General features: G+C 37.6%; 8 protein-coding genes across 8 annotated transcripts in view; 5 read left to right on the top strand and 3 right to left on the bottom strand.

The window, feature by feature from the left end:
* Window positions 1-42,066: 42,066 nt before the first annotated feature.
* Window positions 42,067-45,558, bottom strand: LOC143531174 (uncharacterized). Its single transcript, XM_077026523.1, has 4 exons — window positions 45,065-45,558; window positions 44,824-44,981; window positions 43,370-44,165; window positions 42,067-42,278 (listed from the first exon to the last, which is right to left on the bottom strand). The coding sequence occupies exons 1-4, from the start codon at window positions 45,525-45,527 to the stop codon at window positions 42,067-42,069; spliced, it is 1,629 nt and encodes a 542-aa protein (XP_076882638.1). The 5' UTR covers window positions 45,528-45,558.
* A 10-nt stretch (window positions 45,559-45,568) lies between these two features.
* LOC143531175 (uncharacterized) lies at window positions 45,569-50,185 on the bottom strand. The gene is made up of 5 exons (XM_077026524.1): window positions 49,990-50,185; window positions 49,660-49,892; window positions 47,104-48,769; window positions 46,863-47,020; window positions 45,569-45,857 (listed from the first exon to the last, which is right to left on the bottom strand). Exons 1-5 carry the CDS (start codon window positions 50,183-50,185, stop codon window positions 45,591-45,593), a joined length of 2,520 nt encoding a protein of 839 aa, XP_076882639.1. The 3' UTR covers window positions 45,569-45,590.
* A 21,053-nt stretch (window positions 50,186-71,238) lies between these two features.
* On the top strand, window positions 71,239-75,092 carry LOC143531198 (ACT domain-containing protein ACR11-like). The gene is made up of 10 exons (XM_077026544.1): window positions 71,239-71,415; window positions 72,474-72,528; window positions 72,615-72,740; window positions 72,821-72,915; window positions 73,049-73,133; window positions 73,233-73,292; window positions 73,871-73,926; window positions 74,030-74,135; window positions 74,681-74,749; window positions 74,829-75,092. Exons 1-10 carry the CDS (start codon window positions 71,276-71,278, stop codon window positions 74,889-74,891), a joined length of 855 nt encoding a protein of 284 aa, XP_076882659.1. The 5' UTR covers window positions 71,239-71,275; the 3' UTR covers window positions 74,892-75,092.
* A 13,143-nt stretch (window positions 75,093-88,235) lies between these two features.
* LOC143531209 (4-coumarate--CoA ligase 2-like) lies at window positions 88,236-92,914 on the top strand. The gene is made up of 5 exons (XM_077026555.1): window positions 88,236-89,260; window positions 89,625-89,823; window positions 89,908-90,118; window positions 90,438-90,540; window positions 92,583-92,914. The coding sequence occupies exons 1-5, from the start codon at window positions 88,274-88,276 to the stop codon at window positions 92,700-92,702; spliced, it is 1,620 nt and encodes a 539-aa protein (XP_076882670.1). The 5' UTR covers window positions 88,236-88,273; the 3' UTR covers window positions 92,703-92,914.
* Window positions 92,915-95,026: 2,112 nt separating this feature from the next.
* On the bottom strand, window positions 95,027-98,523 carry LOC143531199 (ABC transporter I family member 17-like). Its single transcript, XM_077026545.1, has 4 exons — window positions 98,495-98,523; window positions 97,724-98,056; window positions 96,910-97,097; window positions 95,027-95,359 (listed from the first exon to the last, which is right to left on the bottom strand). The coding sequence occupies exons 1-4, from the start codon at window positions 98,508-98,510 to the stop codon at window positions 95,108-95,110; spliced, it is 789 nt and encodes a 262-aa protein (XP_076882660.1). The 5' UTR covers window positions 98,511-98,523; the 3' UTR covers window positions 95,027-95,107.
* Window positions 98,524-100,725: 2,202 nt separating this feature from the next.
* Window positions 100,726-101,778, top strand: LOC143531176 (uncharacterized). Its single transcript, XM_077026525.1, has one exon. It carries the CDS (start codon window positions 100,726-100,728, stop codon window positions 101,776-101,778), a length of 1,053 nt encoding a protein of 350 aa, XP_076882640.1.
* Window positions 101,779-103,385: 1,607 nt separating this feature from the next.
* On the top strand, window positions 103,386-104,781 carry LOC143531211 (shikimate O-hydroxycinnamoyltransferase-like). Its single transcript, XM_077026557.1, has 2 exons — window positions 103,386-103,834; window positions 103,915-104,781. Exons 1-2 carry the CDS (start codon window positions 103,427-103,429, stop codon window positions 104,773-104,775), a joined length of 1,269 nt encoding a protein of 422 aa, XP_076882672.1. The 5' UTR covers window positions 103,386-103,426; the 3' UTR covers window positions 104,776-104,781.
* A 38,736-nt stretch (window positions 104,782-143,517) lies between these two features.
* LOC143531210 (shikimate O-hydroxycinnamoyltransferase-like) overlaps window positions 143,518-144,179 on the top strand; it is a 1,367-nt gene continuing 705 nt past the window's right edge. Inside the window, exons 1-2 of the mRNA XM_077026556.1 lie at window positions 143,518-143,925; window positions 143,992-144,179. The exon at window positions 143,992-144,179 is cut by the window's right edge and continues 705 nt beyond it. Coding sequence (XP_076882671.1) covers window positions 143,518-143,925; window positions 143,992-144,179 — 596 coding nt within the window. The remainder of the gene's footprint in view (window positions 143,926-143,991) is intronic.

Here is a 144,179-nt window from a genome sequence, read left to right on the forward strand (position 1 = left end):
AAAGGCAATAAAAGTTCAACAGTAATATAATTAATAATAGCACTTAGTAATAATAATGATAATATATATATATATATATATTGAAATAATAAGAATATAATACAAAAGAGAGACTACATAATATATATGAAAAGAAAATAGCATAATTCCGTGTGACCAAAAATAAGGTAAAGAGAAGCCCCTAAGGTATTACTTTCTCCCTAAAAGCCAATAACCTTAATTCTACGTCTCCAAGAATTCCTATCCTCAACCATGTCCTCAGAGAGGTTTAGTTCTAGCAAATCATGCCTAATCCTCTCATCCCAATTCAATTTAGGTCGGCCTCTACCCCTCCTCCCCTCTATAGTAATGTCTTCTACGGATCTAACAGGATTCATTGTCTGTCTTCTCTTCACATGTCCAAACCATCTCAATCTCTACTATCTTATTTTGTCTGATATGTTAGCTACCCCTAATCTCTCCCAAAACACACCATTTCTTATTCGGTCTAACCTTGTGTGCCCACACATCCAGCGTAGCATTCTCATCTCTGCTACCTCCATCTTCTGCTCTTGTGCCTTCTTAATGGCCCAACAATCTGTTCCATATAACATTGCAGGTCTAACTGCGACCCTATAAAACTTTCCCATTAGTTTAGTTGGGAATCTCCTGTCACACAATACACCTGTGGCTGCTCTCCATCTACACCATCCTACCTGAACTCTATGGGCCACATCACTGTCTAACTCCCCCATCGCTTTGGACAAATGATCCTAGATACTTGAACTTCGTTACCTGCGGAACCACTTGCCCTTCAATGGTGATTTGAATGTCCTCATTGTCATTTACTCCACCAAAATCACAGTGAAGATACTCTGTTTTAGAGCAACTAATCCTTAAACCTTTTATCTCTAAGGCTGTTCGCCATTCCTCTAGCCTCATGTTAAGATCTTGTTTTCTCTCAGCAACTAGCACTATATCATTTGCGAACATCATGCACCACGAAAGTGGCTCCTGAATCAACTTTGACAACTCGTCCAATACTACAGCAAAAAAAAAAGATTGGCAAATAAATAATAGTAATGAATTACCATATTTACATAATTGAATGATTAACTGAGAAATACATAGTTTTAATGAATTAACATATTTACTTAATTGAATAAATAATAAAATAATTGTAAGGATTAATACAGGAGTGACAAGTAGAGGTTCTTATACAAGAGTATAGATTATGTTATGATTTACCCAAGATTTTTGTATGACACCCACTTTTGTCAAAAAAATCATTTGCCTTTGTTCCCTCAACACAATTTGTAAATAGTTGTTTTGGTATTTTAAATACCATGTATTGTAACAAGTAAATAACAAGTCGAAAAAGTTACATAATCCTATTTTACTACATACTTCCTATCTCTTTCTTTATTACCTATTCGAAGCAATAGAACAAGAACAATAATCTTGTTATAATTTAGTGTAATATTACAACACGTTATCAGCACGAATCGCTTGTAGCTTAATCAAGAAGATCAACCAAGTAAGAAGACGTCAATCATAAAAAGGTAAACATATCATTAATAATGATTAAAAGATAACTGTAATGATAAACCAAAGCCAAAACAAATATAAAAGACATCTTATCATAAACTTTACTAATTATAGGACTAATAACTCTCTAACCTTACTTACTATCTCTATAACTTTTATTATGCACACTAAATTTTATTCATGTACTAATGATTCTTTATGTATCATAAACAAGTTCATTATTATTATTATTATTATTATTATTCCGCATACTAATTTTACATATTATTTAATAGATTATCATTTATATCTCATTTATTCTATTACTTACAAAATAATATATATATATATATATATATATATATATATATATATATATATATATATAACCGTTGATGAAACGGTCATATAGCCATTATAAAATGGCTATAAATTTTTCATTACAAATAAACAATTATCAATCTCAATCTTTTCACAAATATAAAACTATTCTTCTCATGAATACCCAAGATAATATTTTGAAAGATGTTTCACCCAGTTTTGATGTTAACCACCATAATGATGATAATCTTATTGTTCTTAATTTGTAATCTCCCATCTAAGGAGTTTGATCTTTTCATTTATCTATTTATTGCTCTACCTTTGTATTTTCTTTCAATTTTAATAAGTATGTAATCCTAATATTTATCTAATTTGCGTTTAGTAATAAAATGACGAATATTGCAAAGCTTGAATTTTTTGCTCTCAAAAGTTTTGGAGAGAACTATATGACATGGACAGCAAATGTCAAAAGACACCTCAAATCAATGGATGTGTTAGATGCAATTAATGAAAACAACACATTGGATGACCACAATAGAGCAAAAGCTGATGTCTTTACTTATAAACACATCGATGAAATACTTCAGTTGGAGTATTTTAATTATGATAATCCAAGTGTTTATGGAAAGAATTAAAAAACAGATTTGATCATCAAAGGGATTCATTACTCCCTACTACTAAAGCTGAATGGAACAATTTAAGGTTCCAAGATTTTAAAAAAGTGAATGATTTCACATCTGCTCTATTAAATATATGTTCAAGGCTTGAATTTTGTGGACAAATTATGTCGGAGGGAGATAAGTTAGAAAAAGCTTACTCTACTTTTCATGCATCAAATATAATTTTGCAACAACAACTACGGTTGCAAAATTTTCAAACATACTCTGATCTGAATACCAATCTCATCATAGCGGAGAAAAATAATGAGCTATTAATGAAAAACCATCAAACTCATCCCACAGGATCATTAGCCATACCAGAAACAAATATTGCTTATAATAATGATCATAAGAATTATGGACGTAAATGGGAACAAGGCCGTGGGCGTGGTCGAAACTATTTCTATAAAACCCATTTTAGTAGTCGCAACCACTCATTTAAATGGAATAATAATCGTGGACGTGGACACGGTCGCGGTCGTGGTTGTAGCCAAAGAGCTAATAATTGCCACGCTAACCAGCAAAACAAGTTTAAAAATGATGCTGGTACGTCCTAGCATGATGGAGGCTCATGTTTCAGATGCGGAAGTACTAATCATTGGGCAAAGACTTGTCGAACACCTTTACATCTATGTGAATTATATCAAGCATCTTTGAGAGGAAAGGAAAAGGAAGTGAATCATATCGATATTGAGTTGAATGCCTCAGATTTTATCAATGAATTTGAACCCTGAAAGTGATATTGTAAAATCACAATGATAATTATGTATTTCCTTTCACGTTTATGTCTTAACTATGTTTAATTACTTTTCCTTTCATGCAAAAATAAAAGTTTCTTGTAATAAATTTAGGAATGTATAATATATGCACTTAATGTTTTCCTTTATATTTGAAGATTAAAATGAATTTCATTGGAGCAAAAGATCAATCAAATGATGTTGATCTATGCATAGCAGATAATGGTGCTACACATACTATCTTAAAATCTCAAAAATATTTTTACGAATTAAAACCAACAAAGGGAAATATTAACACAATATTAGGTCCTTCAGACATAATAGGAGTGGGAAAAGCTAATTTAGAATTACTGAATGGTACAAAGCTTTTAGTAGAAAGTGCTCTATTTTCTCCATAATCAACCAGAACTTTGTTGAGTTTGAAGAATATATATCATAATGGATATGATACCCAGTCGAGGACTGTTGATAATGAAAAATATTTACATATTGTAAAGAGAAGTCATATATTGGAAAGGCTACGAATGCTTCATTTTGGTTTGCATTATACATATATAAATGTGCCTCAAGCACATATGACAGTCAAAGAAATCTATTGTGATTCTGGTATCGAAACTTATGGCATGACAGATTAGGCCATCCAGGATCCACAATGATGAAAAGGATCATTGAAAATGCACATGGAAATCCATTGAAAGATCAAAAGATCCACAAAATAGACAAAATGCCTCAATGTACATCTTGTTCTCTTGGGAAATTAATTACAAGGCCTTCGCCATTAAAAGTTGATAAAGAGTCACCGATGTTTTTTGAAAGAATTCAACGTGACATATGTGGACCAATTCATTCACCATGTGGACCCTTTAGATACTTCATGGTCTTAATATACGCATCCAGCAGATGGTCTTATGTCTCTTTATTATCCACTCATAATGTCGCTTTTGCAAAATTTCTTGCTCAAATTATCAAATTACGTGCACATTTCTCGATTATACCATTAAAAGAGTAAGGCTCGATAATGCGGGAGAATTTACATCGCATGCTTTCGATGATTATCGCATGTCTATGGGGATTGTTGTTGAACACCCCGTTGCTCACGTACACACGCAAAATGGTTTAGCTAAGTCGTTGATCAAACGCTTACAACTGATAGCTAGACCATTAATAATGAGGACAAAACTCCCTGTTTCTATTTGGGGTCACACAATTCTGCATGCTGGATCATTAATTCGTGTGAGACCAAGTGTAAATCATAAATACTCTCCCATACAACTTGTTTCCGGCAATGAGCCAAACATTTCCCACCTTAGAATTTTTGGGTGTGCTGTGTATGTTCGTATTGCACTACCACAACGCACAAAAATGGGTCCTCAAAGAAGGTTGGGAATATATGTTTTATATGAAACATCTTCCATCATAAGATATCTTGAACCTTTAACAGGTGATGTATTTACTAGGGATGAGCGTTTTCGGTACGGGTACCGATTGGTACTGGTACCAGTACCGAATTCGTTACCGATTTGGTACCGTCGGTACCGAATCGGTACCAAGTTTTAAGTTTTTGATATCGGTACGGTTTGGTACGGTATGGTACCGGTATTTCCCGAATTTTTCACGAAATACCAGTACCGTACCGGTACCGAACCGATACCGGTACCGGTACTGGTACCAACTATTTCCGAATTTTGGGATCGGTACCGGTCGGTACCGGTACCATCCCAATCTCATCCCTAGTATTTACAGCACGTTTTGCTTATTGCCATTTTAACGAGGCAACATTTCCAGCATTAGGGGGAGAAATGAAAAGGCAAGAAAGTGATATATCATGGTGTGTTCCATCATTGTTACACCTAGACCCAAGGTCAAAACAAAGTGAGACAGAGGTTCAAAAGATAATACATCTACAAGAAATTGCAAATCAGTTACCTGATGCATTTACTGATACAAACAGGGTCACTAAATCTCATATACCAGCTGCTAATGCTCCAGCTTGAGTTGAGATTCCAAGTAAGCAAAACCATGATAACGCACCTCATGAATTCCAAAAACATTTAAACGTGGGAGGCCAATCGGTTCAAAGGATAAAAATCCTCGAAAAAGAAAAGATTCTGAAAAGGATAAGGATACTAACCATAAAGAAAGAGAAAATGACAAAACCTTCCCTTGGGAAGAAGTGTAACACCCCGACCAAAGGCGGATTATACATCGGGGCGCCACATATTGTTTCATTACTCGTGACACTATTGGGTGTCAATATTTAATAAATACATTCATTCGCGCACGCGCAGGGTAAACACAAGATAACATAAATCATCATAAATCAATATATTATAAATAAAACAGCAATAACTTGTCTTGATACATTTTAATCTAGGTCCAAAATAAAGAAAACTTCCTAGGTGTCCACAAGCTCCAAAACAGCTACTGCAAACCTGAACATGTGTTAAAATAAACGTCAAACACTTGCGTGTTGGTGAGAAATCAAGTTTAATACAATACATAGATAACAATAAAATATGCGCGCAACATGTGTATGTCTGGTTTTCAACAAGGGTGTAATCTGATCGGGACCAACTCTAAGATTCATAAGACTGCCAGTGCTCACAATTGAGCTCACAAACAAGACTAACTGTGCATGTGTAAACAAAAGAGAAAATCATAAACGATAGTTCTCCCGTGTTCATCTAATGGTACCATGAAAACTGCGGAATAGACCGACAAGACGGTTAATGATCCACACATACAAATAAACAGCCAAGTCTACGTCCTCAACACATGGGATACTGCGCGACTAAAGTTCATAAACAAGTTTAAGACTCTAAGTTTGTATGAACACATGAACATCCCAAAACATTAAAAGCAAAAAGGGATTAGGTACGAGATTACTCACATGATAAACGATGCGGTGTAAGATAAAGCAAGAACCAACTTTAAACAAGCACAAGTTAACCTATAAATAAGATTATTGTTTTAATGATTTGTTTCAAGTCTTGATTATAAGTTAGCATAATTAATAAGTAAATTATTATATATAATATATATTACCGGAAAAGCAGGGCAGAACAGGGAGGAAGACGGAGGCAGAGAGGAAGACGGCAGAGAGAGCAAGGAGCAAGAGAACAGGAGAGATTAAGTGTTTGTGTGTGATGTGTTATGAAAATATTATTATTATTTATAGAAAAACCCTAGGAGACATAATCCCTAGAAAAGGGGAAAAGATCTTAAAAAGCAAAAGATTCCAAAAGCAAAAGATATGGAAAGATATGGCAGCTGCAGAGGCAAGATAAAGCTGACAGGGAACAGTAAAAAAAAAGCATGGGCGGTTCAGATAAAGGTACAGGTCAGGCATGGAAAAAGCAGATCTTCAAAGATAATGTCAGTCACTTTTTCTGCCAACCAATGGGGTTGGTGCGCATGCTGCGCCGAAAGTAACTTTTCAGACATAAAGCAGATTAGGTCAACAGCTCAAAAGATAAGACAACTCAAAAGCAACGGCTAGCTTAAACAGAAGAAAACTCAAAGGGTTTAGCGCGAGAAGGCTCGAGCGCACGCGCGAGGGCGAAGGCTGACAGAACAAACCTTAGCGCGCCGCGGGAAGAACTATTATCCTTAGCGCGCCGCGGGAAGAATTACCATTCTTAGCGCGCCGCGGGAAGAACTTCCGTTCTTAGCGCGCTGCGAGGAACTACAAATCCTTAGCGCGTCGCGGGAAGAACTTCCGTCCTTCGCGCACTGCGAGAAGAATTACAATTCTTAACGCGCTGCGAGAAGAGTTCGTCTCGCGTATCGCTGAAACAGGTGGTCTTCACGCAGGATTCCTTGTAAGGGGTCTGGCGCGTGGAGCTGCGCAGACAACCTTAGGCGGGAAGGAACAAAGGACAAGCAAAGAGGAAAAAGAGGGAAACAAGGCGTAAGGGCGGGACGGCGACAAGAGGGAAAAGAAGGCGGAAAGAGAGAAGGAGAGGGACGGGACGGCGGAAAGAAAGAGAGAGAAAGAGGCGGGAAGGAAGAGTATATTATTATTATTAAAAATAAAGTATAAGTATAAATATATATTAAATCATAAAAGAAAGAGTTCGGGTCAGAGAAACGGGTACCTGGGTCGGGTCGGATCGGGTCAGATGTCACAGTCTCCCCTACTTTAAGAAATTTCGTCCCGAAATTTATCTCGAAGTAGGTTGCGCAGAGAACAGGTGCGGGTACTTGATCTTCATTTGATCTTCCCTTTCCCATGTAAACTCGGCTCCGCGCTTGGACTCCCAACGAACTTTCACGATAGGGATACGACTGCGCTTGGTTTGCTTAACCTCGCGATCCATAATCTCAACAGGCTTCTCAACGAAATGCATAGATTCATCAACTTGAACTTCATCAAGTGGGATGTGAAGGTTCTCGTCAGCTACGCACTTCTTAAGATTGGATACATGGAACGTTGGATGCACATTACTGAGCGCGGGCGGCAGGTCAAGTCTGTAGGCAACTTTTCCCACACGCGCGAGAATCTTGAATGGACCAACATAACGAGGAGCAAGCTTACCCTTCTTCCCAAAGCGGACAACACCTTTCCAAGGCGACACCTTGAGGAGAACAAGATCACCAACTTGAAATTCGAGAGGCTTCCGCCTACGATCTGCGTAACTCTTCTGTCGGCTTCTGGCAGTCAGCAGATGATCACGGATCTTGGCGATTTTATCGGTTGTCTCTTGAACAAGTTCGGGTCCTGTGATTTGAGCTTCTCCCACCTCGCTCCAACAAATCGGGGAGCGGCACTTACGACCGTAAAGTGCTTCAAATGGGGCCATACCAATACTGGAATGATAGCTGTTATTATAAGAGAACTCGATCAAAGGCAGGTGCGAATCCCAATTACCTCCAAAATCAAGAACACAAGATCGGAGCATATCCTCAAGAGTTTGAATAGTTCGCTCAGACTGACCGTCAGTCTGAGGATGATATGCCGTACTCATGTCCAAGCGAGTTCCTAGCGCAGATTGGAGAGATTTCCAAAAGCGAGATATAAAGCGGCCATCGCGATCGGATATGATGCTCAAAGGAGTACCATGGCGGCAGACAATTTCCTTGACATAAAGTTGCGCGAGCTGCTCAACACGGTAGTTTTCACGAATGGGCAGAAAGTGAGCAGACTTAGTCAAACGATCCACTATTACCCAAATGCTATCATGTTTGCTTGCTGTCAAAGGTAACTTGGTAATAAAGTCCATCGCTATACTTTCCCATTTCCACGTAGGAATTTCTGGTTGTTCGAGCAAACCAGATGGGCGTTGGTGTTCAGCTTTCACTTTAGAACAAGTCAGACGTTTAGCTACGAACACAGCAATATCCTTTTTCATACCAGGCCACCAATAAGTTATGCGCAAATCCTTGTACATCTTATCAGCGCCGGGATGAATAGAATATCGAGATTTGTGTGCTTCACTCAGGATATCAGCGCGAAGATTCTCATCAAAGGGAATCCAGATGCGATTAAGATAGCAGAGAATTCCACTCAGATTAGGGACAAAGAGTGCTTCCGCGCCACACGCTAACTCGGCGCGAAGGTTACCATTACTGATGGATGCGCGCTGCGCGTCACGAATACGCGATTCAAGGTTGCTTTGAATCGGCGCAAAGTGAAGATGCGTGCGCGGCAAGATACAGTTAAGCTGGCAGGGTTTTCGGCTGAGCGCATCGGCTACCACATTAGCCTTACCAGGATGATACCGGATCTCACAATCGTAATCGCTGATGAGTTCGTTCCATCGGCGTTGCCTCATGTTGAGTTCCTTTTGATCAAAGATATGCTGAAGGCTTTTATGGTCAGTGTAGAGGATACACTTAGTACCATAAAGGTAGTGTCTCCAGATCTTCAAGGCAAAAACAACTGCACCAAGCTCGAGGTCGTGAGTTGTATAATTCTTTTCATGAACCTTAAGTTGCCTTGATGCGTAAGCGATAACCTTGCCTCGTTGCATAAGAACACAACCGAGACCTTGGTTGGATGCATCGCAATACACGACAAAATCATCATTACCCTCAGGTAACGCAAGAACATGAGCTTCACACAACAAACGCTTGAGCGTTAGAAAGGCTTCTTCTTGCTTCGAGCCCCAAATATACGGTTTACCTTTGTGCGTCAGAGCTGTTAAAGGCAAAGCGATTTTCGAGAAGTTCGAAATGAAGCGCCGGTAATAACCAGCTAAGCCCAGAAAGGAACGGATTTCGGTAGGAGTAGATGGCGTGATCCAGTTCTTGATTGCTTCAATCTTGGATGGGTCGACATGAATACCCATCTTGTTTACAACATGGCCAAGAAACTGTACTTCATCAGACCAAAATTCACACTTGGAGAGCTTGGCAAAGAGCTGCTCGGCTCTAAGCTTTTGCAATACCAATCGGAGATGTTGCTCATGCTCGGCCTTGGTCTTAGAATACACCAGAACATCATCGATAAACACGATCACGAATTTATCCAAGAAAGGCCTACACACCCGATTCATTAGATCCATGAAAACGGCGGGTGCGTTGGTTAGACCGAAGGACATGACCAAGAATTCAAAATGGCCATAACGAGTTCGAAAAGCAGTCTTCGGAACATCTTCATCGCGGATGCGCAACTGGTGATAACCAGAACGGAGATCGATCTTCGAGAAACAGGAGGCACCTTGGAGTTGATCAAAGAGGTCGTCAATACGTGGTAAGGGATACCGGTTCTTAATGGTGAGTTTGTTCAACTCGCGGTAATCAATACACATGCGAAACGATCCATCTTTCTTTTTAACGAACAACACCGGAGCACCCCAGGGCGAAGAGCTAGGGCGAATGAATCCTTTAGCAGTCAACTCTTGAAGTTGGCTTGCCAATTCTTGCATCTCAGCGGGTGCAAGACGGTAAGGAGATTTAGCTACGGGGGAAGCACCAGGGACAAGATCAACACGAAACTCGACTTCACGAGCGGGAGGGATACCAGGAAGATCATCAGGAAAAACTTCAGGGAAATCACGCACAACAGGGATATCGCGAAGCTTCTCTTCTTCAGCAGGTTTAACCACATGAGCTAAGAATGCAATACACCTTTTCCGCATGAGTCTTTGGGCTTCGGCGCAAGACATAAGTTTAAGACCGCGGGAGGGTTTTTCGCCGTAAATATGAAGATCACCATTTTCTCGAGGTATGCGAATCATCTTCTTGGCGCAAATAACTTCGGCGCGATTATGCGAGAGCCAGTCCATACCAATGATAACATCAAAGCTTCCAAGAGGCATGGGGATGAGGTCAATTAGAAAATCGTTTTCGTTAAGATTAAGCGTGCAATCTTTAATCACTGAGTTTATTAAAACAGTTTCACCATTAGCCAATTCAACTGAAAAATCTTCTTTTAAATCGTTGCGCGGTCGCGCAAGCTTCTGCTCGAAGGCGCGAGAGATAAAACTTCGATAGGCGCCAGTATCAAAAAGTACAGAAGCATAAAATCCGTTAAGCAAAAATGTACCATTAACTACGTCATTATTCGCTTGCGCTTGGTGCGCGGTTATGTTAAAAGCTCGTCCACGCGTTACTTGGTTTGAAATCTGGTTCACCGGATTCGCTTGCGTGATTTGCACTTGTAGTCTCGGGCATGCGTTCCGGAAATGACTGGGATCACCGCAGTTAAAGCACGATCTGGGTCGTGGGTTTTGGTAGGTTGGTTGTGGGTTCTGCGTGTAGACTGGTGGTGTTGGCGCAATTGGATTGGCGGGAAGGACTCTACAGTTCTCAGCAGTGTGACCAGTACGGCCACATCGGGTACAAAGTCGACACGGGGTTTGGGTTGGGTGGTGAAATCTACAGGTTGGGCAAAAGGGATGGTTTCCTGTGTAAGGTTTCTTAGTTGGCGGGGCAGGGAGTGCTGGATTGGTTAAGGCATAGTTATGGACTACAGGAGGTGTTGGGTAGGCTGACAGGGGTTGAGGGGCGTATGCTAGAGGTTGGTAAGCGGGTTGCTGGACTATGGGCGGGTTGGTAAGCGCGTAAGCTTGTCTGCGCCTACGTTTCTGGTTATGGTTTGAGGGTTCAGGTTTGGTTTCTGCTGGTTCATGGACAGTTTTGGTGGGTTTGATCTTCTCAGTTCCCCGCAGGAACAGGGTTCCTGCTCTGACATGGTTGTCGCTGAGCACAGCGGCCAACTCGATGGCGTCAGAGAGGGTAACTGGGTTTCTGGCCCATACAGAATCTTGAATTTCCATGGGGAGACCCCCAAGGAATTTCTCGATTGCTCGGCGTGAAGGGGTAACAAGGTGAGGGACCAGTAAGCTTAGCTCGTGGAAACGCGTCGCGTACTCGCGCGCTTCGCCACTGTATTGCTTCAAGTTCCAGAATTCTTCCTCTAGGCGCTTAACTTCGTTGGGAGGGCAGAATTCTCGCGTAAGAATTTCCTTGAATTCCTCCCAGGTCATGCTAGAAGCAGCCTCTGCGCCACGCGCATGAGCTACTCCATTCCACCATGTAAGCGCTCTAGATTCCAGGACACTGGAAGCATATAGGGTTCGTCTGTCTGAGGGGCATTGGGTGTGGAGGAAAGCGTTTTCTATTTTCTCAAGCCACTGGAGCATCACGGTGGCTCCTTCAAGACCTGTGAACTTTGGAGGGTTACCCGCATTAAATGACTTAATGTTATAACTGGAGGTATTAGCATTGTTTTGGTTTAAGGCTTGGGCTATTGCGGCGGCCATTTCCTGGGAACGTTGCAGCGAACGTCTGCGCGAGGCTTCTCTCCTCTGATGACGGCGAGATAGCGGAGGCATTCTATAAAAGTTTTAATTTTAGTTAATATCTTGGTTTTATCGCAAAGTATAACTTTATAAAGCTTGGTTTCACGGAGTTAGATGCTATCAAAAGTTAAAAGTAAAATAAATGACCCTAATTGCAGACTTAATAAAGGTAACAAATTCGAATCAAGAAATCGACAATTCATGTATCACCATGACTTTCCGAATTCCCAATTTAAAATATACGAGCAAACGAGTATTGGAGATTGACGATTCATGTATCACCATGACTTTTCAATCCTCAATATAAAATATACAAGAAAATGAGTATTGGAGGTTGACAATTCATGTATCACCATGACTTTTCAAGTCTCCAACCTCAGAACATAATCGTAAATGGAAATTGAAAATCAACTATTCATGTATCACCATGACTTTTCGGATTTTCAAATCCAACAAACGAATATGTAAGTAAAATCAATAAAAATCGAAATTCAACAAAAATCGAAATATCGCGAAATAAAACATAAAATCATATACTGCGCAAGCGCGAGCATATTCACAAATAACGAGTAATTAACAATAAGCGCGCAAACATGAGATTTCTCTCATGCGCGAGAAGGGACTCTTAGGTATTCTAGGCCGTTACGTCTAACCACCTATCCTAAAGTCAACGAGCTCTGATACCAATCTGTAACACCCCGACCAAAGGCGGATTATACATCGGGGCGCCACATATTGTTTCATTACTCGTGACACTATTGGGTGTCAATATTTAATAAATACATTCATTCGCGCACGCGCAGGGTAAACACAAGATAACATAAATCATCATAAATCAATATATTATAAATAAAACAGCAATAACTTGTCTTGATACATTTTAATCTAGGTCCAAAATAAAGAAAACTTCCTAGGTGTCCACAAGCTCCAAAACAGCTACTGCAAACCTGAACATGTGTTAAAATAAACGTCAAACACTTGCGTGTTGGTGAGAAATCAAGTTTAATACAATACATAGATAACAATAAAATATGCGCGCAACATGTGTATGTCTGGTTTTCAACAAGGGTGTAATCTGATCGGGACCAACTCTAAGATTCATAAGACTGCCAGTGCTCACAATTGAGCTCACAAACAAGACTAACTGTGCATGTGTAAACAAAAGAGAAAATCATAAACGATAGTTCTCCCGTGTTCATCTAATGGTACCATGAAAACTGCGGAATAGACCGACAAGACGGTTAATGATCCACACATACAAATAAACAGCCAAGTCTACGTCCTCAACACATGGGATACTGCGCGACTAAAGTTCATAAACAAGTTTAAGACTCTAAGTTTGTATGAACACATGAACATCCCAAAACATTAAAAGCAAAAAGGGATTAGGTACGAGATTACTCACATGATAAACGATGCGGTGTAAGATAAAGCAAGAACCAACTTTAAACAAGCACAAGTTAACCTATAAATAAGATTATTGTTTTAATGATTTGTTTCAAGTCTTGATTATAAGTTAGCATAATTAATAAGTAAATTATTATATATAATATATATTACCGGAAAAGCAGGGCAGAACAGGGAGGAAGACGGAGGCAGAGAGGAAGACGGCAGAGAAAGCAAGGAGCAAGAGAACAGGAGAGATTAAGTGTTTGTGTGTGATGTGTTATGAAAATATTATTATTATTTATAGAAAAACCCTAGGAGACATAATCCCTAGAAAAGGGGAAAAGATCTTAAAAAGCAAAAGATTCCAAAAGCAAAAGATATGGAAAGATATGGCAGCTGCAGAGGCAAGATAAAGCTGACAGGGAACAGTAAAAAAAAAGCATGGGCGGTTCAGATAAAGGTACAGGTCAGGCATGGAAAAAGCAGATCTTCAAAGATAATGTCAGTCACTTTTTCTGCCAACCAATGGGGTTGGTGCGCATGCTGCGCCGAAAGTAACTTTTCAGACATAAAGCAGATTAGGTCAACAGCTCAAAAGATAAGACAACTCAAAAGCAACGGCTAGCTTAAACAGAAGAAAACTCAAAGGGTTTAGCGCGAGAAGGCTCGAGCGCACGCGCGAGGGCGAAGGCTGACAGAACAAACCTTAGCGCGCCGCGGGAAGAACTATTATCCTTAGCGCGCCGCGGGAAGAATTACCATTCTTAGCGCGCCGCGGGAAGAACTTCCGTTCTTAGCGCGCTGCGAGGAACTACAAATCCTTAGCGCGTCGCGGGAAGAACTTCCGTCCTTCGCGCACTGCGAGAAGAATTACAATTCTTAACGCGCTGCGAGAAGAGTTCGTCTCGCGTATCGCTGAAACAGGTGGTCTTCACGCAGGATTCCTTGTAAGGGGTCTGGCGCGTGGAGCTGCGCAGACAACCTTAGGCGGGAAGGAACAAAGGACAAGCAAAGAGGAAAAAGAGGGAAACAAGGCGTAAGGGCGGGACGGCGACAAGAGGGAAAAGAAGGCGGAAAGAGAGAAGGAGAGGGACGGGACGGCGGAAAGAAAGAGAGAGAAAGAGGCGGGAAGGAAGAGTATATTATTATTATTAAAAATAAAGTATAAGTATAAATATATATTAAATCATAAAAGAAAGAGTTCGGGTCAGAGAAACGGGTACCTGGGTCGGGTCGGATCGGGTCAGATGTCACAAGAAGTAAATGACATAATCTTTCCTCATGAAGAAATAAATGATTCCAACAAAGAGTTGTCAATCAACTATGGTCAAGCACATATAATGTGGGATCGAGACGAAATGGAAAATATTGATGATATATTTTCTTATTCCGTGGCAAGTGATATCATGGAAGAAAATGATGATCCTGAACCAAAATCTGTAGATGATTGTCAAAATCGACAAGCTTGGAACAAATGGAAAGATGCCATGCAAGCTGAATTAAATTCACTAAACAATCGAAAGGTTTTTGGACCTATTGTCGTAAAACCAAAGTCAGTAAAGCCTATAGGGTATAAATGGGTTTTTGTGAGAAAACGTAATGAGAAAAATGAAGTTACAAAATATAAAGCTAGACTTGTAGCTCAAGGTTCTCTCAAAGGCCAGGAATTGACTATGAAGAAACGTATTCTTCTATTATGGATGCTATTACGTTTAGATATTTAATCAGCTTGGCAGTTTCTAGAAATTTAGAAATGCGTCTTATGGATGTTGTTGCAGCTTACTTATATGGATCACTTGATAGTGACATCTATATGAAAATTCCAAAAGGATTTGAAATGCCTAAAGCATTAAGCTCAAAGCCCAAAGAAATGTGTTCAATCAAATTACAAAGATCTTTATATGGGTTAAAACAATATGGAAGGATGTGGTACAATCGTCTGAGTGATTATCTGATAAGCAAAGGCTATACAAATAATCTTATTTTTCCATGTGTTTTTATTAAGAAGACAACATCAGGATTTGTGATCATAGCCGTATATGTTGATGATCTAAATATAATTGGGACGCATAACGAAATTCATGAAACGGTCATTCATTTAAAGAAAGAATTTGAAATGAAAGACCTTAGAAAAACCAAATATTATCTTAGTTTGCATATTGAGCATATGAATAATGGAATAGTTGTCCACCGGTCAAATTATACTGAAAAGCTCTTAAAACGTTTCAATATGGACAAGGAAAATCCTTTAAGTACCCCAATGGTTGTTAGATCACTCAATATCAACAATGATCCATTCCGTCCTTGTAAAGAAAATGAGGAGGTTCTTGGTCCAGAAGTACCATACCTCAGTGCAATGGGAGCGCTAATGTATCTTACTAACTATACGAGACCTTATATTTCTTTTGCAGTTAATTTGTTGGCAAGATTCAGGTCATCCCCTACTAAAAGACATTGGAATTGCATTAAACATATTTTTCGGTATCTAAAAGGAACTGCTGATTTAAGTTAATTTTATTCTAATGAATCAAAAGAAGGGTTAGTTGGTTATGCAGATGCAAGTTATTTATCATATCCCTATAAGGCAAAATATCAAACTGGATACGTGTTTAAGAACGGAGGAACTGCAATTTCATAGTGCTCAAAAAAACAAACACTTGTTGCAACATCCTCAAATCATGCTGAATTCATTGCACTCCATGAAGCTTCTAGAGTGTGTGTTTGGTTAAGATCTATGACACAACTCATAGTAACCTCTTGTGGACTAGAGAAAGAAGCAAGTCCAACACCAATCTACGAAGACAATTCAGGTTGTGTCTCACAAATGAAAGAAGGGTATATCAAAACTGACAGAACAAAACATATACCTCCAAGATTCTTCTCATATACTCAAGACCTTATCAAAGATAAACAAGTTGAAATAAGATATGTCCTATCTAGCAACAATTCAGTTGATCTTTTCACAAAGGTAATCCCTACAGTGACTATCAAGAAACATGCTCATGATATTGGCATGCGACATGTACGAACAGTGTAATGACCTACAACTTGAGGGGAAGTTATATACTGCATTCTTTTTTCCTTAGCTAAAATTTTTTCTCACTGGGTTTTATTTGACAAGTTTTTAATGAGACAGGACTTCAATACCCCAAAGTTTGAAAGGTGTCATCCAAGGAGAAGTGTTATGATTTACCCATGATTTTTGTATGACACCCACTTTTGTCAAACAAATCATTTGCCTTTGTTCCCTTAACACTAATTTGTAAATAGTTGTTTTGGTATTATAAATACCATGTATTGTAACAAGTAAATAACACATCGAAAAAGTTACAGAATCCTATTTTACTACATACTTCATATCTATTTCTTTACTATCTATTCAAAGCAATAGAACAAGAACAATAATCTTGTTATAATTTAGTGGTAATATTATAACAGATTATTATTATTATTATTTCATCAAGTTGAAAATACTATTACCATATTCTTCAATGACAAAGCTTGTACCTATTCTGAATATAATATAGATAAACAAAAATCTTAACTTTAAATTCGAATATAGATAAACAAAAATCACATATAATTCTAATAATTCAATTGTTTAAGAAATTGGGTCTTGTAATAATACTTATTAAAAAAATGTTTTTTCAAAATATTCCTTATATTTATTGTATTTGTATGTGGTTATATAGAGCATCAATCTCTATAACCATTAGACCATCCACAATTTTTATGGTGTGTTTTTAGGTGTTTGTCTACCTCACTAGTTCTTATCTATTGTGGTGATTTTTAGAGAGTGTTTTTAAAAAACTAGTAAAAACATGACTTTTTGCAAGTGGTGGGGCCATGTGAGAAAATGCTGGGTCTTTAATTAAAAAGAAGAAGAAGAAGATAGATGATTAAAAAGTAAATGTAAAATATGGTGATGATGAGGTGAGATTTGGGTATGGCAATGCTTTGGGTGTTTTTAGAATTTTTTATTTGGTGAATTTTAGGTGTTTTAAAAAAATGGTTTTTGTTATATGATAGCTGACTAGGCATGTTTTTTCATAGTCCTTATTGTGGATACTCTTATAAGGTATTAGATGAGTTGCCAAGAAAGTTATGATAATTATCTAATCTTGCATGTACCATGGACTGTATTTAGGGCTTGGTCCCTTGGTGTTGGAGTCTAAGGAGTCCTTTGGGTCACGAACCCTTTGTTCCTGAGTTCATTTACTGATGGAAAAGAAATGAAATGAATGGAAAGAAAAAAATTGTTGTGTTTTAGAGGTTTTTTTTAAAGAAAGAAATGAAATGAAATGAAATGAAATGAAATTAGAGAAAATTATGTTTTTGGGTTTCATTAAACGAAAGAAAATAAAACAAATAGAAAGAAAATAAAGAGAAATAAAGAGTAAGTTGGATGAAAATGTTTTCATTTTAATTTGGAAAAAAATGGAAATAAAGAAAAAAAAAAGAAAAGGAAAAAGAAAATTAAAAGAAAAATTTTTCTTTCTTTTCTTTTTTTTTAATTAAATTCGGGAATAGATTCAGTGTTTTTAAAAGGAATTGAAAATGAAATTTTAGTTGAAATTTGAATAAAATCCTTTTAAATTTGATAATGTAAAAATGAAAGTGAATTAAAGACGAAATATAAGCGTGGGAAAGGCAAAACATATAATTATTCATGCCCCATATTTTGAAGGGGATTAAGAAGGAAAATTATTAAAAGTTTTCTTATATTCATTCTCTTTTCATCCATTAAAACACTCAAAGAACACAAATATTATTTTTCATTTTTTTTCTATTTCTAAGTTTAAAAAATGACTCAGAATGAAAACTTAAAACACATCCTTCTCATGTCTACAAATTATACTCACAAACTCATTTTACCTCAACATGACTAAGAGACAATCATGATTATAGCTACAAAATCAGGTTTAGATAAGGAAGCTCATAACAACAGCCGCATAATCAGTGTCGGTACATGATTCACATGATAGTGCAAACATAACCCGAATGCAGACGTGTAATTCGTGCAAAGGCAGTAAGCATGCAACCGGTGGCGAAAAAAAGCTGAAATATACAGTAATTTCAAATAGATAATTTTTTAAACCAATCTCTTTTGATCTGAAACCTTTTCCGACCCGACGCCGTTTAATTCTGAAACATGTTCTGACTTGGCTCCTTTCGACTCAAAACCATACCAACACGAACCAAACTAAATTAACCCTTTTTGTATCTACTCGTTCCGACCCTAATTTGGTCTTACACATGACCCAGGCTCGTCTGACTCGACTTATTGCCAATCCTAACCGGTAATCATGCAGTATACTAATTTTTAAAGTTAATGAAGTATAGCAATATCATACTCAAATTAAAGAGAATAAAATACTCTTTTTTATGATGTAATTTGTTTAAAAAAATATTAGCTTGTGAAAACGTTATGGTCTTTTTAAGAGTCATGGGGTAATTATTTTTGAATACGGATAAAATATGTAACTATTATATAAATTAAAAAAAATTGATAGAAAGTTTAAGTACCAAACTTGTAAATTCAAATATAAAATCTTCTTTTAAAATCTCTTTACCAAACATACCCTACATCTACTGTTTTTGTTATGTATTTTATTTTAGTTTTATGCTGTTGGGTTTAGAGTTGCAAATCTGGTTTGTTTGGGCTTTAAATTATTCGTGTGTTTAGACAGCTATTTGTTTTTTTTCTTTTTTGCTAAAAAATGTATATAAATATTTATGAAATTCTTAGATGCACTTCTTTGCTTTGATTATTAAGATTCTTTTTTATTAATGAATTTCTATTTTTATGTAATTTAAGTTGCTTAAATTGCTAAAAAAAGGTTAATGTGTTGCGTATACAAGGGACATAAATGAACGGATATAACAAGAGTAGAAGACGAACCATAAGTAAACACATTACCTAACATCCGCGAACGGGGAATTTGCTCGTGTTCATTTATTTAATTAACTGGATGAACGCTTTGTTTATGTTCGTTCATTTATTAAAAACACGTGTTCGTAGAACGTCCGTTTCATTACCGTGCATGAAATTATTCACAAAGGAAAAAAAACATTTTATACTTTTAGTTACTGTTTTTACTTTTAGGCGATTTAAGATGAAAACCGGTGAGACACTATCAACACAATTGGTAAAAGCATTATGTAGAACAATAACGACTCAAAAGATAAAACTTTCATGTCTATAAACGCACTATAAACAAAAACTTTTCTCCTACTGAATGACGCGCGCTCAAGACAATCTCGAAGGCTTGATCTTCAACTCCATAAGTCTCCAATCCCAAGCTTTACCTTTGATAAAACAACACTTCTAATTAGTATAATGAGAATGCCAAGCCAGAGAACAATCTAACAGCAAAACCCAACATTAAACATGAAAATTTCATGTCTCTATCAAGCTAGTATAGCCTACGCCAGGGTTGGCGTAGCCTACTTTGATCCAGCAAATCATCCATCGCACACCAAAGCTCAAATTGCGTGCATCATGCAATCCAGGCTTTCCGTACTGGCTGCATGTCTGCAATCCAAATTTCCATTTTTGACTCCTACCCGTTCGATCCCAGGCTTTCCGCACCTGCTTTTAAACACATAGCTGCAGCATACAAAGTCAAACCCATAAATTAAAGCATAATCTCAACTTTATTAGCAACAAATACCACCACTTTAAAATGATTACTCAAACTTTTTAAGTACAACATAGAATTCGTATTTCATTCAATATCTAGCCTGGTATAACGAGAATACCAAGCCAAAGAACAATCTAGCAGCAAAACCCAACATTAAACATGAAAATTTCATGTCTAGATCAAGCTGGTATAGCCTATGCAGGGGTCGGCGTAGCCTACTTTGATCCAGCATATCACCCATTGTACACCAAAGCTCAAATTGCATGCGCCATGCAAACCAAACCAACATAGCCTATATAGTGGCTGCATGACTGCAATCCAAATTTCCATTTTTGGCTCCTACCCGTTCGATCCCATGCTTCCGTACCTGCTTTTAATACACGGCTACAGCATATAAAGTCAACACTCATATTTCATTCAATATCCAGCCTGGTATCAAACAAGTAAATCTCTATTATTAACTTGAAACCCTCATGAGATCAATTACACCTTGCCATTAAACTATTTCACTACTAAATAAACACCATTACCAATGAAGAATTAAACTTCTATTTATGTAACCGTGAAATCATGAACAGTCAATCTATGTTGCCACATAAGTTGTGGCCCCAACCCCCTCCGTTTTTTTGGTCGGTTGTGTAAATTTTTCCTTTTTTTAGCCGAAAATGTTTGTACATATTGTACATTTACCCATTTTTGACAGAAATTTTGAGCACGGCCCTCTCTCGTTTATGAATTTCTTTATGCATATTGAGTTTCCCCCCCCCCTCGACGTATATGTCCAAGCTTTGCCAATGGGCACTACTAAACGGGTCATTATCGACATTTAACAATTCTATCGGCATTACCATCTACAAGCTATCAACTTGATATTTTGGACCCTCAAACAAGAGATCATTAATTATCAAATCACAAGTTATACTTCGCATAGGCGTAGGGTGTAAGATCCACTTACCTACGCCCATAGGGTTCGTTAGAGTTTGAAGTGCTTCCCGACTTGTTGGCTTACATGCTTCAATCTACTTAGCCAATTGAAGTCCACGTACAAGAAGTTTAGATTGCAAGGTTTAAGACCCTATCAACATCGGGTTCTTGCATGAATCATAAAATCTTAAACATGTTTATTACAACTAGTCAGTATACGACTCAGCACGAGTAAAGCAGACATTCATATCCCTTTTGTTTTTTATGAAGATCTATTAAGCGTCTAGTAACAAATCGTTCACATGATCAAACATTAATAATATATATACAAATATCACCCGTTTTACCCGTTTGTATGAAACTTATATATCATCATTTGAATGATTTCTATACTTCGAACACGCTTCAATAGTGGCATAAACCATTAAAAACCAAAGTCTAAGCTTAACCCAATGGCATACAAACATTCGAAATTAATTAATATTAATATTTATATAATGTGCACCCCTATTCTGCGCAGCTCTGTTTACCGACCGACTTGACTCGTTAAATGACCATATTTGCCTCTTTTCTAAAATTCTAGAGAAGCTAAACTTAAAAAGGTTTCCAACCCAAAAAGAATCACCTTAATTGGATCTACAGTTGATTTTATATGATATTTATAAAAACGGATCAGCAGAATAAATATTGGCAATCAGCTTTGCTGCAGATTTTGTGTAGCCACTGAAATAAACTCATTTGACTCGCTTACGACGTGAATTAGCTGTTTATAATGAAAGATAAAACATAGTAGACTCGAAGGGCTTTTCAACCATATATATACATCTTTACTGGATTTTCTACAATTCTAACTAATATTTTGAAGAGAAAACAGTAACCATATTAATTGATAGCATTAGTTTAGTATGGGCATGGCCCTGGTTATTATGGCCAGCCCTAATGCTTTGTGTTTATCTATATATAGGACCCTTTGTATTCATAATAATCATAACCACAATTACAATTAAATACAACAGATTACCAAGAGTTTATCTTGGTATCAGAGCCTAGGGTTCTATCTTTTCTGATCATTCCACAATGGCTGATCAACTTACAGCCTTCACAACTGCAGAAAAGATTTCACATAATTCACATAAGTTTGGCTTCACGTTAAACTCTACAAATTATGGTCATTGGAAACTCATGATTCAACCGTTCCTTACAACCCACAGCCTTTTCGGCTATGTCGATGGAGTATTCCATGTCCTCCTGCAACCATCACTTCTCCAGCAACTTCTTCTGGAAAAGAAGGAACAGCCCCGGTCACCCAAGCCAATCCAAACCATACGATTTGGCTGTGCAATGATGCACATGTCCAAATGTTAATTATCTCTACTCTTTCGGAATCATGCTTTCAACACGTTCAAGGCATCACTTCGCGTGACCTTTGGCTCGGTCTTGAACGGGCCTATGCCCCACGTACCTCCTCTAGGGAGTTTACCTTGAGAGCCCAACTGTTGAAGATTCAGATGAAAGGAGACGAGACGCCGGCTGCATACCTCGCGAGGGCACAAGAGTATGCAAACGCCCTTGCTAACATTGGACAACCAATGCCAGATAGAGATATTGTTATGCTTGTTGTTGCAGGTCTTCGCGAGGAATACAATGGTGTCAAAACAAACCTTATTTGCTAGAGAGTTTACCGCGGTATTCAATGAACTTCCTGGTCTCCTTGCCGACCACGAGTTTTTGATCCAAAAACCCAACATCGAGGTTGCCCCTGCTCAAGCATTCAATGCTGCCACAGCAGCCACTTCACCAACCGTTCCGGCTGATACGGTTCAAGCAATCCAGCAGCTTGTTGGCCGTCTAGGGTATCAACTACAACCTGCCCACAGTGCCTCATCGAACCCCAATCCTCAAGCCTTCTACACCAACAGGACCGGGCAATCCAATTACAACCGCGGCCAAGGTAATCGCGGTGGCCGTGGTGGGCGTAATAACAACAATCGCAACCAGGGGACTAAGACTCGTAATTCAGGTCAGTTCAGTTGGGCATCTAATCAAAATAATGTTTATGGAAGCTGTAACAGGTGTGGGATTGGACACCTTCCTTCTCAATGTCCGCACAGAGATCCGTCTACCTTTAGGACACGACAACCGTCCGCTAATTATGCTGACCACCGCTCACAAGCATCATCTATAAACTGGCTTCCAGACACAGGTTCCAATGGCCATGCAGCACCAAGTATGTCAGGCTTTGACTCTGCTGAACCATACTTCGGTGATGATAATCTACATGTTGGTAATGGTAACGCCCTACCCATCCTAAATATCGGTTCCTCTAGAATTTCCTCACCCAATAAAACCTTTTACTCAATATTCTTCATGTTCCTGCTCTTAAACGACACCTTTCTGTACAAAAATTTTGTCAAGATAATCATGTTTATTTTGAATTTCATGCCACTTTTTTTTCTGTGAAGGACAAGTCTACACACATTACCCTCCTCACGGGTCCAAGTGATGGTGGACTCTATTCAATCACACTTCCACAGCAGCAGCCGATTCCAAAAGTAGCTTTTTCAACAGCTCGTACTACAACCACCACATGGCATCAACGTTTAGGACACCCACATTCCCAGTTATTCAAGACTATGCTTTCTAAATATCATTTACCTGTTTCTGCTCTGTTAAGACTTGATTTTAAGTGTAATCCTTGTTCAGTTGGAAAATCTTCCAAACTAAACCTATTACCTTCTGATTATAAAAGTTCTCATGTTCTGGAATTAGTTTTTTGTGATGTCTGGGGGCCAGCACCTGTGACTTCCTTTGATGGCCACAATTATTTTCTGTTATGTGTCGACCATATCTCAAAGTTCATGTGGTTATTTCCTTTAAAACGTAAATCTGATGTCTTTGCAATTTTTAAACAGTTTGTCACTATGGCTGAACGGCAGTTCTCCACCAAAATCAAATCGATACAAACTGATAGGGGAGGGGAGTTCCGAAACCTTTCCTCTTTCTTCACTTCAATTGGCATTATTCACCGTCTGTCCTGTCCCCACACTAGTGAACAGAACAGTACAGTTGAACGCCGTCATCGTCATGTCGTTGAAACTGGGCTCACACTCATGTCACAGGCTCATGTTACCCAACGTTTATGGCATTATGCTTTTGAAACCGCTGTTTACTTGATCAATCGCATGCCTTCTCGCACACACTCCACCATATCCCCCTTTGAACACTTGTTCAAACGCACACCTGATTTCTCCTTCCTACGGGTCTTCGGGTGTCGGTGCTTTCCTCATCTTCGTCCCTATAATCCTCATAAGATGGATTTCCGTTCTACACCATGCATTTTCCTTAGTTACAGCACATCTCATCATGGTTATTGTTGTTTTGACCCTGTCACCGAACGCATTTATATTGCCAGACATGTTCGGTTCCATGAAAACACGTTTCCTTTTCTTGCTCCGTCTCCTTCCTAACCCATCAATTCTACAATACCTATTAACCCATTTGTTTCCTGTTATCCAACCGGTGCCATCCCGTTCTCTGAAGCATCCCAAGCTCGAACCAACCCTTTAGATCCGGACCAAGATACACCATCTCCTCCTCCTTCACCACCACCACAGCCCTCACATTCATCCCCACCGATCCAACCCACACCGTCACAACCAGCCCACACTCTATCTTCCTCACAAGCCCAGCCTACTACCTACTCCCGTCGGTCCTCAACCCAACCAGCTCCTTCGGTCCCAGCTTTTGTCCGCTACTCTACCACCTCCGACCCATCCACTACTTCACAATCTACCCAATCCACACATTCCACTAGTACCACATCTGCTACCTCCCATACAGCAGCACCACCACCACCACGTACACGTCCACCAAACCTAAGACCTAACCCCAAACAAAATAACCCTTACAATCCAGCCTCCTTTCACACCTCCACCACCCCACCTGATATTGAACCTACCTCGTTTGCCATTGCCAACAAAGAATCTCACTGGCGCAAGGCTATGGCAGAAGAATACTCTGCACTTATTCGTAATGGTACATGGTCTTTAGTCCCTCGTGCCCCTGATACTAATATTGTTGACAGTAAATGGGTATATAAAGTCAAAAGGGATCAACATGGGACAATTAAGCGTATAAGGCGCGATTGGTTGCAAAAGGTTTTCATCAGCAGCCAGGCATAGATTACACTGAAACTTTTAGTCCAGTGGTGAAATCCACCACCATTAGAGTTGTTCTTTCATTGGCTGTCACTAATTGATGGTCCCTACGGCAGCTTGATATTCAAAACGCCTTTTTACATGGGGATCTCAAGGAAACTGTTTATTTGAAACAACCACAAGGGTTTGTTGACCCGCAGAGACCGAACCATGTGTCTCCTGCATAAACCTTTATATGTTCTCAAGCAGGCTCCCCGAGCGTGGTTTAAACGGCTATCGTCTGCCTTAACTATTCTCGGATTTCAGGGATCCAAAACAGAACCCCTTCTTATTTATATATTCTAATAATGGGACACTTATGTATATGCTTGTGTACGTTGATGACATCATTCCGACAGGGAATAACAACCAGGCTATTGATCACATTGTGTGGTGCCTCAGTCGTTCGTTTGCAGTTCAAGACATGGGGTCGTTGTCTTATTTTCTGGGTATTGAAGTGGTTCGTACCGGGTCCGATGTCATTCTTTCCCAAAAGAAATATATCTCTGAACTGTTGGACCGAGCTAAATTGTCACAGTCAAAAAACCGATACCCTCTCCTTGTACTGCCAGTGCAAAGCTTTCTCTTGGTGACAGTTCTCCTTTTGCTGATCCGGTTAAATATAGACAAATGGTTGGAGCATTACAGTATGTTACACTCTCCTGTCCTGACATTACCTTTGCAGTCAACAAGGTTTGTCAGTTCATGCATTCCCCTACTGAAAATCACTGGTCTGCTGTCAAATGTATCTTAAGATATCTCCACTGAACTGCTACACATGGACTCTTGATCTCCAGCAAATCCTCTTCTGTCCTACATGCCTACACCGATGCTCACAACTTAACAGCCTTCTCTGATGCAGACTGGGCTGGATGCCCAGATGATCGTCGATCCACGGGGGGATATGCTATATATCTAGGATCGAATCTTGTTTCATGGTCAGCCAGAAAACAAAAGACTGTATCTCGGTCATCTACCGAGTCTGAATACAAGGCCTTGGCTGATACAGTTGCCGAATTGACTTGGCTTGAAGCGTTGTTGACTGAACTTCGTGTTCCTATGCCAATACCTCCTATCTTGTGGTGCAACAATCTAGGAGCCACATACCTATCTGCTAATCCAGTGTTCCATGCCAGAACAAAGCATGTGGAAGTAGACTTTCATTTTGTTCGTGAGAAGGTTGCTTGAAGAAAACTAGCTGTTCAGTTTATCTCTACTCATGATCAGATTGCCGATGTATCCACGAAGCCGCTGCCATCAGACCGTTTTCTCCTTTGAAGTCCAAGCTAAGAGTCGGCCCCCGGCCTTAGCTTGAGGGGGAGTATTAATTGATAGCATTAGTTTAGTATGGGCCTGGCCCTGGTTATTATAGCCAGCCCTAATGCTTTGTGTTTGATATAGGACCTTTTGTATTCATAATAATCATAACCACAATTACAATTAAGTACAACAGATTACCAAGAGTTTATCTAACCAGAATCATTACCCATCAGCTAAATCTATCTTTACAAACTCGAACTCTAACGCAGCCATACACCAACCTCTCTAAAACAATTTAGACACTGAGCACCAGGTGATGTATCCAGCTTTGTTCAACAAAACAAAATGTGGGGCTTCCGCCCACAATAAACTTTTTTGACCAGCTAATATTTTATCCACCCGTCTCACCCACAACCATTTGGACGAAGGCCATACACCTTTACCACTAAACCAAGCTAGTGGTTGTCCGCCCACAATAACCTGATCTTCTGATTATTAATTTTATTTATTTAGTTGACAACTTTTCACTTTAATCCCAATTCAAGAATTCTCCTTAAGACATAAGTTAGTGATACTTGCTAATGACAACCCTATTTAATTGATTTGTGTTTCCACTTTATATTTTTGATTTTTTGCAATGAATGGTGAAGTTTGATTATTTACGATTTGAAGACGTAAGCTTACCAATTCTTTTTACAAGACATCTTTAAAATAAATTCATCAACCTTTAAAAAAGTCTATAAGCTTTTATGTAAAACTCAATAAATAAATTTTTACGTCAACACTGATTTTATTCAGCAAATTTTAAGGCTTAGGGGGTGTTTGAGATTCCTTATGAAAACCGCATATAACTATTCAATAAGTTACAAAAGTGTAACTTTTAAATATTTCCCTCTCACATCAAAAGCAATCCCTTAATCTTTATTTTCGCATAAACCTTTTAAAATATATAAACCATGATTTAGGATGTTACATAATTATTATCAAATATATCATCATCATCATCATACTCGGTAAATCCCACTGATAGCAAAGCTATGGTAGGGTCTGAGGAGAGTAAGATGTAGACAGCCTTACCTCAACCCAATAGGAATAGAGAGGCTTCTTCCAGTGAGACCTCCGGCTCGAATATTATCAAATATATGAATTAATTATTATTAAATATATAGATTTAACTTGCTTTTTTACTTACATAATTTATCTATAGCAGCCTACGGAGTTTCCAATTACACTAACAGACAATTGAGTTCCAACTAACCTATAATCCTAGCCCATCTTTCTCAAAATAATTATTGAAAAAAAACATATGCAATAAAACAAATATTAAACCTATTAAAAGTATTATGTACCACATAATTCTTAGATCAGAACGACATACTTAAACTCGAACACGACTATAAACCCATATAAGTCCAAAACAAGCCCGCAACAACAAGCCCATACAGACATACTAACCACCCACAAATTGAACTTAAACTCCAACTATACTCATCTCATCCAAAGACCCTAGCTATAAACTTCAACTCCAACCAACTACAAACCTATAGATCTCAACTGAGACAGTCCAAACATTAAAAAATAGAGACATATTAAGACAAAACAAAACTCGGTTGAAGAAATAAAACAATTAATTATCTATTATCTAATAAGTATATTTAGGAGTTTTGGCGTCGCATTTCAGTATTTGTGTGTTTTAGTATATGTGCTAATATTTTTGTATTTCAACATTAGATGTTCTTTTGGAGTGATGGTTGTGTTGTTTACCATATACTATGTTGCCGGTTTACCCACCCAGGTTCGCGTTGGTGGTGCGACAAATTTTTTTTAAAGTTATTTTTTAGGTGGGCCCAAGAATTGGTTTTTTCTTCAGACATGTGTTGCCAGGTGGTTTAATGTAACTTTATAAGTTATGTTTCTTTCATTTTTGTCGCATGTGGTTGTTGGCTCTGTTCTCTTCTCTTTCAGGTAAACAAAACATTCCGCTTGATCTTCAATTTGTTTTGAGTGAAATGTAGTATATTTTTATGAGTTTTTGCTAGTTTGTAATAAAACCTAAATAAACGCGCGTGTGAACACGCGGGGTAAAAGGTAGTGTGTGTATGTGTGTGTGTATATATAATATATAGAAAAGGGTTCAAATAAAAATAAAGAGTTTTCTAGAAATGGTAAGAACCAATATATTTTTGACATTTGACATTAAAACCTATGGTAAAAGAATAATTCTAGGAAACTATGTCGGTTATAATGGTGAAAGAGAAATTCTAGGAAACTATGTCGGTTTTTTGGTAATTTTAAATCTCAACCCTTGGATCCCCTAATCTAATGGCCCATAATTATTCTTACCATTCCTAGGAAACATTGTCTTTTTACAATAACCTATCCTTATATATATATTTATAATTTAAAATCTATTTATAATTTAAAATTAACGAACTAAAAGTCACAAACGAGTCGTTCGAACATAAATTAAAAGATTAATTAAAAGAAACGTTTTAAGAAAACAAAACGTTTGTGTGAACTATTTAATTTGAGCAAACAACTAAAATTATATAGTTTATTATAATGTGTACTATATTAATAGAACACTAAGTCTATTAGGATGTTTCCAGCCAACTTCTGTTAAAGCGAGTTTCTCACAAATCCCCTTATTTTAAATACTTTGATATTTTATAGCTGTTTTGAGGAAAGGCATGTCTTCAATTATAGCATTTTATTTTACAAAATGTGTTAAATGGGATGAGTTAAAGTGAGAATAAAGTTGTTTAACCTAAATGTTAGGACACAGAAATATTGTTAGATCTATCGGGGTAACGCCCCTCACTTTTCCTCGTCGCTCTTGTTAAAAACGTGAGAATATTTTGAATTTGGTATGTTTCGAGTTACCTCTTTAATAGTAATGCATGTGCCATGCTCTTAGCTGGTTTATAACTAATACGATTTGTTCTAAGAAATAAAATGTTAAAAAGTTTTATATTAAAGATGTTACCTTCGTCCAATCGACCGGTGCGCCGATGGTTGAGTGTTATGTGTCTTACGTCCAAGGTTTGCTGCAAAACTACTATCGAGCCGGGGGTCTCACCGGAAGCAGCCTCTCTATTCCTACGGGGTAGAGGTAAGGCTGTCTACATCTTACCCTCCTCAGACCCTACCATAGCTTTGCTATTGGTGGGATATACTGAGTACGATGATGATGATGTTACCTTCGTTATTAAACGACGAGATTTTGGTGTGGAATTATATATTCTCACCATGGTTCGAATAAACTATTTATTTGAGAATGTGTTGACATATTTTTAAAAAGTAAATGGTGACGTGTTTGACGAGTGAAACGTTGGACTTGCAATTTTAATAAAAGTCGTGTACTTCGATATTTAAATAAAGTCCAACATCCATCGATTGGTTCCTTAAGTGGTTCACGATCGGTTGGTTCGACTTTTGTCGATTCAATCGCTATGGTAGTTGTTTGGTTTGATTCCTAGCAGTTTAATTTCGTCGATATTAACCCGAGATCATCAATTCTATTCGATTTGTTCAATTATCAGAGCTTTATTAAACTTTAATTTACGTTGTTTATATGTGATTTGTTTGATTGATTGATCCAAGTGGATGATTTATGTCCGATGGAAAGTTGGAGTCCATGTTTGAACTTGTTATCAAAATCAATTAGTCTGGTACAAAGTTAAAGTCTACTTATATCTAATTGAGAATTATATATTTTAACCCATAATTGGGTGGTTTATAATCCATCCAGAATAGAGAGATTTTATCCGGTAGATGATTAGTTTCAATAATTTTGGATGATTAAGAGGAAAATTGACTTGGGACAAGAGGATTATGTATGATTTGCTAGATTTGCACCTCTCTGAGGACATGGTTCAGGATACGACTTTTTGGAGACGTAGAATCAAGGTTAAGGACCCGTATGAGGAGGGGTTATCTCTTGTTATAACTTTTTATTACATTATTTTCATTATTAGTATTTTCATTTTCTATTTATGGTTATTATCTTTATCATAATAGTTATTATTATTATTTAGTCTATCTATTATAAATCTATTATAAATGTTGCTTAAGTTCTACCACTAGTATATTGTTTCTAGTATAGTATTAATATACTACTATTTTCTTTTCTTTTATATATATATATATATATATAGGAGAGAATTAACGTACAAATGAAATTAATGTGCTAAACATGAGAATCAAGTAGAGTAATTATATATATAAGTAGAGTAATTATGTAATTACACCATAGAGTAATTACGTAATTAATCTATAATGTAATTACATAATTACTCTACTTGTATATATAATTACTCTACTTGATTCTCACGTTTAGCATGTTAATTTCATTTGTATTTGATCCAAACCCTACTTGTATATATATCTACTTATTTTTTGAGTTGGGGTCTCACTGGAAGCAACCTCTCTATCTTTAGGGATAGAGGTAAGGTTTGTCTACATCTCACCCTCCCCAGACCCTACAGATTAGCTTTAGTTATTTGTGGGATATGCTGGGTATGATTGTTGTTGTTGTAAGAGGAAAATTGGTAGATGACAAAACAAACAATGAATATGTGACGCAAAAGAATCAATCGATAGCGGTAACGGCTTTTTGGTATTCCATTGGAACGTTCACAATTCAAACGAAAGGAAAGTTAAAAACCATGAATTCAGGAAACTTTCCAATTCTAATTCGTGAGTTAACCAACCAAACATAAATTTTGATGAAATGCTTTCCAATTCTTTATAACCTATTTCAACTAAATCCATGAACTAAAATGAGACCTAAGACTTGCGATGGAAGAGGAAAATAAAGAGCCATCAACGGATTAGTCAAGGTCCAATCCAATGGTGGTGGATTGGATGTTTGTGCGAAATAGGGAAGTTGGTGGAAGTAAGTTTGATTAGGAAGTGAGTATGTGCAGCATTTCAAACATTAGCGTTTTTCTTTGTCTCCAAGTGATAGGTTGTTGGACATGGGAAATGTAAATCGGGACGTTGCTGGTTTCCATTCAGTGAATAATGTAAGTTTCGATTAAGGTAATTAGTAGTTGATCGGGATGAGTTTCGACCTAATTGTTGGCGCTGAAGTTACTTGTAACACTTAAGAATTGCTATCAAAAGGTCAAGTTTCTTCAAGTTAGTGTGATTTGGCCAGACTTCCTTTACAACAACGAAGCCACTACTACTTGTGTACACCGATGTATGGATCCGACCCAAAAGTCAATAAATGGTTATTCATTACTTAATTTTTTATTATTTCTACTCCGAATACGTTTAACTATATCCTATGAAACGCAAACACTTCTTATTTCAATTTTCACTTACAATGAGAGAATACCATAGTCCAATTCTCGAATTCCAGTCTAAGGGAATACTGCTCTGCATTAGGTGTACACTGTCTGGTTGCCCAAAACCAAACCAAAACTTAGATTTTAAAATTTGATATCACAACTCATCGTTTTTTTCATTCACGCCACGCTCAAGTCATTGAAGGTGTTTTCCCCTGTATACCAATACCGGTAACAATTCAACACCCTCATTGCCGCCACTTGCCTAGTGTTTTGTTGGTGCATACCATTACTCCACCACTTAAAAGATCCGAAGTAGCAACATGACATAGATGAAGAGCTTAACGTTCTCCTCCAAACGATGCTTGCTACTTATGAACTTATCCCATAATCAACCCATTCACCCATCAATTGCAAGTAGATGTTTCGCATCAAATGGAATTATGATGGTTCTAAAGCCAAATACAAAGTCATTCATGTTGCCAAATGATTTCTTTAAATGGCACACTACTTTTGACACTTTTTTAACTACGGCATCAAACCAGTTAATATATGTACCATAACACCCTGAAATTCTTAAAAGGTTTAAACTTATAAAATAAAAGTGGGTATTTTATTGTTTAAGCTCGTAGTGTTTATTATAGAAAAGTATGGGTCATTACGTCATTAACCAAAGTTGATTATGTATATAAACCTTCATGGAAAATATCTAGCCATTATTTCATCTTCTTCTCCATTCTAGAGAAAGCGGTGAGAGAAAGTTCAAGATTCATCAGCAACCTAAAGATTTGGAGTTAGATCAAGGTAAGAAACACCTACAAACTTTCTGATTTGAGATCTAAAAGATATGGGGTTTTGGGTTTTTTTAAAAGTTCGGATTTTCATCTAAAAAAATCGAATCTTTTACATGTATAGATCTAGTAATTTGGATCACACAAACGAGTTCGGTGTAAAAAGTTGGAATTTTGGTTAAGTGACTGACTGATTTGAAGTACATGTTTCATCAAGCGACATTTCGTGTTCATATGGTGACATTATGCTTTCAAGCAACAACATTAGGCATATATTGTGACATTACAGTGTCCCCGTCAAGAGTTTGTGCGGCACTAATAGAGACTAAATAATGTCACCGTCACTTACAACGACATTTACAGTGACATTAACATGTCACCGCCAGACTTGCAGCGACATTAGCTAATGTCACTGCTTGGATAGTAGAGACATTATGATAATAGAGACATTAACTAATGTCCCCATTAGAGTTGATGCGCAGTACCAAGACCTAACGAAAGTTAGGCGACAATTCTAGCCGCACTAGTTAAAGCGACCGTGCCAGCGACACTATTTACGACACTAGCACAGATGCGAGATAGGGTTTGATTAGTTCCAGCTAGCTCAGGTAACAATTAATTGTTATAACAACAGTTGGAAGTATCAGTATTCAGAAAAGGGATTCAGATTGTTAAAGTCAACAAGGTTAAACGAGTCATGTAAGTTTCTAGACCCCATTTCATTTAATCATCATGCATATTGTAATACATGTGGCAGTATATGTGAAAGTTTATATATTTAAGTCTGAATATATATTCAGGTTGTATAATTATACGTTATGTTATGTAAGTAATGTACAATGTTCTTCGAGACGACTAGCATGCCCATTGTGAACGAGTAACATGTGTTGACAAGGACAAGTGATAGCATGTTCCTTACAAGCGGGTAGCATGTCTTGACAAGGACGAGCGACAACATGTTCCCAGTGAACTGAAGTAGCATATCCTGACGGAGACGAATCATAAGTCCTTCAAAGAACAGAGCAGCTTGTCCCTTTGGGGACAAGTAGTAGGTATACATAAAGTCTATTATATACTTTTAGTTATTTGTGTAAATGTTCAGTTGATATAGCAAGTATAAAGAATATGCATAAGTAGACCAGTCTACTATATATATGTTCAACTTTATGTGTAGTGTATAGTGGTATGCTATGTGTTAGGTACTCTTGTAGTACGAGTTTGATAGTGTACAGCAAGTGCTCTTGTAGTAAAGTAGTACGGGTTTTCCCATGACGTGATGTGTTACCTCAGGTAATATTTTTTTGTTTTATGCTAGTTATGAAAGCTAGAGCTCACTCGGCGTTAGCTAACTTTTGTATGCATGTCAGTGTTTGGTAGGTAACGCTTGTGTGGATATTGGTTTGGCTAAGAGTTATTCGGGTTAAAGTCTTGCATCCTGGACACCGTTGATTACATTTTATAGCACGATTTAAATTGTTATGAGTTAAAAGTCTTCCGTTGTCTAGTTATGAGTAAATGATTCCAAGTTTAAGAACTAGTTTGCATGTGTAAACGCAACTTTTGTGGCGTTCCAGTTGGTAACATAATAGTAATTTGAGAGATTTAGACATCCTCAATGTCTAAACTTAAACTCGGAATGAGACTCACTTAAGGATGCCAGCACGAATAGCTATACCTAGTAGAGTTCGTACAGAGTTTACTTGCATGTGCCTTGTAAGAGGCGAGTGACAGTTTAATTATATGATTGTTTGAGATAACAAGTTAGAACTCGAGTAGTAACGTAGAGGGTTAATAGCACTTGATAAACGCTACAAACGGTTTACCTTATTGCGTTCTAAGTTTATACCTATTAACGACAATGGGCTAGGCCCTGACCGACCGCTTGGTAGTGGTAGAAATAATAAATGACCATGTCAAGGACATCCATGATTGTCTTCAATTATGGTGGTAGCGAGAAGTTTGATAGAGATCTCGCCCATAAGTGAGCGTGTAAACCCATTATGGGAATAAAATGGCAATGAGCATGGTGGGGATCCCATCAAGATCATTCCCAAAAAAGGGACGCACGCAATGTCAACGACCAAGATTAATGCCTCTTTATTTGTGGTGAAAGAAGACACATGGCACTGAATTGTCACAAAAGGACTATTTTGCACTCAATGGTTGCCTCGAAGGGCAACTGTTAAAAAGATGACCAAAAGATAGTAAGCACAAGGGATGCAAGGTGTCAAAGTGCAACATGAAATCCCAACACTGTGTTCCCGAGTTTCATTTAAAGAAGGAAAGGAAAGAATGAGGGATGGAAAAAATATGTTGTGTTCCCGAGTTTCATTTAAGAAAGGAAAATTTAAAAAGGATGTTCCCGAGTTTCATTAAAAGAAAGAAAAGGAGGGGAGGGGAGAGAAAATTATGAGTAAAATAAGAGAATTTGTATCTTTTCAAATTGGAAAGATTTGGAAAGAAAATAAATTGAAGAGATAGAGGAGATGCCAAAAGAAAAGATAAGAAGAGAAAACTTTCTTTTCCTTGCTTTTCTTTTCATAAATGAACTCGAGAACACAGTGCAAGTGAAGTAGTCACAACTTTGTGTCGAAGGAAAAGGTCAAAACCGCACATTGTGACGACAATTTGATTTATGGGATGGTCAAAGGCGTGAAGGCCAACACTGGAGACAAGGTAGGTGTGTTCTACTTTGTGCTCGTGATAATTTTCATCTCGAAGTTCAAGTCTCTCATTTTGGTAGCGGGAAGTTTGATAGAGATCTCGCCCACAAGTGAGCGTGTAGACCCATTATCGGAATAAAATGGCAATGAGCATAGTGGAAATCCCATCAAGATCATTCCCAAAAGAGGGATGCACGCAATGTCACTAACCAAGATTAATGCCTCTTTATTTATGGTGAAAGAAGAGCCACGACACTGAACTGTCCCAAAAGGACTAGTTTGCACTCAATGGTTCCCTCGATGGACAATTGTTAAAAAGATAACCAAAAGATAGTAAGCACAAGGGATGGAAGGTGTCAAAGTGCAACATGAAACCCCAAGTGAAGTAGTCACAACTTTTTGTCGAAGGAAAAGGTCAAACAGCACCTTGTGAAGACAAATTGATTTATGGGATGGTCAAAGGCTTGAAGGCCGACACTAGAGTCAAGGTAGGTATATTCTACTTTGCGCTCATGATAATTTACTTCTCGAAGTTCAAGTCTTACTCATTTTGGTAGCTGGAAGTTTGATAGAGATCTCACCCACAAGTGAGCGTGTAAACCCATTATCGGAATAGAATGGCAATGAGCATGGTGGGATCGCTCGGGAGCATTCCCGAAAGAGGGATGCACGCAATGTCACCGACCAAGATTAATGCCTCTTTATTTGTGGTGAAAGAAGACACACGGCAGTGAATCGTCCCAAAAGGATTAGTTTGCACTCAATGGTTGCCTCGGTTGACCACTGTTAAAAAGATGACCAAAAGATAGTAAGCACAAGAGATGCAAGGTGTCAAAGTGCAACATGAGAGCCCAAGTGAAGTAGTCACAACTTTGTGTCGAAGAAAATGATTACGCACATTGTGACGACAAATTGATCTACAGGATGGTCAATGTAACACCCCGACCAAAGGCGGATTATACATCGGGGCGCCACATATTGTTTCATTACTCGTGACACTATTGGGTGTCAATATTTAATAAATACATTCATTCGCGCACGCGCAAAGTAAACATAAGATAACATAAATCATCATAAATCAATATATTATAAATCATAATATTCGGACAACAATAACTTGTCTTGATACATTTTAATCTAGGTCCAAAATAAAGAAAACTTCCTATGTGTCCACAAGCTCCAAAACAGCTACTGCAAACCTGAACATGTGTTAAAATAAACGTCAAACACTTGCGTGTTGGTGAGAAATCAAGTTTAATACAATACATAGATAACCATAAATCTGCGCGCAACATGTGTATGTCTGGTTTTCAACAAGGGTGTAATCTGATCGGGACCAACTCTAAGATTCATAGACTGCCAGTGCTCACAATTGAGCTCACAAACAAGACAAACTGTGCATGTGCAAACAAAAGAGAAAATCATAAACGATAGTTCTCCCGTGTTCATCTAATGGTACCATGAGAACTGCGGAATAGACCGACAAGACGGTTAATGATCCACACATACAAATAAACAGCCAAGTCTACGTCCTCAACACATGGGATACTGCGCGACTAAAGTTCATAAACAAGTTTAAGACTCTAAGTTTGTATGAACACATGAACATCCCAAAACATTAAAAGCAAAAAGGGATTAGGTACGAGATTACTCACTTGATAAACGATGCGGTGTAAGATAAAGCAAGAACCAACTTTAAACAAGCACAAGTTAACCTATAAATAAGATTATTGTTTTAATGAATTGATTTAAGTCTTGATTACAAGTTAGCATAATTAATAAGTAAATTATTATATATAATATATATATATTACCGGAAAAGTAGGGCAGAATAGAAAGGAAGACGGAGGCAGAGAGGAAGGCGGCAGAGAGAGCAAGGAGCAAGAGAACATGAGAGATTAAGTGTTTTGTGTGTGTAGTGTTATGAAAATATTATTATTATTTATAGGAAAACCCTAGGAGACATAATCCCTAGAAAAGGGGAAAAGATCTCAAAAAGCAAAAGATTCCAAAAGCAAAAGATATCAAAAGATATGGCAGCTGCAGGGGGCAAGATAAAGCTGACAGGGGACAGTAAAAAGCATGGGCGGGTCAGATAAAGGTACTGGTCAAGCATGGAAAAAGCAGATCTCCAAGGATAATGTCAGTCACTTTTTCTGCCAACCAATGGGGTTGGTGCGCATGCTGCGCCGAAAGTAACTTTTCAGACATAAAGCAGATTAGGTCAACAGCACAAAAGATAAGACAACACAAAAGCAAACGGCTAGATTAAACAGAAGAAAACTCAAAGGGTTAAACGCGAGAAAGCTCGAGCGCGAAGGCAGACACAGAAGGTCAAGAGAGCGCGAGCGCGAAGGCAGACAGAACTAACCTTAACGCGTCGCGGAAAGAACTACATTTCTAAGCGCGCCGCGGGAAGAATCACATTTCTTAGCGCGCCGCGGGAGGAACTAAAATTCCTAGCGCGCCGCGGGAAGAACTATAATTCTTCGCGCGTCGAGGGATGAACTACGATTCTTAGCGCGCTGCGAGAAGAACTACAAATCCTTAGCGCGTCGCGGGAAGAACTACCGTTCTTAGCGCGCTGCGAGAAGAATTACAATTCTTAGCGCGCTGCGAGAAGAGTTCGTCTCGCGTATCGCTGAAACAGGTGGTCTTCACGCAGGATTCCTTGTAAGGGGTCTGGCGCGTGGAGCTGCGCAGACAACCTTAGGCGGGAAGGAACAAAGGACAAGCAAAGAGTTAGAAGAAAAAGAGGGAAACAAGGCTTAAGGGCGGAACGACGGCAAGAGAGAGAAAAAGGCGGGACGGCGACAAGAGGGAAAAGAAGGCGGAGAGAGAGAAGAAGAGGGACGGGACGGCGGAAAGAAAGAGAGAGAAAGAGGCGGGAAGGAAAATATTTTATTATTAAAAGTAAAATATAAGTATAAATAAATATTAAATCATAACAGAAAGAGATCGGATAAGAGAAACGGGTACCTGGGTCGGGTCGGATCGGGGCAGATGTCACAGTCAAAGGCGTGAAGGCCAACACTGGAGACAAGGTAAGTATGTTCTTTGTGCTCGTGATAACTTTCGTCTAAAAGTTCAAGTCTTTCTCATTTTGGTAGCGGGAAGTTTGATAGAGATCTCGCCACAAGTGAGCGTGTAAACCCATTATCGGAATAGAATGGCAATGAGCATGGTGGGTATCCCATCAAGATCATTCCCAAAAGAGGGATGCACGCAATGTCACCGACCAAGATTAATGCCTCTTTATTTGTGGTGAAAGAAGACACGACACTGAATCATCCCAAAAGGACACTGAATCATCCCAAAAGGACTAGTTTGCACTCAATGGTTGCCTCAGTTGACAACTGTTAAAAAGATTACCAAAAGATAGTAAGCACAAGGGATGTAAGGTTTCAAAGTGCAACATGAGAGCCCAAGTGAAGTAGTCACAACTTTGTGTCGAAGGAAAAGGTCGAAACCGCACATTGTGACGACAAATTAGGTAGGTGTGTTCTACTTTGTGCTTGTGATAATTTTCTTCTCGAAATTCAAGTCTTTCTCGTTCTGTTTATGAATACTCTATACGTCATGAACATGAAACTAAGTCGAGGTAAAACGGTGTTGGCCATACGACCTGAGTTTGGTTTCAACATGTGGGAACCAAGGGAAAAAAAATACGTCGTACCAGGGGCACAAAACCAAGCTACTCAAGTCATGTAAGTACCTAGGTCGAGTCATGGGTAACAATAACCGTCCAAGATACGTAACAAGGACGACGTAAGTTTAGGCGGGAGAATGTTGAATCGTGCTAAAAAAAATTATACAAAGTTGATGCATTTCTTGAAATGTTTTGCAGCATTTGAGTATATGCGCAGGCGACCTAGAATACCCACAATAAATCAAAATCAAAAGGTAGATTACTCTTTTAGAATATCAAAAATGATATAGACATAGCACAAGGGATGATTGAGTACCGATACTGTAACAAACTGATACCACCTGAACACCACGAATACGAGTATCGGCATTTGTTTTATGTTTTCAGTTTCAAAACCATTCGGTTTCGAAAATTACTTAATGGTACAGGACTATCGATATTGTACCAATCGCATCCCAGTATAGAACCATTATTTAAACATTGTAAATTTCTAGCATAGAATTGTTAAGATGCTTCAAGATTTGGCTAGCAAAGATAGCGTGGGTTGCCATGTATGCAACCCACCTCCCAAATCAATACACCTTCAAACCTCTTTCCATACTTCTCGTGTAATCAACAAATGTTTCCTTTGATTACGATCTTGTTTCGAAATCCGCCACTAAGAATTGTTGCATCGTCAAGTCAAATGGCTTACTTAGGACGAATCTAAGCGTCAAAGTCAAACATCGAGTTAAAGTTTTATCAAAACACCACCTACAAATATTAAGTTAACCACCCTATTCAAATACACGTACAACTAAACATTATGCATTGTTACTACCTATGACGAAAACCACGTGATTCCTTTTCAACCATATCAGCAAAGCCATAGAGAGCCGAGGATGGGTCACGCCTTCCTGGAAAGCCACCCAAAGGGGGAACTCCTTGAAACAATTCTGGTTGACTCCGTCCGTATGGTCCATCATAAGGTTGCGAATTGTATGTTTCACCATGTCTTAAATAAAGCGCAGCGTATGGTCCATACCTACTAGAGCTTTGATGCCTTCCTGGAAAGCCACCCAATGGGGGAACTCCTTGAAACAATTCTGGTTGACTCCGTCCATATGGTCCATCATAAGATTGTGAATTGTACGTTTCACCATGTCTTGAATAAAGCACAACATATGGTCCATACCTGCTAGAGCTTTTATACTCCATTTGGTCATGGCCATGAAACCCATAGGCTAGACCATTGGGCGCTAGGTCGATCAAGTTTTCAGCCATAGCCGTTGCGGGTGCATCATATAAAGATGAAGTGGAACGGTTAGTAATGTAGCTATTACCATGGTTTCAGTCAGAGTCAAGGTAGCTTGTGCTCGGCCGTGTTGGCCGGATAAACCGGTTCATGCCATAATGATCAACAGGTTTCTGTTGATGTGGCATGCTTTGGTGACTAACACGAGCACGTTTCGCTCCCTTATGAATTGGGCTTTCTAAAGACTTCCTTTTTTGAATTGGGCTTTCTAAACACTTCCTCTTTTGAATTAATCCCCCTACGTTTATCTTTTTCTTGAGATTTTGTATTTTTTCATTGATTCTGAAGTCAGGAAGATGCATTGAAGGATCAATGTTATGAGATTCCAGACATTGTTTTACAGATTTCAGATCAATTAACTGCTGCTTCATTTCCTTCAACTGAAATTTAAAAAAATCACAAACACCAATTTTAGTCCTCTCGCACGTTCGACTAATCGCCTTTTTTCAATCACAAATGCCCTTTAGAAATGACTATATTAAACTAGTTGTGGCCCAAATCGAATACTCACCTACTTAGAGTATTTTCTCTTCAAAAAGTTATTCAACTTAAAAACCTTGCATTAAATGTATCTTGTAAGTTAACAAGTCCTCACATCCCACACTAGTGCCGTGTAACCACCCCGTATGAAAGTGAGTCAGCATGGTCAAAGATACAAGAATGTCATCATTCCAAACAACTAACTTGGTCGGGATCCCCTTAATTTTTGAAATTTTGTGCCTTTTTATATATTTGTTCCCTTTATATATATATATATATAGAAGTATAGAATGAAAACCCATTTGAGTTGTGAAAACCCTATGTAACATTGTTTTTTTTTGCACACGTAATATATGTTGTAACATTTAATACAAAACATCGAAACATTAAAAAAATTTTGTTTTGCTATTTTTTAACATTTTTTTACTAATTTTTTATATGTTTTCAGGAGAGAGAAAATGTTATATTTATGTTTACATTTTTTATTAACTTTAATTATGGACCACATGACTCAAACTTTAATTAAAAACATGTGATTGAAAATGGGTTTCTAGAGTTTTCACAACTCAAGTGGGTTTTTATTTTAACCTAACCATATATATATATATATATATATATATATATATATATATATATATATATATATATGACTTATAGTCCATGGTGCTTTTTTGAAATGAACAAAATATACTATGTTCCTCCTAAGTAGAAATATGACCAAAATATGTTAAGCTAACTTTGAACACATATATGCTTCAAATTTTTGTAATCATATTTCACACAGATAAAAAAACGTAGGAAAACTTTAATATGTTAGCTAAATTTGGACACATATATGCCTCAAATTTCACATAGATATAAAGAAAGTAGAATAACTTAAGACAAAAATTGATGAGGTTGGTCAATTGTAAACATATTTCACATAGATAAAAAGAAGGTAGAATAACTTTAGACAAAAACTGGTCAGGTTGGCTTTTGACCAATATAAAATACAGACCTTCCATAGAAAGGAGATGTGATATGGGATAGCGTTGTAAATTCTTTCCAAGTGATAAAAAGGAGCAAGTAATTTGAGATAGAGGTGTGCGTGGTGCGGTTCAGTGCAGTTTTGGGCTAAAACCAAACCAAAACTTTGATTTTTGGAATTCTTTTAACTGTTCGGTTTCGGTTTTGTCGGTTATCGTTTTGGCCGGAAAAAAAAGTTTGCCGAAAATAATGAATTTCGGTGTAAATAATTTTGTTAATTATTAACTAATTGAATGTTAAATACTAAAGTATATGAGTTACATATTTATTAATAACTCTTACAAATTTTACTTAAAATAAAAAAATAAAAAATCTAGAAATTTGGTTCGGTTCGGTGTTTTCGGTTTTCATTACATGCAAAACCAATACTGAACCGTTAGTTCTAAAACGAAACCGTCGGTTTTTGTTTTGGTTCGGTTTTTTCGGTTGTCCTGTTTCAGATTGGTTTTTTCGGTTTCTTGCACACCCCTAATTTGAGATTGAAACTTAGTTTACTAGAAAAGATAGCACAACACCAATGAGAGAGAGAGTATTGTTTACCATTTGAAAAGAAGAACCATTTTGAATATCTTTGATTTTATTGTGCAAAAATGAAGCCAATATGTTCTGAGGGTGACACTTATCCTCCAGCCCGAAAGCGTAGGCAATATCAGCAGCTTCAATTTCCAGATTCTTTTTCACCATGAAATCAATTACCTCTGAAACAAGTAATTAGCAGAAAATAGTTTAGCTCATGTATTTTAACAAAAGAAGGAATGCATGAAAGATCAGACTAATGTTAAATCTCACAGTAAAATGAACCAAGTTTGTCCAAAATATAAAAATGAAATAACAAGTTCCCATATAATCAGTATTATCTAGCCATCATGTGTATAATTCAAAGCAAACAAGTTAACATAAATCTCCAACGTTATACATTGTTGTTACTGGCATAACAAAATTAAGAACAAAATCTTTGCTTGAACACACACATATATATAGGTGATGGATCAAAGGAGGAAAGATTTTGATGATTAAAAGAGAAATAAGAAAAAAGATTATTTGCTTTGCCAATTTTAGAAAATTTTAAATTACAAAAAAAGAAAATGGTTAAAATGCAATGTTTATTCAGCTACTTTAAAATTATAAGAAAATAGTCAAAATACATGAACAAAAATCATTTATTTATAGAAAAACATATAAAAATAGGTTGAATGGGTACTTTTACGCGTATAACATAACATTTGTATATTAACCATTGATATATAAAATAAATGAGTTGTTTCTTTTTCTTCTCACAGTAGTTTAGTCTTTTGTAATTAACCTCTCCATAAATACATATATATGTGTGTGTGTATATATGCACGCACACATGTATACATAGATGTACATACACACACACACACACATATATATATTGCAGTGGATGTGATACATTAGACGATTATGTAACTGCACAACTGTCTGTCTGTCTGTCTTTCTCACTCACTACATCTAGTTAGCACTATGTACAGATGTTAATGACGTTCTCGCACTGGTCAACTTACAACTGGTTTTCTATTGAGCACACGCCCCTATACATACATGCATACACTTACGTTTATTTAATCACACAAATCATACACCATATTTGGTGCAACCTTGATAAATGAATATCCTCACAAATGAATAGTTTTTTTACCATCACAAATTATTAAATATTATTATGGTCAATCGAATAACCTCACTTGATGAATATATCTTCTGGTTCTAAGGTATACATTTACCGAGTTTTTAATGTATAAGAAATTGGCATATGAAAGTATCAAACCTGGAATTTTGGGGACAAGAAAAACCGAACGGCGAAGTGCAGTGGAAATTTCCTTCACATTACTAGCCCTGATCAGATCCATAATATCCTTAATCTTGAAAACATGGTTTTGAATCCCAAATCCACTAATAAGCAGAAGCAAACCCCTGGCATCAACCTCATCTGTGTGACCCGGTCCACCTTCTCTGATCATCCGTTTTCTCCAATCAACAGCAGCTTTTGCGGCACAATCTTGGTCACTTTTTGCAATCTCAATGCCATCATCATTGCTGATCATCACAAAACACTCCAAAATTAAAATTGCAGCCATCCTTCCTGCTTTTTGCTTGTGCTGAGGTGGATTGGCAGGATTGCAGAATGTTCTACTGCCCTGTACAAAAAACCTGCCAATGCTTTCTAAAACAAGTTTTGCAGGATCTTTAGCAAGCTTCAATGCCTTTGCAATTTCCTCACGACGGTTAATCATTTGAGAAAAATGTTCTGCTACATGCCACTTGATGTCCTCAGAAAGCATGCCTCGACACAAGTTTTCTAATTTAGAAACCACCAAGTTTTTTGAAGCTTTGGGTTCCTTAACCTTCGTACTGGTACCAATTTCTTCATGCTTCTTTGAAGTATCGATTTCTTCAGGCTTATGTAATACATCAATTTGTTCTCGATTCTGACAGATATCAGTCTGTTCAGGCTTCTTCAAGATATTAATTTCTTCAGGCTTGTTCAAGATATCTGTTGGTTCAGGCTTGTTTGATACATCAGTTTCTTCCAAGCATTCAGGTGTCCTCACATTTTCATGGCTCTGTTCACCATTAGAAGCCATTCCGTTAGGGTTTACAGAATTAAGATAAAGTAGTTTCTGCTTTTAAAAAATAAAAACGCCAATTTTAGTTCTCTCATACGTTTGACCAATTACTTTAAATACGTTTGATCCTTTTTTTTATAAAGATACTGAGTGAAATAATAAACAAATAAATAAATAAACTATATTCCTCCAAGTAGAAATATGACCAAGCCTACCTTATCGCACTTTGCCCTTATTGAAATAAAATACTATTGTAATCATATTTCACGTGGATTAAAATAAAAATAAAAAATACAAAACAAAAAAGTCTTAGGGGGTTGGTTCACGGGTACAACCTTTGTAACTTCATGGTATACCCATGGATTGGCCAGTTCCTATTTGGAAGGCTGCAATTTCTTAACTGCCGCAGTTTCTACTCCTGCTAATAGTTTAGCACATTCTTTGTAACTAACTTTGGACAAAAAGTGTTTCTGGTCATGTTGCTTTTGACCTGTACCAAAAATAGACCTTCCATAGAAAGAACATGGTGTATGAAATGGTGTTTGTATTCTTACCGTTTAATAAAAAAGAAGCAAGTAATTTGAGATTAAAGTTTTACTAGAAAAGGCATGTTCAAATTGAGAAACAATCCCAAAGCAGAGAGGTGATTAGTTACCATTTGAAACGAAGAATCGTCTTGAATATTTGTAATGTCGTTGTGCAAAATTGTCCCCAATATGCTCTGAGGGTGACACTTATCCTCCAACCCAAAAGTGTAGGCAATATCGGCAGCTTCAGCTTCCAGATTATTCTTCACCATCAAATCAATTACCTCTGAAACAAGGATATTTATAGCAGAAAGTACACAATTATCGAGGTTTTAATGTATAAGAAATTTAACATAAAAAGCAACAAACCTGGAATTTTTGGCATAAGAAAAACAGAACGGCGAAGTGCAGCCGAAATTCCCTTCACATTACTAGCCCTGATCAGATCCATAATATCTTGAATCTTGAAAACATGATCTTGAATCCCAAATCCACTGATAAGCAGAAGCAAACCCCTGGCATCAACCTCATCTGTTTGCCCCAGTCCACCATCTTTGACCATCCGTTTTCTCCAACAAATAGCAGCCTCCGCTGCATACTCCTGGTCTATTTTTGCAATCTCATTAACATCACTGCTGGTCGTCACAAAACACTCCAAAATCAACACTTCAACCATCCTTCCTTCATTTTTCATTTTTTGATGTGAAACCGGAGGTCTGCAGAATGTTTTACTGCCCTGTACAGAAAACCTGCAAGTGCTGTGTAAAACTAGTTTTGCAGGATCTTCAGCCAGTTTCAATGCGTTTGCAATTTCCCGGCGAAGATTAATCATTTCGGAATAATGTTCTGTTATATGTTTCTTCACTCCCTTAAATTTCATTCTTCGACACAGTAACTATAAGACAGAAACGACAGACTTCTTTGAAGCTTTGGGCTTCTTAGCCTTCTTACAGATACCAATTTCTTCATGCTTCTTTGAGGTATCGATTTCTTCTGGCTTCTGTAATACATCAATCTGTTCTGGACTTATACAAATATCAGTCTGTTCAGGCTTCTTCAAGATATCAATTTCTTCAGGCTTGTTCAAGATATCAGTTTGTTCAGGCTTGTTTGATACATCAATTTCTTCAAGGCTTTCAGGTGTCCTCACATGTTCATGGCCCTGTTCACCATTAGAAGCCATTCCGTTAGCGTTTACGGATTTCAGATCAAGTAACTGCTGCTTCAATCCCTCCAACCGAAAATTTAAAAAAAGAAAAAAGAAAAACATAAACACCAACTTTAATTCCCTCATTCGTTTGACCATTACTTTAATAATGACAAAACAGATGAAACAAGTTGACCCAAATCATTTACCCAACCCCATCTGCTTATGAATAGATAGATTCGGGTTAGGTCTAGACTAACTGCTCAAATAAGTAAAAAAAACTAAAAAAGTCAAATCAAGTGAGGATGCCAAAAGGGGGTTGCGGGCAGCTTGTTGCCCGCTTATCTGCCACTTTATTATAATTTTTTTGAGTTTAGCAATGAAAATGGGACCTATACTCGTTTCTTACTCCAAAAAAATAATAAAAAAATAAAAATTGAGGATGCCAAAATGTGATTTTAATTTATAAAACTTCTTTGTAACAATTTAATCAAAAAACTATATTATTATCAAGCAAATTGCATAGAAAGGTAACATAGTTCAGTCGTATTTCTATTTAGAGGAATACATTATTTTCTCTCCAAGAAGTTATTCGACTTTCAAAACCTTGTAATTTGGAGGTATCTTGTAAGTTAACAGGTTTTCATCTCTCAATCAGTGCTGTGCCACTACCACGTCCAGTAAAAAAGTCAGCATGGTCAAACTTAAAGGTACGTCATCATTTCAACCAACTTGGTCAGATTCACATGCACAGAATTTTTGAAAGTTTGATCCTTTTTTATAAAGACAAACTACGTCCTTTTTAGAGTGACAACAAAAAAAGAAAAAATACTATATTCTTCTAGGTAGAAATATGGCCAAACTATGTTAATACATAAGTTGCCTTATATTGGATACGGGATGGTTTTTGAATTCTTTCCGGGTGATAAAAAGCAACAAGGAATTCAAGACTAAAAGTTTACTAGAAAAGAAAATGTTCAAATTGGGTAACACTACTGAAACAGAGAAGGTATTGGTTACCGTTTGAAACAAAGAACCGTCTTGAATATGTCTAATGTCCTTGTGCAGAAATGTCCCCAATATGCTCTGAGGGTGACACTTATCCTCCAACCCGAAAGCATGGGCAACATCAGCAGCTTCAACTTCCAGATTATTCTTCACCATCAAATCAATTACCTCTGAAACAAGGATAATTTATATCAAAAAGTATACATTTATCAAGGTTTTATGTATAAGAAATTAACATAAAAAAACAACTAACCTGGAATTTTTGGCATAAGAAAAACTGAACGACGAAGTGCAGTTGAAACCCCCTTGGCATTACTCGCCTTAATCAAATCCATAATATCCTGAATCTTGAAAACTTGATCTTGAATCCCAAATCCACTAATAAGCAGAAGCAAACCCCTGGCATCAACCTCATCCGTGTGACCCGGTCCACCTTCTGTCATCATTCGTTTTCTCCAATTAGCAGCAGCTACTGCTGCATCTTCCTGATCTCTTGTTGCAATCTCAATGCCATCATCACTGCTGATCATCACAAAACACTCCAAAATTAAAACGGCAGCCATCCTTGTTAGATTTTGTGTGTCCCGGTCTGGCTTGCAGAATGTTTTACTGTCCTGTACAAAAAACTGGCCAATGCTGTTTAGAACCAGTTTTGCAGGATCTTCAGCCAGCTTCAATGCTTTTGCAACTTCCTCGCGAAGATTAATCATTTCAGAATAATGTGTTGCGATATGCCACCTCATTCCCTTAGAATTCATGCTTTGACAAAAGCGTTCTAATTTAGAAAGCACAGAGTTATTTGAGGCTTCGGGTTCCTTAGCCTTCGTGCATGTACCATTTTCTTCATGCTCCTTCGAAGTATTGATTTTTCCAGGCTTCTTAGATACTGATACATCATTTTCTTCAAGGTTTCCGGGTATCATCTCCTTTTCATGGCTCCGTTTGCCATCAGCAGACATTCGGTTAGGGTTTTGTTCTGAAACAACTGTTTCTGGTACTGTGGTTGTAGTATGATTTAAAGAAGTTTCTGGACGACTTTCTTCAGGTTTCTCCAATGTATCAATTTCTTCGGGAATGATTGAAATATCAAGTTCTTCAATTTCTTCTAGGTTTTCAGGTGTGCTCACGGTTTCATGGCTCTGTTCGCCATCAGTAGCCATTCGGTTAGGGTTTTGTGTTGAAACAATGGCTTCTGGAACGGTGGCCATCGTTTCATCACAAGAAGTTTCTGGAAGACTTTCTTCAGGCTTCATTGGAGTATCAAATGCTTCTGGAATCATTGAAATATCAAGTTCTTCAGAGACCATCAAAGTATCAAGATCTTCGGGCTTCTTTAAAACACCAGTTTCTTCATGCTTCTGCAATACATCAGCTTGCTCTGGATACTTACAGATATCAATGTTTTCAACCTTATTCGATATATCAATTTCTTGAAGGATTTCCGGTGTCCGCATAGCCAGTCGATTAAGGCTTTGTTCCGAAACAATGTCTATGATTTGATCACAAGAAGTTTCTGGAACAGTTTCTTCAAGCTTCTTCAATGCAACAACTTCTTCTTGAATCATCAAAGTATCAAATTCTTCATGCTTCTTTAATACAACAGTTTCTTCTAGACTCTTACAGATGTCAATCTGTTCAGGCTTGATCAAAATATCAGTTTCTTCAAGCTTCTTAGCAACTAATGCATCCACGTCTTCAAGGCTTTGTTTGCCATTATCAACCATTCTGTAAACCGCCATCGTTTCATCACAATAAGTTTCTGGAACAGTTTCTACATCAGTTTCTTTAGAACTATTCAATAAATCAGCAGCTTCAGGCTTCTTCAAAACATCAATTTCTACAGCATTCTCAAATACATCAACTTCTTCAGTATTCTTCGATACATCAGCAACTTCAGAAGTTTCTGGAACAGTTTCTTCCTGCATGTTCAAACAATCAACTTCTACATGATTCTCTGATACATCAACTTAGGCTTGTAAACGAACCGAACGTTCAGTTTAGGCAGGAAGTTCATTTATATTTGTTTATATAAACGAGCGAGCATGAACAAAAAAATTGCGTTCATTTAACTAAATAATGAACATGAACGCATGTTTCGCACGTTCATTTATGTTCGCGTCTCGCGAACGTTCGTTTATGTTTATTTATGTTCGTTTACATATTAATAGAAAATAATTAAATAAAAATATTATCTTGAAGAGTTATCTAGTTAATGGTTTTATATTTGTTCATTTGTGTTCATTTAAGCGTGTTCATTTCTGTTCATCTATGTTTGTTTGTGTTTATTTACGTTTGTTTATATATGTTCATTTTTGTTTGTTTATCTTTGTTCATTTATGTCCGTGCACTGTTCATTTAGAATAAACATTATCTTGAAGTGTCATCTAGTTAATGGTTTTATATTTGTTCATTTGTGTTCATATAAGCGTGTTCATTTATGTTCATCCATGTTTGTTTGTGTTTATTTTCATTTGTTTATATATGTTCATTTTTGTTTTGTTTATCATTGTTCGTTTGTGTTCATGAACTGTTCGTTTAGAAGTTAAAACAACCGAACATAAACGAGCACGAACATGTTTCGTTTATGTTCGTGAACTGTTTGTTTAGAAGTTAAAACAACCGAGCATAAACGAACACGCACATGTTCATTTTTTAAATAAACAAACACTGACACAAAATATGTGTTCGATTAAGTGTCCGTGTTCGTGTTCGTTCTGTGTTCGTGTTCGCTAATCAACTTCTTCAAAAATTCTTAAAACACATCAATATCTCCGCCATGAGTATCAATTTCTACATAATTCTCACATACCTCAACTTCTTCATGACTTTTCGATACATCAGGCTTCTTCGAAGCATCCGTTTCATCAAAACCGCGCGATAAACCGTCGTTCTCAGCCGACCTAGCAACTGCATGTCTAACTTCACACTCACTCACTCTATCCCTAGGGTTTTGCACCAACACAACACCTTCCGTAACATCATTCACCGTTCGATCACAAACACTTTCACTACCGCTAGGGTTTCGAACCGACACAGTGACATCTGAACAATCAGTTACTTATTAATCACAACTAATTTCTAATTCTAACAAGCACGTCACTTAAAACTGAATAATTAGGGTTAGTACTTAGTACCGTACCTTCAATAGACGAATTAATAAAACCGATGTGAGTGTGCAACTCGTCGTAACTGCTGATGAACGCTGACAAGGCGGTGGAGAAAGTGCGGAGTTGGTTGATTGAAGTTGTGATGTGTGTGTTTGTATTGCCGGTGAGAGTGTTGGTGACGTACGGCTGTTGGTTAGTGGTGGTGGTTAGAGCGGTTACGGGGTCCATGGACGGTGGAGGTCCGGTGAGATATTATTATTGGGGTTTGGTGCATGCAGAGAGTTTAAATGTTTAATAATAATACGAAACGGAGCAAATAATAATATAATAAAGTGTATTGTAAGGCGGTTTGACACTGAGAAAGGATGTGGTTTAAATAGTGCAGTTAATCTTTTTCAAAGAACAATAAAGCGGGGTAACCGGGTATATCCACTGGCATATAAGGTAATCCATGTACACGATTATAGATGGTGCTGATGGCCCGGCTAATTATCGCAGCACTTCCAAATTTTGAGAGCACTTTTGCTTCACTCTAGGGCCGGCTCCGAGAAAGCAAAAAATCTTCTGGGAAAAATTTTTTTGGGTCTTAAGTAAAAGCATTATTTTATTGGATTTAAGCAGTTTAATTTTTATATAGGATTACTTGGGTATAATTTGGGTTGTGTAAAAAACTTTTGTATAAAAAAAGAATTAAATATGTCTCAAGTGAGGCTAGAAACCACAACCTCTGGGCTGTGGGTAATACTTATTTGTCGCTCGACCAAGCTAGTTGTTATGTAATTGTGTTTAAATATTAAATATACATATTGTTTTTAATAAAAATACATATGTGTTTTTTAAATAATAAAATTCGGGGCTAGCGGGGTGTCGGGCCTGTGGCTGTCGACCACCCAGCCACCCCCAAGGGTCGGCCTTGCCCCACTCTTTTCAGACTATGTTATCTATCGGACACGCGTTAGCTTTTGGAGTTTGGCTTAGGTGTTCCCCTGGAAAACCATACCGTCGGCTACCACTTGACAGTCGTTGTGTCACCACAAGAGCATAACTCTCGGATGTAACACACGGTGGGACAAAAACTCGGGTGGACTCGGGGTCAAACCGACAACGTTTGCACAAGGTGAGTCTTAAATCATTCATTGTCAATATCTACCCAAAATGGTACAAGTGGAAATTAAACTTTGATCTTCACCGGAGAAACAAAGTATCTTACCACTTGGCCACAAGTGGAGATACACAAAGGCTAATTGTGGTATGTGCATAGCGTCAGATTATTCTACAAAATAAGGTAAAAATGAAAATGACGAGAAAGATTTATAGTAAAAAAAAGCTCCTAAAGAGAATAATGAAAAACTAATAAAAACAATCATAACTCAAAATTTAGTAAAAAAACAAGAATAGTAAAAAAAACAAAAATGTTTTCACCATCTACCTCGTTCTAGAAAAAAAATCAATGTTGAGAAATTAAAAATCACTTCATTAACCAACACTCTTTAATACAAGAAAGTACAAGTACAGTTTACCACCACAAGAGCAGAACTCTCTGACGTAACGCACGGTGGGGCGAAAACCCGGGTGGACTCGGGGTCAAATCGACAACCTTTGCGCAAGGTCTGGCTAAAATCATTCATTGTCAATATCCACCCAAAGTGACACAAGTGAAAATCGAACTTTGGTCTTCATCGGAGACACCAAGCATCTTACCACTAGGCCACAAGTGGATATAGGGTCGGGTTATTCTACAAAATGAGGCAAAAATGAAAATGATGAGGAGGATTTGTAGCACAAAAAAATCCTTAAAAAACAATCATAACTCAAAATTTAATAACAAAGTAAGAAAAGTAAAAACACAAAAATATTTTCACTGTCTGCCTCGTCTCCCTCCGTAAAAAAAATCAATGTTAAGAAATTAAAAATCACTTTCCATTGAACCTTATTAACCAACACTCTTTAATACAAGAAAGTACAAGTACTGTGTACTCCATACCATGACATGATTTTTCAACTTTGTTCTGAGTTGCAGAATATGAATTTCAATTATCTATGATTACATATTTCTTTCATCTTTTAAGTCCTGTTTGTTGTGGCTACTTTTTTATGGAGACCAGAAAATCTATAGAACGAGTCTAGTTCACGTGGAACGGACATCAAAGTGTCAGGGCTTTACTGTTCAAGGTCTCCGGACAAAACATGTGTATTTGGTGTCTTAACTTTAGTTTAAAGATCATTTTTAACTATCCTTTTACACCAATCCGAAAAGTTGTTTTATAAGTTCTTCGTGGTTCCTCCAAGTTGCCAAAATTTATAAGGTCGGTGTTAAAGTTTCATTGGATCGGCATCAAAATTTAATAAGTGCGTTCAAGATTAAATCGCATATATATTGTTTAATAAAAGTTTTAGAGCATTCTCATCCCACACTCTATCTCTAAACCAAAAATTACACTAAAACTCACTCATTTTTCTCTTCATTTCAATAAAATAATATTTTTTATACCTTTTATCATTACATTTTTTATTTCCTTCACTCACAACCACTTTCAAAATATATTAAAAAATTATAGGGGATTAACAATAGCTTTACAAATATACAGAAAAATCACTACTTTTTTTAAAATATAAAAGCACTTCACTCACAACACCCTGAATCACTCTCTAAATTATAAAAACACTCCTCATATAAATGAGAGGGGCTGGATGAGAATGCTCTAAGTCTACCACTCCGCCGACTACACGAGTATGTAAATTATTAAAATGTAAATGCATATAAAATAAATAGCTAAGTAGCTTTTATGTAAACAAACATGCATGTTTGTAGGAATTAAGAAAGTTAAAAATTATGAAAAAGTGATAAAAATTCAAATGATTTGAGCTCGTTATTTTTAAAATTTAACTATTTAAGTTTGTTACATTTGCTCTCAGCCTCTCACGCTAGTCTGTTGTTAAATATCATGAAACCTATTGTTATTAAATGACTTATTTTTCAATATTTGTTACTTCATGTTAAGATTAAAAAATATATATTATACAATCTTATCTTACTATTAAAGCAAAACTATATAAACATATAACACCATTCTAGTTTATTCATATAGAAATGGCACATACATTCCTACCAACTTCCATCATACTATGTGATTTCACTATATTTTGTAATGACGTGAGGTCGAAGGCTCACTCAAACTTAAATCAAATACTACTAAATAGATAGTGGTAAGTGGGTATCGAACACGAGGAGTTTGTGAAAAATGTGTTAACAAGTAGCTTAACAATTAAACTAATATAAATGTAAATGATGAAAAAGTAATTTCCAAGTTGATTTTGATTTGATTTTATAACTAAAATAAACTAACACAAAAGTTGTAAACGATAAATTAACCAAGCATTCCTCTCGGGGTTCGGGTTATTACTCAACACTTTTGTTAACGTTCACTGAATAAACCGTAATATCTTGGTTTTGTGTATATGCAATCGTTGTGATTAATCAAGAACTAAGTACTCGGATTTCTAAAATGCGAGGTTGCACTTAATCAATCAATCAATACTATTCTCCCTAGTTCTTTCCACTAAATCTCGATTGCCAACGACACCAAGAACATATAGCTAAAAACTAGATATAAACAATATGGACAAGCTACAACCATCACACAAACACAAGATCATACTAACATAGCATTTAGATAATCAATCCAAGTTCAAGAACAAGAAACAAAAGTGTTTAACAAATAACCTTACATCCCAAGAGGAATACCGAAGTAACTAGCCACTCATGGCTCCGGAGGTCATCCTTGCATCAAGTAATTTGTTTACCACCATCCAAGACATAAAACAAAAAAATACAAGACCCAAAATGATGTTTTTGTTCTCCAAAATCGCCTCTAGGCCGGTCAAGGTGAAAAAGTAGTCCAAAAGACACTCCCAAACGGCCTATTAAAAGACATGCAACTTTGTCTCCGTCCAGGACCGTGGGGCCACGGTTGACCAAAAGTCAACATGTCTACCAGCACGACCGTGGGCCACGATGTAGACCGTGGGCCACGGTCACCTCCACGGTTCCCTTCTTCTCCACGGTACCGTGGACTCTGGAGTTTTTGCATCAGGTGGACCGTGGTCCACGGTTCAGACCGTGGGCCACGGTGGAGCTCATTTCCGCGACTTGATTTCTTCGTATCTCTCGCGTTCCAGCTCCGTTTCCTTCACCGTTTTCGCCCTTGTTCTCGTAACACCGCTCTCTAGCTCCTTAAACCTGCAAACACACGAGCAACCGTAGTCAACTAATTCCATGGAATTAACTTAATCCCGTAAGCGTAATTATATCTTTTATATCACTTAGTTGCTTTCCTACGGGTCGCCCGTCATGTAACATAATATTTTTCGATATTATATTTTAATAGCTCATATAAATTTTTATGTCAAACGATTATGTGATATTTTAATCTAATACACCTAACAATAAATTTACTAGCAAATACGTTAAATTGTTAAATAGTGAATCTATAATTCTCATAACTTTCTATTCATCCAATTTATTCTAATTACAAAAAATAAAATAAAAAAACATAATATTTACGTAAACTATCTTTACACAAAAATTCGTAATTTTATATTTATTCAAATAAACAATCATATATGTTTACCTTACCTGACGATTTATTAATTCCCGTCCATATGATACACATGCCACTAACCTAGTAATCAATACTTGAGCATACTTAAATGCGATATATTTAAGAATATTAATCCTTTTTAACTATTTTTCTTGAGAAACGGATTCTAATTTACTCATATTCTTTCACTTATGATATTTATACCCTTAAATGAAAAGGAAGCACTTTGATTTCACATTCTTTAAATAATCTACTAACCGGAAATGCTAATCACAGTCTTAAAAGTTACGATTAACAAAAAAAAGAAAAGAAACTTATCTGTATATTCAAATTAATAAAACTTGAATGATTATCTATAATTTAATTTTCATTATTTTCTATTTAAAAAAAAGTCAATTACTAGCTACGAATTTAAATGTTTTTAATTAATATTTTCTAAGTTTAAAATTTTAAAATGTAGATACATTTACATAATATGGCTACTTGTATTTATTTGTTTAAAGGATCCAATCACTACACATGAACTAAGTCATCATGTTAGAAAAGTTTCAACAAGAGAATCCCTCACATTATCATTGGTAGTGTAAGAGCCCTTTTTGTGCTGTAATCTATGAATTGTTACATCATTGGTAGTGTAAGAGCCCTTTTTGTGTTGCAATCTACGAATTGTTGCAAAAACATCTATCGACTTGTATCGACTATTGAGTCATGCTACAAAACCGTTGATAAGCCTTTTTTGTGTCACAATGGTTGCACGTTTTACTAATTTGTTGGTAGAGGCTTGTTATTAAGTAAAAAAATTAAATCAACAAACAAAGTCGATCCACGCTCGTCATTGTCCTCACTCATCACGTCCATTCACACCTCGTGAGGCGGTGTTCCATGCCCTATATGGTTGGATGATAATGTGACAAGCGTGCATATCACTTATCATTTTCCACACTTTTGAAACATAACCAATTTCACACACAAAGATTTAAAGAAGTCCTATAATATAATAGTATGTTTGGTATTGGTAGATAGTTCGGAGGACGGAAATAAGTAGTATAATCATCTTTTGTTGTGGTTAAGGTAAATTCTATAAGTACTTATATAACTCTAACTGTTCATTATCTAAAGCCAACTGCCACAACTCTCTACTGTTGAATAACTAAATGTTCACCAACACGATTAAAGTACCTGGTTACTTAATCACTAAGAAAATCGAATTTAAATATATATTTTTCCATATAGCTTATTGTGACAAATCAAATGGTTAAATATCGTATTTTCTACGTTAGGGTTCATAATCTCTTTCATATATCTTTCATAAGTGCATCAATGATCAATAAAAAGCATGTGCAATAAGCGGTTACATTTATCGTACCACACTAGTTGGAAAATAGTGTCACAACATTAATTATTTCGTTGTATGACGAAACCATCAATACACGATCATAGGAGGAAAATAATAATGGTCTTCGGGATCTAAGGGCATCGCACAACGCCACAATACGATTTAGTTACATTATTCTATGTTAAACTTTAATTCATATTTAGTTTTTTCGAATCAGGTTTAACAATTTTTAACTTAACAAAACGTAATCACTAAACTGAAAACCTTAAAAATCAATCATCAAATATCCATATGAGCTAACTCATGACAAAAGCATAACCCCTTAAAAATATAAGTATAATATTGTTTTACGTACTTATTTTGCAACAAAATCTTAAGTATCATAAAGACGTGAACATGATACACTTCAACAGGTAAAAGACAAGGGTTATGTGGTCCTCCTCCATTTTCTTGTATCCTCTTTTGTAAATAAAGTTTGGGGGTGTTTGGGATTTCTTATTTTAGCTCCTTATAGCTTACTAGCTTTTGAACCCGTGTATTACATGGGATTTGTCAAATAATAAAAATAAATAAAGTCTATTATTTGAGAGAATTGAACAAAATTAAAGCTAAAAAGAAAACAAAATATATTACAAATAATAAGGAGTTTAAAAATTTATTAATTCGAAAAAATTTCTTTATATACAACATCTAACAAAATTTTTTGGCCCATTACCCATGGATAACTATGATGGATGAGATGAGAGATTAGAGACTTAAAAGGAAAATTATAACCTATTTGTCAAAATTGTTTTAACCCATGACCTATGGATAGGAAACATAATTAAGATGATAAATTAGAGAATTGGAAAGAAAATTATAACCTATTTACCAAAATTATTTTAATCCATAAATAGTTAGAATGAATGAGATGAGATTAGAGAATTAGAAGGAAATTATAACCTATTTGTCAAAATGGTTTAGCCCCATACGGTCATAACCCATGGATATATAGGATGAATAAGAAGAGAGATTAGACCAAGAATAATGTAAGATTGTCACATCATCCTCATTATTTTCTTTTATTAATATAGTTAGATTTTCTTATTTCACCATAATGTTAGTAAATGAATCTGTTAGGATTTATATTTAATAAAAAAATATGGAACTCATTTATTGAAATGGCTTAAAAGACAAGGACCATATATTAAAATTGGGTGGAAAAAATGTGAGGATGGCTATAAGATTGACAAGTGGAAAAAGTGGTAGTCTTTTATTAGAGTAGATAGATTCTCCATTGTTGTAATATTTATACAAAATGCGAGAAAATTAAGAAAATACATATTTTTTTGAGTTCAAATGCGTATAAGAAAATTATTAAATCCAAATCTGAAACCAATCTTATATAAAAAATTATGCACAGTTGCTCGAATCCCGGCTTAAATACAATTTTTAGTTTACCATACAAATCCAAATTATTCGGCAATGATGCACCTTTATTTTCTTTATTTGCAATTACCTGTGACTTTAAAATATTATTCTAACAGACCCGCAACTTCAATTTTTATATTTCCTTATTTTCTTATTTCACCATTAATGTTAATAAATGAATCGGTTAAGATTTACATCTAATAAAAAAAATATTGTATTCATTTATTGAAATGGCTTAAAAGACAAGGACAATATATTAAAATTGGATGATAAAAAAATGTGAGGATGACTATAAGATTGACAAGTGGCAAAAGTGGTAGTCTTTTATTAGAGTAGATAAATTCTCCATGTTTGTAATATTTATACAAAATGTTTGGAGAAAATTAAGAAAATACACATTTTTTTGAGTTCAAATGCGTATGAGAAAATTATTAAATCCAAATTTGAAACCATTCTTATATAAAAAATTATGCACAGTTGCTCGAATCCCGGCTTAAAAACAATTTTTAGTTTACCATACAAATCCAAATTATTCGACAATGATGCACCTTTATTTTCTTTATTTACAATTACCTGTGACTTTAAAATATTATTCTAACAGACCCGCAACTTCAATTTTTATATTTCCTTATTTTCTTATTACAACATTAATGTTAATAAATGAATCGGTTAAGATTTACATTTAATAAAAAAATATTGAATTCATTTATTGAAATGGCTTAAAAGACAAGGACAATATATTAAAATTGGATGATAAAAAAATGTGAGGATGACTATAAGATTGACAAGTGGTAAAAGTGGTAGTCTTTTATTAGAGTAGATAAATTCTCCATGTTTGTAATATTTATACAAATGTTTGGAGAAAATTAATTAAATACACATTTTTTTTGAGTTCAAATGCGTATGAGAAAATTATCAAATCCAAATTTAAACCCAATCTTATATAAAAAAATTATGCAATGTTGCCCGAATCCCAGCTTAAATACAATTTTTAGTTTACCATACAAATCCAAATTCTTCGACAATGATGCACCTTTATTTTCTTTATTTGCAATTACCCGGGACTTTAAAATATTATTATAACAGACCTGCAACTTCAATTTTTGTATTTCCTTATTTTCTTATTTCAACATTAATGTTAATAAATGAATCGGTTAGGATTTACATTTAATAAAAAAAAATATTGAATTCATTTATTGAAATGGCTTAGAAGACAAAGACAATATATTAAAATTGGTTGAAAAAAAAATGTGAGGATAACTATGTGATTGACAGGTGGCAAAAGTGGTAGTCTTTTATTAGAGTAGATAGATAAGGTTATAAGTTATAAGGTGTTTGGAAAATTTAGATTTCATGAGTGTATAAGGTATAAATTACAACTTTGAAACTTATAATTAACTTATGCCTTAAATAAGTTATAAAGAGGTAAAATAAGAAATCTAAAACAACCACTTAAATTAGGGACCAATCATGCACCACCATTATTTCTTTGTTTCGACCTTCGAGATATTTTGCATCTGCCCCTTTGACTATCATTCTTGTTATTTAAACTCCAAGGTATAACATTTTTCATCAATGCAACTACCTTCACTTGCATTTGTATATTAGAGCACACGGATTCGTCCCGGATTTTCCCTATTCCCTGTTTCCAACTCAGCTTCCTCATTTCTAGGGGACGGTGTTTTCCTTTCTTCCCAGATCCAAAATTCCCGCTTGCTTTTCCGAATCCCATACTTTGTTCTTGCACTTATGTGAATGTCGGTGACCACTCCCCAGTTTTCCCACTTACACCCTCCACCTCATCACCTTCCACCTTAACTCTCATTTCCCCCTATTTTCCATTTCTCGGATTCACTCTGTGAGCTCTTAGGTCTACTTAAACATGTGAGGGTGCAAATGACGGACACAAATTTGTTACAAGAACAAAACCATCATGTCATATAAATATAAATATATATAGCGAGTTTCTTTAGAAATCTCATTTTTTAAAAAATTATTAACATCATCACCCGTCCGGCTCGGGTACAACCCTTCCCAACACCATTCATCAAGATCAACACTTTTTCACACTTATATTTTTCATGCATGCAATCAAAACTAAAAAGTTATAAGAACTCATATACTAGGAATATAACATTTAAGAATAACAACTTTATTTGCATGTACTATCGCATAAAAAAGAACGTTAAAAAGAGAGCATCAGTTAAAGTACCACTTTTACCTTTCTTGCTGAATTGGTATCCTTCAATTTACATTTGCATCATTTTCATGGCCAACAATACATCATCCACATTTATTAATGCAATGATATGTAAATAAAAGCATAAGCTTAAAAATGAAGTATTATAATTGAAAGAATACGAAAATTACTTTTTTTCCCAGTGTTTGAAATACTAGGGTGTTTAAGAAAAAACTTTTAACACAAACTGTTCGGTTTACACGGTTTATCAGTTTAGCCCAATTTGAAACTTGTAAGATTAGAATTGACCATTTAAAAAGTTTTTATATAAATAAGGGGTTTTTTTTTTCATATTTGGAATTTATGGTTATGTATATGTATTACATACATAAACCATCTTGAAGAAACACTAACCGGACCCCAGGCAGATTACGGATAACCTGGGGGTTAGATAGATGTTTCCCACGAGGGGTTAGATCCGGCAAAGATGGTTCTTCTGATAACCTGCAAAACAGACACCGTGAGCTTGTCACTGAGAAGGGGGGGTTCCTCCTTGTGACCACCCTCCGGCGTGAGAATCAGACTAGATTGCTCTTTAAATATAAATGTATATTAAGAGATTGCTAGAGCAGATATCAGGTATAATATGATGATAATATGATAAGATATGATAAGATGAGATGATCATACCATTTGGGGTATTTATAGCCGAAGGTAGGTTTCCAAGGAGGTGTGGCCTGCTGAATAGTATTCCTGTTCTACCAACTGTGGCCTACGCACGTGCCCTGCTGGTAGTTGGTGGGTAGGCAGCGGCTGATAGTGACCAGGCCTACTGTGTACTATTCCTTTTCCACCAACTGCCGGCTATGCACGTGGTATGACAGGAGTTGGTGAGTAGGCAGCGGCTAATAGTGACATACAGTACAGGAGCATGCTGCTCGCCATACTGTTGTCAATAAGCTGTCGTATCTTTAGTCAGATCTTTTGCCCATACCTCGTCAGGTACAGTACAGAAGATCTTCCCTTATCGTACGGACTGGCTTTTGGGCTGGAGTATTCCCCCTCCCGCCTTTGTGCGGGATTGTTCCCGGCTTTGCTCATTCCTTCAGGTGACACTGAGTGAGAGCTAAGTGCCTTGTGCGTGTAGCCTTGCTGCGCGAGTGGCCTTCCCTGATGGCTTGTATCCGCAGCTGCGGGAACAGGCAGAGTCCTTCACCATTGGGAGGCATTTCCTGCGGGAACAGCTTGCGTACTGCGCGTAAGGACGTCACGTCTCTGAGCATGGTGGGTCCTGCGGATCCAGTTGGTTTCTGCGCAGATGTCCCTCTTCAAGGTGAGTCTTGCGGGTCCAACTGGGCTCTGCTGGGACCTACCTCTTCAAGTCCCCCCAGTCCAATGTTCTTCTCATGAGTGTTTAATAAAGTGAGGTGAACTTTTGGACTTAAGCAAAGGGTTTTGAAAAGGGTTTTTTAAGGTTTTCCATGGGGATTCTTCCCGCGGAAGTCCTTGTCACTTGCAGAAATTCCCGACTTTCCTGCTTGATCTTTGGGTATGCTGCGTGTAGGTCTGTAACCTCCTCGCAAGTCAGGAGCGTTGAGTCCCACTTAAGTGGATTCTCCATGAGGTTTTGGTAGTTTTGAACATAGTGATCAATTATGTTAAAACCACCAATTCCATCCTGGAGCTTCAAACCACGTAGTTCTTGACGTTCCCGCTATGCGGGGATGTTATTTCCGTTTCCGCAAACATTGCCCAGAAGATCCTTCTTGGTTTCAATTCCCTGCGGAGCGCTAGGTATGTGAAGGGTTTTGCCTTAACACTGTACCCGCGCTCGTCTTACGGTTACTTTACTTCCAAGGTATTCCTGGCGTCCATTCCCTGCGGGTGCTAGGTATGTGAAGGGTTTTGCCTTAACACTGTACCCGCACCCGTCTATAGTTACTTGGTTGCCAAGGTATTCTTGGCTTCAATTCCCTGCGGGTGCTAGGTATGTGAAGGGTTTTGCCTTAACACTGTACCCGCATCCGTCTTACGGTTACTTGGTTGCCAAGGTATTCTTGGCTTCAATTCCCTGCGGGTGCTAGGTATGTGAAGGGCTTTGCCTTAACACTGTACCCGCATCCGTCTTACGGTTACTTGGTTGCCAAGGTAAGGGGTATTTTCCCACTTACTTTTGAATCTTTTTGAATTTTGAAATTCGAAGAGTTGGTGAAAGGATAAGAACAGTCCAAACCTCTGAAACGTCGTGCGACGGTTTCTTCTGACTGTGTCAGGACGTGCAGGAAGTTATGGTGACGTGACAGTACATGATCATTCCAGACGCCTTTTCAGGCGCGTGGGCGCGATTTTTCGGGCGCGTGGCCGCGAAATTACTGGTACGCGTCCTTTCAACAGCTGTTGCCAGCTTGCTTTTTGCCACATGTCATAGTTTCATTGCACCTTCGATTTCTCTCTCTTCCGCATTAAATTCATCGCATTAATTGCGATTAGTATATAAAGGGGGAGAGGGTTCTTTGTAATCCACACTTTCACTCTTCTCTTCATCTTTAAAACGTTTTCCGGCGAATACTCATCTTTTCAGTCGAGTCATTCCCTTGAAATCGTTTTCTTCTGTCAGCTGCAAGATGTCTTCTCGTGATCTCGAATCTACAGCCCAGGAGGCTGGGGTGTTCGCCGATGACAAGAGTACTGCTGGCGAGTGCCAGTGTGCCCTGCCTGTCGATCTGTATCAGTACGTCGTCAGGAAGTTCATGCTCGAGTCTCTCGAGCCTGAGTTTCCTGAACCCCATCAGACGGTGTACTATGCCCCCAGAGGCAAGATCGGGGTATATGCTGCATTCTTTGTTTATGGGAATCTTAGGTTCCCATTGACAAAGTTTGTGTACCGTGTCCTGGAGAGGCACGGTGTGCACCTGACCGAGGTGCACCCGATGGCGATTGCCAAGATTCGGCACTTCGAGTGGGTGTGCCGGATTCTGGGCATTGAGCCCTATGTTGACCGCCTGATGACCTTCTACTCTTGGAGGTGCATCCAGGGGTGGTATACGCTGATAACCCGGATTAAGGGTTTGAAGATTTGCGCAACCGAGCGCAGTCTTCGCTCGTGGAAGCGGGAGTTCTTCTACATCTCCGCTCGCGCCATCCCCCTTGCCATGAAATTCAAGAATGGGCAAGCACTTCCCAGCCTTCACGCCTCCAACTACCAGGAGGCGGAATGGTTTTCGAAGATATCCCGAGTCCAATCTCCGGTTTACCGGTTTGCGGAGTCCGGGATGGTGATGCTCGGGATGAGCCGGATGTGGAAGGATGCGGATGCGCGAAAGATCCCGATCGTCCTCGAATACGGTTTGAACTATGTTCCTTACGGTATGCTCTGTTTCTTTTTGTTGATTTAGAATTTCTTCTAACTTCTTTCCTGTTTATTTCAGAGGGGAACGACTTGCAGTCGCTCCTGTACCCGCGGGAGGCTGACGGTCCCGCTCGGATGGGTACTCGCGCTCTAGACGAGAACGAGTTGCCCATCCTAGAACAAACGGCGGATCGGTTCGTGGAGGTCTACCCGCTAGGCCACGAGATCCTGAGCGCCAGGCGGCCAGGTAAGGCGCTATTCAACCCTCGACCCCTCAATGTTGAAACCTCTGCTGGAATTCCTCTAATCGTATGTTCTGATGAGGAATCCGCAGATGGTCCTCCGTTGGTGCGGAAGAAGAAGGCTGCCGGCGGGAAGGGGAAGGAGAAGGTGGCCTCCACTGCCGATCCGGTGCCTCGGTCTGATTCGGAGACCGAGAGCTAAGAGGTGGCGCGGAATCCCGGTGGTGATAAGACCACCGCTCCGGAGGCTGCGACTGTCACCTCCGGAGAGCCCAGGAAGACGACGGTGAGCGGCGAAAAGAGGCCGGCTCCATCGGGTTCGTCCCCGCCTCTCCGTACCTTTAGGCTCAAGAAAACCCGTAAGTACAAACTTCCTTTATCTTTAACTTCATAGTTTTCCATCATTAATACTTATCTTCTTTATGCAGGCGTGGATGTTGACGCATTCCAGGGTGGAGCGCAGAGGAGTACCCCTCCGCCCATGACGGTAGGCTTGGTCAGCCTACCTGAGGCGACGACCCAGGCGGCTGCGCCTGCGCCTGCTTCCGCTGGTTCAGTTGCTCACTCCTTTGAGCCGACTGTTCCAGCTGTTATGACGTCACCGCCGGCTGTGAGTGCCATTTTTACCGCATCTTTCACCGAGCCGGCGGTTACTTTTGCTGCGGATTCCGCAGCGGCGGCCGCGGCGGCCTTTACCATGCCTCCTCCGTCATCGGCAACGACGGCCGATCCTTCAGGTATGCATGGGGCTTATCGCCAACCTCTGCCTCCTTCCCATCTGCCTGACCTCTTGGATGGATTTCCTTTGGGTTCAGGTGATGGGTTTGGCGGCTATCGGCCTGTTATTGACCCTACAGGTGCGTAGGGTTCTTTTGGCCTATTTTATATTTTTCTATCATCTTTTCCTAACTGCTCTTTGTTTTTTTTTGCAGTGTCGGATTCCAATGAAGTGTATGTTCCACGATGGAACATCCGCCGAGGAACAACCCTTCGCACACCTGTGGAGTGCGTGGAGTGGGCTCGTCACGCTGCTCCCAGTGGTGCGTTGGGGGAAGCCATGGCTAGCTACCAGGAGGGTAGGCTAAGCAATGAGCTTCGGGTTCTCCTGGCCCGGATGCAGCCGCGCGTCGAGCTGCTTTGTCGTGAGAACGACAAGTTAAAAGCAGCTCGCCTTCAGGAAGTAGCTCAGGCGCGGGCTGTCCGGGAGGAGAATAGGAGGCTCTCCGCCGCGGCTGCGGAGAAGGAGAAGGCGTTCAAGGCCCTTGAAGTTGAGGTTCAGGGCCGTCTCGAGGCCCGTTCCAAGGTTGCCCAAGCTGTTAATGAACAGCTTCGGCTGGCTAAGGAAACTGCTAGGAATGCAACTGAAAGGGCCACCAAGGCTGAAGCTGTTGCTGAGCCTCTACGCGTGGAGAATGAAGAGCTTAAAGCCAAATTAGAGGCTCTCCAGCAGGCTCATGATGCCTTGGCGATGGAAGACGCCAAAAAGCTCCAAGAGATCTTGGACCAGAGGGGGGTGCTTGACCACACTGAGCGGAAGCTAAAGGGCGTCGAAGAGGCTGCGGCTAAAGAAGTGTTGCTTGCCAACCTTAATAAAAGTGAAGCCGAACGCGCCCGTAACGAAGCTCAAGCTGCCCTGCAGGAGGCTCTGGTTGCCAAGGAATGGCTTCTTCGAGAAGCGTTGTCTCAGGTATGTTTAGCTTCATATCTTCACGCTTTTCTTTGTAAATAGAAAAGGTTTTGACACTTGTATATTTTCTTTTTTGTAGGTTGTGCATCGAGTCTTCACGGAGATGTCTTATGACGATGCTATGAGCGCAGCCCTCAACGCTTCTCACGAGGATGGGGAAAAGGCCGGTTTCCTGCTTGGTCTAGGGTTCGTTGAGAAAGGCATCCCGCCTTCCAACTTCCCTTTATTTGTAGTAGATACTGAAGCTGTATACGACCAAGCAGTGAATCAGTATGCCGCCTTCCCGCATCCGGTGGTGGAGAAGGTAAACGAAGTTGCTGCTGCTGATGATGGGCTAGCTATCCTTAAAGCTTTCCTTGAACTACCACGCTCTACTGATGGTGTTGGTCCAAGTGGAAGTGGCCCTGAAGCTTGATCCTGAAGATCCCTTCCCACTGCTATGATAGATTTAGCTTGTATAGATTTATTTTCTTGTAGGCGGGTAGTTACCCGGCCATTCTTGTAATGAATCATTGTGAAATATAAATCTTTGTGCGGGTAAGACCGCTATTTTCTCTGGATTCCTTGCTTTATAAATGTTATGACTTGCATACTTTAGTTTAAATTAGCAATTTTCCAAGTGTAGAATAAGTTAACCTCTGAACGTGGTAGATAATAGGTTGAAGTTTTGCTTCCTCTTTCGTGATTGTGCGGGTAGGACCGTCACTTGCACATAGTAGGATGGCTAAACTTTACCTTCATCTAACCTGCGTGTAGGTTTTCCTCATCCTTTTGTTAGAAATTCTCTTTTGAATAAGTTTTCCGTTCGACGCGCGGTTGTCGATAGGTTCGGTTTCCTCTCATGATTTGTGCGGTTAGGACCGGCACTTTCATTTAGTTGACCAAAGTTTACCTATGACTAACCTGCGTGAAGGTTTGCCGTTTTTTGGGTTTATGCGGGTTTTGCCGCCTTCCCCACGCAACGACTTTCCACGCAATTATGCGGTGAAAACCGGCATATTCGTGTTGAATAAATTAACCGTTCGACGCGCGGTTGTTAATAGGTTAGTGTTCAGTCTCCTCTCATGATTCATGCGGATATAGACCGGCACTTTCATTTAGTGGGATGACTGAACTTTTCCCCTTCAACTGACCTGCGTGAAGGTTTGCCGTTTTTTGGGTTTATGCGGGTTTTGCCGCCTTCCCCACGCAACGACTTTCCACGTAATTATGCGGTGAAAACCGGCATATTCGTGTTCAATAAATTAACCGTTCGACGCGCGGTTGTTAATAGGTTAGTGTTCAGTCTCCTCTCATGATTCATGCGGATAGACCGGCACTTTCATTTAGTGGGATGACTGAACTTTTCCCCTTCAACTGACCTGCGTGAAGGTTTGCCGTTTTTTGGGTTTATGCGGGTTTTGCCGCCTTCCCCATGCAACGACTTTCCACGTAATTATGCGGTGAAAACCGGCATATTCGTGTTCAAAGTTCATAAAGTATAAATGTAAAATCATCAGCGTCGATGTTCTAAGGAGAATCATTTCCATTAGAAGTGGCTCTGGGCCTTTTCTTTACAAATTTGGAATTGATCTACATGCAAACTGTGTAATTGAGCTCCCTTCCATGTTGGGATGGGAGTGCCATCGAGCCGATATGCACCTGGTTCGGGATCTCGTTGTTTGCGCAGTATGTAGTCTCCAACATTGAAGCTGCAATTTTATTCGTGTTTTCCCCAAGTGGGGTTCTACACGCATCAGCCTGCTCAGCGTTCATTGCGCCACGAGGTGCGCGAGCGTCCCATCTCTGACAAATGCTTCGACCATGTCCTTTACGTCTATGCATTCTTCAGTGTTGTGGCCTTTTGTCCTGTGAAAGTCACAGTATTTGCTCCGATCAGCATTGTGACGATGTCGGATTATTGGAGGCTTTGGCCATGGGAGCTCCTCAGTGGCGAATATCTCGGTGACGCTTTTGGTGAGTGGCGTCCATCTGGAGTTCTGGTTTGACTGTACGTTATCCCTTCCGCCTAACCGATGTTGCAAGCCGGATGAGGTGTCAAAGTTTACCCTTGACTGCCAAATGCCTAGCTTCCGCTTTTTGTTTAATCGGGCGGTAAGGACGTTGTCTTCTCTTGTTTTCTGGGTGTAGAGGTTTGTGCTCTGTGGGAGATCTCTACCCAGTTGCCTCTCAGTTTCCGCAAAGCGTTTAGCTGCTGTCATGATGGCATCCCATGTGGATGGCATGCCATCTTTACCCGTTAAGGTGCGGATGAGCTCTGGGTCGTTCGCGCCCTGAATAAAAGCAGCGCGAACAAGATCTTCGCTAATGTTACCCAGACTTAGCTTCTTTGAGTTGAAGCGAGTGATGAAGTCTGGCAAAGATTCATCTTCCTCTCTAATGCATTTGAGGATTGTCCATTGCTCTTCGGTATACTTTCGTTGTTGGCTGAAGTGTTGGCTAAACTTCTGTTGGAAGTCTGCCCAGTCGTAGATGTGGTTGACCGGTAGACGATCGAACCACGCTCTAGCTGGCCCAACAAGCGTCATTTGGAACATGTAACACCACGTAGGTTCCGTCTAATTGCTGACGGTTGCCCCCGCTATGAATCTGTTCAAATGATCGTCTGGGTCAGATATACCATCATATGTGCCTATGTTGGACATTTGTTTGGCACTTTTTGGGGCGATTGCTTCCGCAATGTCCCTTGCAAATTTGGACGTTCCCGCATTTGCCACAGTCGGTCTGAATGTTTTGGAGAAGTCACGTGGACTTCCACCTGTGTTTTTTGGTTTGAAGGCTTCTCCAAAACGCCTTCTCGGTTGGGAGTCCGTTTCCTTACGCTTCCCTTTTACCCTATGGCGAGGGTTCGCGTCGGTGTCGGATTCCTCCGAGTCATCGTCCAAGTATTCTTCGAATTCGTCAGCCTGTTGGACGGAACGCAAGCGTTCGTCCAACTCAGCTTGGAATTCCTTCTGTCGTGCCTCCGCCCATGCCTTAACTTCATCTAGTGTTTGGCGGGGGAGTCTTGTTCGTTTCTCTAACTGGGTATCGGTGAATCCCAGTGAGCGATTATTTACTGCACTTGCCCCAGCTTGGGTAACTGGGGTAGTGTTCGTGAAATTTACTGCACTTGTCCCACGGATGGCGCCAATGAAGAAACACTAACCGGACCCCGGGCAGATTACGGATAACCTGGGGGTTAGATAGATGTTTCCCACGAGGGGTTAGATCCGGCAAAGATGGTTCTTCTGATAACCTGCAAAACAGACACCGTGAGCTTGTCACTGAGAAGGGGGGGGGGGTTCCTCCTTGTGACCACCCTCCGGCGTGAGAATCAGACTAGATTGCTCTTTAAATATAAATGTATATTAAGAGATTGCTAGAGCAGATATCAGGTATAATATGATGATAATATGATAAGATATGATAAGATGAGATGATCATACCATTTGGGGTATTTATAGCCGAAGGTAGGTTTCCAAGGAGGTGTGGCCTGCTGAATAGTATTCCTGTTCTACCAACTGTGGCCTACGCACGTGCCCTGCTGGTAGTTGGTGGGTAGGCAGCGGCTGATAGTGACCAGGCCTACTGTGTACTATTCCTTTTCCACCAACTGCCGGCTATGCACGTGGTATGACAGGAGTTGGTGAGTAGGCAGCGGCTAATAGTGACATACAGTACAGGAGCATGCTGCTCGCCATACTGTTGTCAATAAGCTGTCGTATCTTTAGTCAGATCTTTTGCCCATACCTCGTCAGGTACAGTACAGAAGATCTTCCCTTATCGTACGGACTGGCTTTTGGGCGGGAGTATTCCCCCTCCCGCCTTTGTGCGGGATTGTTCCCGGCTTTGCTCATTCCTTCAGGTGACACTGAGTGAGAGCTAAGTGCCTTGTGCGTGTAGCCTTGCTGCGCGGGTGGCCTTCCCTGATGGCTTGTATCCGCAGCTGCGGGAACAGGCAGAGTCCTTCACCATTGGGAGGCATTTCCTGCGGGAACAGCTTGCGTACTGCGCGTAAGGACGTCACGTCTCTGAGCATGGTGGGTCCTACGGATCCAGTTGGTTTCTGCGCAGATGTCCCTCTTCAAGGTGAGTCTTGCGGGTCCAACTGGGCTCTGCTGGGACCTACCTCTTCACATCTTCATCATGGTTAAAAAGTCACAATACAAACTAATGATTTTGAAAAAAAAAAAGTTTTAAGGCAAAATTGAACGTTAAACAGCTAAAACAGTCATCAAATCCAACCGGTTTAAACAACTCTTTCTTAAAGTATTAGTTCGTGTTTTAAATTTCATCAAAACCAGTTGAAAACGCATATTAAATAAAACTTGAAAACATTGACTTATAAATATGGGTGCAAACAAGTCAAGTTACTCAAATCTTCTCGAGCTCAGATCAATAAAAAAAAAGCTTAGAATGAACCGAGCTGCTCAAGAGCCATTTGAGCTTTGGCCGATAAGAAAGCTCGAAATGAGCCGAGCCTGAAATAAAGTCTGTTTAGTTATTGATCCTGAGCTCGAGTCTTGTATGAGAAGCTCACTTAGACTCGTTAAACCTTAACAAACCTTGTGTGTTTATTTTAGCTCCTTTGGACATCTATGTATAAGTTTCCCAATGCATGGTCAAGCTTGATCCAAGCTTTGGCTCGTTTAAAGTTTTTCTCAAAATATATAAAAAGAATCTAATACATATACAATTTATCTGATAAATAATAAAAGAATCAAACCCGAGCTTGAAAAAACAAATCACTTACCAAACTCAAACTTTATAAAAAGAGCTAGAAACAAGTCGAGCTTGGGCTCAGAACATTTACAATTCTACTTATAAAGACAAAATTTAAAAACACATATGAAATAAACTCAAGAGGGTGTTTGTAATCCCTCATTTAACCTTCTTATAACTTATACGAGTCATAAGTTAAAAAGTTATAACTTATGATTTATCCATTCAAAACCTTAACTTTTCCAAACACCTTATAACTTATAAGTTAAAAGAGATAAAATAAGCAGTCCCAAACACCCCTAAATTACGAGATAAAATAACCCAATGAGCTAGCTATGGAGTGTTAAGGGAGAGAGTGAGAGACTTGGTGTTTCATGTGACACAGGTTTAATTCTTGTCCCCTAATATTTAGTTTCAAATGCACCAGGTGATGATGGGAGACTAGGCGAGTAAGTGACTTTCACTAGTTGGATCCTTGAATTAAATAAGTTTTATCTCACTGTACTGTCGTGCTTTTGCCCAAGTGTTCACAGGCGTTGGCCTTAGATAAGGGTTTTCTCGGATATGATGAATTTAGCCAGTAACCAATTTGAAGGATTTGTCGACCGTTAAATGAACATAACATGTAAAGACAAAAGAAGATAACTGAATAACAATTATGCAAATATCTAAAGCTGCCTCCCTTTGGCCAATGATCGACAATAGACAAAAAAAAATATCAAGGTTGCTGCACTTATCGTCGCCAGAATGACGGCCAACGATAGTGCAAGCAACCACCCGATGAAGAAACCTGTCAACGGGGTCCCACATGGATGACTCAACCAATGCATTGGAGTGAATCCCATCAGCAAACTGCTCCCAAAACTGCCTTAGATGAACCTCGGGTAACCAGAACTCCCGATCCTGCCCAACCCGCAACACATAACCTCGGATGCTCTAAATAAAGGCCAAAGTCTGAACCTCCGCCTGTGTATAAAATCCGGTAGCAAATAACCAGTTTGAAGGATTTGTCGACTTTAAACAAAACATAACATGTAAAGACAAAAGAAGATAAATGAATAATAATTATGCAAATATTTAGAGCTGGCCTCCCTCTAGCCATTAATCGACAATAGACAAAAAGGATCAAGGTTGTTGCACTTATCGTGACCAGAATGACGGCCAACGCTGGTGCAGGCAACCACCCGATGAAGATACCTGTCGACGGAGTGCCGCATGGATGACTCAACCACTACACTGGAGTGGCCCCCGTCAGCAAACTGCTCCCAGAATTGGCTCAGATGAACCTCACATAACCAGAACCCCATATCTAGCTGGGCCCACAACACATAACCTCGGATGCTCTGAATAAAGGACGAGGTCTGAACCTCCGCCCGTGTATAAAATCCTGTAGCAACTACAAAATCCGGAACTGACATCTCATATGTACGTCGGCCGAGAGCAAAGAAAACAACATACGACTCAGCAAAATCAATAGCCAATTTGAATGATTTGTCGACCGTTAAACAAAACATATAACATGTAAAACAAAAGAAGATAAGTGAATAATAATAATATGCAAATATCTAAAGTCTAAACCATAGAAAACAAGTTCCTTTATTACATTACAAATGGCGGATATCACTAGAACGAACAAACGAAAACAACGTCTATGATCTATCTTCTATCTCCATCCTTCAATCCACACTCCACCATTACTGGCCCCACATATCCTCTACCCATTCTCACCATGCCCATTTCCACCCTCTAATTCACAACCCCATTGATTTCTTTTTTTCTTTCATTTCAATTATCTTTTGCTTATTCATTCATGGCTGTTGCCATGGCTTCCTGTGGCTCCACTCTTGGACTCTACACCAAAATAAAGCAGCCCGTGTTCAAATCCGCATTCTTTGGATCTTCTTTCGGGTCGGATCATGTTAAACACCTATGCAATTCAACTAAACCAAGGTTCAGTTTCTTTGCTTTATTGAATTGGGTTTTCTTTAGATTCAATCTATGAGTCAAATTAAGTTCTGGGTATTGCGTAATAAGTGGTAATCTTTGTGGGTTTTGATTGAATTGAATTTATTAGCTTAATTGGGATTGTTAATGTTTGCTTTATTGATTAGGTTTTTTTTTTTCCAATTCAATCTATGAGTCAAATTAAGTTCTGGGTTTTGCTTAACAAGTGGTAATACTTGTGGGTTTTGATTGAATTGAAATGATTTGCTTAATTGGGATTGTTAATATTTGCTTTATTGAACTGTTTTTTTTTTAATTCAATCTATGAGTCAAATTAAGTTCTGGGTATTGCGTAATAAGTGATAATATTTGTGGGTTTTGATTGAATTGAAATTATTAGCTTAATTGGGATTGCTATAGATTGTTAATTGAAATATAATATATTAATCTTAGGTTTCTATTAGTTTTAAGTGATTGGGAATAGTGATTATGATCAAATTTCGAGATTGATTACTTGCAATTACACAAGTGTCAACCAGCGGCCGGTTCGTTTCGAGCTCTCTTTTTATAGCTCGAACTCGGCTCGTGGGTCGTTTTCTCAAGCTTAGGCTCATCTTATTTATTATTTATTAATTAACCTATATATTTTGGGAAAAACCTTAAACGACACGTGTAGTACCTTAAGTGAGCCGAAGCTTGGCTGCGCAATGTGAAATCAATCCCTCGAAGTCCAAAGTGGGTCAAACTTAAAAATACACAAGGCTCGAACAGGCTTGATAACTTAATGAGCTTTATTTGAGGCTTGGCCTTAGCTCGAGCTCAAAATAGCTCGGCTCGTTTCGAGTTCTTTATCGATCCGATCTCAAGTAGCTCACGAGCGTCTTGGCTCGTTTGCACCCTACTTGCAAATTCTTGCCTTTGATCAATTGTTTATGCAATTCTGATTTTTAATTATTCAAATCTATATAATCGCTTTCCAAGCACATATCCAAACACCCTCTAAAATCTTGGAAGTGAAGAACATTTGTGTGTTGTTCTAATTCTTGATTTGGGTTTTCACCCAGATTGTCATATTCATTGAGTCATATGATTCCAAAAGCATCCGCCACAGCTATTGAGGTATCAAGATAAGGGATTTGGTAACACATTTATTATAAAATCTATTCAATTTTTATTTTTAATTTCATTCGATAATTGATTTTCAGGATGGAAGCTACCAGGAAACCGATGTGGTTCCAACACCCAAAGTTATTATTGACCAGGACTCTGACCCGAATGCAACCGTAGTCGAGGTCACATTCGGCGATCGCCTTGGAGCTCTTCTTGATACCGTATGGCTTCTTTTAAGTTCTTTTGTTTAAGTCATTTTAGTGCTTGTTATTTAATTGTCAAATTGTTAATGTATGTGCAGATGAATGCTCTTAAAAATCTTGGACTAAATGTTGTGAAAGCAAACGTTTGTCTGGATTCTTCTGGGAAGCATAACACATTTTCAATCACTAAAGCGTAAGTATTGAAATTAAATATCTTTTTTTGAATAATATGTTCAATGATATTTAGCAAATCAGGTATAGTTCTTGGTTGGTTTTTTTCTTTTAATGTTTTTGGGTCAAAATAATAAGATTTTTTTAATATGCAGCTCAACTGGACGTAAAGTTGAGGACCCCGAGTTGCTTGAGGCGATCCGTCTAACTATTATTAGCAATCTTCTAGAATATCACCCGGTATTACACCAATCTTGTGTCTTTCTTATAACATGTATATATAAATAAATAATTAAATACAATTTTAAAAGACTATTGCTGAACTGATGTCATTAATAGGAATCAAGTGCCCAATTGGCAATGGGTGAAGCCTTTGGAGTAGAAGCACCATCACAAAAGGTAACACCCCCCCCCCCCCACCCCCCCCAAAAAAAAAAGAAAATGAATAAAGCCAAAATGACCAATTTGCCCCTTCTCACGTTTTAAATGCTATTGGTTTTGGTTCACAAGCTTAAACTTCTCTATTTGGGTCCTACAAAAAGGCAGTTTGGGTATTTAACTATTCATAAAATTATTGTTGGTAATTTTCATTTTGGAATTACCAGACAAAGGTTGTGGATTCTTGGCTTCCTTTGAATTTTTAAAAGGAAAAATGACCAGTTTGCCCCTTTTCACTTTTCAATGCTATTTGTTTTTGTTCACAAGCTTCTCTATCTGGATCCTACATAGGGCAGTTTGGGTATCCTTTTTATTCACTAAAATTATTGTTGGTAATTTTCCTTTTCGAATACCTAACAAAAACCGCGAGTTCTTGGCGTCTTTTGAATTTTTAAAAGCCAAAATGTCCTATTTGCCCGTGTTTATACCATTGTTGTTGGTCCTCAAGCTTCCTTTAAAGGGTAGTTTAGACATTTGGCTAATAACTCAATCATCATTGTTTGGTTAAATGTTACCTAACAAGTTTTGAACCGCCTCAGATTGATGTTGACATTGCAACCCGTGTCCAAATTTACGATGACAGCCCTGAACGAAGGTATTTAAAATGGAGGGTATTTTTGTCTTTTTCACTAGTCCGAAATATTTTTATTGTATTTTAAAGGCAAAAAGCAACTCATTATTGTGATTATATTATGCAGTCTGCTCTCAGTGGAGACAGCAGATCGGCCCGGATTACTGGTGGATCTTGTGAAAATTATCACTGATATAAATGTTGCAGTTGAGTCGGGAGAGTTCGATACCGAGGTAAAAATTAATATCTGGATAAACAGATTTTGCTTCTAATAATTTTACCACCTTTAGACAGTCAGTTATATAGTAGTTGGGTTAAATAATACAAAGGGTAAAACTAAAGTTAACTTAATTTAAATTTAAATAAATAAATAATAATCTTTCTTTTAACCTAATTTGAATTTAAATAAATAATAATCTAATGCAAATTAAACTATCTAGACTGAACACATGATCTGTTTTGTGTGGTTTGGAATCTATAGGATTGAAAAATCTTTCACAATCCAGGTCGAGTAATCATTCAAAACGCGTTCACTGTTAAATATTATCGAATTAATTATTCTCTTTCTTTAATAAACCAAAATAAACGTGTTCACTGTTATTAAGTTAATGATATAAACGACATACGTATTATGTTTTAAAATACCTAAACGTATTATAATTGTTTGATTCCTATACGTGAAAAAATGGATTTATTTTAGTCAAAGTAATATACGTTAAAAGACTTATATTTTTTTAATTATTTTTTTAAATATTTCGACTGTTTAATTTTTATGCAGGGTTTGTTGGCGAAGGCGAAATTTCACGTCAGTTACAAGGGTAAAGCTCTTATCAAACCGCTTCAACAGGTAAACCCGACACATTGGTAAAATTGTGCTATTATAATTGCACAATAAACCCTTGGTTTAATACGTAACTTTCTGGCAGGTCGTCACGAATAGTTTAAGGTACTTTTTGAGGCGACCGAGTACCGAGGAGTCGAGTTTTTGAAACCAAAGCGGTATCGGGTACAACGGAAAATGCAGTTTATATGAAAAGAATGATGTTGTAGTGTTTCAGAAAATATTTGGGAGCTTACATTACAAATTGTAAAGTTACTACATTTATATGATACCAAAAATCTGCATTTATGGCCTTAATCAATGTTTAAAGCCCAGCCCAAGTGGTTATGAAGGTTACTTATGGGTAATTACGGCAACCCATTTTCAAAGTTGATCCGGTAATAAAATCGTTTGGCCTTGACCCGATAAACAGAATATCGGTTGTAGGTAGAGGTGTAATCATAACATGGTCATGCTTAAAAAGTTAAAATCGTCTAACCTGATCGAGACTGTGTAACCCATTTCTCTAAACGAGTAAAACTGGTTGTCGGGTGTGATCAAGTAGTAAACAGGCTGACGGGTTGCAATAAATTAGATAAACGGTTTTCTATAATTATATTTTTGTTCTGATTTTAAACGGGTTAACTTGTAATCTTGTATACCTAAACATAGTTTGTTTAATTTAAACAATGAACATGCCACCAAAACATAACTTGTATATCTAATGGGTTAGACACGATAATTCAATACCTGATTATTTTAATATCACGCTAAGAATTGAATCTTTTGTGGAATTTTTATGGAGGTTTTCTTTGATAAGGATGATCTTGACCCGTATATAAAAGAAATATAAAAATTCTTGATTTGACCAAGTTTAAACATTTATTCAAACTTAGCATCATCCTTAATGTAGAAACACATATTTAGGTAAAGACAATTTTTTTTTAATAAAGAGCTTAAAAAGGTAGATTGGCATATTAATCAAGCTATCAAAATGTGTGTTTTAGCAAAAACACCATAAAAAAATACGATTATACAAAACCAATTTAAGGTTTTGAGTACTTGCACAGGAAATTATATATATTGGTTTAAATATTTTTTTTTTCTAATTACGTATGAATGCTTGTATAATTCTCACAAGAGTAAAGTGCCATTTTCGTCCGTGTGATTTGACAAATAATTCAAATTTAATCCAAATAGTTTATTTTTTGCATCTAGACCAACCACGCTTCTCAATTCTTGCCAATTCCATGAAATCACTAACCCCGTTAAATTGAATCGTTAAGTCAGGCATAGACATGTCTTTTCACTTTCTTTATTATATGAGTACAGTGCCAAAATCGTCCCTAAAGTTTGGTTACATTTGCGAATTTCGTCCAAAAATATTGTTTTTCGCAATTAGACTCTCGATGTTTCCCAACTGTTGTCAATTTCGTCCAAATTGTTAACTCGGATTTCAATCTTCAAATAACTTTTGAACCAAACTCATCAGCTCAGATAACTTTTAGACTAAAACCATCGGCTCCAACAACTTTTGAAAAAAAAAACCATCGTTTTTGAAATCCGACGAATTTGAAAATTTGTTTTTTTTTAATATTTTATTATTATATTCAATTTTACTCAATTTTAGTTTTTCTTTTATAACTTTAAAGTATAAAATTTAATAAATATTCGAATATACCGTTGAGACGAGCTTATTTTTATCTGCATGTCGATATAAAATATAAATTTTACTCAAAACCGAGTTAGTTCAAATTTATGTCGAAACGTTCTATAAAAACTTGACCCGACTCGGTTTTGAATAAAATTTATGTCGACACGTAGGGCTGTAAACGAACCAAACGAACACGAACAAGGCCTTGTTCATATTCGTTCGTTAAGAAAATAATGTGTTCACGAACGGTTCACGAACACTTACAGAACGAGATTTTATATTCGTGTTCGTTCATTAAGGAAATTAATGTGTTAACGAACGGTTCACGAACACAAATGAACACAAATAAAATGGGCAAAGCCTAGAGATTGAGACTGATGGATTCATCAATGTGAATAATGAAAGCATATAAACGAATCGAATGAACACGAAAATGGCACTTAATCGAACAAATATTTATGTTCATGTTCGTTTATTTAAAAAGAGACATTTGTGTTCGTTTGTTTAAAATCTAAACATACATAACTGAACAAAGATAAACGAACATACATGAACAAATGTAAATGAACATAAAAAAACATAAACAAACTTAAATGAAAACACCTAAATGAACACACATTAACAAATATAAAACCTTTAAACAGATGACCTATCTAGATAATATTTAATTATTTTCTATTAATACATAAACGAAAATAAATGAACAGACATAAATGAACATAAATAAACGAACATAAACGAATGTTCATGAATATAAATGAATGAACGGAACATGTGTTTATGTTTGCTCGTTTAATTATACGAACACAAGTTTTTTGTTCATGTTCGTTCGTTTATTAAATAAACCAACATAAACGAACTTCCCGCCAAACGGTTCACGAATAGTTCACCGAACGTTCGGTTCGTTTACAGGCCTATCGGCACGTAGATAAAAAGAAGCTCGTCTCAACAGTATATTCAAAATTTTATAAAACTTTATATTTCAAAAGTTATAAAAGAAAAACAAAATATAAATAAAATTAATTATACTAATTAAATATTAAAAAAAAACAAAATTTCAAAGGAATCTAACTCTTGGTTTGATCGATGGTTTTGGGATGAACTTTTAACGGATTAGACGTATTTTAATTTATGTTCTTGTAAGAACTCAGATACGTGACAACATGGTATTCAATGGTGAAATTCATCGACAAAAAATCAAAGGTGTCGCCTCCGACGAATTTCAATGGGCTTTTATAAAAGTTTCAAATAATTTGGATCAAAATGGTATCTCTCAAAAAAAAAACCTATTTTAAAAATTTTCTCTTATTATAAACTAGAAAAGAAAAAAAAAACCCACTCACTTATATTTAGAAGGTAGTAGGCTAGTAGCATATATAACTACTATAATGATCGTTTACTAACTCCTATGTACATTTAAAACACCAATGGGTAGAAAATGACATGCCAGTGCAATATACACTTGTTTCTAAGGCTGAGGGGTGTGGGGCTTCAACGGGGGCGCTAGAGCCCCTCCGCTCGCGCCCCCAGGCGCTAACACCACACCACCAGGGCGCTAGCGGGGGCGCTAACGCGAAAAACAATGCATGCGTGAGCCGGTTAGCGGGAGAAGAGAGAGGGCTGCACAACTTTTGATGGTTTTTTGACCGTTGGGAGCCGAACAAACCAAAAAAAAAAATATTTTTCCTATATAATTATACCCCATTTCACCCATTTTTATACCAAAACTTCAAACCTTTACCCAAAATCAATTCATCTTCTCAACTTTTTTTTAAAAAAAATGGCTGGAAATTGGTTCCCAAACCTTGATTCAGATTATCTTGACGATGATTTATGGTCGTCACCGCACCAACCGATGTTTTATTCGGAGCCGCAAGAATCATCCGGCTTTCAACCATCCAACACACAATCGTCTCCTAACTTTGTTGTTCCGGAGACACAAGAATCACACGGTGAAGCTACGGGACCAAGTGGCAGTGATGATTTGGCGGTTTACAATTTCACGGTCGAAGAGTGGAAGCAGGAGTGTTTGCGGAGGTATGGGATGGTGAAGACGTGGGACGATTTAAAGTTGTGGGAGAGGTTGAAAAGGTGTTCCAAGTGGGTTGAGCTGGTGGCGCCGGACTTTGATGCGGAAGTAAGGCCGAAACGGACTAAAACTAGTTCGTCTGGAGCGTATAGCACTTCAACCGGGTCGGATTGCCGCGTTGGATTCGACCTAAACATTGCGGATGAGGAAACGTCTTCACCGCCGAGGAGGTGGCCATTGGGAAGGGACGCCAAGGGGAAAAAACCGGCTGAGGGGGAAGCCGTAAACATCGCCAATCTTGTTGAATCCCTCAATAAATTCAACAAAACCATGGAGGTGGTATCTTATGACAAAAAGGAAAAAAGTAGAATGAGAGATTTGGACTTTCTTACTAGAGACTTCAGTAACCTAAATCCGGTCGATCAAATGCTAATGGAAAAGCAAAAGGAACGTATCCGAAAGAGGTTGATCGAAGAAGACCAAGCCGAAGAATAAGAAGAATGTTTTTTTAGTACTATTTTATTTTTAGATATTAATGTGTTTTTCTTATTAATGTGTGTTTTTTTTAATAATTTATGAGTTTTTTTAATAATACGTTGTTTGAATATATTTATAAAAAAATTAAAAAAAAATTCGCTGGAGCCCCTCCACACCAGGGCCAGAGACTCCAACGGGGGCTCCAACACCCCCCTTATCCAGTTTCTCTCTCTGCCACACGTCATAATATTATTGGTTAGAGCCCCCATTAAAGCCCCCCACTCCCCTCAGCCTAATTTTGAGTATGCAAATAATAATTTATTTTGTTGTCACGTGGAAATTTAATATCCACTTGTAACGAGAAGAAAGGGTGATCATGATGAAGACCACCTAACCATGTAACCAAATTTATTTCAATAATAAATTTGATAATAACGCTTTTCTTGCGTCACGTTTTAGGTCAAATGCATTCAAACACGACGCCACATTATGTTGTTCCAATTATTAGCACAAGAAGCTTGAACGAATTTGTGTTTTTATAACATCTTATAGAAGAGGATTGAATTCAAACATGAAATAAGTACATAAACCAGGATATTAAATTTTATATATTTTAAAAAGTTTATAACATTTTTTACTCCGTTCATCCTAGCCCTTACCATCAAAGTCCTTACTCGCATGGCCCGATACGTCGTCACAATACTCCACCAGATCCAATTATCCACTCCTGACCCGATGACACACACGAGTCCATCGTGGGAGTCAATAAATGCTCCTGCATCATAATCTTTTTGTTAAGTATTCGACAAATAATCTCTAACTTTATTGTCATTCTTACTTTTATATTATTTCAAGAATAGTATTATTGTCATTATATATTATAAAAATTGACAACTTTTTACACAATTTCATTTTAAATTATAGATATGTGTATAATCACATCAAACCGGTCATCACATTATAATAACGTCTAACCCTACCTTGTATATGCACAATTGTGCATATTAGTTAACCTATGAACTCTATTACATACTCTTTCTATGGGGAGGCTAATAGCGATCATATTTGTCAATTTATATGTTGAGATCATTCCAAAAGTGTTAAATGACACCATAAAAGTCGATACCTATATCTAAGTGGGTGGGTGATTACCTAGTTAAGTATCTATCTATAATATATATAAACGAAAACCATAAAATCCTACGCGTCGCGATGTGGTCGCTCCCCCTTTTTATGAAAGCCACTAGATTTCTTGATTTTTAAATGGAGGCCTCTCATTGATTTAACCCAAATTCATGGGTATGGGTCTTACCAAAACCAGATAGCTCTTAAACAGGTTATAACATTTAATTAAATTTTACCAATTATTTGATATGAAAATCATATAAAATAGGGATATACTAAAATTTAATATCCAATTTAAAAAGAAAAATGTATTATTTGTAATTAATAAACAATTTTATAGTAAAAACATAAGTTGGCCATGGGTCACCAAATCCAGATAGCATTTAAACGGGTTATAACATATCATTTATTTATGAAACCTTTTAGTCATCAAACCCTAAGTATATTATTAACTTTCTTACAATATAGAAATTAAATCCAAAAAAATAAATATTAAAAAACGAAAAATGTAAAACAATCATTTTCTCAAACCATCAGATTGTTTTATTTGCAAATGAATGTTTCTCACGCATTTGACCCGAATTCACGGGTAAAGGTCTCACTAAACCCAGATAGCTTTTAAATGAGTTATAACATCTCATTATATTAAAAATTAATCTCATAAATATTTGATACGAAAATCCTATAAAATAGGGATATACTAAAAATTAATATCCTATTTTATTTAAAAAAAAGATATTATTTATAATTAAGAAACAATTTTATAATAAAGAAAATAAACGAGTAATGGGTATCACCAAACCCAGATAGCTTTTAAACCGGATTATAAAATATCATTTATTTATAAAAGAATTTTATCATCAAACATCAAGTATATTAATTATTAACCTTCTTACAATAAATATATAAATATTAAAAACGAATAATGTAAAACAACCCATAATACGTGGGATAAAATCTAGTAATATATATAAACGAAAACCCATAAATCCTATGTGTCGCGATGTGGTCGCTCCCCCCTTTTATGAAAGCCACCAGATTTCTTGATTTTTAAATGGAGGCCTCTCATTGATTTAACCCAAATTCATGGGTATGAGCCTTACAAAAACCAGATAGCTCTTAATCGGGTTATAACATATTATTAAATTAAAAATTAATCTTACTAATTATTTGATATGAAAATCCTACAAAATAGGAATATACTAAAATTTAATATCCAGTTTAAAATAAAAAAGATATTATTTATAATTAATAAATAATTTTATAGTAAAAAACATAAGCGGGTCATGGGTCACCAAATCCAGATAATTTTTAAACGGGTTATAACATGTCATTTATTTATGAAAGCCTTTCATTATCAAACCCTAAGTATATTATTAACTTTCTTACAATAAAGAAAATTAAAATCCAAAAAATAAATATTAAAAAACGAAAAATGTAAAACAACCATTCTCTCAAGCCATCAGATTACTTTATTTGTAAATGAAGGTTTCTCACGCATTTAACCCGAATTCACGAGTAAAAGTCTCACCAAACCCAGATAGCTCTTAAATTTGTTATAACATCTCATTATATTAAAAAATAATCTCATCAAATATTTAATATGAAATATTTGATATAAAAATCTTATAAAATAGGAATATACTGAAAATTAATATCCTATTTTATTTTTAAAAAAAGATATTATTTATAATTAAAAAACAATCTATAATATATATAATTGAAAACCATAAAATCCTATGTGTTACGATGTGGTCGCTCCCCCCTTTTATGGAAACCACCAGATTGCTTGATTTTTAAATGGAGGCTTCTCATTGATTTAACCCAAATTCATGGGTATGGGTCTACCAAAACCAGATAAATCTTAAACGGGTTATAACATCTCATTAAATTAAAAATTAATCTTACCAATTATTTGATAGGAAAATCCTATAAAATAGGGGTATACTAAAATTTAATATCCAATTTAAAAAGAAAAAGATATTATTTATAATTAATAAACAATTTTATAGTAAAAATCATAAGCGGGTCATGGATCACCAAATCCAGATAGCTTTTAAACGGGTTATAGCATATCATTTTTTTTATGAAACCCTTTCATCATCAAACCCTAAGTATATTATTAACTTTCTTATAATAAAGAAAATTAAAATCCAAAAAGTAAATATTAAAAAACAAAAAATGTAAAACAACCATTCTCTCAAGCCATCAGATTGCTTTATTTGTGAATGAAGGCTTCTCACGCATTTGACTCGAATTCACGAGTAAAGGTCTCACCAAACCTATATAGCTCTTAAACGGGTTATAACATCTTATTATATTAAAAATTAATCTCATCAAATATTTGATTTGAAAATCCTATAAAATAGGGATATACTAAAAATTAATATCCTATTTTTATTTAAAAAGAGATATTATTTATAATTAAGAAACAATTTTATAATAAAGAAAATAAATGGGTAATGGGTATCACCAAACTCAGATAGCTTTTAAACCGGATTATAACATATCATTTATTTGTGAAACCATTTCATCATCAAACCTCAAGTATACTAATTATTAACTTTCTTACAGTAAATAAAATTAAAATCTAAATATACATATATATATATTGAAAATGAATAATGTAAAACAACCCCGTAATACAGGGAATAAAATATAGTAATTTATAATTTTGCTCTAAGCTATAAATATCATAAAAGAAAATTTAACATGTAGGAAAAAAATTCAAAATAAAGTTCTTATGATACACAACATAATAATAGTTATACTTTGTTAGCATTAACCTTTTAAAAATAGTTTGTTATTGAAAAATAACAGTTATTAAGTTAATAAGACCATAGGGTGTGATAAGCGTAAACCACAATGGGCTAATGTGGCGATGGACCGCAATGTGAAACACCGCGCCTGGTGGCTTGGTCTATGTGCTTACCCGACTTCAAGCTAGTTCTTCCAACCCAACTAGAGATGTTCAAAACGGTTTGGGACTAGGAACCGGAACCGGTTCCTAACCGGTTCCTATATTCAAAACCCCATTTTAAACCGGTTCCAGGCTAGAACCGGTTAGGGAACCGAATCGGTTCTCCCACCCTCGGACCCCTAACCTATCTAACCGGTTCTTACCGGTTCCTGTACTGTAACCGGTTCCAACCGGTTACAGTGTAAAAATTTTTAAATTACTAACAAAAAAATATATATAGCAACGTACGGTTGATCACCTGATTGAGATCGAGATATAATAAAAAAATAAATAAAAAGAAAAGAACAAATTATTTGACAGGCATACAAAATGTTAGGTGCTGTTTGTTTTTTAAGACAAAATCTGTCTGTAATCTGATTTCATCTGATTTCATGTCTACAACTGAAGACGTGGTTTGAAGGTCTGCAATCTAAAAATATAATACTGTTTATTTTATAAACTAGATATCGTCTGCATAAGCTGAAAATTTGTTTTATAAACTGGACGATGGTTGTGGTCGACGGTGGGTGATGGTGTTGATGAACGGTGGCAGACGGTGGGTGGTGGTGGTGGCAGTGGCGGATGGCGGGTGGTGGGTGGCGGCGGTGGGTGGTGGGTGGTGGTAGTGGACGGTGGTTGTGAACGACAGTGGGTGGTGGTGGTGGTGTTGGACGGTGGTGGTGGACGGTGGTGGTGGCGGTGTTGGACGGTGGTGGTGGTGGGTGGTGGACGGTGGTGGTGGCGGTGTTGGACGGTGGTGGTGGTGGGTGGCGGACGGTGGGTGGTGCTGGACGGTGGTGGTGGCAGACGGAAGGTGGTGGGTGGTGGTGGTGGACTGTGGTTGTGGCTGACAGTGGATGGTGGTGATGGACGGTGGTGGTGGTGGGTGACGGACGGTGGTGGCGGCGAACGGTGGGTGGTGGTGGTGGCGAATGGTGGGTTGTGCATGGTGGGTGGTGGTGGTGTTGGACATTGGGTGTTGGTAGGATGCTAAGAAGTGTAAAGAAGTTGAACAATAGCATATTTTTTAAGACTATTAAAGCATATTTCATATCTTTTTTTATATAAAAAAACAAACAGTTTTTAGAAGCTTATGTCTGCACGTCCGCTGAACGTAAGCCCTTTACAGACATTTTAATTAAAAACAAATAGAATCTTAGTAATTTTCTTGAGTGTTACGTAGTCCTCTACAAAATTGTAACATCAATTACAGACAAAGTCTAGAGTCGAACTCCGGTGTGTCCTTGGTAGTAGGAGCAGTGCCATCAATGTGAGTGAGATGTTGAGAGGACCTTGTTTCAATGAGCATGGAGTTGAAAAACCTTCACTTTGTGAGTCGAACTTCGGATCCTTCGAACTTCGGATCATCCTTTTCTCGCTTCTCTTACTTGTTAAATGTACTTTATATTTTTCATAATTTTTTTAAGAAAATACTAGTTATACTGATAAAATACATTTGATAAAATACATTTGTTTTTGAATTATCCCTTATTTTAAAATGGAAGTCAAATTACACTAATAGTATTAATTTATTTTCACAATTATATATTTTTACATATTTTTGACTTTTTTTAAAAAATGTACACATGCAATACATTTTTCTACATATAAAGTGTAAATAAAGGTTTAAATAGTTTATGCATTGTTATTTTTCAAAATATCGTGTACTACACCTGTTCTAAGAGCATTCTCATCCCACTCTATATTTTCAAACCAAAATTTACACTAAAACTCATTTTATTTTCTCTCTCTATTTCAATTAAATAATACTTTTTATACATTGTATTATTACCTTTTTTCTTTCCTTCACTCACAACCACTTTCAAAATATATTAAAAAATTATAAGGGATGAACAGTAACTTTTCAAATATACAGAAAAATCACTACTTTTTCTAAAATATAAAAACTCTTCACTCATAACACCCTGAATCACTCTCTAAATTATAAAAACACCCCTCACATAATATGAGGGGTTGGATGAGAATACTCTAAACTAATTAAATATAAAGGGATATAAACAAAGTGGTTACCAACCCTTCTTAAGCTAGACAAATGTAACATCCAACTTTTTGTTAAATAATAAATGACGGAAAGTTTTGTTATTTAACTGTGTGTCATTAAGTTAGTTGTGTGTTAGTGTTTGGATAATATTTGGATTTGGAATTGTGAGTGGATTGTGGGGCCCATGGCCCCCTATATAAGCCCAACCTCTCCATTCTTTTTACCATTTTGTCACACACACATACACTCAAGAAACACACACCCACTCTCTCTCAAGACCCGAATTAAGGAAGAGTTTGGTGATTCAAGTGTCTTCAACTGACAAGAATCACGTCCAGATCCTCGAGTTGTCAAGATCTGAACTCGAACCCGCAAGCAAAAGGTGGGTTTTAGTTTAAAATGGTTAAGTTTTATGGTTAGAATCGGCATGCAAACAGATATAATGATAGATCGGGTTGTGAAATGTAAGAAAAATATAAACTTGGTAAGTTATAACCTCTCGGGTGCACTTTATGATAAAAAGATGGTGTTTGGATTTTGATAGATGGGTTCAGGATTAGGTGCATGGGGTCAGAATGTGTCAAAAGTTGGGAAAGAGTAAAAATCAGGTCCTGAGGAAGAGCCACGAAGTAAAATGACTTTAAAATGGTAAAAGCGAATAAAGGCAGGCATTTCGCTTCGCTCATCGATGAGAAGCGAAACAGGCATTTCGCTTCGCTCAGCGATGAGAAGCGAAACAGTCATTTCGCTTCGTTCAGCCATGAGAAGCGAAACAGTTTCATGCGAATCGAAAAAGCATGCGAAGCGAAATTCTTCCATGCGAAATTCCATGCATGCGAAGCTCAGCCCCAGCCAGGGGCGTTGCCCTTTGGACCCTGCTAGGGGCTGCCGCCCCTAGACCCCGCTACCAGGGGCGCTGCCCCCGGACCCCCGTTAGTTGAGGGTGTCATTGACTTAGATATAGGAAGTAGTAGTAATGGATATTTGACACTCGTAATGCGTTATACAGTTAGCCGTGCACAGCTTAAGAAGGGCATTACTATTAACGGCAAGAGAAACCGACTTTCTAGCCCCTTTATTCGTTATGTTTTTGGGGCTGTGTGCATACTCCTTTGTGATAGTTGTTAATACACTTAACTTAAATGGTAAGTGTATGATATGTGTATGTTATATGTACGACTAAGTATTGAATGGTATTATGGAACGTTTATACGAATGAATATGTACATATACGTATATCCATGACCAAAAGATATGTAAAGTATGCATGAATGAAAATGAATGTATGAACGAGTGACGTGATATGTATGGTTATTGGAGACAAAGGGACCAGACCCTAAAAATATCTGAGACAGAAGGGACAAGACCCTGATAATATCTGAGACAGAAGGGACCAGACCCTGATAATATCTGAGACAGAAGGGGCCAGACCCTAATAATATCTGTGATGGTAGAGATAGAATAGCCTATGGTAAATTACAAGGCTTTATAAAAGAAAGTAGGTAAGCGTGTGTGCATGTATATAAAGTTTGTATGAAAGAAGTAAGAGTAAATAAGGTATGAATACGTATCTTCGGATGCGTATGAGTAAGGATATGAATGTATTATATGTTAAATGATTAACTAGAACTCACTCAGCGTAGCTGACTTTTAGTATGCACGCAGACAAAATAGATTGAGGCAGCTGGCTTGAGAAGGGACACATGGCATGGATGGAAGAGATTGGCATCTACGAAGAAGTGTCAAGATTGTTTTAATTAATCACAATTTATATGTTAAGACAATAATGAATGTTTTGTAATGTGATGTATGAAGTTTTAAATTATTCCACGAAAGTTTCAATTAACTCTGATTTTAGGACTGTGTTTATGAGTAAATCCAACACCAAAGTAGGGCTACCGGGAACGGGGCCTTACAACAAAGAAATGAATAAATACAAATAATTATTACTATAATATAAATAAGAAGTTTGGTGTCGCAAATGGCCTATTGGGTCACTTGACGGCACCATATTGGTCGATGAATTTTGGTTTTTAGTTCAGTTACTATAATAAACGTAATGGACGATGAATTTTGTTTTTTAATTCAGTTACCATAATAAATGTAATGGAAACTGATCAAATGCTAACTTATTTTCAGCTCTGGTAACATAACAAACTTGAAAGAAACCGACCGAGTTCACACAGACTCGCGGCCTTATGTAAAGCCCAAGACCGACGACGCTTGGGTACCAATGGACAAGTTTACCGACAGAATCATGTCTATATCATAACGAACGCAGCCGATACCGACTGAATTCGTGTCGATTTATCGTCGTAACGCTCTGATTTTACCAACGTCTGTGTTTCAACGCTGGGGTTTTGCCAGCTGTCCTGGCACGTTGCGACAAATAGAAAAAACTATTTACAAATAATAAAGACTAATTAGGATTATTTTAAACAAACTATGAGATAAACTTAACAACCATGTTTATCCATTGATCCATAAGATAAATTTAAACTTAGATAAAGAATACTAAATCAACTGGTAATAACAAAACTATCATGATGTATTCAATCCACATATGAATTATAGTAATTAATTCCAAGAGACAAGTGGCAACGGTTGTCAAGGCTGTAGCTCTCATGGTTGCAACAACAATGACGATGATGATGAAGACAGTGATGAACGGTTGTAGTGACAACAATAGTTTATTACAATGAATTCACCTCAAGAAACTCATCTTAATTAGTTCCATGCTATAAACCTAATATAAACTTAATGATAGTCATGATTTTAGGTATTTACCAAAACAAACCATTTAGCAAACACAATCCACCTAGATTGACTCATTTAATAACTTCACTCATTAAATAACTTCACATGTACACATTAACTCTCTAATTAAAATAACACAAGAATGATTGAGATCAAGATATAAAAAATAAAAATAAATAAATAAAAGATCTGATTTATTTTTATTTGACAACCATGAAGACTGCTAGTGTGGTAGGTAAGCAAAATGCCTCTCAAGAGGATTGGTTAATATGTTCTTCAATTCGACAAGTCAACTTAACACCAACACCCGCCTCTGGACCCCACTTTACCAAAAACACCTACTCCCCGTCTCACCAACCACACACCAAAATTCCCATTTTACCCCTCCCATTTTCCCATAAATCCCTATTCTACCCCCCTCCACCAACCCCATACACGTCCATATAAGCATTTTTCCTCATCAACAATCATAATTCAAACCACTTATTTCACTTAACCAATAATAATAATAATATTATTATTATCATTATTATTATTATTATTTTCCGATGGAGGCTAAAACGGAAACCATTTTCCGATCAAAATTGCCAGACATTTATATTCCTAACCACCTTCCGTTACACACATACTGCTTTGAGCATATTAATAATTTCAGCCACCGGCCGTGTCTTATCGACGGCGCCACCGGCGACGAGTACACCTACGCTGACGTCGAGCTGACGTCACGTAAAGTAGGCTCCTCACTCCACAAACTCGGCATCCGCAAGGGTGACGTCATCATGATCCTCCTCCCGAACTCAAAGGAGTTCGTGTTCGCGTTCCTCGGCGCGTCGTACATCGGTGCCGTGTCAACGATGGCTAATCCGTTTTTCACCCCCGCCGAGATTATCAAGCAGGCGAGGGCCTCGGACGCGAAGATCATCGTCACGCAGTCGGCGCACGTGCCGAAGGTGCGGGACTTTGCGTCCGAGAACTCGGTGAAGCTCGTTTGCATCGACGCGGATCTGGACGAGTGCTTGCACTTTTCGGAGTTGGCGTCCGGAGATGCAAACGAGCTTCCGGAGGTGGAAGTAGCGCCAGACGACGTTGTGGCGCTACCGTACTCCTCCGGGACCACTGGTCTACCGAAAGGAGTCATGCTGACTCACAAGGGACTTGTGACCAGTGTGGCGCAACAAGTGGATGGTGAGAATCCGAACCTTTGGATTCATAGTGAGGATGTGCTGATGTGTGTGTTGCCTTTGTTTCATATTTACTCGTTGAATTCGATATTGTTGTGTGGATTGCGAGCGGGTTCGGCGATTTTGATCATGCAGAAATTCGATATTGTGCCGTTTCTGGAGCTGATTCAGAAGTATAAAGTGACGATAGGGCCGTTCGTGCCGCCGATCGTGTTGACGATTGCGAAGAATGAAGAGGTTGTTGATAAGTATAATTTGTCGTCGATTCGGACGGTGATGTCTGGTGCCGCGCCGTTGGGGAAAGAGCTTGAAGATACGGTTAGGGCGAAGTTCCCTAATGCGAAGCTCGGACAGGTGGTTAATAAGTTATGGATTGAATTCGATAAAAAAGAGGGTCGTTTTGATAAAAAATAATTGAACTTTGAAAATCATTGGTCGGAACGACAGTTTGGATACTGTATGGCCGTTCTGACCATAGGGGGTCAAAATTTGAAAATTATTGGATTGAATGGCCGTTTGACTAGTGTCTTAATGGTTGTTCTGACTATAGACATCAAACTTTGAAAATTTTAGGTTAAAATGGCTGTTTGAATTTTATCCGGGTGGTTGTTTGAAATGGTATAGGGTTAGATGGCAGATGGTGTGTCTATAAATCAATAGATGGCATGTACAATATTACAATCTAGAGCTCATATGTTTGTAATGATTATGATTTTAGGGCTATGGGATGACGGAAGCAGGACCGGTGCTTGCAATGTGTTTAGCTTTTGCTAAAGAGCCGTTCGAGATCAAATCAGGAGCGTGCGGAACGGTTGTTCGAAATGCCGAGATGAAGATCGTTGATCCGGACACCGGCGCTTCTCTTCCGAGGAATCAACGCGGTGAGATCTGCATTCGTGGTGATCAGATCATGAAAGGTTAGTAGTAATTTGAGCATTATAGATCGTAATTCTTCGGTTTGTTACCGTTTCACATGAGACTCAAGAAATTGCGACATTTAGGTTACCTTAATGATCCGGAAGCGACGAAGAGGACGATCGTTGACGGCTGGTTGCATACTGGAGATATTGGCTACATTGATGACGATGATGAGCTTTTTATCGTTGATCGGTTGAAGGAATTAATCAAGTACAAAGGATTTCAAGTTGCTCCGGCTGAGCTTGAAGCGTTGTTGCTCACACATCCTGATATATCTGATGCTGCTGTTGTCCCGTAAGTTCGATCTACGATTTTCATGTTTCGTCATAATAATACTAGTTTTTCGTTTAAACAAGTAATGTTACACTAAAATAGAAGGCAAACGGGTAACAAACTGCTGCGTCTGTATCCGTTTTTGAGTAGCAAAAATAAGTCATTTAAAAATTAGTAAATTACATTCATAGATGTTGGGTCGTAACTCATAACATTGCTATTCATGACCCGCTGAATTCATGTTTTGGAATAATCCGATTATGTACGAAACTAATGATAGAATAATTATTTTGTTAGGTGTTTATATCTTTTTAAAGTTAACAATTATTTGTATTTGTAGAATGGCAGATGAGAACGCGGGAGAGGTTCCTGTCGCGTTTGTTGTAAAGGCGAATGGATCAACTATCACGGAAGCCGACGTTAAACAGTTCGTTTCGAAACAGGTAATTTCTCGGCATTGGTTTGTTCACGCCGTTGAGTCGATCGTTTTGTTACTAATGTTTACAAGTTTAAAAGGTTAAATACTCGCTTTAGAATATAGTTTAACAAATTGATTTTGAAGTAAAATTAATTGACAAATAAGTTGATGGATTGGAAGTAATATTTTATACTCTAATAATGGAAAACATATTTTCACCTGTCCTCTCAACTAGATCTAATGAAACTATATTATTATTATTATTATTATTATTATTATTATTGTTGTTGTTGTTGTAACAGCAAAAAATTCTTATGAAACTATATTTGTTTTATAGTTTAGTTAAAGAGGAAACAATACTCACTTTCAAGTTTTATCCAAAAAGGGCAATTTACAAATTTGAGCATTTCTTAAAAAAGAAAACCTTTAATATTACTTCACGTAATTTCATCGCTAAAAATCTATGAACAAACTACACGGATAGTGTCTATGGTACGTTTATATTACGGTTTTGATTCTTATATTTGAAACACTAGTTTTAGAGCCCGTGTTACACACGGGATAATTCAAATTATAAAATTATTTGTAAAACAAATAATTACATAGCGTATATGAAAAAAAATGTATTACATCTATGCTTATATCTATACAATGTGTACATAAATTGGTTTTATTTATATCACAAAATGATTTTTTTAAATGAACTTAATAAAAAAAATGTCTGTGCAAAATCGTACCTGAGAATGCTTCTTTCTATTGAAAAATTCATTTTCGGTGTCATATATGTATAATTGAAAGAATTTTGGTTGTGAACCAATTTCGAAAATAAGACTTCTCATACGATTGTAGTTCTAACTTCTCAGCCTAAATACAAAAGAGGCATTACCTTTATTGATATATTTATCAATTTATCACTCATCAAAGGAAAGTAAGATATTAAATTGTAGCAATGGATGTTCTTCAAGAACTATGTTTTTCTAAGCTACACCATAAAAATGATTTTGATAAGTTTTAGAGGGCTTCTTGACAACATAAAAATAGCATGTTAACTAATTCAATTTTGTGAATATTTTGTTTCATTTGAGCATAGTTTTGCATGACATGCTTCCCATACAACATTTTGATCACCATTGAAGGAAAAATTAATGTTGACATAAATATTTCAAATTTGATAAAAGTTAGAAGCATTGATAGGCATGGGGGTGCTATGTCGAAAGTGTTCGCAATCTTTTCTTAAATTTTAATAGTTGAGGGAAAAATAGTCAATTTGCCAAATCCTAATTATTTCAAAAAATGCTCTTAAAAATAAACTTGAAACCCGAATCATGTTTAAAATTCTAACTTTCATATTTCTGACATTTTAAAGTCAAAACTTTGAACTCATAACAAATTTAATGATAAATCTATTTTGCATTCTCAATTTTTTAAAAATACTCAAAAGGTTCATTTTTGACCCGTATCAAATTTTGACTCAAATGTAGTTAACTTGTACCAAACAATGTATTTGCCAACTTTTGACCCATAAAATCAAATTTAACTTCCACAAAAAAGACCCGAAACAATTTTCATTTGAGAAACATGATTTTTTGTTGATTTTTGGAATTCACCAAGTATTTTTAAATATATAATAAATAATATGTTAGTATTTATATTTATAAAAATATATAGATATTATATATAAATATTGTGTAAAAGGAAAGTGAATAATTATTGATTTATTACATATATTAGGGTATATTAGTTTTGGAGGGAAAAAATTTGTGAGAATTAACCAAAATATGACAAGTGTCCCTATTTATTTTACTTTATTAGAATATAGGTAGATTAGACCTTTATATTAGAGTGGATGTTCACTAAATTCTGTCGCAATTTAGTAAAAAAAACTATTATACCCCTTGTTAATAAAATCCAAAAAAAAGGTGACAAAACCGTAAAAAAAACGACGTTTGACCCAATTACCTCTTGGTTATAGCCGGTAGATAAATTATAACCACCCCGATTCACAAGTTCTGGTTGCACGAACGTTTATATTTGCGATTTTAATGATGATGTGATTATGATTTTCAGGTGGTATTCTACAAGAGAATTAACCGCATGTTCTTTATCGAGGCGATCCCAAAATCCCCATCGGGCAAAATCCTTCGCAAGGACTTGAGAGCGAAGCTAGCGGCTGGTATTCCAAATTAATCATGATATTTGGTATTCTCTACAGAGTTGTAATGATGGAATATGATCCTAGTTGAAACTTTTAGTTTGTATAATTATACAACATCAAAAGTTTGTGTTGCATTCAATTCATTTAAATCTGTAAGATAAATATGAGGTGAATGTTGTTTGTGTATTGTATTCTTTTTCCAGTTTCATATGCTATGATTCTATTGAAAGGAATTTTATAGCAAATTATTTATAACTAATAATGATTTTTTAAATATAGTGTGTTTTGGGAATTGGCTATATATAGCTCAATTTTAGTTTTGATTCCATAATAAAAAGAAAAACCAAATTTAATTTTAAATACATAATTAAAATACGAAGTTAAAATATAAAGGGAGACAAAAATGAGAAGTGCGAGAATGATTTTTGCGGTCACAACAAAAATAATAAAAAAAATAATAACTTAAAATATAAATAAAAAACAAAAAAATTTAAAAACTAAAATGTTTCCCCGTCATTCCAGTTCAAAAAAAAATACGAAAAGACACAATGACGAAAATTAACGAAAGACACAATTATGAACAAAAAATGACATAATAAATGTAAAATATAACAGAATGCCAAACAAAATATAACAAACTGCTGAGTTGAGTAATATAACACAATATAAAAAAAGACACAAATTTCAAGGAAAAAAGACACAAACAATGACGAAAATAAACACAATGATAAATAAAAGACACAATGATCTTTTTTCATAACATTGTTTTTTTTTTGGATTTTTAGAACCAAGAAAACGTTGGAAACATTTTGTATTTTTAATTTTTTCGTTTTTTATATTAAATATTGAGAGATGATTTTTTTTATTAATTTTATATTATTTTTTAGGGTTTTTCTTATGACCACCCTTCTTATTCTTCTTATTTTTATCTCCCTCTAAATAATAACATGATCCTTAAAATACGTCACATGTCATTAGAAATACAATATCTTTACAATTGTTCTATTTATGAATTTTGGGGGGTTTTTTTAGCCTAGATTTAGATTATGCAATGGGTAGGTGAGATCTTGTGTTGACTTTTGGAACATACTTTGCTCGTGAGTTTTGTTACCCAGCAAAATAATTTGAATTTTTATTAGTTAAATATATAGAAACTATGACATCTAACTAGACTTAGATAACCTAAACCTATGAGTCAAATTCCTATTTATTAGGATTATTTTAAACACTATGAGATAAACATAACAATCCAATCCTATGTTTATCTGGTAATTCACAAGATAAACTAAACTTAAATAAATAAAAACCGAATAACTAAATAATCTAGTAACGACTAAACTATGCTTATGGATTTCGACCCACATGCGAATTTTAACGATTAATTTCAACAACTGTTACGGACTTACGACCGTCACAATTCCAACTACCTCAGCCACCTCACTTGCCATGTTGGCTAGGGCTGTAAGCGGACCGAACCAAAACCGACGGGGCTTTGTCCGTGCTCGTTCGTTAGGCTTTTGCCAGACAAACGGACAGTTTACGAATACTTTACCGAACGAGAATTCATGTTCGTGTCTGTCCATAAAGGAATTGAGTGCCTGTGTCAGTTCGCTAGTATTGTAAAACCTAACGGATACTAATGGACAACCGAACACTAACAGACCACTAATGGACAAACAAACACCAATGGACACTAATGAACGTTAATGGACAAACAAACATAAATGTATCAAAATACTTAACATAAACACATAATATTTAAAAATACTTAACACTTAACATAGTAAGCAAACACATAATCATATCAAAATAATGTTTTGGTTTTCAAAATCCATAAATTTCTAGTGTTTCATGTGAAACAAGCTTCAAATTCTTTATTCTTCAAGGAATTTCAACATACACAACACTGTTAAACGGACATTACAGGATGGACGTCACCAGACATAATCGAACAGATGCTACCGGACGTTCACGAACACTATTGCACGGACAGTCTTTTTTTCCGTGTTCGTCCGTTAAGCTTACCGAACAAAACTTTCTTGTTAGTGTCCGATTCGTTTATTAAACGAACAAACATAAACATACTTCCTACCAAACGGACAGCAGGACGTCTGGTTTGTTTATAGCCCTAATGCTGGCCACTTTGCACGTGTCCCCATCTCGCCACACCACCTCGACCAACCTCGCTGCCAACACCATCATGCCACCGTCGATGTTAGCGGCGACGTCCGGTCAGAGGCAATGATAGAGGTGGCGGCCACTAGGTGATTGTGACAACGGAGTGGAGTCATATATATAGATCATACGAAAGATACATATCGGTTGTCGTCTACATAAACCAAATCAATCTGTTTATAAATACGATTAATGATACAAACTGCATACTCCGACAAACAGGTTTAGCGGATTATTTAATTACAACACAGATATAGAAAGTTTAAGAACCGAGTTCGAGAAATCTTGTTGCCATAGGATGCTTCGCTTCTGATAAGTTGTTCGAGTTCAAAACTTCAACGATCTCACCACCCACAAGAAGACACACCACGTCCGCAATCCTTTGAATTTGTTTAATGCTGTGAGAGACCATAGCAATTGTCATCCCCTTACTCTTTAACTTCACCAACACATCTTCTATGTTTTGCGTCGATATCGGATCCAACGCGCTCGTTGGCTCATCTAACAACAAAACCTGTACAAGAAAAGATAGATGAGCCAACAAAACCTGTACAAGAAAAGATTTAATATATATGAGGCTGTCACACAACTAACCTTAGATGTAAAACCCACAATAATAATAATAATAATAATAATAATAATAATAATAATAATAATAAGAGTTAGAATTTACTTGCAAGATTTTGTTCGAAAAATCAGGGTTATAGGTTTTCCATTATATCTGCCGAACACTATGTATAAGTGTATTATGCCGTTGACTACTTATAATTGGTTTTTGTGTTAAGTGCACCCTAGAATGGTAGCTAGCTAGAGAGTGTGATAAGCAATTGAATAACTCCTAGAATGTACTAAGTGGTTATGCGTTTTTCGCAATTCTCTTTTTAAAATTTGGCATATATTAAAAGGTACTTTTCATTACGATTTTTTTTAAACCAAAATCCGTTCTTCCTGTTCTTTTCAGTTTTTTTTTGATGGATAACAAAATATCCATAAAATAAAAGGAGCCAATTACAATAGAGGCAGGTAAGCGGGCAACAAGCTGTGCCACTACCCCCTTTTGAATAGCAAAACCGATCCTACTGAAAACAAAGTTATCGTTCAAAAGTAGAATCATAAAATAAGGATGTAATACGCTTTTAGTCCATATGGTTTGACCAAAATACTGGTTTTTGTCCAAAAGATATTTTTCTTTGGCTTTTTTTAGTCCATTAGATTCATTTTTGTGCCAAAATACATATGGACTAAAACCGTAGATTGTGACGATAGTGAAACTAACGGATTAAGAAAGCCAAAAAAAAATCATCTTCTGTACTAAAACCGATATTTTGGTCAAACTGCATGGACTAAAACTAGTTTTATCTTAAACGGTACATGATTTTTCTAACCGTTTTCAAACTAGAATTATATAACGAATGTTGGTTAACGGAAGCATCACTTACGCAAGGCGTTGCTCTATCTACAATCAAATAAGCTTAATTTACAACAGAAAGCAACGCCTCAAATCTGTTTTACGTATTAACCTTTTTATTAATCAAACTTTTTGTAATTTTTCGTCTCTTTGAGTCTTTGGTTATTTTAATGTATCAGTCTCCTGTAAACCCTAAGTTTGACCAATTTTGACCCAGAAGTACATGAGGTCAGTGGCGAAGCTTGGACGTGAGGGCCCCTTAGGGGGGGGGGGGGGTTCAAAATGTATTAAAAAAATCATAAACAAGGGAGCCAGGCTCAAATTTTCGGGTGAAAAAAGGAAAATTTACACTACGTATAAAATTTTCTGGAGAAAAATGAATACATTTACACTACTGCGAAAAAAGCAGGGGGGTCGGGCTCAAATTTTCGGCCAAAAACAGGTAAATTTACACTACGTATAAAATTTTCGGGCAAAAAACAGATACATTTACACTGCTATGCAAAAAAATAGGAGGGGCCGGGGCCACCCCTGACCCTAATGAAACTTTGCCATTGCATGAGGCCACCCGAGGTGCCATCCTGATCGCCTCATGCACGTCATAGGCCATTAGGTCTTTTGAACCATGAAAAAGGATGGGAAATGAAGAGGGTTACCTCTGGTTCATTAGCTAATGTTCTAGCAAGCGCAACCCTTTGAGCTTGACCAACTGACAGTTCACTGCCTGGTTTGTTAAAGAAAGACGAATCAAGGTCAGCAAAAGTCAACAACTCATACACTTGTTCATCTCTTAGTTTCTTTCCTTTCAATTGTGGCCCGTATTTTATGTTGTCTGCAACGGTACCTGCTCAAAAATGGCTCATCAAATCAAAATCTTAAATCACTATTTCAAACATTAACTCTAGAGGTGCAAACAAGCCGGGCTGCTCGTGGGGAACTTGAGATCGGATCGATAAAAAGCTCGAAACAAGCAGCGCTTTTTCGATCCTTAGCCTCAAATAAACTCGTTTAGTTATCGAACCTGAGCTCGAGCATTGTATGGGAAGACTTTAAGTTTTACCTCTTTCGTACTTCTACATATTAATTTCAAACTGCACAACCGAGCTCGAGCCGAGCTTTGGCTCGTTTAAGGTACTACATGAGACCTAGCTGAGTTTAGACTCATTTAAGTTTTTTTCTCAAAATATATATAAATAATTAAAAACATATATAAATTAATTAAGAAATAATAAAACGAGCCAAAGCTCGAGCTTTAGAAAAAAAATCTCGAGCTCTCCGTAAGTCAAACAAGCTGCGCTCGAGTCTCGTCGAACTCATAAATTAATTAAGAAATAATAAAATGAGCCAAGCTCGAGCTTTAGAAAAAAAAATGTTGAGCTCTTCATAAGTCAAATAAGTTGCGCTCGAGTCTAGTCAAACTCGGGCTCGGCTCGCTTACAACCCTAAATCTACATCTAGATCATCATTTACCTTCGAACAAAACCGGAAGCTGAAACAGCATACCCACTTTCCGCCGAAGCTCAAGAACATCAACCCCCGTAATATCTTTTCCATCAAGAAACACCGTTCCGGAAGGCGGTTCCCAAAGCCGATTCAGCGCTCTTAGCAGCGTTGACTTCCCGCTGCCACTCGGACCTATGATCCCCATGATTTTGCCTCTGGGTACATCCAAGTTCACGTTTTGAAGGATCAAAACCCCATTGTCTGATGATCTTGACAAACCCTTTACTTGAATTTTGATTTCTGACCCGTTAACCTCTTCATCAGCTTCGTTTAGTGATAGTAAATGTTCACGCACACCATCTGTTCGACGAAATGCCAAAACCAAAACAAGTAATTAATAAACCGATCATGAAGTCTGAATTGCTAATAACACAAATGGGTTTGCTAAATAAGTTTAATTTACAGTTAAAAGATTGTATTATAGCTACACATGTGTCCTAAAACGTGATGTTTTTACCACGCGCACCAAGTGTTTGATGAAATGCCTAAACCAAAACAAGTAATTAATAAACCGATCATGAAGTCTAAATTGCTAACAACATAAAGGGTTTGTTAAATAAATTTAATTTACAGTTAAAAGATTGTATTATAGCTACATGTGTCCTAAAACATGCTGTTTTTACCACGCGCACCAAGTGTTTGATGAAATGCCTAAACCAGAACAAGTTAATAATAAACCGATCATGAAGTCTGAATTGCTAAGAGCATGAATGGGTTTTGGATTGTAAGTTATCTTACCTTGGAAATTGTCCATGGAAATTGAGTTGAAGTTGTGATCTCAGATTATGAAAATGAGCATAGTAGTACCTTCCTCAGTATACAACTTTGTTTCACTTTTGTCATAGTGGGATGCCACATCATTGATCATATACGACACAACCAATATTCTTATCAAATGAGTAAAATCCAAAGAATGTTTTAGTGGGGTTGAAGTGTTAGGTTTACCGTTTAGTTTCCGTGATTCGGTTTTGGTTTGGTTCGATTATGAAACGAGACATAACTGAAACTAAATGGTAACTTTCAGTTAAAAAACCCACCGAATCATCGGTTATTAGTTTAGATTGGTTTCGCTCACCCTTAATTTAAGGTTTAGAATGCAAGAATTAGGTATAAAAAATAATACTTCTATATGTAATGTTATTTGTCGGTACTTTTAAGTAGTTTTAGTTTGCGTGATATTTAATGTATTTAATATTTTTGTTGGACAGTCTCCCGTTGTTCTTCCATCATGGACATCGCCATTTCATTTTTTAACTTTTGTTTCCACTATTTTATTTGGAAGATGCGTTTTCTTTTCTCATTCTTGTTCCTTTATCATTCTATAGTCAAAAACAATGCTGACCATACTTTATTTTCCTTTGCTTGATGACTCGACCACTCTCTTCGCTTTTCGTGTCGGCACTTATCAAGTTTGTCTCTTAGTTGAGGTCGGGAATTTTGCTTGCTTTGAGTGACCTTCATATTTGACATCCATCAACTGAATGAGTTCCATTTTAAATGGCTTCTTACAATCTCCAATCCAATTTCAAACAAAATGATACTACAAAATATTTTTCTTAATCTTGTTAGGGTTCATTTAGAAAGCACATAACATAAATAGGACTTAACTTTTTAATTAACTATTTTTTATTGAAATAAAAAAAAATCCAGTTACAATAGATAGGCAAACAAATAAGTTGTGTCGCAACCACCTTTTGAATGGTTAAATCGATCATATTGAAAACAAAGTTATAGTTCTTCTCTTCGGCATCAACAACTTAAAGTGTAGTGTGCACGACCTGCTGAACTCTTTTTAAAAAAGCATAACAACTTTGATGGCAAGAGACCCAAATGTATCAAAAACAAAAGGAATAAACACATGCTGAATTTCAGCATAGATTAAAATGATAAAAACCGAAAACATAAATGAATTTTAACTCTTTACATGCTATCAGGAATGCAAACGATCCGAACGAACACAAACAAGGGCATGTTCGTGCTCGTTCATTTAACTTTAAACGAACACAAACACGAACACTTGATTAAACAAATATACTGTGTTCATGTTCGTTTATGTTTGTTTGTTTAAAATCTAAACGACCAATTCACGAACACAAACGAACATAACTGAACAAAGATAAATAAACATAAATAAACATATATACACGAATGCAAATGTACATAAATATATAAACGAACACACTTAAATAAATACAAATGAAAAGATATAAAACCTTTAAAGTATATTAGTCATCTAGATAATATTAATTATTTTCTATTAGTACATAAACAGACATAAATAAACGAACGTTTACGAACATAGATACGAAACATGTGTTCGAGTTCGTTCATTTAATTAAACAAATACTAAACTTTTGTTCATGCTAGTTCGTTTATTAAATAAACGAACTTCCTGCTGAACGATTACTAAACAGTTACCAAACGTTTCGTTCGTTTACAGGCCTACACGCTATAAACATTTATAGGTGTATGGTTTGTATATATGAACAAAACCAAGGACCAATTAGCAACACAACTTGCCTCATTACACAAACACAAAAACCAAACACGAGTTCACAGATTATGAAATCAAAGACTTCGTCTTTCAAATCCCAATTCAAGACACACCCATAATGAGGTCAGCCATTCCAATTATCATTTACCATCAACACTTCTTCAAGCTTATTACTGCTCAATTTTCACCATTTTAACCTCTCATTTTGGTAAATTTTGTAACTTTCTTGAAATTGGCTGCAGTTTGATTGATTCATTATAATATTCAATCAAAATCAAGGGTTTTTGTTTAAATTGGATGTGATTACTAGTTTGCTATCTGGGTCTTTAATAATTTGTGGGTTCTTGGTTAAATTAAGTTTCTTGATATTAAAAGGATGAATCTTGGTGTAAAAAGATTGGATTTTTATATATGAAGTGAAACCCTAATTGGGTTTTAGAAATTAGGGTTTGAAAAATAGTTTTTGAGTTGAATAATGCAACCGCCGAAGCCGAATTTAAGGGTGAATCTTGTGGAAGTTAAAATTCAGTTGATCAAGAAAGTTGGGGTGGAGAGATTGAACCAGTATTTGGGTTACTTGAATCGGTTTTTGAGTTTGAAGTTGAGTAAGAGTGAGTTTGATAAGCTTTGTTTGGGGGCGATCGGGAAGGATAATATTCGGCTGCATAATCAGTTGATTCGGGCTGTTTTGAAAAATGCGTGTACGGTTACAGGTGGGAACAAGAAGGCTTTAGATGGTGTTGGTCATCATCAAAACAGGTCGGTTCCAGCTGTGACGCCTGTTACCAGCCCGTTGACTTTGGTCAATGGCGATATTCTTCCTCCGTCCCCGCGGAAAGCGAGAACTGTGGCTCGTGATCAAAGAGTTGTGGACCGTAAAAGTGCTCTCGGGTCAAATGGGTCGATAAATTTCACTCCTTTTTCGTCGTCTACACAAACGGGTGATTTTCATCAACAAGAGCCCGCTAATCAAGCAGAAAACGGTGCACTTGTGAGTGTGAACCGTGCAGAAGGGACCGAATCATTAGCTAAACGAGATGGGAACATCATATCTGGTAGAACTTCACTACATGCGCCACTCGGGATCTCGCATTTTCCTACCAGTATAGGTGGGACAAACGTGGGAAATAACAGTAAATGTGTCGGTGTTCTGCATAATGACGGTTTGTTAGACGCGACAACATTAAAGGAACGTATGGAGCAGATTACCATACCGCACGGGCTTCAATGCGTGTCAATGGATTGTGCAAACGTGCTAAACAACGGATTAGATGTTTACTTAAAGAGTTTGATTAGGTCTTGTGTTGACCTAAACGTATCAAGATCCGTTCACAAGTCAACACAAAGTGATCACCCGAATCATATTCGGTCTCAAAATGGTCAAACGCAAGAACAAGAACCGAAACCGAAGCGATTAATAAATTTGCTAGATTTTAGGGTTGCTATGGAACTTAACTGTAAACAGCTTGGAGATGATTGGCCCATACTTCTAGAGAACATATGTTGTACACATGGTTTTGAGGAATAAATTGCTTCGGGCCAATGTTTTTCATATCTTAATCGGGCTTGTGGGGCTCGTTTATGGTTCTAGTGAGGCTTTTTAGTGCAGTATGATCAAGATTCCTGCGCCATGTCAGCAACCAACGAAAAACGGAATCAAGAAGTGAAAAGCGAATGCTAATGTACGATTGCATCGTTGTATAATTAGCATGTCGCACTGCATAGTTTCTGCTGCTTCCGTAATTTAGTTGATGAGATTATATAGAAAAGTTTTGCAGGAATAATATGTGTACATCCTTATTTGATTAAAGAGCTGAGAATTGCATAATATGCATTTTTAAGGTTAGGCATTTATTTAAGTATCAATATTAATGACGCATTTATAGTTTTATTCCTAATGAAGCATGATCCTCTTTTAAAGTAAGTTGTTTATCCTGTTGTATTTTGCAATAATATTTTCTTAAAGTAGAATTCGTTGAAGAGTTAAGTGCGTCATCGAGGTAGTAAATATACGTTATTATATGCTTTGGTAACATTTGAGGACATGAAGATTCATAAGTCAGGTAGGCTCGATTTGCTCTTCGTTTTAAAGGTAATTTCTACAACTAATTTACCTACCATTTTTTGTTTTTAAAATTTTAATCTGTATGTGTTATATTGGTGTTTTCTTGCAGAAGACTAATTAAAGCTGATGCCTTTTAGTCTTGTTTATTGAGTTATTTGATTATGGATATAATATTGCTACCTATATTTTATACTATCATTGTCTATATTGATTATTGAAATACCGGGTCAAGTTTCTACAAAGTGAGACAAAAATGAGAAGGATTTATAGCCACACAAAAAAAAATCCTTAAAAAAAAATTAAAAAAATAAAAATTAAAAATCATAACTCAAAATTTAATAAAAAAACAAAAAAAAGTAAAAACACAAAAATGTTTCCACCGTCTTCCTCGTTCTTAAAAAAAAAACTCGAAAAAGACACAATGTTGAGTGAAAAAGACCATTGTCTTTTTGTTTATCATTGTGTTTTGTGTTTATTTTCGTCATTGATTGTGTCTTTTTTCCTTGACATTGTGTCTTTTTTTCTTGATATTGTGTTATTTTACTAAACATTGTGTTATATTTTGCGATTTATTGTGTCTTTTTTTAGTTGTAATTGTGTCTTTTGTTCATTTTCGTCATTGTGTCTTTTGTCTCTGCATTGTCCTTTCGGTGTTATTATTTATTTTTATTTTTTATTTTTGGAACGAGAATGACGAGGGAAACATTTTTGGTTTCTAAACCTTTTCGTTTTTTATTTATATTTTGAGTTATGATTTTTTTATTAATATTTTTTAGAGGTTTTTTGTGTGGCCACAAATCTTTCTCACATTTCTCATTTTTGTCTCCCCTTGTATTTTAACCTTTCCCTTGAAATACCAATGTTCCGTACCGTACTAATCAACCCTACGTGACATGACCGAACTTAGCTATTAATTAAAAGGATAACATAATTTGAAAATGTTTGATTCTATATGTTAGGCTAACTGTTGATCATGCATTCCAGAAAAGGAAAAAAAAACACTTGCATGTGATGAGATGAAGCCCACATGATTACGAAAGATCATATTCACCCCACTTCTCGGGTAAATATAACCGAGGCTGAATTAAATAGGTGTTAAAACATCCTGGAGATGAAGGTGGTGGTAAAAGAATCGACGACGGTGAAGCCAGCGAAGGAGACACCGACGGTAAAGCTATGGAACTCTTGCCTTGATCTCATTGCCCCCAACTTTAACACGCTCACGGTGTATTTTTACCGGCCCAATGGTGCTACCAACTTCTTTGATATTAAAGTGATGAAGGACGCTTTGAGTAGGGCGTTGGTTGCGTTTTACTCAATGGCGGGGCGGTTAATAGAAGGCAAAGACGGTCGGATTGAGATCGACTGTCAAGGACAAGGTGCGTTGTTTTTGGAAGCCGAGTCCGATGGCGTTATCGATGATTTTGGTGACTTTGCTCCCCAACCGGAGTTGTTGAAACTCATTCCGGTGGTTGATTGCTCGTTGGGAATCAACTCGTATCCTCTGCTGGTCTTACAGGTTTATAATATTTTACTAATTTCAAAATTATTATTTTTACTTAAAGCTTGATGACATATGCAACAACTGTCTTTTAACAGGTAACTTACTTCAAATGCGGTGGGGTTTCGTTAGGACTCGGTGTGCACCATCGTGTCGTGGATGGGATGTCTGCGATGCACTTCATGAACACATGGTCCGATATGGCTCGTGGCCTTGACGTCCATCTCCCACCCTTCATAGACCGAACTCTCCTCCGTACACGGGACCCACCACAACCCGTTTTTGACCATGTTGAATACCACCCGGATCCAACTGTCCCAACGGATGAAACCAAAACAGTCTACTCAATATTCAAGTTAACACGAGACCAACTCAACGTGCTCAAAGCAAAAACAAAGGAAGCTTATGGTAGCACAATCAGCTATAGCTCTTTTGAAGTTTTATTGGGCCATGTTTGGAAGTGCGCGTGTAAAGCCCGCGGGCTGCAAGATGATCAGACCACCAAGCCCAAAATAGAAGTTGATGGACGGGCCCGCTTACAACCACCACTTCCACCAGGCTATTTTGGTAATGCTATCTTCACAGCCGCTGCTATAATGACATCTGGCGAAATTCAATCCAAACCTTTTTGGTATGCTTCAAGTAAAATCCATGATGCTTTAGCGATGATGAACAACGATCATCTAAAATCAGCACTCGATTATCTGGAACAACACCTTGATCAGAAGCCCGAGGATTATAAGCACACGAATCTTCAAGTAATAAGTTGGGCTAGGCTTCTGGTACACAATGCTGACTTTGGATGGGGCCAGCCCTTCTTCATGGGGCCTGCAAGGCTCCCATCAAGAGGAAGGTGTTATCTGTTACCAAGCCCGATAAACGATGGGAGCTTATCGATCATCATTGGGCTGGAAGTTGAACAAATGAAGCTTTTCAACAACTTGCTCTATGCAATTTAAATTTAGCGCTTGATACGTTTATTATGCAATTTGTTATATTTCATCAATAAAATTCTTGCTCATATAGAGCTTGAATGATTTGTGAACTTTCAACAATAAGGTGTTGTTTGTTTTTGCTTAAAACGTCTGTAAGGGGCTTACGTCTGCGGGCGCGCAGACATAAGCTTCTGAAGACTGTTTTTTTTTTCAAAAAAAAGATCTGAAAAATTCTTTTATGGTCTTAAAAAATAAGTTATTGTTTAACTTTTTCACACTTCTTAACATCCTATCAACACCCAATGCCCAACACCACCACCACCACCCACTGTGCGCCACCACCGCCACCTTCCACCACCACCATCCACCGTCCGCCACCACCACCCACCACCACCGTCTGCCACCAACACCCTCCGCCACCCACATCGTCCAGTACCACCACCACCCGCCGTCCGCCCACAACCACCATCCACCACCACCACCACCTATCGTCTGGCACCACCACCACCACCACCCACCGTCGGTCACAACCACCGTCCACTACCACCGACCACCACCACCACCCACCGTCTGCCACAACCACCACCACCGTCCATCACCACCACCACCCACCGTCGGCCACCACCACCGTCCACTACCACCACCCATCGTCCGCCGCCACCACCGTCCGTCGTCCGCCACCACCACCATCCATCACCACCGCCACCCACTGTCGGCCACAACCATCGTCCACCGCCCGCCACCACCACCACCATCCATCACCACCACCATCACCCACCGTCGGCCACAACCATCTTCCACTACCACCACCCCCACCTACCGTCCGCCACCAGCACCGTCCACCATCCCCACCCACCGTCGGCCACAACCATCTTCCACTACCACCACCCACCGTCCGCCACCACCACTGTCCACCACCCACCACAACCATCCATCACCACCATCCACCGTCCACCACCACCGTTCACCACCTTACCACAATCGTGTACCACCAATCGTCCACACCACCCATTTCCACAGTTCTCACACCACCACCAATTGTTTTAGCAGTGTACAAACGTTAAATGACTTATATCTATTGTGATATGTATTATGGATAACTACTTTTCAGTTTATGCAGACGATTTCCAGTTTATAAAACAAACAGTATTATATTTTCAGATTGCATACCTTCAGACCACATCTTCAGTTGCAGATATGAAATCAGATGAAATCAAATTGCAGACAGTTTTTGTCTTCAAAAACAAACAACACCTAAATTAATTTTTATGGATGCGTATATGCATATAGAGTGACGACCAAGTTATGATGATATCCGCCGTATATCGGAGATAAGGTGTTATTGAAAGTTTCACCTTGGTAGAGTGTAGTTCGGTTTGGTCATAAAGGGAAATTAAGTCCTAATTTCGTTGGACCATTCAAAGTCCTCGAAAGGGCTGGACTAGTAGCTTATCAACTAGAGCTACTAGAAGAGATGAATGGTGTACACGATGTATTCCATGTGTCAAACCTCCATAAGTGTTTGACTAGAATCTCTTGCCATGCTTTTAAAAGACGTTGAAATAAACGAGAAACTTAAATTTGTATCGGTCTGCAAATCGAAGATCCACAAGTCAAATCTCTTAAGCTAAAGAGATTGAACTTGTATCGTAAAGGTTAATTGGTACTCTAGATGAAGTTTCAAATATAAGGAAGATAAGATTAACATATACGATCACAAACTTTGTGTACATTAGATATTTAGAAAATCATAAATTAGTGGCACAAAAACTAAGTGCCAATAAAAATATGTTATAAGCAAAGATGATGTACACAAAGTGCCATTAAAAACTTAAATTAGTGACATAAAAGTTAAATGCCATTAAAATGTGTGACACCAGACTTTTAATGGCATACACAAAGTGCCACCAAAATCAAAAATTAGTGGCATTAAAACTGGATGCCTCTAAAAATGTGTAATAAACAAAGATGGCATACAAAAAGTGCCATTAAAAACCTAAATTAGTGGCACAAGAGTTAAATGTCATTAAAAACGCGTGACACTAGATTTTTAGTGGCATACGCAAAGTGCCACTAAAATCATAAATTAGTGGTACAAAAACTAAGTGTCACTAAAAATGTGTTATAAGCAAAGATGACATACACAAAGTGCCATTAAAAACTTAAATTAGTGGCATAAAAGCTAAATATCATTAAAAACGTATGCCACTAAATGGCTTTTTATTTGTAGTGACCCTATATATTTCTTTGATTACAATGCATCCATAATGTACCTTAATTTGTATATTATTAAACTAGTTTTAGAGCCCGTGTCACACACGGGATAATTCAAATTATAAAATTATAAGTAAAACAAATAATTACATAACGTATATGAACAAAATTGTATTACATCTATGTTTGTATTTATACAATGTGTACATAAATTGATTTTATTTATATCACAAAATGATTTTTTTGAACTTAATTAAAAATATGCCCGTGCAAAATCGTACCCGAGAATGCTTCTTTCTATTGAAAAATTCATTCTCGGTGTCATATATGTATAATTGAAAAATTTTTGGTTATGAACCAATTTCGAAAATAAGACTTCTCATACGATAGTAGTTCCAATCACTCAGCCTAAATACAAAAGAGGCGTTACCTTTATTGATATATTTATCAATTTACCACCCATCAAAGGAAAGTGGGGTATTAAACTGTAGCAATGGATGTTTTTCAAGAACTATTTTTTTCTGTGCTACACCATAAAAAATATTTTAATAACTTTCAGAGGGCTTCTCGACTTTGTCATAATGACAACATAAAAAATAACATGTTAACCCATTCAATTTTGTGAATATTTGGTTTCATTTGAGCATAGTTTTGCATGACATGCTTCACATACAACGTTCTGATCACCATTGAAGTTAATCTTGACATAAATATTTCAAATTTGATAAAAGTTAGAAGCATTAATAGGCATGGGATGGCATATCGAAAGTGGTCGCAATCTTTTCTTAAATTTTAATAGTTGATGGAAAAATAGTCAATTTGCCAAATCCCGAACCTTTTGATTATTTCAAAAAATGCCCTTAAAAATAAACTTGAAACCCGAGTCATGTTTAAAATTCTAACTTTCATACTTTTGATATTTTAAAGTCAACACTTTGAACCCATAACAAATTTGACGATAAATCTATTTTGCATTCTCAAACTTTTAAAAATACTCAAAATTTTCATTTTTGACCTATAACAAATTTTGACCTGAATGTAGTTAACTTGTACCAAACAATCTATTTACCAACTTTTGACCCATAAAATCAAATTTAACTTCCACAAAAAACCCGAAACAATTTTCATTTGAGAAACATGATTTGTTGTTAATTTTTTGGAATTCACCAAGTATTTGAAATATATAGTAAAATAATATGTTAATATTTATATTTATAAAAATATATAGATATTATAAAAATATAGTGTAAAAGGAAAGTGAATAATTATTGATTTATTACATATATTAGTGTATATTAGTTTTGGAGGAGAAAAATTGTGAGAATTAACCAAAACTTGACAAGTGTCCACATTTATTTTACTTGATTAGAATATAGGTAGATTAGGGTATATTAGTTTTGGAGGGAAAAGAATTGTGAGAATTAACCAAAACATGACAAGTGTCCCCATTTATTTTACTTTATTAGAATATAGGTAGATTAGGATATATTAGTTTTGGAGGGAAAAAAATTATGAGAATTAACCAAAACATGACAAGTATCTCAATTTATTTTACTTTATTGTGAGATTAATGATTTTCATATTTTTGTTTCATTAACCTGTGTAGTAAACATATAAGCTAAAAAGAAGCTTTAATAAGCCATTCCATAAAAATTGTTTAAAAGAGAAGCCAGAAACAAATACTATAAAGTATAAACCCAATAAAAAAAATCTAACAAAAATATTTCAAAAAATCTTTTGTGAAAAAAAAAAGATGGTAGTTAATCTTTTGTGAAGGCCTATCGGATTTTGCCGGAGTGGAAACTAGAACTTCCGGCTGACGACATGACATCGATTCTCCTCCTCCAGGCATTGTACTATGAGTTCTATCTGTCTGGTAACTTTAGGCTTCCGATTACCAAGTTCATTGGTGATTTGTTGTCTACCTATGGGATTCATATCACCTAGATCCATGTAATGGGTATGATTCGGATTCGACATTTCAAATTCATTGATGTTGTGCCTAGGAGTATCACGCATACCTTAGAGAGGTTCAACGTCTTCTAGAAGCTGGTTCCTCAGGACAGCTGGTATGCTGTTTATCTCCGCGACAGATCGAATACTATTTGTGAGCCTTCATGACTAGTTACTCCCGCGATGTCAAAAGTGTATATGACATTGAAGCAAGTAGTTACTCCCCTATGACCCATGTTCGAGGCGGCTCTTGTATCTGCTGGAACGAGCCGATAATGGTTGGGTAAAAGTTAGTTATTATTATATATTAATTAGTTATATTTAGGTAAATAAATGAATGAACATTAGTACTTCAAGCATTGTTTACGTGTTTAAGGATATGGGAAGCTTTGGAGCTTAACGAGGATATTTACGGGCTTGGAATGAAGACCGAGAAGTGAAAGATTGGAAGTGCACGCATCACGAGGCAGTAAAAAAAAGAAAATAAAAAATGCAGAAAAATTACATCTTCGCGATACGCGAAGATGCAAAGAAGGGCAACTTCGCGATACGCGAAGTTGCAGAATTACGGCCGCGACTATTTTGTCCTTCGCGATACGCGAAGAAGCATCCCTTACATCTTCGCGATACGCGAAGATGCTTAAGTCGGCCAAAAATTTAGGTTTTCCCTATTTAAACCCCTTAACCTCCCCATTCGGCTAATAACGACTTCCAGAGGCAGAAGAGCTGTGCTAAGACGATTTCCAGCCATTCCGAAGCTTCCGGTTCATCTCGGGTTTGCATGTTCATCAAAGATAAGTGTTTTGACATTATGATTATGTTCGGCTAAGTCCTTTGTTCATTCTAGGCTAGGGTTTTGTGTAATTCCTCTTGAGACCAGATTTGCTATGCTTAAAGTTATAAACTTGATTTGAGTTATTGCTTTTATCTTGTTTAATTGATTGCTTGGTTGTTTAAACAATTTATATTTGCGATTATTGATTAGTGCATCACTTGTTTGGTTTTGTTCATCAACACTTAGGGTTAGGCTCTTGTGTCATTGAACTTATAATCATCGGTTCATGTTACTTAATTAGTTGTCATAAACATAAATTGGTAATTGTGTAGATCGAGTTCAATTGTGTCAACAATTCGGTTAGGGTATCGTTTGTCATCACAATCAAACTACTAGGTCTAGTAATTACTGCGCAACCAAGACAAGTAAATATGTGATTAAGTTGAATGTCACATTACCCGAACCTAGAATGAATGCTTTTATTAATATTATTTACAAATCGTTTTTAAGTAATAATTAGTTTTAATTAAATATTTTTCTAAAAACCGTTTACATCGTCTGTCCGCCTTAGTTTAATAATTAATTTAGTAATATTAAATTAGCACTTTCCTTGAGTCATTGTGGAGACGACCTTACTTACCCGTACTTATTATAGGTATTTAAGTCTTAAAATTAATTGTTTGAGTAGACCGCGACAGTCTACGTCAAAATGGCGCCGTTTCCGGGGACTCAACGCGCTTAGTGCTAGTTTAGTTTAGTAATTTAGTTTTAGTTTTTTTTTATATTTATTTCGTTTGATTTTACGCGAGGTATTTGTGTGTCTCATGTGTGTAGGTAACTAAAGATGACATGGATTTGGGTTTATGACTCACATGAAGGATATAAGGTTGTGGAGGATGATTATTCGGACTATCCACATTCATATGATGAACCATCATCACCAAACCCTCAAAGCTACTACGAGTCAAGTGAATATGATAGTGATGGACCTGAGACGCTAGCTTTTGTAAGTTACCGAGAGGAGGAAGACTACTATTATGATGAGTACCTTCAACCTATATATGAAGAAGTCCCTCAATATTATAATCATGATGGTACTTATCAAAAGAATTATCAGCAAGATCAAGAAGATTCCTCCGGTAACAATGAAGAGTCTATGAAAGACGTTATGGATTTTTTGAAGGAGATGAAGAGAGATTAAGAAGCTCAGTATAAGGCAATAAATCAAAGGTTAGAGCTTCAAGAAACGTCTAATGCAGCCCAAGATGAACTGATGAAGCACCTATTAGAAGAGGTGGCCCAAATTAAACGAGAACGAAAGAAGTTGGCTAGTGGTGTCGTGGTGGATGTGGTTGTGACAGATGAGGTTCAGGGACTTTTAGAGCACGAAGTGGAGGAAGAGGTTGTGGAGATTAATACCACACCAACTCCGTTAATTACCAATGAGCCAATGAATGTTGTGGTTTTGGTTGAACAAGATGACATTGAGGGACAAAGTTCAGATCTTTTAGGGCATGAAGTTGAAAGTTTAAACCTGGTTGAAGGCATATCGACCTTTGAAGAGCATGTGATTGAAGTAGCCCAGGTGAATCCCAATTGTTCTCTTCTAACAATCACACCAATGAACAAAGTTGGGGGGAATGGTTCAAGTTCAAGGAAAAGAAAAGTGAGTTTGGAAGACACTAAACAGAACATGGTGAAATGGGCCTATATTGTTTCTATTAATATGTCAACCACAAGGAAGAAGGGGGGCACACACCACCTCAACTACCGAGCATACTCCGGGAACTCAGTAGGGAAATGTTTAGCTCACTTTCGATCAAAGTTGGGTTACTCAAACAAAACCAAAAGTGGGCGTGCTTGACTTGTTAACCACCGGGCGTATGTGAGAAATTCTAAGGGTAAAATTGCATTCACACCCGACTGTATGGGTTTATCAAATATAGTTAACATGAATGAAGAAGAGGAGCTAAGGCATATCAACTACCGAGCTTTTAGAGGAAACTTGGCAGGAAAGTGTCCACTTAGACCACCGTAAACGCAAAATGAGGTAACGGTCTGGCTGAAGACCTTAAGAAAAACTTAGTGCTAACCGGGAGGCAACTCGGCCTTGTATTCAGGTACTTGCATATTTTTGTTGTAGTTGAACTTTATGGGTGTAGTTCACTATAAACCCTCACGAGACCATACTCGTCCACTCGGGCTACCGGGGGGTTTAAAGGGCTTGTTGCATACGGTAAATGCAACCGTGATTCCTACGAAAGTGAGTTAGGTCTTTTAACATTTTTATTTGTTTAACAAATTTGGTTATGAAATTAATTAATATTGGTCGGTAATTTAAAATTAATGGTTTTGCAAACGATTTAAAAGACCTATATTTTTAACACTTGTGAGAAGCTTGCTTCTACATGTTTGAGAGTTTGCAGATTTTATTTTGAGAGTTGAGGAGGTAAGGTTCATTGAGAGATCACCGAGGGCACGAGAGTTGCACATGAGAGTTTTATTTTCTATCAGGTGATTTCGTTTTCATAACCTTATTTGTTTTATTAGTTTTTGTGTTAAAAGTGTAATTGTATTTTTGTAAATTTAATAACCACCATCACATTAGGCCCGGTTTGAAAATTGTCAAGTGAATTTTAAACCCCGTCCCTATTTTATGTCTTAAATTTTCAACATTAAGGACCATGTTTGCCTCAGGTGTGGGGATGGGGGAGAAATTGAAAATTTTAAATGTTTAATGTTCCTTGAATTAAGCTTTTTTGCATAATAATGGAAAATGATAGAAAAATCGGGGATTATTTTTCAAAATTATTATATAATATGAGATAAATAAAACGGGAACACTCTTAAATTGGGATGTGCCGGTAGGCTCAGCTTTGAGAATGAAAGGATAATTTGGTTGTTGACTTAATTGAACCTTAAATGCTTGATTTTTAGTGGGAAACGCCTTCAGGGTTTTGTTTGTTTAGCTAAGCCTGTGTAAGGACTAGAATGAAAGATTAGGCCATACTCAAGCCTTACTATTATATTTGATCACTAAAAATATATTTTAATATGAATAGTCTATAGTGCAATGGTTGGATAGGCTTAACATTAGAGTATTCTAAATGGCTTGTGATATAAACATAAATGAAAATACTGCTAGTTAAGTGGCTAACACTTCATAGGCGTATGGTTTTATGGCCTTAAATCCTGTATTGATGGGATGCCCCGGGGAACGGAGACCATGGGTTGGTATGCGGTTTATCATCTGGTATGCGTAAATCCTAAGTGGATTTATTCATATTAAAAAAGCTTAAAAAGAGCAAACCCGCAGTTATCTGCCAATTCATAAGTCAATAATTACAAATTCACTACTGACTTGATCATCCACGCTGTTAGTCTCATTACCATTAAGAAATGGACCACACGAGACACGTCATATGTAAGTCCTACAGATGAATTCTTGCCTACTCACGTATGGTGATGGACTTCGGGGTATTGCTTAATAACGGGGGTATGTCATGTAGTGGGGGCTATTTACTAGTTGGTTACCTAATTATACTTTAATCATATCTAATGGCCATTCTGGTAGACTTTAATACTTAAGTTAAGGTTTTGGTTTGATAAAAATATCCAAGATTGTCTTAGCTATTACATATGGGCTGAAAAATTGTACAAATGTGCAAAATTTTGATCGTCTAATCTTAAGGTTTAAGTCAAGTTGGGGTGGCCTGGTTCGGTAAAACTCTAATGAAGCATGGTAAGGTGGCTTCAGGGCTTTGAGGTGTGGGTTCCATTTTAATCATATGAACTAATAAAACTATCACACCTTATTTTTCCCGGTAAGTATTGAGGCATGGGTTTAAGTGGTCAACAATATCGGCAATTGCGGTTTTTGTGTTCTTTGTGCTTAAGTAAGATAATCTATGAAGTATTTAGAAAATAGTCTTTGATTCTGATTCCATTGCAAAGTCTTTTTCGGGACGAAAAAGGATAAGTGTAGGGATGTGATGGTTGGGTAAAAGTTAGTTATTATATATTAATCAGTTATATTTAGGTAAATAAATGAATAAACATTGGTACTTCAAGTATTGTTTACGTGTTTAAGGATATTGGAAGCTTTGGAGCTTAACGAGGATATTTACGGGTTTGGAATGAAGATCAAGAAGTGAAAGATTGAAAGTGCACGCATCACGAGGTAGTAAAGAAAATAAAATAAAAAATGCAGAAAAATTATATCTTCGCGATACGCGAAGATGCAAAGAAGGGCAACTTCGCGATACGCGAAGTTGCAGAATTACGGCCGCGACTATTTTGTCCTTCGCGATACGCGAAGAAGCATCCCTTACATCTTCGCGATACGCGAAGATGCTTAAGTCGGCCAAAAATTTAGGTTTTCCCTACTTAAACCCCTTAACCTCCCCATTCGGCTAATAACGACTTCCAGAGGCAGAAGAGCTGTGCTAAGACGATTTCCAGCCATCCCGAAGCTTCTGGTTCATCTCGGTGTGCTAAGACGATTTCCAGCCATCCCGAAGCTTCCGGTTCATCTCGGGTTTGCATGTTCATCAAAGATAAGTGTTTTGACATTATGATTATGTTCGGCTAAGTTCTTTTGTTCATTCTAGGCTAGGGTTTTGTGTAATTCCTCTTGAGACCAGATTTGCTATGCTTAAAGTTATAAACTTGATTTGAGTTATTGCTTTTAGCTTGTTTAATTGATTGCTTGGTTGTTTAAACAATTTATATTTGCGATTATTGATTAGTGCATCACTTGTTTGGTTTTGTTAATCAACACTTAGGGTTAGGCTCTTGTGTCATTGAACTTATAATCATCGGTTCATGTTACTTAATTAGTTGTCATAAACATAAATTGGTAATTGTGTAGATCGAGTTCAATTGTGTCAACAATTCGGTTAGGGTATCGTTTGTCATCACAATCAAACTACTAGGTCTAGTAATTACTGCGCAACCAAGACAAGTAAATATGTGATTAAGTTGAATGTCACATTACCCGAACCTAGAATGAATGCTTTTATTAATATTATTTACAAATCGTTTTTAAGTAATAATTAGTTTTAATTAAATATTTTTCTAAAAACCGTTTACATCGTCTGTCCGCCTTAGTTTAATAATTAATTTAGTAATATTAAATTAGCATATTCCTTGAGTCATTGTGAAGACGACCTTACTTACCCGTACTTATTATAGGTATTTAAGTCTTAAAATTAATTGTTTGAGGAGACCGAGACAGCCTACGTCAGCCGAGCCGTTATTTGGATGAGTGTGGTACTATCGTCGCGGGAATGGTGGTGAGTTTTTTTTTGTTTTTTTATTAAGTTTGCTTGATGCAGGTGCAGAGGTTGCTAGCGTGTTGTTTTATCTCATCAAGAGTGATAAAAGGGTGGACGTTGAGGCGCGCCTTAGAGGAAGGTGACGTTCCATCCTGGATCAAACAAAAGAGAATTTTCTGTTTCCGCGGTTAGGTGCTGTGTCTGCTCAACAAGGTATTCCTGTGGCTGTTCACAGGTAGGGATTGTGGCTCGAAGCTCAAACTCGTTTGAAAAAAGCTCGAAGAAAGCTCGCTCAAAATCGGCTCGGTTGTAATCGAGCCGAGCTCGACTCGATTTCTAAACGAGCCGAGCCTGTGCTATCCCCGGCTTGACTCGAGCTCGCTTGATAGGCTCGAACTATTTTATTTTAATTTATTATACACACATATATATATATGTCACACCCCAACCTAAGGCGGAAATGTCGAGGCGTGATCCGATTGCTCACAGCTCGAAGATACTATCATAATTATAAATGACAATATCTAATTAATTATTTTATTCAAATAATACACACAATAACCAAATACAACAAAACCATTCAAATAAATAAGTACAATCATTTAAATTCAAGCTTGTCTTCAATATAACCCTAAGGTCTTCCTAAGTGTCCATCCTTCAACTCAGGCAACCTGCATATACGTAGAAAATGGAGTTTTGTCAACAAACATGTTGAGTGAGGTTATCACCAAGTTTTGAAACCAAAAATAATGTTAATATAATAAATAAGCAAAACGTAATAAATACGGTATGAAATCAAACCATAAACAAATAGATTGTCGATTAAACCATTGCCAAGCGAATCGGGCGCCAGTAAATCAACCATGAGCAAATAAATAGAATAAGACCGTTGCCAAGCGAATCGGGCGGTGGTCAATAGAATGAGAACCCTCTCCAAGGGTATATGTCAAACGATTGCATACAAAGCCAAATAAGCACATAACAAGTAGATTTGATTAATCACACACAATTACGCGTTTGTTATTTTTGATATATATGTATAAATATGTATATATATAGTATGATATACGCATATGTCCCCAAAACGTTTTAGAAAACTGAGTAAAATAGGGGAATGATAAAACTCACCTTAGATTAAAGGCAAGCGAGTATAATTAAGAATAAACGAGTAAACGGATAAGCGATGTAACATCCCGAAATTTCAAAGGTAATATTAATTATATTACTTATTAATAGATGGGAAGTTTACTCAGGTTATCAGGAAATAAATAAAAGAATAGGAGTTGGTATGGGTCGGGCTAGTGTCGGGTAATGGAAGTGGGTTATGGACTTGGGTTAATTGAGATAGGTTAAATGAGAATGGGATTTCAGGGATATAAATACCCCCAAAATCCCAAAATATCTCATTTCTCACCAAACTCCCTAACACACACTCCTTACACCCTCAAAACACACACATTCTAACCGATCTAGATTCGAAGCCGAGACCCGAGATTTGTTGATAGATCTGAGTTGGTAAGGTAAGAACTAATCTAACAAAGCTATTATTTACTGAAAATGGTTAGGATTGGATGGGTTAACCGGACCCGAAACCCAACTGCCCAAATCGGACCCCTAAAACGTCGATTTTAGGCCGATTTGATGGTTGGGGTTTGTAGGCGCCGATCATACGGTTCCGTGGGTACCAAAATCGAGTTATTTGGCTAAGAAACGAAGGAGTTATGGGCAAACAGATCTGCAGCGCGACAACTTCGCTTGCAAGATTAAGTTCGCCTGATGAACTTCGCCTTCAAGCGTAACTTCGCCTAAGGATAACTTCGCCTACGGCCAAGTTCGCCTAAGGTATAACTTCGCCTGAAGCCAAGTTCGCCTAAAGTTTAACTTCGCCTGAAGCCAAGTTCGCCTAAGGTTTAACTTCGCCTGAAGCCAAGTTCGCCTAAGGTTTAACTTCGCCTGAAGCCAAGTTCGCCTAAGGTTTAACTTCGCCTGAAGCCAAGTTCGCCTAAGGTTTAACTTCGCCTGAAGCCAAGTTCGCCTAAGGTTTAACTTCGCCTGAAGCGAAGTTCGTTTATAAAATAAATTAAAAACCTAATGGAAAATGCGTTAAGGCAGTTATCGAAAATAAAATTTTTCCAAGCTGACCTGGCAGCTTAACCCCAGCCAGGGGCTCTGCCCCTTGGACCCCCGCTAGGGGCTGCCGCCCCTAGAACCCCGCTACCAGGGGCGCTGCCCCCGGACCCCCGTTCGTTGTGGGTCATATAAAGATAGAAACGCAACATAAGTAGTAGTAGCTAATTGATACGTGTAAATATTATACAGTTAGCCGTGCACAGCTCAAGAGGGGAATAACTATTAACGGAGAGCGTAACAGTATTCAGGTGAGTTTCTAGCCCCATTTATGTGTTATGTTTTCGGGGCTGTGTGCATACTCGATGTGTTGTTAATACATTTATCCTAAGTGATAAGTGTATGCCATAGGTGATATATGTGATGGATATGAATGGTTGCTTGTCGGTACGCGAACGATCTTCGGATATTGCGCGTACTGTCAGGTCAAAAATAAAGGTACGAATATTATACATCGAAGATGTATGAACATTACAAATGAATACTTGTCGGGGCGTGAACGATCTTCGGATATTGCACGTATCGACAAGAGGTATGGTTGTTAAATGAATGATGTAAAGAACGCCTAGGGTGTTCTTATGCTATGATGTAATTATTGTATATGTGAAGTAGGTGTATACAGGTACACGAATGGTATGTGAGTTCTACGTTCGACATAGTAAGTTAGGATGGCAAATCCCTCTAGCTTTTGTCGGACATAGACTCGGCTGGTGATGGCGTAGTTAAGGACTGCGGGCCTTATACGTAAAGTAGATGATAGATGTAAACGTAGATAGGGACGGTGGGCCTTATACGTGTTACAGATAATAGACGACAACGAAGTTAAGGACTGCGGACCTTATACGTATTATAGATAGGCATCAGCATAGGAAAGGACTGTGGACCTTATACGTGCTGTAGTTGTATTGTGGTAGCATAGGGGAGGACTGCGGACCTCGTACGTGCTATGGTTTAGGTTGCAACATAGGGGAGGACTGTGGACCTTGTACGTGTTGTGGATGTAGGATGGTATAGGGAAGGACTGCGGACCTTGCACGTACCATAAAGGGTGAACATAGGTAAGGACTGCGGACCTTTGTACGTGTTCACGACCTTGAGTACAGGTATAGACGGTGAACTATGAACGTACTCTCGGTAGACTGAGGTTAGTGATTGTAGATATGTATGTATGTATGGTAGCAAGTATGTAAGTAGAACAGAAGGGTAACTAGTGAAGTATGGATATGTATCTACGGATATGTATGTATGTGTATGTATTGTATGGCGTTCGATTAACTAGAACTCACTCAGCGTAGCTGACTTTTAGTATGCACGCAGGTGAGCTGATTACAGAGTTAGCATGAGGATGACACACGGCATGGATTGAACGGCTGGCATCTGAAGAAAGAAGTAAAGATGTTTTAAATATAAAGTTTTGTGTTATGGTATCAAAGAAAAGGTTTAACGTTTTGTAACAAATGATTGATGTTTTATATTCCGCGAAAAGTTTTAATAAACTCTGATTTGAAGAACTGTGTTTATGAGTAAATCCGACGCTAAAGTAGGGCTACCGGGTTCTGGGCCTTACAAGTTGGTATCAGAGCATAAGTTCGAGAGATTTAAGCATCCTACATGCTTAGACTCGAACAGAAAATGGGATTTAAGTAAGAAAGGAAAGAAGATGCCAGTTCAAGAATGCCATGTGTCGCTCAAGCAAGATCAGTAAAGGTAAATGTAACATCTGCCCCGATCCGACCCGACCCAGGTACCCGTTTCCCTTATCCGATCTCTTTCTTTTATGATTTAATATTTATTTATACTTATATTTTACTTTTAATAATAATAATATATTTTCCTTTCCGCCTCTTTCTCTCTCTTTCTTTCCGCCGTCCCGTCCCTCTTCCTTCTCTCTTTCCGCCTTCTTTTCCCTCTTGTCGCCGTCCCTCCCTTACGCCTTGTTTCCCTCTTTTTTTCTTCTAACTCTTTGCTTGTCCTTTGTTCCTTCCCGCCTAAGGTTGTCTGCGCAGCTCCACGCTCCAGACCCCTTACAAGGAAGCCTGCGTGAAGACCACCTGTTGCAGCGATACGCGAGACGAACTCTTCTCGCAGCGCGCTAAGAACTGTAATTCTTCTCGCAGCGCGCTAAGAACGGTAGTTCTTCCCGCGACGCGCTAAGGATTTGTAGTTCTCGCAGCGCGCTAAGAATCGTAGTTCATCCCTCGACGCGCGAAGAATTATAGTTCTTCCCGCGGCGCGCTAGGAATTTTAGTTCCTCCCGCGGCGCGCTAAGAAATGTGATTCTTCCCGCGGCGCGCTTAGAAATGTAGTTCTTCCCGCGACGAGTTAAGGTTGGTTCTGTCTGCCTTCGCGCTCGCGCTCTCTTGACCTTCTGTGTCTGCCTTCGCGCTCGAGCTTTCTCGCGCTAAACCCTTTGAGTTTTCTTCTGTTTAATCTAGCCGTTTGCTTTTGTGATGTCTTATCTTTTGAGCTGTTGACCTAATCTGCTTTATGTCTGAAAAGTTACTTTCGGCGCAGCATGCGCACCAACCCCATTGGTTGGCAGAAAAAGTGACTGACATTATCTTTTGAGATCTGCTTTTTCCTTGCTTGACCGGTACCTTTTTCTGATCCGCCCATGCTTTTTACTGTTCCCTGTCAGCCTTTTTCTCTTTTTCCCTGCTGCCATATCTTTTGATATCTTTTGCTTTTGGAATCTTTTGCTTTTTGAGATCTTTTCCCCTTTTCTAGGGATTGTGTTCCCTAGGGTTTCTCTATAAATAATAGTATTATTTTTCCTAACACTACACACATAAGCACTTAATCTCTCCTGTTCTTCCTTGCTCTCTGCCGTTGATCCTCTGCCGTCTCTCTTTGCCTCCGTCTTCCTCCCTGTTCTGTCCTGCTTTTCCGGTAACATATTATATATAATAATTTACTTATTAATTATGCTAACTTGTAATCAAGACTTAAAACAAATCATTAAAACAATAATCTTATTTATAGGTTAACTTGTACTTGTTTAAAGTTGGTTCTTGCATTATCTTTCACCGCATCTTTATCAAGTGAGTAATCTCGTACCTAATCCCTTTTTATTTTTAATGTTTTGGGATGTTCATGTGTTCGTACAAACTTAGAGTCTTAAACTTGTTTATGAACTTTAGTCGCGCAGTATCCCATGTGTTGAGGACGTTTACTTGGCTGTTATTTGTATGTGTGTATCATTAACCGCTTTGTTCGGCCTATTCCGCAGTTTTCATGGATCCATTAGATGAACACGGGAGACCTATCGTTTACGGTTTTCTTTGTTTACACTTGCACAGATGTTTTCTCGTTTTTGTGCTCAATTGGGAGCACGGATTGAACTATGAACTATGAGCTATGATCTATTTAGGCTTGATCACAATCTGATTGCACCCTTGTTAAACACCAGACATACAAGTGTTGCGCGCAGATTTAATGTTATCTATGTATTGTATTAAACTTGATTTCTCACCAACACGCAAGTGTTTGACGTTTATTTTAACACATGTTCAGGTTTGCAGTAGCTGTTTTGGAGCTTGTGGACACATAGGAAGTTTTCTTTATTTTGGACCTAGATTAAAATGTATCAAGACAAGTTTTTGCTGTTCGAATATTATGATTTATAATATATTGATTTATGATGATTTATGTTATCTTGTGTTTACTCTGCGCGTGCGCGAATGAATGTATTTATTAAATATTGACACCCAATAGTGTCACGAGTAATGAAACAATATGTGGCGCCCCGATGTATAATCCGCCTTTGGTCGGGGTGTTACAGATTGGTATCAGAGCTCGTTGACTTTAGGATAGGTGGTTAGACGTAACGGCCTAGAATACCTAAGAGTCCCTTCTAGCACATGAGAGAAATCTCATGTTTGCGCGCTTATTGTTAATTACTCGTTATTTATGAGTATGCTCGCGCTTGCGCAGTGTATGATTTTATGTTTTATTTCGCGATATTTCGATTTTTGTTGAATTTCGATTTTTACTGATTTAACTTACATATTCGTTTGTTGGATTTGAAAATCCGAAAAGTCATGGTGATACATGAATAGTTGATTTTCAATTTCCATTTATGATTATGTTCTGAGGTTGGAGACTTGAAAAGTCATGGTGATACATGAATTGTCAACCTCCAATACTCATTTTCTTGTATATTTTATATTGAAGATTGAAAAGTCATGGTGATACATGAATCGTCAATCTCCAATACTCGTTTGCCCGTATATTTTGAATTGGGAATTCGGAAAGTCATGGTGATACATGAATTGTCGATTCTTGATTCGAATTTGTTACCTTTATTAAGTCTGCATTTAGGGTCATTTATTTTACTTTAACTTTTGATAGTATCTAACTCCGCGAAACCAAGCTTTATAAGGTTATACTTCGCGGAAAAAAAACCAAGATATTAACTAAAATTAAAACTTTTATAGAATGCCTCCGCTATCAGCTCGCCATCTCAAGAAGAAAGAAGCCGCGCGCAGACGTTCGCAGCAACGTTCCCAGGAAATGGCCGCCGCAATAGCCCAAGCTTTGAGCCAAAACAATACCAACACCTCGGGTTACAACATTAAGTCCTTTAACGCGGGTAACCCTCCAAAGTTCACAGGTCTTGAAGGAGCCACCGTGATGCTCCAGTGGCTTGAGAAAATAGAAAACACTTTCCTCCACACCCAATGCCCCTCAGACAGACGAACCCTGTATGCTTCCAGTGTCCTGGAATCTAGAGCGCTTACATGGTGGAATGGAGTAGCTCATGCGCGTGGCGCAGAAGCTGCTTCTAGCATGACATGGGAGGAATTCAAGGAAATTCTGACGCGAGAATTCTGCCCTCCCAACGAAGTTAAGCGCCTGGAGGAAGAATTTTGGAATCTTAAGCAATACAGCGGTGAAGCGCGCGAGTACGCGACGCGCTTCCATGAACTAAGCCTGCTTGTCCCTCACCTTGTTACCCCTTCCCGCCGAGCCATAGAGAAATTCCTTGGGGGTCTCCCCATGGAAATTCAAGATTCTGTATGGGCCAGAAACCCAGTAACCCTCTCTGACGCCATCGAGTTGGCCGCTGTGCTCAGCGACAACCATGTCAGAGCAGGAACCCTGTTCCTGCGGGGAACAGAAAAGACCAAACTCACCAAGACTGTTCCTGAACCAACAGAAACCAAACCAGAACCCTCAAACCATAACAACCTCAAGCGCAGGCGCAAGGCCTATGCGCTTACCAACCCGCCCATTGTCCAGCAACCCATTTACCAACCTCCAGTTTACGCGCCTAACCCTCTGTCAGCCTACCCAACACCTCCTATAGTCCACAACTATGCCTTAACCAATCCAGCACTCCCTGCCCCGCCACTTAAGAAACCTTACACAGGAAATCAACCCTTTTGCCCAACCTGTAGACTTCACCACCCAACCCAAACCCCGTGTCGACAATGTAACCGATGTGGCCGCGTTGGTCACTCTGCCGAATACTGTAGAGTCCCTCCCGCCAACCCAATTGCGCCAACACCACCAGCCTACCCGCAGAACCCACAACCAACCTACCAAAACCCACGACCCAGGTCGTGCTATAACTGCGGTGATCCCAGTCATTTCCGGAACGCGTGCCCGAGACTACAAGTGCAAATCACACAAGCGAATCCGGTGAACCAGATTTCAAACCAAGTGACGCGTGGACGAGCTTTTAACATAACCGCGCACCAAGCGCAAGCGAATAATGACGTAGTTAATGGTACATTTTTGCTTAACGGATTTTATGCTTCTGTACTTTTTGATACTGGCGCCGATCGAAGTTTTATTTCTCGCGCGTTTGAGCAGAAGCTTGCGCGACCGCGCAACGATTTAAAAGAGAATTTTTCAGTTGAATTGGCTAATGGCGAAACTGTTTTAATTAACTCAGTGATTAAAGATTGCACGCTTAACCTTAACGAAAACGATTTTCTGATCGACCTCATCCCCATGCCCCTTGGAAGCTTTGATGTTATCATTGGTATGGACTGGCTTACGCATAATCGCGCCGAAGTTATTTGCGCCAAGAAGATGATTCGCATACCTCGAGAAAATGGTGATCTTCATATCTACGGCGAAAAACCCTCCCGCGGTCTTAAACTTATGTCTTGCGCCGAAGCCCAAAGACTCATGCGGAAAAGGTGTATTGCATTTTTAGCCCATGTGGTTAAACCTGCTGATGAAAAGAAGAAGCTTCGCGATATCCCTGTTGTGCGTGATTTTCCTGAAGTTTTTCCTGATGATCTTCCTGGTATCCCTCCCGCTCGTGAAGTCGAGTTCCGTATTGATCTTGTCCCTGGTGCTTCCCCCGTAGCCAAATCTCCTTATCGTCTTGCACCCGCTGAGATGCAAGAATTGGCAAGCCAACTTCAAGAGTTGACTGCTAAAGGATTCATTCGCCCTAGCTCTTCGCCCTGGGGTGCTCCGGTGTTGTTCGTTAAGAAGAAAGATGGATCGTTTCGCATGTGTATTGATTACCGCGAGTTGAACAAACTCACCATTAAAAACCGGTATCCCTTACCGCGTATTGACGACCTCTTTGATCAACTCCAAGGTGCCTCTTGTTTCTCGAAGATTGATCTCCGCTCTGGCTATCACCAGTTGCGCATCCGCGATGAAGATGTTCCGAAGACTGCTTTTCGAACTCGTTATGGCCATTTTGAACTCTTGGTCATGTCCTTCGGTTTAACCAACGCACCCGCCGTTTTCATGGATCTAATGAATCGGGTGTGTAGGCCTTTCTTGGATAAATTCGTGATTGTGTTTATCGATGACGTTCTGATTTATTCTAAGACCAAGGCCGAGCATGAGCAACATCTCCGATTGGTATTGCAAAAGCTGAGAGCCGAGCAGCTATTTGCCAAGCTTTCCAAGTGTGAATTCTGGTCTGATGAAGTACAGTTTCTTGGTCATGTTGTAAACAAGATGGGTATCCATGTCGACCCATCCAAGATTGAAGCAATCAAGAACTGGATTACGCCATCCACTCCTTCCGAAATCCGTTCCTTTCTGGGCTTAGCTGGTTATTACCGGCGCTTCATTTCGAACTTCTCGAAGATCGCTTTGCCTTTAACAGCTCTAACGCACAAAGGTAAACCGTATATTTGGGGCTCGAAGCAAGAAGAAGCCTTTCTAACGCTCAAGCGTTTGTTGTGTGAAGCTCCTGTTCTTGCGCTACCTGAGGGTAATGATGATTTTGTCGTGTACTGCGATGCCTCCAACCAAGGTCTCGGTTGTGTTCTTATGCAACGAGGCAAGGTTATCGCATACGCATCGAGGCAACTCAAGGTTCATGAAAAGAATTATACAACTCACGATCTCGAACTTGGTGCAGTTGTTTTTGCCTTGAAGATCTGGAGACACTACCTTTATGGTACTAAGTGTATCCTTTACACGGACCATAAAAGCCTTCAACATATCTTTGATCAGAAGGAACTTAACATGAGGCAACGCCGATGGAACGAACTCATTAGCGATTACGATTGTGAGATCCGGTATCATCCTGGTAAGGCTAATGTGGTAGCCGATGCGCTCAGCCGAAAACCCTGCCAGCTTAACTGTATCTTGCCGCGCACCCAGCTTCACTTTGCGCCGATTCAAAGCAACCTTGAATCGCTTATTCGTGACGCGCAGCGCGCATCCATCAGTAATGGTAACCTTCGCGCCGAGTTAGCGTGTGGCGCGGAAGCGCATTTTGTGCCCAATCTGAGTGGAATTCTCTGCTATCTTAATCGCATCTGGATTCCCTTTGATGAGAATCTTCGCGCTGATATCCTGAGTGAAGCGCATAAATCTCGATATTCTATTCATCCCGGCGCTGATAAGATGTACAAGGATTTGCGCATTACTTATTGGTGGCCCGGTATGAAGAAGGATATTGCTATGTTCGTAGCTAAATGCCTGACTTGTTCTAAGGTAAAAGCTGAACACCAACGCCCATCTGGTTTGCTCGAACAACCAGAAATTCCTACGTGGAAATGGGAAGGTATAGCGATGGACTTTATTACCAAGTTACCTTTGACAGCAAGCAAACATGATAGCATTTGGGTAATAGTGGATCGTTTGACTAAGTCTGCTCACTTTCTGCCCATTCGTGAAAACTACCGTGTTGAGCAACTCGCGCAGCTTTATGTCAAGGAAATTGTCTGCCGCCATGGTACTCCTTTGAGCATCATATCCGATCGCGATGGCCGTTTTATATCTCGCTTTTGGAAATCTCTCCAATCTGCGCTAGGAACTCGCTTGGACATGAGTACGGCATATCATCCTCAGACTGACGGTCAGTCTGAGCGAACTATTCAAACTCTTGAGGATATGCTCCGATCTTGTGTTCTTGATTTTGGAGGTAATTGGGATTCGCACCTGCCTTTGATTGAGTTCTCTTATAATAACAGCTATCATTCCAGTATTGGTATGGCTCCATTTGAAGCACTTTACGGTCGTAAGTGCCGCTCCCCGATTTGTTGGAGCGAAGTGGGTGAAGCTCAAATCACAGGACCCGAACTTGTTCAAGAGACAACCGATAAAATCGCCAAGATCCGTGATCATCTGCTGACTGCCAGAAGCCGACAGAAGAGTTACGCAGATCGTAGGCGGAAGCCTCTCGAATTTCAAGTTGGTGATCTTGTTCTCCTCAAAGTGTCGCCCTGGAAGGGTGTTGTCCGCTTTGGGAAGAAAGGTAAGCTTGCTCCTCGATATGTTGGACCATTTAAGATTCTCGCGCGTGTAGGAAAGGTTGCCTACAGACTAGACCTGCCGCCCGCGCTCAGTAATGTGCATCCAACGTTCCATGTATCCAATCTCAAGAAGTGTTTAGCTGACGAGAACCTTCACATTCCACTTGATGAAGTTCAAGTTGATGAAACTATGCATTTCGTTGAGAAGCCTGTTGAGATTATGGATCGCGAGGTTAAGCAAACCAAGCGCAGTCGCATCCCTATCGTGAAAGTTCGCTGGGAGTCCAAGCGCGGAGCCGAGTTTACATGGGAAAGGGAAGATCAAATGAAGATCAAGTACCCGCACCTGTTCTCTGCGCAACCTACTTCAAGATAAATTTCGGGACGAAATTTCTTAAAGTAGGGGAGACTGTAACATCTGCCCCGATCCGACCCGACCCAGGTACCCGTTTCCCTTATCCGATCTCTTTCTTTTATGATTTAATATTTATTTATACTTATATTTTACTTTTAATAATAATAATATATTTTCCTTTCCGCCTCTTTCTCTCTCTTTCTTTCCGCCGTCCCGTCCCTCTTCCTTCTCTCTTTCCGCCTTCTTTTCCCTCTTGTCGCCGTCCCGCCCTTACGCCTTGTTTCCCTCTTTTTTTCTTCTAACTCTTTGCTTGTCCTTTGTTCCTTCCCGCCTAAGGTTGTCTGCGCAGCTCCACGCTCCAGACCCCTTACAAGGAAGCCTGCGTGAAGACCACCTGTTGCAGCGATACGCGAGACGAACTCTTCTCGCAGCGCGCTAAGAACTGTAATTCTTCTCGCAGCGCGCTAAGAACGGTAGTTCTTCCCGCGACGCGCTAAGGATTTGTAGTTCTCGCAGCGCGCTAAGAATCGTAGTTCATCCCTCGACGCGCGAAGAATTATAGTTCTTCCCGCGGCGCGCTAGGAATTTTAGTTCCTCCCGCGGCGCGCTAAGAAATGTGATTCTTCCCGCGGCGCGCTTAGAAATGTAGTTCTTCCCGCGACGCGTTAAGGTTGGTTCTGTCTGCCTTCGCGCTCGCGCTCTCTTGACCTTCTGTGTCTGCCTTCGCGCTCGAGCTTTCTCGCGCTAAACCCTTTGAGTTTTCTTCTGTTTAATCTAGCCGTTTGCTTTTGTGATGTCTTATCTTTTGAGCTGTTGACCTAATCTGCTTTATGTCTGAAAAGTTACTTTCGGCGCAGCATGCGCACCAACCCCATTGGTTGGCAGAAAAAGTGACTGACATTATCTTTTGAGATCTGCTTTTTCCTTGTTTGACCGGTACCTTTTTCTGATCCGCCCATGCTTTTTACTGTTCCCTGTCAGCCTTTTTCTCTTTTTCCCTGCTGCCATATCTTTTGATATCTTTTGCTTTTGGAATCTTTTGCTTTTTGAGATCTTTTCCCCTTTTCTAGGGATTGTGTTCCCTAGGGTTTCTCTATAAATAATAGTATTATTTTTCCTAACACTACACACACAAGCACTTAATCTCTCCTGTTCTTCCTTGCTCTCTGCCGTTGATCCTCTGCCGTCTCTCTTTGCCTCCGTCTTCCTCCCTGTTCTGTCCTGCTTTTCCGGTAACATATTATATATAATAATTTACTTATTAATTATGCTAACTTGTAATCAAGACTTAAAACAAATCATTAAAACAATAATCTTATTTATAGGTTAACTTGTACTTGTTTAAAGTTGGTTCTTGCATTATCTTTCACCGCATCTTTATCAAGTGAGTAATCTCGTACCTAATCCCTTTTTATTTTTAATGTTTTGGGATGTTCATGTGTTCGTACAAACTTAGAGTCTTAAACTTGTTTATGAACTTTAGTCGCGCAGTATCCCATGTGTTGAGGACGTTTACTTGGCTGTTATTTGTATGTGTGTATCATTAACCGCTTTGTTCGGCCTATTCCGCAGTTTTCATGGATCCATTAGATGAACACGGGAGACCTATCGTTTACGGTTTTCTTTGTTTACACTTGCACAGATGTTTTCTCGTTTTTGTGCTCAATTGGGAGCACGGATTGAACTATGAACTATGAGCTATGATCTATTTAGGCTTGATCACAATCTGATTGCACCCTTGTTAAACACCAGACATACACGTGTTGCGCGCAGATTTAATGTTATCTATGTATTGTATTAAACTTGATTTCTCACCAACACGCAAGTGTTTGACGTTTATTTTAACACATGTTCAGGTTTGCAGTAGCTGTTTTGGAGCTTGTGGACACATAGGAAGTTTTCTTTATTTTGGACCTAGATTAAAATGTATCAAGACAAGTTTTTGCTGTTCGAATATTATGATTTATAATATATTGATTTATGATGATTTATGTTATCTTGTGTTTACTCTGCGCGTGCGCGAATGAATGTATTTATTAAATATTGACACCCAATAGTGTCACGAGTAATGAAACAATATGTGGCGCCCCGATGTATAATCCGCCTTTGGTCGGGGTGTTACAGTAAAGTGTATGATTAAATGACATATGTTAATGAGAATGAAAAGGTATGTGAACAAAAGGGATAGGAATAATTGATTGTTGATTTGACTAACTGCTTAAGTAGAACTAGCACAAATAGACTCATAAAGGGAAGTGTATAGGACACGGAAAGCAACGTGATCAGCTAGTCACAACTGGCCACTGTTATTACCTGTTAGCCTTGCTATCCTTGTACTAAATAGTTCCTTGCGTGATGATGTTTGTGTTGTCCCTTTAAGAATACGGATGGCTGGAGCTGGAGAATTTGTGGGAACTGGGGGTCGCACAGGACGTCGTGGCAGGCCTCGTCTTGTCCGGCAACCCTCGGTAGAAGAAGCTTCCCACACCGAAGATGAAGGAAGCGCAGCTGGAGGAGACCAGAACAACAATGAAGAAGTTCAACTTAGCCCTGCAGTTCAAGCAGCCATTGTTCAAGCTGTAGTTGCTGCTGTGAAGAACCTGAATCCCGAAGGATCTGCTGGAAGCCGAGAGCGAACTGCTGAAGGGGCAGGGGGTGATGGTAAGGAGGTTGGGGAAGGAGAAAGAGGGGCCTCGAGCGAGGATAAGTCTGTGAAAGTCGATGATAGGAGAAGAGGACAAGGTGGGTGCAGCTATAAGTCCTTCAAAGGATGCGACCCGCCGAAGCTGACTGGGTTGGGAGACGCAATCGCTACTCTCCAATGGATAACCACTATGGACAAGGTTATCCGCATTAGCGAATGCCGTCCCGACCAAGCTGTGGGTTATGCTACTCAGTCATTTGTGGAAGAAGCTATGTATTGGTGGGAAAGTGTGGAGCAGAGAAAGACTAGGGATGAGATCAAGGCGTTGAGATGGGACGATCTGAAAGAGTTGGTGATGAAGAAGTTCTGTGCAGATGCAGAGGTTGAAAGGACGGAGATGAAGTTCCTGAATTTGAAGGCCGGTATGATGACGCATCGTGAGTATACTACTGAATTCAGCCGACTATCTAGATTGGTGCCTGATATGGTTGACACTGAGGTCAAAAGAATCAAATGTTATGTGAGGGGATTGCCACAAAAAGTCCGCATGTTGGTCAGGGCAAATAAACCTGCTACTTTTGACTCTGCTGTTGAACTTGCAGAAGTGGTTTATGCTGACCTGGCTGAGGACGATGTGGTGGTGGGGGAAAGGAAGGAGAAGAAATGGGCTACCTCCGCTAAGCGGTCTGGCGAGATGGTGACAACAACTGATGAGAGGAAGGCCAAGGTTGGGAACAAGGATGCATGTAAGACGTGTGGGCAAGTGCACCTGGGAGAATGCAAGACTGGGACAGACAGGTGCTATCGGTGTGGAAAGAGTGGGCATTATTCTCGAGAATGCCCTGATCGTCCAAAGTGCTTCAAATACGGAAAAGCTGACCACATGGCTAGGGATTGCAAGGAATCAGGGGCGGTAGGTGCGAAAGGATGAAGACTTTGGGAAACTGCAGAGAGGAACACCCGATGAAGGAATAATTGCTCATGCAATGGTTTTATTAAATTACATTTGCTTAAGAACTTGTTTTGTGTTAAGGTTTAAAACTTATGTTTATCTGTAGCGTGTAATTATTTTGAGTTTGGTTAAGGATGATTATTATGTTATGGTGAAATGTTGTTTTAGACAATAGTGTTAAAAGTACTAATCGAAACCCTTAGAAGGATGAGATGAGTCTTGGTGCATCGAGGGTCTCATGGACAAGCTACCTTAAATAGCTAAAACACATGACCACCATTCGATGGCTGTAAAGTCGGAAGTAGGAAGGGTAACTCAGAAAGCGAAGGCAATTCTATAAAACGTGTAAATGTAAGAAGTTTTCCTTTTATAGGGAATAAGTTAGGTTTCGGGGACGAAACCTCTTTAAGGAGGGAAGACTTGTAACATCCCGAAATTTCAAAGGTAATATTAATTATATTACTTATTAATAGATGGGAAGTTTACTCGGGTTATCAGGAAATAAATAAAAGAATAGGAGTTGGTATGGGTCGGGCTAGTGTCGGGTAATGGAAGTGGGTTATGGACTTGGGTTAATTGAGATAGGTTAAATGAGAATGGGATTTCAGGGATATAAATACCCCCAAAATCCCAAAATATCTCATTTCTCACCAAACTCCCTAACACACACTCCTTACACCCTCAAAACACACACATTCTAACCGATCTAGATTCGAAGCCGAGACCCGAGATTTGTTGATAGATCTGAGTTGGTAAGGTAAGAACTAATCTAACAAAGCTATTATTTACTGAAAATGGTTAGGATTGGATGGGTTAACCGGACCCGAAACCCAACTGCCCAAATCGGACCCCTAAAACGTCGATTTTAGGCCGATTTGATGGTTGGCGTTTGTAGGCGCCGATCATACGGTTCCGTGGGTACCAAAATCGAGTTATTTGGCTAAGAAACGAAGGAGTTATGGGCAAACAGATCTGCAGCGCGACAACTTCGCCTGCAAGATTAAGTTCGCCTGATGAACTTCGCCTTCAAGCGTAACTTCGCCTTCAAGCGTAACTTCGCCTAAGGATAACTTCGCCTACGGCCAAGTTCGCCTAAGGTATAACTTCGCCTGAAGCTAAGTTCGCCTAAGGTTTAACTTCGCCTGAAGCCAAGTTCGCCTAAGGTTTAACTTCGCCTGGAGCCAAGTTCGCCTAAGGTTTAACTTCGCCTGAAGCCAAGTTCGCCTAAGGTTTAACTTCGCCTGAAGCCAAGTTCGCCTAAGGTTTAACTTCGCCTGAAGCCAAGTTCGCCTAAGGTTTAACTTCGCCTGAAGCCAAGTTCGCCTAAGGTTTAACTTCGCCTGAAGCCAAGTTCGCCTAAGGTTTAACTTCGCCTGAAGCGAAGTTCGTTTATAAAATAAATTAAAAACCTAATGGAAAATGCGTTAAGGCAGTTATCGAAAATAAAATTTTTCCAAGCTGACCTGGCAGCTTAACCCCAGCCAGGGGCTCTGCCCCTTGGACCCCCGCTAGGGGCTGCCGCCCCTAGAACCCCGCTACCAGGGGCGCTGCCCCCGGACCCCCGTTCGTTGTGGGTCATATAAAGATAGAAACGCAACATAAGTAGTAGTAGCTAATTGATACGTGTAAATATTATACAGTTAGCCGTGCACAGCTCAAGAGGGGAATAACTATTAACGGAGAGCGTAACAGTATTCAGGTGAGTTTCTAGCCCCATTTATGTGTTATGTTTTCGGGGCTGTGTGCATACTCGATGTGTTGTTAATACATTTATCCTAAGTGATAAGTGTATGCCATAGGTGATATATGTGATGGATATGAATGGTTGCTTGTCGGTACGCGAACGATCTTCGGATATTGCGCGTACTGTCAGGTCAAAAATAAAGGTACGAATATTATACATCGAAGATGTATGAACATTACAAATGAATACTTGTCGGGGCGTGAACGATCTTCGGATATTGCACGTATCGACAAGAGGTATGGTTGTTAAATGAATGATGTAAAGAACGCCTAGGGTGTTCTTATGCTATGATGTAATTATTGCATATGTGAAGTAGGTGTATACAGGTACACGAATGGTATGTGAGTTCTACGTTCGACATAGTAAGTTAGGATGGCAAATCCCTCTAGCTTTTGTCGGACATAGACTCGGCTGGTGATGGCGTAGTTAAGGACTGCGGGCCTTATACGTAAAGTAGATGATAGATGTAAACGTAGATAGGGACGGTGGGCCTTATACGTGTTACAGATAATAGACGACAACGTAGTTAAGGACTGCGGACCTTATACGTATTATAGATAGGCATCAGCATAGGAAAGGACTGTGGACCTTATACGTGCTGTAGTTGTATTGTGGTAGCATAGGGGAGGACTGCGGACCTCGTACGTGCTATGGTTTAGGTTGCAACATAGGGGAGGACTGTGGACCTTGTACGTGTTGTGGATGTAGGATGGTATAGGGAAGGACTGCGGACCTTGCACGTACCATAAAGGGTGAACATAGGTAAGGACTGCGGACCTTTGTACGTGTTCACGACCTTGAGTACAGGTATAGACGGTGAACTATGAACGTACTCTCGGTAGACTGAGGTTAGTGATTGTAGATATGTATGTATGGTAGCAAGTATGTAAGTAGAACAGAAGGGTAACTAGTGAAGTATGGATATGTATCTACGGATATGTATGTATGTGTATGTATTGTATGGCGTTCGATTAACTAGAACTCACTCAGCGTAGCTGACTTTTAGTATGCACGCAGGTGAGCTGATTACAGAGTTAGCATGAGGATGACACACGGCATGGATTGAACGGCTGGCATCTGAAGAAAGAAGTAAAGATGTTTTAAATATAAAGTTTTGTGTTATGGTATCAAAGAAAAGGTTTAACGTTTTGTAACAAATGATTGATGTTTTATATTCCGCGAAAAGTTTTAATAAACTCTGATTTGAAGAACTGTGTTTATGAGTAAATCCGACGCTAAAGTAGGGCTACCGGGTTCGGGGCCTTACAAGCGAGTCGTCCAATACGCGTCAAACGAGATAACTAATCAGAACCTGAAACTTTGTGATATGAAACTATAAATAAAAACGAACTAAATGCCGCTGGAATCAATCTAAACGGATGAGTAGAACTCTAGTTATGTTGAATTAAACATTTAAGCGAGCTGGTACTGACCAGAATCCGAACAGCGAGCCGGCAGTCGGGTTTTGGGCAGTAGCCTTAAAATTTAGTTACGAGAATAAAAGTCTTCTGGACCGAACGTTGAATCCGAGCAGAAGTATGCGAAAATGGATAGTCAAACTTGTTGACTATTTTGCCCTTTAACGAGTTTTAAGCGAATTGACCAGTCAACACCCTTCAACTACCGAAATTGATTGAAGGTTATTGACTAGGAAATGTATATGAATGATTCCTATGTTTACAACTTACCCGGAAAGTGAAAGGATCAAGAGAAACGATGAGTTAAAGGTCGGTGCATAAGCAAAGTCAACCGAATAAGCGTTTATATTCAACAATAATGCAAAAACCGAAGGATTTATGAGGAGAAGAGGCAAGTGACGGCTAAAGGAGGTGAATTAGGGTTTAGGGATGATTTGTGGTAAAGAATATATGATATGTTTATATAGGGTTCACTAAAACGAACTAAATATGGTAACTTACTTGTTTTAGAACCAAATGGGCCTTTAATGATTAAATTAATATTATAACCAGTAAATTTCGTTCTTGATCAAGGGGTTATGTTCATGGACATGTATTTTAGTTATATTAGTTTTCTTGGGGCTTAAAACACTCGATTATGTCCTAAAATAAGCGATTTCGGGCCAAAAACGAACTAGGAAATGATTTTAAACAAAACTATCTGAACAGCTTGCCCATAGCGCCGCGCGGTGGGGGAGGGCCTTCTCACCACGTGGTACTCCGGCCTCCTAAGGTGGATTTCATATTTGACAGTTTTGGTCCTTGTGGTTTGAGAATTGGATAATTAATGAATCTTTTATGCATAAATTAAGAGTTGAACATCTTTTAAAGTATGAAGGGCCTAAAGTGAACATATGGAAACTTAATTACTCATTAGCATTTGATTTTTATTAATAACAAAGATCTAAAATGTTTCCGGTCGGGTTAAACGTAAACGAATACGGGTTTGGAAAATCCGAAATGTTACAATATATATATAGGGTAAGGTTAAAATGAAATCTCAGTTGAGTTGTGAAAACCCGCGAAAATCCTACGTAAATGTTTCCGGTCGGGTTAAACATAAACGAATACGGGTTTGGAAAATCCGAAATGTTACAATATATATATAGGGTAAGGTTTAAATGAAAACCCACTTGAGTTGTGAAAATCCGCGAAAACCCTACGTAACATCGTTTTTTTTTTGTTACATGTAATATATGTTGTAACATTTAATACAAAACATCGAAACATCAAAAAAAAATGTTTTGATATTTTTTAACATTTTTTTTACTAATTAGTAAAAAAAATGTTAAAAAATATCAAAACATTTTTTTTTGATGTTTCGATGTTTTGTATTAAATGTTACAACATATATTACATGTAACAAAAAAAAACGATGTTACGTAGGGTTTTCGCGGGTTTTCACAACTCAACTGAGATTTCATTTTAACCTTACCCTATATACACACACACATGCATATAATTATCTAGCTCAATTATTTATCATATGGGATTCCTTTCTCAGCCCAACATAATATACAAAATACCCACAAGTCCAAACCTTATCACCAATTCACGTTTACATTCGTTAAACCCTAATCTTAGTATCTCACTCTCATATCACGCATCACAATAATCGTCGCACGGCTGCTTACTCCGATGATCGGCCACCGCACGCCCCTCTGCTTATTCCGATGATCGGCCGCCGCATGCAGCTCTGCTTATCTGCCTTTTCCGCCACCGGCCATTCCATCACCAATACGCTTAGCTGTTGCTATCAATCACCAGTTCACCACTTCCCTGTTTTGCTGCTTAATAGTTTGATGTTGCTATCAATTATCAATCACATTAATGGGTTGCTGCTTAATTAGTTGCTGTCACACATAAACTGGTAAAGTCGAGCCAAATTGAGCCGAGCCGAGCTTGAGCTCATGTTTTCAGCTCGATTGAATATCGAGCTGGCTTTGGCTTGGGCTCGGCTCATGAATAGGCCTAGAGACAGGTTCATCCATCCCTAACCCTTGTTCACTATCCGCATAAACTGCCAATGGTGTTTTTGTGATACTGTCATCTAGCGATCGCCGCCGTCACCACGGCGACCTTCGCCACCACCACCTGTTTCTCCAAAGTTGAGGGAGACAAACGAAAAATGTAATTTAACTTAAAAACTCACCACCACAGACGGCTGCCACCACCACCACTGACATCGCCTCCGACACCGCCACCACCGTCGCGACTGTCGTCGCCACCACCACGATCACCGCTACCGTGACCGCCGCCACCACCACTCGCCACTGCTGTGACCGCTGCCGCCGCCACCACCACCTCCTGTTTGAAATTTATATAATTATTATTGTCGTCCAAAAGACCAAAGTTTGGATTATTAAAATCCAATATCCCTTTTTCAAACCCTCCCTTTAGAAACAGGAGGTGGTGATGGTGGTGGTGGTGTCGGCGGTCATGGTGGTGGCGGCGGCAGTGGTGGTGGCGGCTGTGGTGTTGAGTTTTTAAGGTAAATTATATTTTTTTATTTCTCCATTATCCTGGAGAAATGCCATATTTTGCTCTAAAACTAACCGAATTATTTCCCGTTAAGAAAAGGCTTAGTGGAAGCTAATAAAGTGCAAGTTGGGATTAATATAGGAAATTTCTTAAGTTGTGATTAATATCGGCCAATAGGCCAATATTGGGATTATTAAAACCCAATATCCCTTTTTTTTGTAAGTAGGACGTTACACTAGTTTATAGTTATGTATTGATGTGCAGCATATAATGTTGGATTTTTAGTGTATCTTTTTAACCCTTGTTTTTTTTAGAACATAATTTGCTTTTTCTCTAAAGCAAAAATGATAACTTAAAATTGTTTAGATCGCTGTCGGTTTAATTTATAAATTATAAAAATCATTAAATTATAAACTAAAAAAAAGGATGTATTTTGTTTGTTGATAAACAGTAATTAGAAAAACGTAGTATGAGATTTCGATTTATGTATAAATTATAATTAAAAATGGCAAAATTCGTAATTAAAGAAAAGTTTGTTTGTTGACAAAGCACTATCGATATGTTTTTTTTATATTGATAAAATGTAACTATAGAACATAATATATAATAAGAAAAATAATAATAAAGAAAAGTGTAACCGCTCTAAGTTAATAATTAGTTACCAAACATAAAAAAATATTTATACAAAAATAGCTCTATGATTAAAATAAATCATATAATAAAAGAAAATTTGTGATTAGTTGGTTTTACTTATCGAATGAACTTAATCATACATACATATATATATATAAATAGGGTAAGGATTTTAATAGAACCATTGGCAAATTGAGAATTATTTTGTACTAAAAAAACCATTTAAAAAATATTTAAAAAATTATTAAAAAAACAAAAATTTTAAAAAAGTAATAAAACCGAAATTCTTATATTTTATTCCGGTTTCATTAAAAAAAACCAATTTTTTTTAATTCGTATTATACCTATACACATATGTATACTTTCATTTAATCTCTAGTTATGTAATGTACACATATGTACATTATCATTTACCTTAAATTATACATATGTGTATAGGAAAAAAACATGTGTGTACATATATGTACATATTATACATATATGTATAATTTAGCTAAACCGATAATTTATTTATTTATTTTATTTTATTTTAGAAACCAGGATGATAAATAAGAACTTTGGTTTTTTTTGCCTTTTTTATTTTGTGTTTTATGATTTTTTTAATTTTTGGGTTTTTTTATGGTCCAAAATGGTTCTCATAGTTCTGATTCCCAAAAAGTTCTCACATAATCCTGATCCTATATATATATATATATGGGTGGGATCAAGAGAAAACTTCTCTTAAAGAAAGAAATTTGAAAAGTCTTAAAGAATTATTTTTAACATTTAAAATATTTTATAGTTTTTTTTCTTTCATTCTTCTAATGTGTTGATATTTAAAAAATAAAACCTCATCAGTGTAGTACATATGTGTAATAGTGTGTATTGCATATATGAAAGAATGTTGTATTGCATAGAATACAAAATTATTGCACATATTTGATACATAGTATTGTATATATTCAATATAAGACTATTGCACATATCGAATACACACTATTGCATATATGTAATACAACACTTCTACACATATGCATTACATCGACTTATACATACATACATATATATGTATGTATGTATGTATGTATGTATGTATGTATGTATGTATATAGGCAAAGTACAGAATGAAAACTCACTTGAGTTGTGAAAACCTGTGAAAACCCTATGTAACATCTTTTTTTTTTGTTACATGTAATATATGTTGTTACATTTAATACAAAACATCGAAAACATAAAAAAAATGTTTTGCTATTTTTTTATATTTATTTACTAATTTTTATATATGTTTTCAGGAGGGAGAAAATGTAAATTAACCTTTACATTTTTTTTATTAACTTTAATTGTATGCCATAAGATTTAATCTTTAATTAAAAACATGTGGTTGAGAATGAGTTTTTAGAGTTTTCACAACTTAAGTGGGTTTTTATTCTAACATAACCCTATGTGTGTGTGTATATATATATATATGCAAATAATACATACTATTACACATATACTATACACACTATTAAATATATGCAATTAAATACTATTAAACATATACAATACACACTATTGTACATATGTAATGCAACACCATTACATATGTGTATTACGATTTTTTATTATTTTTAAATTTTTTTTGGTAAAAAATAACAATATATAAGAAGGATGAGAAAAAAAAAATCTATATATACCCCTTTTTCAAAGGCATCTAGGGCTGGGCTGTTCACGAATCGAGCTGAACCGAGCGAGCGTATGCTCGAACTCGGATCGTATAGAAATCGAGCGGCTCGGTTCGGTTCGAATATAGGGAAACTAGTAGAAAAGTCTTGCTCAAACTCCCTTGGTTTACAACCGAGCGGCTCGGTTCTGCTCGGTTTTGGTTGTTCACCAATTTCAGAAAAATGATGACTCGTGTCTTCCACCGATTCCATACTTGTTCGAAGACATGACAATAGATTAATCAAAACAGGAAGACCTATAAGTGTTCACTAAGTGTCCATTTGAGGGATATGTGGAACTGAAGTTCCAGTAGCCCAACAAGCATTCATAAGCTTCGTATCGCCTCGTTCTTGTACTTGTTCAGCATTGAATTGAAACAATCAATCTCTAATTGGGCGAAAGAATTTCTAGGGTTTGTGAGGAGTGGGAGTCGTATATGTTGGTGGGTGGATGGTTAGGTGGGAAAACCCAAATAAGAATATAAGATGCACACATTTTGGTATCATAACAAAACTTTTTTAAAAACAAAGTACTAAATATGTAATATGTAAGGTGCATATAATTCATTTGATTTAAATAAAAGATAATTATAAAATCTTACTACTTTAATAAAAAGATACTCTTTTTTGTAACTTGTCAAGCTCTCGTCACTCCTCATCTTTAATAAAAATATACTCTTTTTTGCCACTTACTACTTTAATAAATGATATTTATTTCTGATCAACCCGCCCAAATAATGTTTTTTGGATCCATATATTATTAAAGATCAATTTGTTTTCATTAAACACACACCCCACCCCAATAACGAACCCTAGGTTGCAGACCTGATTACTCGCTGCTTTCTCCCTTCTTTGATTATACATACAGACCTAGATACCCAACACCGCCTTCTCCCTTATCTGATTAAACCTACGAGACTGTTCATCCCCACCGCTGCTATAATTCATCTCCACCGCTACTATCGTTCATCTCTACAGCTGCTATCAATTCAAACCGTTCATCATGGTTAATAACACGACTATTTATTCTGGTCAATCCTTTTCTTACCAACGCAAATCCAAATCGTCTCCTGTTTTCTATTGTTGCTTATTTTTAGGTAACTTTATAGTTCCCTGCTTTAGATCCATCAATTTGCATGTTTTATTAATTTGAAATTGTTTTGATGGTTGATTTGTTTTAGGTCAGATTTAAATTGCTGTGTAATTTCCTAAATCATACACATTGATTTCTTTTAACTGTGTCACTTTGGTGTTCAAGCATAGATTGTTGTGCAATTTTCTAATTTATGAATGCTTTATGTTTTTTGTGAATTCGTTGACAGAGTCCGGACCAGATGGATATTATAGACCGTGTCATTATTTATGATTAAACGACTTTAGACCATCCATGTCTTAAAAGCATAGCGTTCAGGTGTGTTTCCTTTTTACCTACCTATGTGTTTATATGTATTATGTAATTAACATATTAGGATTTAAAGACTAAAATATTGCTTTACGAAAATAATAGCCTTTTGACTTCTATGTAATGTTATTATTTCTATATGATGTCTATAATATCCTGTTTTACTTTTGACATTGTTGAAGATTTTCATGAATCCTGCACAACCCAATTGTATATTTTTATTAACGTGGTTCACAAAAGACTATTATTTTGTTTTTTTGGGCGTCAATTATTCAACTCATGACAACTACACTAAAGTTAGCTGGCTCCAATATAAGTTGTATATACATAACATGATTTGAAAGTTTCCGTCAACCATAAAGTAATAAAAAAGGATAATTTCATATAAATATGATATATACCCAACTTTATTTGATGACAAATCTACCTCCTTTTACTCTGGATCTACCTATGTGTTTATATGTATTCTATAATTAACACATTTTGATTTAAAGACAAAAATATCGCTACGAATTTAGATTTTTGTATAATTTTCTAAAGACAAAATGGCAAAAGACGTCATTTACGTTTGACCTGATTTTCATTAGACGTCCTTTAATGAAAGAAATAACAAAAGGCATACTTCATGTTTCAAATTTGTTTCACGTTACGTCCTTTGTCACTAACCCAGTTAAATTTTTTCGTTAAATTTGATCATGTGCAAAACACATGAGGGTATATAAGTCATTCCACCATTTTATTTATAGAATATTTAAAAATATATAAACACACACACACATACATACTCTCTCTCTCTCTCTCATCATCATCTACCCATCTTCATCACCACTCAGCCCACCTTCTTTTTCCCTCTTTAATATCCACCACCACCACCAACAACCAACCAATACCGCCACCGCCACCACCACCCGCCACCTTCAGCTACCACCACCCATCGCCTTACGCCGCCACCATCCGTCCACATCATCACAGCCGCTACACCACTTCCGTACACCGTCCACACCTTCAAATGTCGTATATGGACCTAAACACCGCGACCATCTGAGCGTCGGATCTGTTTCGAGACCTAGGGTTCATTACCTAAGATCCAATTGATTTTAATCATGATTTTCAGGTTCTTGACGATCGATTAAGGATGACAACCATGAAGAAACATACACAACATCAGATCTGGTAGTGTTTGGGGAAGGAGGTGACGGTGGGGTGGTGAAGGATGGTTTGACGGTGAGACGTGAGAGGAAGACGGCGGCGACGGTGACGCCGGTGATGAAGGTGGTTTTGAGGAAGGTTAATGGTCTAGGGTTTGCTAATTTTGGTGTTTGGTGGTGTTTGGAGGATTTAATTGGTGTTAAGGATGTAAATGATTGTGATTTGGTGAAGGTGATGGAGTTAGGGTTAGGATTTGATGGACGGTGGTGGTTGGCGAAGAGAGGTTGACGGTGTGACGGTATGTGACGTTGGTGAGAGCTAATTCCATTGATTAGTAACGGCGGATATCAATAACGGCGTATAACGGCAGCGGTGATGATGAAGATGATGTTGATGGGGAGGGATGATGCTACTGATGTTGTGTATATATATATATATATATATATTTTATTTTAATGAAAAAAAGAAGTATCTTTATTATTTAAGACCTAATCTTTAATCTAATAACATAAATAGTCCTTAAAAGGTAAAATGACCACACTATCCTCGTGTGCAAGGCACATGACCAGATTTAACAAAAAAATTTAACTGGGTTAGTGACAAAGGACGTAACGTGAAACAAATTTGAAACATGAAGTATGCCTTTTGCTATTTCTTTTATTAAAGGACGTTTAATGAAAATCAAGTCAAACATAAAGGACGTCTTTTGCCATTTTGTCTTTTCTAAATTATACACATTTATTTCTTTTAACTGTGTCATTTTGGTGTTCACACATTTATGAAAGCTTTATGTTTGTTAAATGGCTATAGAAAGTTTTCTCAAATTAATTAGACGGCAACTTTCATTTTTTACAAATTAAGTCAGCTGTCATTCTTGACACCATTAAGTATGTACCACGAATTCAACAATTTTTGAAATTAAGCAATGGAAAAGTTAAACTTTTTGACTTTGCTGACTTTTTTTCATTTAAAACTAGAATATATATGAGGGTTGACTTTTGGGTAAGTTTTTTTTTGGCACATTCAAATGGAACCTCAAAGTTGATGCAGACTACATAAACTACTTTTGACTACATATACATTGTAAATATTAGGGGTGATAAATGACCGAACCACTAACCGAAATTAAACAAAAACCGATTAACCGAAAATCGGTTATCGGTTTCTCTTTTTTACGCTAGGTTAATTGAACCGAACTATTCATACAATTCTAAACAAAATTTAGCTTAAGTTTGGTTTAGGTTATTAAATGAACCGAATTGGAAACCGACAAACTAATCAAATACACTGAACCAAATGTGTAAAATTTATAATATTTATATTGTAAAGTTTTTAACCTTGCATTGCATCAGAAACAGCCAAAGTAATACTACGTAGCTTAAAAGTGTCATATTACTTTGGATATTAAACTGTTGAATAAATGTATAAAATGCTATCTTCTATCCTCATCCTTTTTACAGAAACAGTGTAGCCGCAAGCCAAGAAAATAAGAAAATAGAAATGATCATCGTCACAAAAGTCAAGAGAATATAAATTTAATCATCAGGCAATAGGTGCCATCTTTTTTTTTTGATAACTAGATACTAATTTTTTTGTTGCCATCTATTGTCTTTCGTTTCGTTAATTGCATTGCGTATTTTGTGATTTAGGGTTTGATTGATCCAGTTTAGCTAATTTAACCATATGTTATTACATATCTCTATATATAATAAAAACGGGCTTTTAGGTGGCTTGGGTTTAAATGGGTTGCTTTTTAGTATTATAGGAGGTTCGGGTTAAAATGTTTAGTTTTTAGTATAACTTGAAACGAGTTAGGAATAAGAGATAATATAACTTGCAATTTGCAGCTACCTTTAATATATTTTATATCTTTTGTAAGTTGAAGTTGCATAAGAATAAAAGTTAATATCTGCTAATATTTTTTTTATTTGCCATAAGAATTAAAAAATAATATAACGATCATCTGCATGTTTTGGAGTCCAGTACAAAAATGTATGCAACATGCCAAGAAGGAAAGCCTTTTGAAGGCACAGGGCAGGTTCAATTCCATACTATTATTTTCTTCTTTTTTTATGAATTTGAGTTTTTATTTGTCAAATATGAATTATGTTACAATTATTTATATTTATCTTATTTAAATGCAAAAGATGTTGAATCCTGGCTTCAGGAACAAACCAGTTGTTGTAGCCGTATTGAACTAAATTCTTGAAACTTGAAAAATGCTCTTTTTAAAGTCCCTTTTTAGTACCTGAATTATCAGGCTGCAAACTAATATGGAAAAACATTATGATCATTTCTAATGTCATTTTAGGGAATATGTTGTTTTATTTGTGAGTACGACCGACGAAAATCCGCATTTTCATACTAAGAAGTTGACTCTCATTTGAACATGTTGTAACATTTTTAAAACATCTTTATATACTTATTATTTATCTTTCTTTGTGTTTGCATATTTAAATTACCTGATTGTATATATATAATTTTTTTTGAACGATAAACTTATAAACAAACCGGCCAACCGCCAACGACTACCTCCACAATCCGACGACAGCCACCACCAAAAAGAACACTACATGTAAAATTACACCAATTCGACCATTCTAAGATATAACGATTCATAAATTATATTTATTAATATGTTTTAAAGATATTGGTTTTTGATAAACAAGATAATATGACCAATACAATCACAAATGCAGTGTACAAGGAAATTTTTTCTTATTTGTAAAATATTTGCATAATGTTTCTTTTGTAATTCATATAATTTTAATGTAAGTTGTAATTATATTAAAAATATCTGATAATTTTGTTGTTGATTGTATATTTCTTAATGTTTAAAATAAAAAATTTTCATCAGTTACCCATGTAATACACGGGTCTCAAATTAATTATATATTTGTACATATATAATTATATATAAAATAAATAAAAAATATTCGAGCCGAACCAAACTGAGCGGATCATTGCTCGTTGCTTGGCTTGTTTGCAAACCGAACCGAGCAGAGCGGCTTGTTTACAATCGAACGAAAAAACGAACGAGCAATCGAGCAATTTCTCCTCGAGCGACGAACGGTTTGGACAGCCCTAGGCATATAATGAAAATATATAATTTGATATAATTAAAAGCTAGAATGGGACATGACCTCAACCATTACCTCAAATAACATCCACACAACACCATGATATATGAGGCTATGAAGTTGAACAAGATCATTCGCTAAGTAGAGAAAAGATCAAGATGAAGGTGGTCCTAAAAGAAACAAAGATGGTGAAGCCATCTGAGGAGACACCAACGACAAAGCTATGGCTCTCTAGCCTCGATCTCATTGCCTTTAACAGATACACACTCACAGTGTACTTTTACCGGCCCATCGGTGCTCCCAACTTCTTTGACATGAAAGTTATGACAGACGCTTTGAGCAGGGCGTTAGTTGCGTTTTACCCAATGGCAGGCCGATTTAAACATGGGGAAAATGGAAGGGTTGAGATCAATTGTCGAGGACAAGGGGTGTTGTTTTTGGAAGCTAGGTCGGATGGCGTCATCGATGATTTCGGTGACTTTGCACCCACACCAGAATACTTGAAACTCATTCCGGTGGTCGATCACTCTTTGGGAATTGAATCAATTCCTTTCGTGGTGTTGCAGGTATATATAAAAATAAAATATGTAAGTATATATGTATGTATGCATGTAACAAATGTCTTTGAGCAGGTGACTCGTTTCAAATGTGGCGGAGTTTCGCTAGGAGTTGGGATCCACCATCGTGTGGCGGATGGGATATCTGGGTTGCACTTCATCAACACGTGGTCCGATATGGCTCATGGCCTTGACATCACTATCCAACCCTTCATAGACCGGACACTCCTCCGTGCGCAAGACCCACCACGACCAGTTTTTGA

This window comes from Bidens hawaiensis, unplaced genomic scaffold, assembly GCF_021521415.1.
Source record: "Bidens hawaiensis isolate Kalapana, Puna unplaced genomic scaffold, B.hawaiensis_p1.1 tig00009086_1, whole genome shotgun sequence".
NCBI classification, from domain to species: Eukaryota; Viridiplantae; Streptophyta; class Magnoliopsida; order Asterales; family Asteraceae; genus Bidens; species Bidens hawaiensis.

What these genes read in the sequence shown, in the direction of transcription:
- LOC143531174 (XM_077026523.1), bottom strand. Translation starts at nt 45,527, where the DNA reads ATGATTAATCTTCGCCGGGAAATTGCAAACGCATTGAAACTGGCTGAA. An exon ending in ACGATTCTTCGTTTCAAATG is followed by an intron (nt 44,166 to 44,823) that starts GTAACTAATCAC and finishes AATGGTGAACAG; the next exon opens with AGCCATGAAAATGTGAGGAC. An exon ending in TCTTGTCCCCAAAATTCCAG is followed by an intron (nt 42,279 to 43,369) that starts GTTTGATACTTT and finishes TACTTGTTTCAG; the next exon opens with AGGTAATTGATTTCATGGTG.
- LOC143531175 (XM_077026524.1), bottom strand. Translation starts at nt 50,185, where the DNA reads ATGGACCCCGTAACCGCTCTAACCACCACCACTAACCAACAGCCGTAC. An exon ending in TATTAATTCGTCTATTGAAG is followed by an intron (nt 49,893 to 49,989) that starts GTACGGTACTAA and finishes CTGATTGTTCAG; the next exon opens with ATGTCACTGTGTCGGTTCGA. An exon ending in ACGGTTCTTTGTTTCAAACG is followed by an intron (nt 45,858 to 46,862) that starts GTAACCAATACC and finishes AATGGTGAACAG; the next exon opens with GGCCATGAACATGTGAGGAC.
- LOC143531198 (XM_077026544.1), top strand. Translation starts at nt 71,276, where the DNA reads ATGGCTGTTGCCATGGCTTCCTGTGGCTCCACTCTTGGACTCTACACC. An exon ending in TGCAATTCAACTAAACCAAG is followed by an intron (nt 71,416 to 72,473) that starts GTTCAGTTTCTT and finishes GTTTTCACCCAG; the next exon opens with ATTGTCATATTCATTGAGTC. An exon ending in TTATCAAACCGCTTCAACAG is followed by an intron (nt 74,750 to 74,828) that starts GTAAACCCGACA and finishes ACTTTCTGGCAG; the next exon opens with GTCGTCACGAATAGTTTAAG.
- LOC143531209 (XM_077026555.1), top strand. Translation starts at nt 88,274, where the DNA reads ATGGAGGCTAAAACGGAAACCATTTTCCGATCAAAATTGCCAGACATT. An exon ending in CTAATGCGAAGCTCGGACAG is followed by an intron (nt 89,261 to 89,624) that starts GTGGTTAATAAG and finishes TTATGATTTTAG; the next exon opens with GGCTATGGGATGACGGAAGC. An exon ending in TGGTGATCAGATCATGAAAG is followed by an intron (nt 89,824 to 89,907) that starts GTTAGTAGTAAT and finishes TGCGACATTTAG; the next exon opens with GTTACCTTAATGATCCGGAA.
- LOC143531199 (XM_077026545.1), bottom strand. An exon ending in GCTTCCGGTTTTGTTCGAAG is followed by an intron (nt 97,098 to 97,723) that starts GTAAATGATGAT and finishes ATTTTTGAGCAG; the next exon opens with GTACCGTTGCAGACAACATA. An exon ending in CATTAGCTAATGAACCAGAG is followed by an intron (nt 95,360 to 96,909) that starts GTAACCCTCTTC and finishes TTTCTTGTACAG; the next exon opens with GTTTTGTTGTTAGATGAGCC.
- LOC143531176 (XM_077026525.1), top strand. Translation starts at nt 100,726, where the DNA reads ATGCAACCGCCGAAGCCGAATTTAAGGGTGAATCTTGTGGAAGTTAAA.
- LOC143531211 (XM_077026557.1), top strand. Translation starts at nt 103,427, where the DNA reads ATGAAGGTGGTGGTAAAAGAATCGACGACGGTGAAGCCAGCGAAGGAG. An exon ending in ATCCTCTGCTGGTCTTACAG is followed by an intron (nt 103,835 to 103,914) that starts GTTTATAATATT and finishes GTCTTTTAACAG; the next exon opens with GTAACTTACTTCAAATGCGG.